This window comes from Desmodus rotundus, chromosome 13 (assembly GCF_022682495.2).
Source record: "Desmodus rotundus isolate HL8 chromosome 13, HLdesRot8A.1, whole genome shotgun sequence".
Taxonomy (NCBI): Eukaryota; Metazoa; Chordata; class Mammalia; order Chiroptera; family Phyllostomidae; genus Desmodus; species Desmodus rotundus.
The window spans coordinates 18,791,983-18,934,571 of NC_071399.1; the positions used below are offsets into that span (position 1 = coordinate 18,791,983).

Genomic DNA, 142,589 nt, shown 5'->3' on the forward strand with positions numbered 1-142,589 from the left:
CAGACACTCATATCACACACACACACCCACACCCCTCACTACCTAAAGCTAACCACCCTCTGGATCTGGTGTCAAGCCTGAATCACCACCCAGACTCTCTTCCTTGAACAGAGAGACCTCTACTCAGGGCTGCTGGCGTCTTCTCTGACAGGTGCCTCAGTTAGGGTCTCTGCAGCTCACCAGAGATGTCCTAGTAACATTAAACCTCAAAAGGGATTAATGAATCTAATATGAGAAAGCAATCAGATAAAGGAATATTGCATGAAACAAATGGCCTTGACTCTTCAAACACATCAGTGTCACGAAAGACCAAAACCAAAGCAAAACAAAACAAGGTAAAGCAAGAGAACGCTTCTAAATTAAAAGAGATTAAAGGTATATAAGAAATAAATGCAATGTGATCCTCAGTTAGAGCTTGGATTGGAAAAGAAAAATAGACAGCTCTAATAACTCATCACTGGTGAACCTGGAAACTGTGAATACGGACTATGTATTGTTGTATTGTCGATTGATTTCATGGGTGTGACCATGGAACTGTGGCTATTGAGAAGACAGTCCTTCATAGAAGATAAAGGGGAGCAGTGTCTCAATGTCTGCATCTTATTTTCAATATGGTAAAAAAATAATAATTAAAAGAAAAAGAGATAAAGCAAATGTGGCAAAATGTCATATATTGGTGACTCTAACTGAAGAACAGTTAAGTGTTAATTATATTAGTCTTACAACTTTTATGCAATTCTAAAACTTTTAAAAAAATAAAAAGACAACCCACAGAATAGAACATATTTGCCGATATAAATGATAAGGGGCTAATACTCAAAATTTATAAAGAACTTAAAAACTTAACACCAAAAAAACCAAACAACCCAATTTAAAAATGGGCAAAATGACCCAAATAGACACTTCCCCAAAGAGGACATACAGATGGCCAGTAGACATATGAAAAGATGCTCAACATCACTGATCATCAGAGAAATGCAAATTAAAACCACAACGAGATACCATCTCACACCGGTCAGAATGGCTCTCACCAATAAATTAACAAACAACAAGTGCTGGTGGGGATGTGGAGAAAGGGGAACCCTTTTGCACTGTTGGTGGGAATGCAGACTGGTGCAGCCACTGCGGAAAGCAGTGTGGAGATGCCTCAAAAAATTAAAAATGGTCTGCCTTTTGACCCAACTATCCCACTTCTGGGAATATATCCGAATAAACCCAAAACACTAATTCAAAAGAGTATAAGCACCCCTATGTTCATTGTAGCATTATTTACAATCACCAAGATTTGGAAGCAGCCCAAGTGTCCATCAGTAGATGAGTGGATGAAACAACTATGGGATGTTTATGCGGTGGAATACTACTCAGCCATAAAAAAGAAGAAAATTTTACCCAGTATGGATGGACCTGGAGAATATTAAACTAAATGAAATAAAGCAGTCAGAGAAAGATAAATGCCACATGATTTCACTCATATGTGGAATCTAACGAACAAACTGAACTAACAAGGAAAATGGCAACAGACTCACAGAGGGAGAGGGGATGACAGCTGTTGGGGGGGGAGGCAGTTAGTGGAGAGATTGAGCAAAAAGAAAAAAGGACTCGTCAACACTGTGGTGACTGCTGAGGAGGAAGGGAGTAAAAGGGGACTAAATGGTAATGAAAAAATTCAATAAAGATTAAATCAAAAAATAAGATCTATGGGAAAACAGGTTCTGTACAGAGAGGAGGAAAGGTCTCTAAATATCAATAATTTTTGCTCCCAAGAGAGCCAAGCGCTCCTATTCTATCAAATTAATACTTCTTCCCATAAATAGGTTTTGACTTTTCTATATAAATAAGGTGTTTGATGAAGACACTACCCTTTCCAAACACAAAAAATTCCTCCCTCCCAAACAAGGGCAGCCCGCCTGCCTTGTGTCGTCATCTGTAAGGGGACTGAGGGAGACCGTGTTTCCAGAGCAGGCCATCTCCACCCAGAAGACTTGGCGATCTCAGCCACCAGAAGAAGCAGCTACTAGCAAACCTCTCAGTTAAAAAAAAAAAATGTTTAACATTCCACTCCACCGTGGTTAAATGGACTTTTGTTTTGTACTATAAAAGCAAGGGGAAAAACCATTTACCTCAAATAGTTATTGTGACAGCTCAGTGCCATCACACAAGACAGCCTCCAGCACCAGGCTCACCAGAGCCATAAGTCACATCTTGGGTTCTCTTTTAAGAGTACAACAACAAAAATACCTCATTGAATATATTTCACGATCTGGTCTTTAACAAACAACCCCCCCTTGCCAATAGTTGCTCCTTTAAATTATCATTTAAAATGGCAGAGATAAATTTCCTTTCCATACCCAATACTACTCAATAAATGTGCTTCTTCCTCCAAAGAAGAATGCGCTTCCTTTGGAAAACACAGTGGTTCTGAAATGATCTGTTACTGTCTTCATAAAAATACCTACAAAATTAGATTTCTTACATTTTGACAAACAAAGAATGCTACACAGAGAGGAACTTCAAAGACCTGCCCAACTACTTCTTATTAGGTACAAAAGGTAAGACCCAGGGAGGTTGAGAGATTTGGACAAGTCTTGTTTAGTTAATGGCAGAGCTGGGACTAAGAAAGAGCCCAGACATAGGGCAACCACAACGTGGCCCTTCTTGCTTCTAAATGTGTATACTGGTTTCAGTGTGCATTTCCCTGGCTCAGCCAGAGAGAGATAGCTCCCTAAGAAGAAGGTTGCCGGTGGCAGCCACAGAGAGCCACCAGCCTGTGATAAAAGGGGAGTGGCGTGCAAGAGCTTCCCTAAATTTCCCCCATATGCCACGCCATGGACGTGAGTATCAGTGGCTCCTCCTGTCCTCTGAGCTCACATCTTTCCACAATAAAGAATACCGAAGCCATGGCTCATGGGGTGGCACCAGGCTTCAGCATCACCTAGGAAACCGTGAGCTCCAGCAGAAGCTCTACTAGACAAAGCAGATGAACTTTGTCTGTGACAGGTCAGGAACGATAGGGAATGTTCACAAACCATGGGGCTGCCCACCACTACAGGGTGTATATCACCCTAAGAAAAGACAAATCAGCTTCAACACAACTGGAGTTCCTGAGGGCATTCACTTCCACTCTCACAGGCTGATCAGCCAGAATCATACAATTATTATCCCGCTCAGCAGTAGAAGGGACAGTGGGGAACAGCTCACTGACCAAAACACAGGAGAGAGAGAAATGTTTTCACAAGACATCCCACTTTGGGGGAGGTGGGGGGCTTGCAGGGAGGGTGCAGGGCGAAATGAAGAAAGGTTACGGAGGTGACTGAGAGTATAGAGAAGGTAGACACACGCCTATGTCCCTTCGACCTGAAGAGCAGGCGGATAAACTTCACACAGCTTTTATTACTCACATCCCCGTAAACCAACAGATGGAATCTCTCATTGCCAAGTTCTCATGCATTTCATGTTCATGCTAATCAGGACCCCGGGTTTGCCAAATACCAGAAAACCGCACATAGTGAGGTGAGTATTTAGAATCCAACGCTACACCCTCTGCCTCCCTCCAGTGATGAAGGCACTCAGTCTACATCAGGTAAACTTCCACAAGAGGCAGCAGGTACATTGGTCCAGTGACATAAAGCAAAGGTAACTGGTGCCCATGACAGATACAATCGTCCTCCCTTATCCACAGGGGATACATTCCAAGGCCCCCCACTGGATGCCTGAAACCCCAGATAGTACCAAACCTTTTACATACTGTTTTTTCCTACACATACATATGATAAAGTTTAATTTATAAGTCAGGCACTGTAAGAGATTCACAACAGTAGCTAATAATAAAATAGGACAATTGTAACAATATGCTGTAATAAAAGCTATGTGAATGTGGTCTCTCTCTCTCAAAATATCTTATTGTGCTGTACTTACTTGCCCTTCTTTTGATGTGAGATGATAAGAAGGTGTAAGTTGACCACTTTCAAGCTTTTCACTTCAAGGTAGGACTTCACGTCCTCTCTTTGGGCCACTCCTGCACTCTGGAGACATTAGTAGCTAAAATAAGGGTGACTTGAATGCAAGCACTGCGACACCCCGACAGTCCATTTGATAACTGAGAGGCTTCAGCTACCACGTGAGTAGGGACTAACAGCGCAGAGGGCATCCACAGCGCAGAGATACTGGGTAAAGGGATGATTCGCGTCCTCAGCAGTACGCAGGACTCGCGAGATTTCATCATGCTACTCCACACAGCGCGCAATTTGAAACTTACAAATTGTTTATTTCTGGGTTTTCCAGTTAATATTTTTGGACTGCGCTGACCGTGGGTAACTTAAACCGTGGAAAGCGCAAGTACAGATAAGGGAGGACTACTGTATTTACCTTTCCCATACAAAAAATATAGAGGTAACCCTATAATAGGGTCATTCGCATCTATTATTTCACAGGGCTCGGAATGACTGCGGCAGCGACCCTCATCCTAAAGGACAGTCTGCAGAGTAGCTACTATGTTCAAATATTAATGCAACCTAGAAAATAAACTTCACGAACTCTGTAGTCTATGTCATTCTGATACTTTTTGCAATTAGTCCTTGAATACTAGGCCCCAAAAGTCTTGGGCCGAAAAGTTCTGATTCCTATCGACCAGCCACCTCAGTGCCTGGGCTTCTTTCTTGGACTGTTCGAAGCTGGGGATCCACATCTCTCGCAAGGAGCTCCAACGTGGAGCCACAGGTGAGAAAGCAAACACTGTAGGCTCTGGGCAGCTCAGGTGGGTAACTTCTGCCTTCCATCTTTTGGGTGGTAAGCCCTGTATTGAGAGAAGAGGGAAGGAAGAATTGAAAGCACATGCTAAGGAAGCCAGGCCCCACGTTCCTGCCTCGCAATAACAGAACCCAGCACGTACTTTCCCTAAAGCAAGTATTTCACTCCATGGAGTCTTGGTGGTTATACAGTCGAATAGTTGAAGGAGATAGAAAATATCTAACACTTATTGAGAATATTCTGTGCACTAGATGCTTTCCTAAGCATATTACACAGATTGTCTTGTGTAATTCTCATGGCAAACAAATTAACTAGACACTACTACCCCATTTTACAGAGGTGAGAACTAAGGCTCCAAAAGTTACATAACTTTATACCTAAGATTGAACCCAGTTCCTTCCAGATTCTAATATATCCCACTGCCACTACCATCCTCCCCAAACATTTTAATGTGTTTAATACAGTTCTTTGTATCTAAGTGTTTTTTAAAATGTGATTTCATTTTCTGGGCATTTATTTTTAATTTACTAGTATGTTATCATATGTCTCATTCCGTTTGTTACTTTCTCACCAAGTATTGTTTTAACATGTATTCACGTTGCCGCATGTACGTCTAATCCCTTGTTTTTAATGTATTTCCACTGCACTCAACTGTCTCCTACATCAAGATGTTTGCCCAAAACAATAACACTTGACATTTGCACAAGACCTCCCAGCCTTCAAAATGCTTTTACAAAGACCTGTGGCACAATGAGCTTGGTCCAAGCTCTTGGTTATTTCTGTGGTCTCCTAACTAGTCTTCCCGACTCCACCTTTGATCCAATGCAGGCTAAACTCAGCAGCGATTTGCACTACAAGATAAAGTCAAAGTCCTTACAATGGCCTGACCCTTTCAGGATTTCGCCCTCTGATGAGTTTCTAAGAGAGGGAGGAAGGAAGGGAAAAAGGAAAGAAATGAGAGAAAAAGCAAGAGAGAGAGGGAGACAGACAAACTCCAGCAGACTGAACACACACATCTAATTTCATTCCCTCCTGAGACACCATTAAAATGAGAGTAAAAGAATTATTCTAAGAAAATACTAACCTGTAGAAACTAGGAGAATGGAAGAAGGCAGGAGAGTAACAAAATGTCAGAGAATAGAAGGCAGGTGGAAAAATAGTAAATCACTTAACATATTAAAAAAAATAAAACATACGGCAGCAGTAGGATGAGCTGGAACTGGTCTATTTTGTACCGCAGAGCCCTAAAGGCTCCGGAGGCACCAGACACTCCTGCGAGTGGGGGAGAAGGCAATAACGTAAGAAGAGTTCACAGAAAGTCTGCTTACGAAGGAGTTGGATACTCAGATTCCTTCCACTTCTCCTCAAGGCCAGGTGTCTCCCTCTCCCTTATCTGACAAAGACTACAGGCTTATTCGCCAGAGAAATAAACCACATGTTCTCTTTGATCTGGAGAACATGAGGCAGAGTTGAGGGCGGCAGTGTGATGCTATAAACAGAAGGATTCAGTGAGCATATGAATATCGGATATTGAGGGTCTCCACAATGCTGGTAGCCAGGCCTCACCACCCAGGCAGGAAAGTGAACAGTCCTTCCCCGGGGAACGTGACATGTCCAGAAGGACATAACTCAGATATTCTGTAAGGAAACCACCTAGCCAAATCACCCTACAACGAAGCTCACGGCCACTAGGCCCCACTGGTACTCAGAGCTGCCAATCAAACCACACTAATACGGGCAGGTTGCCAAGATTACAAATCATCCAAGGAAAGTTCCCAAAATGAAAAACAGAGATAAGGAACAAAGAAAATTTTAGAAAACTTTAAAAGAGAGAAAGAGATACGAGAAGATCAATGAAAACAAGAATCAGGTACCAGCAAAGGAAATATTAAGAGAACCAAAGAAATGAGACCTTAGAAATTGGATATATAATAGCAGGATGAAAGACTTAATAGAAGGGTTGAAAGACAAAGTTGAGATACATTCCATTAATTAGAAGAAAAAGATAAGGAAATGGAAAAAGCGCTTGAATATTGCACCACCTGATTGGTTATTTAACAGTAGAGGACCAGTCTCAGAGGACCAATAGACAAATATTAAGAGTTCCAAAAAAGAGAGGGGAAAGAAAAAAATCAAAGAAAATAACTTTTAAAGTTATGAATTTTCCCCAGATTGAAGTACCTAAGTTTCAGATAGAAACTCAAGGCCCACTGAGAGCTCAGGATAATACAAATAGTCTCTTGCCCAAAGTACAGTACATTTTTATGCAATTTCAGAACAGAAGCAAGAAGGAAGAGATTCCACAACCTCCCTAAGAGGAAAAGTCCAATTCTTAGGATAGTTTTGGAGTTCTTCACCGTAACACTGGAAGAGAAAAAACAATGGTGAGATTCGGTGATGAAGGTTAGCATTAGTGAGTAAAACTTTAAGGAGTAAAAGAATATTTGCACAGCTTCAAAATATCTCCCCCCAAATATTTATTAATTATCGTGGTAGTTTTAGTATATGTTCACAAATTATTTGATACTCCTTCTTCAAGGAGGTGAAGCTTAGTTCCCTCCTTCCCCCTTTGAGTGTGGGCTGGACTCGGTAACTCGCTTAGTAGGAAGGGAAAATTAGTACCCTCGCAGTGGAAACCCTATCAGATACCACCTTAACCAAGAAATCGAAGTTAACATCGCCAGCGATGACATGTTGATATCATGCATCTCCTGATATGACGGGAAGAGAAGGACCCTTTCTCCTCTGTGGTAAATTTCCCCAAATCCAAAACCCAAGTCTTAACATGACAGAACATCAGACAAACCCTATGTAGAGAGCAGTACTCTTCAAAAGTGTCAAAATTATTGAGAATAAGTAAAGAACAGGCAGATTGGAGGAGACTAAGGAGACGTGATGACTAAGTACAACCTGGTATCCTGGAACTGATGCTGGCACATACAAAGGATGTCAGTGGAGAAGCTGGTGAAATACGGCTGAAGTCTGTAGTTCGGTTAATAGTAGTGCACCCATATTAACTTCTTAGCATTGACAAAGGTGCCGTGATTATGAAAATGTGCACATTAGGGGAAGCTGGGTGAAGGGGGTACAGAAACCCTGTACAATACGTGTAACTCCTTTGTCAATCGAAAATCATTTCAAAATTAAAAGTTTTTTAAAAGATAATAAAAAATGCCTTCAAACTTCCTTAGAAAAACTGATGTCCACTTTAGTACTTTACACTCAGCTAAACTATCGCTTAAATGTGAGAGTAGAATGAAGACACTTCAGATAGATATCCCCGATGTACCCCTCCTCGGGAAGCTCTGTGGAGGCATGACCAACCAAAGCAAGAGAGCAAACCAAGAAAAAGCGAGAAAAGCAAGAAACACGGGTGTCAACCCAGGAGGAAAAGTCCAGAAAGGCAATTCCCAAAGAGCAGGGGGTGGGGGTGGGAGACCTCAGGCTGATGCTCTGTACTCCATGCAGACAGCGGCCGGCGCACCTGTGAGTGGGTCAGAAACTCGGCGTGATGCTGCTTCAGCGACTGGAATTGGATGACCGGGATAGTTCAACATCTTCAAAGGAGATGCAAACAATCACCAGGAATTAAATTAGTAGTAAGTCCACAGAAAAATAATCAAACAAGAAGATGATTATTAACTCGAGAGAAACAAACAAGGTAAGGGAAACAAATGATAATGCAAAACAAGGTGCATCTCTGAATAACACTCACAATCACATATACATTAAGTATTAAAAAATAGTGCATGAACATGTTATTTAGAAACATTGAATAAGTACCAAAATAATTAGCTAACTATGGAGGTGAATGCTTCTGGGGAGGGGAAAAAGCAGAAAGTAAAGACTATGCTTATGGGGGGTTTTATTATGTAACTATAGTTGTATACAATATTATATTAGTTTCAGGTGTGCAGTATAACAATTCAACATTCATATGCCTTATGATGTGACCACCACACTAGTCTAGTAATCATCCTGTCCTTTGAAAAAGAGCAGAGTTGGAAGATTGACACTGCCTCATTTTGAGACTTATAACGAAGCTACAGTACTCAAATGCAGATGTACCGACCAATTCAGAAATGATCCATTTATATATATATATAACAATTGATATTTGAAAAAGAAGCCAAGGTAATGCAATCAGAAATGAACGATCTTTCCAACAAATGGTGTGGATATAATTGGATATCCACGTAAAAAAAGTCAACTCTTACATCATAAAACATTATAAAAATTAACTCCAAGTAGATTACAGACTTAAATGAAAAGTTAAAAACTACAAAATTTCAAGAAGAAAATAGAAGCAAATCTTAGTGAACTTGGGTTAAACAAAGATTTTTAAACAGGTCATAAAAAAGCATAAACTAGAAAAGAAAACAATGACAAACTGGACTCATCAAAATAAAAACTTTACACTTCAAAAGACACTGTTAATAAAAAAGATAATATTGAATGGAAACTGTAATTTAAAAATAAAATTAAAAAAAGAAAATCCATAGTTTGGGAAAAAACTTTCGTTACTTACAAAATTGACAAGTGACTTGTATTTAAAATATATAAAGAATTCTTACAACTCAAGATTATCAAGACAACTCAGTTTTCAAAAAATGAGCAAAAGATTTAAAGAGACATTTCACCAAAGAAGATATTGATTACAAATAAACCATTAAAAGATACTCAACATCACTAGTTACCACAGAAATGTTAATTAAACCACCATGAGGTACCACTATACACCCATCAGAATGGCAAAGATTAAAAAACTGACCACACCAATTGTTACTGAATGCAGCTATCACACAATGCTGGTGGGAATGTAAGATAGAACTACTCTGGAAAACAGCTTAGTAGTCTCTCAAAATGTTAAACGTACATCTACCATATGATCTCGCCATTCCACTCCTTCGTATTTGCAGGGGAGAAATGAAAGCAGGCAGAGATATTTATGTATCAGTCTCTGTAAGGCCTTATGGAGACTTATAAAGTCCTTACAGAGGCTTCTACATAAATGTTCATAGCAGCTTTATTTCTGATAGCCAAAGACTGGAAATAACCCGGACATCCATCCACAGGTGAACGGCTAAGCAAGTTTGGGGATTTCCAAACTTCAGGATAAGGAGAAATGGGTCACTAATACGTGTGTCAACGTGGTGGGTGGATGTCAACGTTGCCACGCAGAATGAGAGAAGCCAGATACAAAAGAGCGCACCTTACGTGATTCCATTCATACAAACTTCTAGAAAACTGCCGAGGCTCTTTTATCAAAAGTGACCAAAAGCAGATGGGTCTGAGCAAAGGGAGAGACATGGCGAAACGTTTGAGAGATGACAGAAATGTTTCTTCGTCATCTCAGTTGTGGTGATAATGTCACAGGTATATGCATATGTCATAGCTAATAAAAATTGTACCCTTTAAATATCTGCAGTTTATTGTACATCAGTTACACCTCAATAAAGCTATTTTTTTAAGTTCACCCTAATTCCATACACTTATATTTCTCATGATTACATGCTGTCTCTCCTATTTTAGCCGATGAGGGGACAGGAGAGTTTGTCAATGAATGGTCCTTATCTAACTAAAATTAACTGATGGGACACTTTCTCCTGCATAAATGAAGCAAACACCACCAAGAATAAGCCCATCGCTGCCTCCTGGCAGCCATACCCTGTGTCATCCCCTCCCCTTGAATGTAGGTGTCCCTTGTCACTTGCTTCTAACCAACAAAATATGGCAAAGGTGAGAGGGTGCCTGTCATTAAGGGTATGCCATTCCGTATTTAAGACTGTGGCGCTGGTCTTGCTGGAATCTCAGTCCCTGGCTGGCTCTGTTGTAAGCAGCCACGCTGGGGGAGCCCATGTGACAAGAAGCCGTGGGTGGCCTCTATGAGCTGAGGGTGGCCTAGGCCTACAACTAGCTGGAAACTGAAGCACCAATCCTACAACCTCCCGATACTAAACCTGCCAACAGGCAGGTGTGTTCAGAAGCAGACCTGTCTCCAGCTGAGCCCCCAGGTGAAAACCCACCCTGTCCGACACTGATTGCAGCCTTCCAGGGCACCCACGAAGCCATGACCAGAACCCTGACCCACAGAAACTGTGGTACGACAAGTAGGTGTCGTTTCAACCCACTACATTTGTGGGACTATTGTTTACACAGCAACGCGTAGCACACTGGGTTTGTATGTGTGTAAGAGGTAGGGGAGGGGAAAAGCAAAATAGATGAAGGCGAAATGCATTTGATATCCTACTAAGGTTTCCCACATCCAAGCACAAAGATTTAAACTATTATCAACTGCAAGATAAAGAAGAATCACAGAGGAAATCAAATGATTTCTTTCTGCTTTTCTTTGGCTGAAAGAGAAAAAGTGAAGAAACATATTTAAGTAGCTTCCTTTAAGGCATGTCTTATAAAAGCTGTAACAAGTCTCGTAAAATAAATGCGAATGAAAGCAACGGGGCCTAATACCCTTTCATTTACTTTCAGGGTAAGTTTTGTTTTTCTTGTCAATAATGAGCACATTAGCATTAGAGAGTTGTGCACAAGTTCACGGAAATGCAGGCAAAGCCTCATAATCAGCTTCCCTGACCACCACTCAGGGAAGAACAGAGCCTAGTGGAGCAGGGCTTATTCTGAGTGTTTCTTCGAAGACTCGGGAGAGAAGGATGTTCAGTCGCACCCGCCTCAAGCAGTCTGGAAATCACAGTTAGCTGTTTCTGTTGGAAACGCAAGAATGCATATACTCTGTATCTTTTCAAAAGCTATTTACCAGTGTTGTTATACCTTCTTTTCCAGTCCCCAATAATCATTCTGGAATGGCCTCTGTGAAGGGCTGAAACAGCCAGGTTTGTGTGGTACTTTCAGTTTTCTGTGAATATAATTTCCAAACCCGGAAAGGACTGGAAATACAGAGCAGGCAAATCATCACCCTCAGAAGTTGTTGCTGCCTTGACATATTTTGCAAATAAATAATTCGTACAGCATGGACAATTAATATGGTCTCTACTTCCTCATGTGTTTTTGCAGTAGTATGTGTATTTTGGTTTTTGCTGTTATGTGGCCCTATAAATAAGGTCATAAAGGAAGTCATTGGAAATCAGGATGCATTCTCTGAAAAGAATGATGTAATATGAAGTGTTCCAGTTGCTGAACAAGCCGCTCAGCTTAAAATAAATGATTTTACGAGTAAAAATTTGTTTTATAAAATCAGATAAAATAATTTAAATTTCATAATAACTAAAATTAGGAAAATAATGTTTCCTAATTTTATTTATTTTTTAAAGATTTTATTTATTTTTAGAGAGAGGGAAAAGCAGGGAGAAGTAGAGGAAGAGAAACATCAATGTGTGGTTGCCTCTTGTGTGCCCCCCACCAAGGATCTGGCCTGCAACCCAGGCATGTGTCCTGACTGGGAATCAAACCAGTGACTTTTTGGTTTGCAGGCCCACACTCAATCCACTGAGCTATGCCAGCCAGGGCTGTTTCCTAATTTTAAATTTGTCTAAACATACACATATTTAGTATATAAAAACCTTATATAGTATATACTACAATACATAAAAATAATTCCACATACTGTTTTGATTTATGTTTGATCTGAAATTAATATGCTAGTCAAAATAAACATTTAAATATTTAACAAAATGGTTTGCCTTTGGAGAATTTATATAAAACATTATGTGTATATGGTAGTCAGGCAAGGGACTGGTGGATGATAGCCAAGTGCTATGGGGGGGCTGCTCATTTTCAAAAGAACTGTAGACTTCCAGTCAAGATGGAGGCACAGGTAAACACAGCTCACCTCCTCACACAACCACATCAAAATTACAACTAAAGTACAGAACAACCATCACTCAGAACCATCAGAAATCGAGTCGAATGGAAATCCAACAACTACAGAATTAAAGAAACCACATCCATCCAGACTGGTAGAAAGGGCAGAGAAGAGGAGACATAGAGACATGGAGATGTGGAGATGCAGAGATGAGGAATAGGCTAGTCCCACATCCACATATGATGGATGAACATCGGGAGGGATATCCCAGGAGCCAGGGATCCCAGCCCCAAACCAGGCCCCCAGCCCAGGATTCCAGTGCCAGGAAGGTAAGTCCCCATAACTTCTAGCTATAAAAACCAGCAGGGATTGAGTTGGTGGAAGAAATTGCTTGATTCCCAAGCAGTTCCTCTTAAAGAACCCACACACAGATTTACTCAGACTCACTCCCTTGGAGTGCCAGCTCCAGGGTAGCAGCTTGAAAGGCACTAGTGGCATATGCGGAGGAACTAAAGTGTCTATATCAGGGCAAGAGCTGGGGGACAGGGTTCTCCCAGGCAAAACTGCAGGCAGAGGCCTTTGTTCCTTTTCTGAACACTCCTCCACCCCAGACTCACAGAGCTGGCAGGTGGGTGCCACATCTGAGACTCTGTCAACCTGGCTCACACTGATTGCCCTGTACTGGTGATTCCCTGAGGCTCTGCCCCACCCAACATACAGGCCCACCCAAGACAGTGGCTTTTCCATATGAATGGCTTAGCTTGGCTCATGCTTCAGACTTTCCTAAATCCTTTCAAACAAGCAACAGCTGGCCTCAGCAAGTCCCCATCCCCCCTTACCCCTTACTAAGTGGCTCTAGGACCAGCACTAGCAGCAGCTGGCATTGGTTCACAGCCTAGCCTTACTTGGGCACCTCCAAACTCAGCACAAGTAGCAGCCATCTGCATATCACATTATAGCTTATGCCAAGTGGCCCCAGACAAAACACAGGCAGTAGATGACATTGGCCTGTACCACCTGGGAAATGCCAGAGCCTGCCCACCCAATGGACAGCTGGTGCACATCAGAGCACCACCACTCAACCACCCCCACAAGTGACATGCTCAAGTGGCAAATTCAGCAGGCTCTGGAACCCTGCTGAAGTAAGTTCTGATCTGTGAAGTGGGCCCCTGCAGAGCTTATGCTCCATGGAGAACAGAGGTTGGTGGTCAGTGGTCAGAGCCAGTCCTTGTAGTGATTGGCCTGAGTAAATCTCTTCCATTGCCCTACCAACAGCAATCAATGCTCAACTATAAGAGAAAGGTATACTCAGCCCACACAGTGGGTGCATCTTGAGTACGTAGCCTGGGTGATAGGGGAGGCTGTGCCACTGGACCCTACAGGACACCTACTACATTAGGCCATGATACCAAGATAGGGAGTCATAGCAGCTCTACCTAATACATAGGAACAAACACGGGGGGCTGCCAAAATGAGGAGACAAAGAAACATGGTCCAAATGAAAGAACAGGTCAAAAATCCAGAAAAAGAACTAAACAAAATGGAGCTAAGCAATCAATCAGATGCAGAGTTCAAAACGCTGGTTACAAGGATGCTGAAGGAACTTAAGGAGGAACTCAACAGCATAAAAAATACCCAGTCAGAAATGAAAGATACACTAATTGAAATAATAATTTACAGAGAATCAACAGTAGAGTAGATGAAGCCAAGAATCAAATCAATGATTTCTAACATAAGGAAGAAAAAAATGACCAGAACAACAAGAAAAAAGAACCCCAAAAAACAAAGACATTGTAAGCAGCCTCTGGGACAACTTCAAGCATTTCGACATTTACATCATAGAGGTACCAGAAGGAAAAGAGAAAGAGTAAGAAATTGGAAATCTATTTGAAAAAATAATGAAAGAAAGCTTCCTTAATTTGGTGAAGGAAATAAACATGCAAGTCCAGGAAGCATAGAGAATCCCAAACAAGGTGGATACAAAGAGGCCCACAAGAAGACACATAATAATTAAAATGCCAAAGATTAAAGATAAGGATAGAATCTTAAAAGCAGCAAGAGAAAAGCAATTAGTTACCTATAGGGAAGTTCCCATAAGACTATCAGAAGATTTCTCAAAAGAAACTTTGCAGGCTAGAAGGGATTGGCAAGAACTATCCAAAATGATGAAAAGCAGGGACCTACAGCCAAGATTGCTCTATCCAGCAAAGGTATCATTTAGAATCAAGCAGATAAAGAGCTTCCCAGACAAGAAAAAACTAAAGGAGTTCATCATCACCAAACCATTATTATACGAAATGTTAAAAGGACTTATTTACAAAAAAGAAGATCAAAACTATGAAAAATAAAATGGCAAAAAATACATATGTATCAACAACTGAATCTAAAAAACAAACTAAGCAAACAAGAAAACAGAGACAGAATCATGGATACACAGAGCGTTTTGATGGCTGCCAGATGGGAATGGGGTTTGGGGGAATGAGTGAAGAGGTGAGGGGATTAAGAAGTACAAATAGGTAGTCACAGAATAGCCATGGCAATGTAAAGTACAGAATAGGAAATGGAGTAGCCAAAGAACTTATATGCATGACACATGGACATGAACAAAGGTGTGGGGATTGCCTGAGGGAGAGGAGGATGCTGGGTGGAGGGGGGCAAAAGGGGGAAGATCAGGACAACTGTAATAGCATAATCAATAAATTATAATTTAAAAAATAATAATAATAAATGTCCATGATAATCAAAACTAGTCATTCTTTTTCTTTCAATAAATCATTTTATAAAAAATTCAGTTATATATAAAGTAGAACCACTCCTGGTACAAGTGAGTAAAGTAAGTAAATAAACAAATGTTAAAAGCATCTAGAACCTTGAAGACATTACTAAGAACTGTATAATAATTTAAGAAAAAGAAGGCTTTCAAGGATTTTCCCCCTCATTATTGAAATATTCTCTACACATTGAAGAGCATGATGAGGAAGAGCAAGAATCAAAGAAAGAGAGCAGTTAACTGATTGTGTCTGTGAGCTGGAAAGTTCCAAAACAGCAGCCTATGAGGCATGAGTGTGAGGGCTCTGATGAAACCACAGCATCGATAGAAAGGTTAATGGTTAAAGGATGAGATTCAAAACTTTGAATTTTTTAAAAAACTTTTTGGCCTTCTTCCCTCTCCTGCAGCCTCCTGACTCACTCACTGCCCAACATGGTGTCCTCCAGAAGAGAAAATAAAAGAGAGTTTAAGGCCTTCAGGAAGGACATGACAGTGAACTTTATGGCAACCTCAAAGGGGACAGAAAGGCAGACGCCATCAAGATGGCCACCCCAGCACCTTGATTCGCTTACCTTTTCCTGAAGCCTAATATTATCCCACACCTTGCTGCACACCATACACTCAAATGCATCGATGTAGTTGTCTTGGTTGACGTCTTGCACTCCCCACTTCCGTTCCCTGAGAGCCGTGACAAGTCGCTGGTTAGAGATCTCCCCCTTCAGCTTCCAATCCACGTAGGCCTCGTACAGCCTGTCATCACGATCCAGGCGTCTGATGTAACCTGCCAGTTCTCTGGGGTGGGAAAATTCCGATACGAGAATCGCACTTCTGTTACTAGGAAGCCAGTCCGTGATGCTGGGGGATCCATAGTACACAGGGACTACGCCCAGTTTCAGGGGTCTCCAGAACTTCTCTGTGATGTAGTCATCACACACTGCATTCTCAAAAGCAAGGATGAACTTGTACTGTGAAATGACCCTATAAAAGCCATCGGCCTCCATGGAGGCTGGGTTCTTCAGCTGCTGAGGGAGATCTTTGTTGTGTAAACACTCCCCGTAGGAGTCGACCTCAATGTAAGTCATCAGCTCGCGAACATAGCTGTCCCTATCCGATGGGGGGTCACAGTCTGACTGTACATACACCAGTGGAGCGAGTCTCCTCCGAAGGTTGTTTTTGGACTGCAAAGGGACCAGGTATCGCTGTGACTTCAGGACTTCTATGCCCTCCAGGTACTGGGTAGTTAGTGGCAGGTGGGAGTGCCGGCTGAATGTGGCAGTGTAGTTGAACAAAGTGATGACTGGCTGATGAAAGAGCTTATAATTGTTTTTCGGAGACTCCTCATGAAAGAGGGCCCAGTCGTGATGGGCTTTCCGCGGCAGAGGTAAGCTGTCTATGTTAAAGTCAGTACCTAGGGGAAGAAAAGAAATTATTAGTGGGTCCAAAAGCATTGTGGTGTTTAAGTTGGAGTCCGCCTGGTCAGATTAGAACTCAGAGGAGCTTGAGACTATAGATAAAAAGTATGGTACAGTGTCTGCAAAGGGCCCGGCAGTCAGTCATGAAGCTTTCACCCCGGAAACTGCTCCGGGAGAGAATCACTAAGGACAGGACCTGCATTCGCAGGTAATGAAAAGGGAAATGGGAGTGGTGTCCAGCCAGGATCTAAAGGGAGAATTTATCCCACAGCCTCCTGCAATTGGCTTTTCCTCCTGTGGGTGTTGTCTAAGAGAGGACACAAGAAATAGACCGTTCTTTAAAAAGAAAAGAGAAAGGAAGCCAAAAAGGGAAAAGCAGTCATCTTGGCAGATTGATTAACTGAAAAAAGGTGAAATCATGCAAAAGTAGCCAGAACAAATATACAGGATAGATTTTTTAATCCAAATGATCGATTCCAACAAAGTGCAGTTAATCAATCTTAGTCAGAGTGGTAGACAAGAGGCTTTTAAAGACAAAGGGCTGATAATAGCACTATGTTACAGACCACTGCAGGATGGACATGAATTAACAAGCATATCAAGAAATAAAGAAGGCATCAAAGGATTACAGTCATGCGGGAGTGTGGCTCCCGCAGGATTAGCTGGGAAGCTCCCGAAGCGTGATCGCGTGCAGACAGAAGTGACGGATGTGGTGAACGGTTGTTTCCTGACTGCACGGGTGGGGACCCAATCAGGAAGAGTTCATTTCCATAACTGAGAAAGAAGAATTAAGACATTATCACAATACACAACACAGAATTTCTGAAGTGTTCCTGACATTGGTGATTTTGTGGCCCCTACTCTGCCATTTTTAAATATAAGGAAAGAGTAAAAAAATCCATCTTCCAGGGCCCACTAGGAAGAAAAGCACCAAATCAATGCTTCTAGTGAAATGAATCATATTATCCAGTAGAATTCATAAAAAGTATTTGATACCAGTGCATACTCTCAAATAAATATATACTCTTTGGTGCCAACAGTACATCAGTGAGAAATCAATTAATCAAGGATTCAAACAATTAAAGATCAAATAAGATTATGTTAGAAGACATATGAGCGTATACTGAACACAAAGAAATTGCTGAAGAAAGTACTACAGTCTTTTTTTTTCAATTTTTAAATTATTTTACTGTTGTTCAATTACAGTTGTCTGCATTTTCTCCCCACCTCTCTACCCCACCCCAGCCAAACCCACCTCCCTCCCCTGCTTCCACCCTCCCCCTTGGTTTTGTCCATGTGTCCTTTATAGTAGTTCCTGAAAACCCTTCTGAAAGTACTACCATCTTGATAACAGGCTTTTTTCCCTCAATCATCAAGAATAAAAGATTAGTATCTAAAAATGGTTTTTGTTTACTTGGCATTTGCTATATTTGACCTTTAGCATCAAAAAGAATAGTCATCCTCGCAATTGAGATTTAATGGCACATGGAGTTGGATGGTCAGCAGAGAAGAGAATTTCAGGCAGTTTATTACATTGAACTGGTTGCTGCTCAGAAAGGTACTAGGCTGTCCTTGGCCAATGTGGCTCAGTTGGTTGGAGCAACATCTCTTAAACCAACAGGTTGTGGGTTCGATTTCTGGTCAGGGCACATGCCCAGGTTTGGTCCCCAGTAATGGCGCATGCAAGATGCAACCGATGTTTCCCTCTCTGTCTCCCTCTCTCAAATCAAAGAGCTGTCCTCAGGTGAAGACAAAAAAAATTTTTTTAAGGTTCTAGGCTGATCAAGTAGTCAATGATGGGAACTTGGACCCATAAACCTGAGTTAGAACATAAAGTTTCCATCGATGGCACAAGTCAGAATCAAGGCCATCTGCCTGGGAGAGCAAGAACTATAGCCCACTGCGCAAGTCCGAAGTAAGGCTCTAATATAAGATCAGAGACTGGAAGGGATATGACTGAAATGGGGCTGGTCTGGAATTACCTGGGGTGTCAGATACAAACGTCCTGCGTGACTGACTCAAACCCCAGTGGCTGTCTGTTACTAACAGTTATGTGACACAGGACTGTGCCACAGGAAAGATCCAAAGTGCAGAGCTGGGGAACAGAAAGACAAAAAGCCTGCCTCCGATGGTTCAGGTGAGGGGGAGGGCCTGAATTGCGTCTCCACTTGTCTGCGTCAGTAAAGTACAGGAGAAACTACAAACGGCTCTGTCTAGACCTTCTCATGGCCACTATCTAGATCCACTCGGGCTGTGCTGGTAGCAGGAATCAAACCTGAAACGGCCACCAGGATCATTATAACTCATCATAACTAAGAGATGAGGGCTTACAAGCTCATTATACCTCTAACCAAGCCGCTAATGAAACCTTGATGTTGGAAGATGGGAGGAGAGCACTGAGTCCCTCCCAGATGCAATCTGTGATAGCAAAAAAGCCTGTGGAATCTAAGCAAGAAACACTCATTTATACTCACGTACTAAAAAGCAACACAGCTTTTCTATGCGAGTCTGAGGTTTTCGTACATCCGTCTGAATTTTGTTTAATTTGTAGAAGTGGGGCTTTATATCTTGGATAGTGGGGGAATGCCTCTTTAATAGAGAGGAAAGTTAAAAGGCACTGACTTTCCAGAAACATGTCCCATTATTTGCTATCTTAAAAAAAACTTCCTATTTGCACAATACACACACATTTATATACACATTAAAATAGGCTTTCTATATTCTTACAAAGTAAAATTCTCTGGGGAAGAATTTTTTAAAAGTTATTTTGCCCAGTGAATTCCTCCCCTAAGCCTAGATTTTCAGATGGTAAACACTCAAGAATACTGATATGAGAACCATAACAGACCTCGAATACTTCACCGAGGATATCACTGCCCAGGATATAAGTATGAATATTAAGCAATTCCTTAAAAGGTATGGGATGTTGCCCAGGAAACAATATTTAGCTCTCTCTGACTCCACGGAAATGCCCACTATAATAAGACTTGGAACTCGGTTCTTTAAAGAAATAAAAATCAACTAACCTATGATAAATCCAAAAAAAAATGTGACTAACTTGCATGTGATTGGTTGACTAGTCATCTTGACTGGATCTTACCTTTAACAAATTCAGGTTCAGACTTTCTTTTCTCTGGGTTACTTTGAGTTTATTGACTACTGACAAATTTACTTCTTCCTTCAAATGACAGCTGACAAATAGAGCTTAAGCACTAAAGTGCACTGTACAAGAAATTGCCGTGGAACAGAATGGAACAAAATTCATGCTGGCCAATGACACCACACTGCTGACTACGGAGACTGAACCAACGTGACACAGCAGACAGGCAGAAGAGCGCCGAAGCCTGGTGACGCGCGCTTCCACGCTCCTTCTCTTCTGCAGGGTTGGATACTCCTCTGTGATTTCAAGACAGACTGGTAAAAACAGGCAGTAACACATGCTCTTAACCCCACTGGAGCAGTGAAGTTTGAATCGTGTATCTGGAGCTAAGAACCCCTGGTGGGGACCAGAACTTTCAGACTGACTATGGTAAAGGACCTGCTACAATGCTGAGTCTATTGAATAACTTACCCTTGGCACTCCCAAGAACACCCACAAAAATAACACCCAGCTGAAACCCAGTCCCTTGGGAAGGCAGCATTAACTGGGGGCAGGGGGTGGAATGTTCCCACAAAATGGCCTTCGAAGGTAATTTCTGTTTTTAAAAAGAATCTCTACGATAAAACTGTGTTCCATAAAATGTGGTGCCACCAAACAACTCCCAATAGAGGGAAGTAAAATTTTTGAGGGGAAAAAAAAACAGTCTAAGGCAAGCGACCGCCTCCTATGTTACCATCTAGCATTTGCGTGGCTCATTGCTATTTTGAAAGTCATTTCACATGAATTTTCTCAGCTTTCCCTCTGAGCTCCCGCAGGTCATTTATTTTCTCCAAGGTTCTGAGGGCTAACTGAAAATGTGAAAGAACAGTGTCGGTAACTGGGAAAGGCTCCTGTCACCTCAGGCTGAAGTCTAGCCCAGGGCACTACAGGTTCTCGCCCCACCCACCCGGGAGGGTACCGCCTGTCTCCAACCAGCGCGGAGACCCCTGCAGGCCACCCGGCTCAGAGCACTTCACACCAACGTCCAGACCCACGCTCTTCCCTCTCTGCCACCGTCTCTCTTCATGAGCCCTTTAATCTCCCCTTATCAATTCTATGTCCCATCGGCCTCTCTCAATTATACATGTTATAGCCCTCTATCAATTATGCATGTTCAATTAGGCATCTCTCCGTCCTAGCCCTGGGCCTGGAAATGCCTCAAGCCCCCTGACAGAGCCTGTGCTGTGGGCCAGTCGATGACCCTGCAGCCCCCTGCCACACAGGGCCTGAGGCAACAGTACAAATAGAGCCCTACGTACCCTATGCCTAAACACTTAAAAGCTATATATCAATTTAACAAGCTACAAATCAATTTAACAAGCTGTTAAATGTTTTATCTTTCCACCTTAACACATATACATCGTGATTTTATTTAAAAGTGCAAATGGTTCACACCAAAGAGGGATAACATATATCCAAGACTAACACCCTTTTGTGCCACAATTCATAATTTTGGAGGGTAGCTGGTATGGGGTGAAAAGGGGAGAAGGAAGAGGATTCTCCTTCACTTGCCCACTCACCCTCACTTAATCCCTCAAACCTCCCCTTCCAATCACTCAGGACCACTGCAGGTGAAACGCCCGTTTTCCTCTCCCCTTGGGGTGAGGGTGGGTGTTGAGCTCAGTTTTATACTGAAGCTTCCGTCCCCTGTTGCAGTAGCTCAAATAAAATCCAGCTTTTTTAAACAAGTTCCTAGTGCAATAGTTTTTTTTCATTTACTGTTCGCACCTTTCCAGTCACCCCTGGACAACCTTTAAACCCGTCTGCCCTTGGGAAGATAAACCAGGGGCACGCTGGTTCTCTGGAGTGGGCTCCAGTGTGGCCTCTGGAGCAGGGAATTCTGGGGTTCTGGTACTTGGAGGTGGAGGGCACAGGCCCTGTGGCCACGAGTGGCCATGGGACCATGGCCCATAAACTCCTTGCAGCTGGAGGAAGGCCAAAGTAGACAGACTCCTCTAGGCCAAGTCTAAGGGCTCCATTGTACTAACTTAAGCTGCCACTCGTCCTCCCCAAGAATGACTGGTGACCAGAATTCATGCTCTCCACTAAACAAGGGCCTGATGTACCTTTTGTGATTCCTTGAACAAAGGGCACAGATCCAGCTGGTTTTTTGTATGTTGTGTTCTGAATTACACAAGGCTAAGACCCTGTAAACAGCATTTCTCAGGATCCCTTACCAACTGGCTTGCAATCAGGCCCCACCAATGGGAGCACTGCAGGGAGACTGGAAGGTTGGAGGGGAGAAGGAATATCTTCTAAAGCCTTCTCATGTAGCAGAGAGAGCCGCAGCTCTGGAGACTGTGACCATGTAGTGGAGACACGGGTCATGTGGGCAGTGGTGACAGCCACTGTGGCAGTGGCAGTGACCAGGAGTGCTGGCTCATGGCTTCCTGCTCACCTCCAACGGGGGAGCCTTGGAGACCAGCCATCCTGCACTTTGAGTAAAGTGATTCCTCTGAGATGTTTCCTGTTATTCATTTTGCATAATCTTCCACCTCCCCCTTCTACTCCAACTAGCCCTTCAACCCCTTTGTATTCAATTCCCATGATAAATTCCCACTACTTGAAATACCTAGAATAATTTGTTTTCCTGATTAATACAGAAGCCCACTTCAAAACCTTGGGACTTCCATCTGTTTCGAACTTATTATTCCAAGTTGTGTTGCAAGTTTTCTCTTGTTCTTTTGCTCCTTGATTTTTCTAAAAATACTGTTTCATCACAATTCTTCCCTCTTGTTACCACCATTCCAGGTTCCTATCTTCCCCTCAGAAAATCACCTTTCTGTTTATTTCTCCTACTCCATCTGGTGAGAATGTGGAAGCAGAAATAACGCAAGTCTCCCACTTAAGAAGGGAAAATATAAGACTGGAAAATGAGACTCCCTTTAAGAAAGGAACCATCAAATTACTTGAAACCAATAGAACATTCCTCATTCAGGTACTATGTGATAAATTCCTTCTCTGAGCTGCTAATTAAAATATACAGAATATTGATGGCCCAGGTTGCTACAAAGAACGATGAGGTAGAGGTGAAGGTCTTCAGAAAAACTATATTTGACCTCATTCGAAGTTTTATCACAAATTACAAATCCTCTCCACTGTGCTTCTTGACATTTAATGTAAAAAGAGATAAAGACTTTCTTGTTGCTAAAAGATTCGCTACAGAGCCTTTTACCCATTGGAAATGAAAACCTCTACGACCAAATGATGTTAAAGCTTATGAAACAATGGGCAAAACACACCATTGCAGGGGACAGCAATAGTTCATAAATCACATCTATTGTTAATCACCTCAGCCGGAGCTCAACTCATAGTGACCTCACTGAGTTTGTTTTAATTTCCTGTCTTGGATTAAATCATTTGTTTCATAAAGCTCAAAGAACTTTCAGCGTTCAAGATAACTATTACGACTGCTACCTCCCTGCTATAAGCATACAGCATATTCAAGTTCTCTGACAGTGTCTAAATCTAAACCCAAAAGGAAATTCAATTGCTTCGCCAGTAATAATTAGAAAAAGTGAGGATTAGGTGTTATGAAGACCAAGAAGAAAGGAGCAATTTGCAATGCAACCTAAGGCACTCCCCTCCCCCAAAGGCCTGGGAGCTGATGCCACCAAGGGCCTGTTAGCAAAGCCACACTTCAGAGCCCTAGAACACTCTGCTGAACTCTGACATAAAACTTTCATGGCCAAGCTCCATAACCCTGGGTTAGGGTTTGTGATCTCTCTCAAGGCATGTGAAGAATTTATTCTTTGTTTTCAAAGGCCACATTAGGGTGTGTCCCATCTCATGTTCTGATTCTCCATTGCAGCTAACACACCGGGAGCAGTAGACTCGGCCACTAACACCGAGAAGCACAGCCACTGCTACAAAGCAAGTTTTCACTGAGTCTTACTACTTGGGAAGCATTAAGCTGGGAACTCCGGGGCTTTAAACATGAACAAAATAAGCCCCAGAGAGCTTACGATTGTGAATGTCAATGTTAACCATTAACTGAAGTTCAAAGTGGAATAACACAAATATAATTAGCCGTGGCAGGAGAAAAAAAAGGAATCGTTATTTCTGACTGGTCAAAGAGTTTGGGGCTGAATTTCTCATGAGTATATAGAAAAACCAAGCAATTATAAATAAATATGACCCAATTATGAACTCCGGGCAAACAAGAAAAGTAATCAGTGTACTATTTGTTTCATCCATGAATGTCATTTGCAGTTATAATAATGTAGAGTAAATATTGATCTATCAAATACGGCAATACAAGTGCAGGGTGGAGATACAGCAGGGTGAGTGTGTGTTGACAAGGACAGGGTAAGAGAGTAAACACTCATCTTCCACAAAGGAGTCAAGAGATAACACCTAATAATGGCAAATCATGAAATATCACCATGTTACTTAGAGATCTGGTGATACCAACCAAAGCGGTCTTCAATGAAAGGCCTGCAAGTGGTAACCTCGGGAGGTAACTGCTATTTAAACTTAGAGTATGTATAGTTCTGATAAAAATAAAAGTAAAGTGAGCAAAAGGTCATATAGGAAAAGTGTCCCCGTGCACCAGAAATCCAGGTCCCTCCCCTCTGTTAACAGTATCTTGTATGTCTGCATTTTTAAAAAAGAAATGGGTGGAAGGAAGAAGGGAAGAAAGGAAGGAAGGAAATCACATTTAATTAAATCTAGGAAAAATAAACTATAAGATGCCCCATTATTTTTCATGTCACTAAGAAAAGTATTTCCAACTGAATTATGATATAATGCTTTCTTACACTTAGAATTTTTACTTATACTTATTGAGAGAACTTTTTTAGATTCACTTATAGATTTTTATTTTTTATCACTCCCATGAATGTTTAGACAAATATGTTAAAAAATTGTTAAAGTTTCTAAAATGTCTTCACGTTCAGAATCCAACTGTTCTGAATCACTTTCGAATCTTTGATGTCAGTGGTTTTAATACAATATGGTGCTCTGTGCCCTTACGACTGTTAGCAACACAGCATTGCTCAGAAGACTGCTCTGCTCTCGTCTCTTGAGATTTCCCTCTGAACCTCTCACACCCATCTTCAAGCTCTGATGCCTGTGCTTTTCTGGCATTACCAGGCGTCAAAGAGAGCTTTCAGACACCAACTTGACTCACATCCTTTCCTCGGATGGTCCTTAAATGGTTTGCTGGTGGCAACATCAAAGGGCTGCAGTTGCCCCGTTGTGCCAGATGGAAGGACCGCCCAGCCCGGCCCCCGCAGCCAGGTGCGGTGGCCTCGCTGCTGCCACCCGGCTGGCGGTGACTGAGGGAGGCTGTCAACTGCACCACACAGGCCGACTTCAGAGCTCTTAACATTTGAAAAAGAAAAATGCTTTTCAGAGTTTAAGAATTTTTTTCACATAAATGCAGACACACGCTGTTGTGAACCTGGCTTCTCCGTGAAGGGACACGTCCACGGAGAGAGACGTCCACATCAGCACACACAGACCCGCCCTCTTCTTTCTAATGACCGCGTAGTTACTCCACCGAGTGCATGCAGTCACTTCAACATCGTCCCAGTCTTTCCGCCTGTGGGACAAATCTAAACTCTGAAAAGTGGCTCAAGGAAGAGCATTGTATCCGAAGGCACTGGATACAGCTGGCATCTTCAGTAACAAGTAAAACTTCAGCACACACTACCCAGGTGCCTGTCTTAGACTCTGGGCTGGAGGGATGTTTTACAGACGTTAATCCTGAATACAGCAGTCAGTCTCCAAGCTAATTATATCCTCTGAATGATCAATACACCAAATGAGTGCTATTTGCAAAGCGAGTCTACCCACCAGGTAGATACGGAACTGCCAAATCATTCATTATATTCCACTTAGCCTCTGGGCCACATTTGGCCTCAGGTGGAAGCTATGACCTGGAAAAATAAAATCTTGTTCTCAAAACCTCCAGTGTCCTGCTCCATGGAATCATCTTAGAATCTCTCTACCCAAGAGGGAAATGGTGAAGAATAGAGCACTGTCCCCCAAAGCTAACCATGTCTATGATACTCCCAGCTTGATTTACTAATGCACATGTGTCTCATCACAGAAATAAAAAAACAACAAAAATGTGGTCAAGGATTGTAAGTCCACACTAAGAATCCTTAGTAATACAATGTATAAATTGTGTGTTATAGGCCCAAGTGTGATATTATAAAAAAATAAGATCCAGCCACCTCTCCTCTGGCAGTCAAAAACAGACAGTAAACAAACACATAAAGCAAGGGACAGAAACAATTCCCTATCCATTTTTATTTCATTTCATTGAATGCTCAGTACAAAACCTTCTGTTGCACTAAAAAACATAAAAGAGGGAGAAGAAGCCAGAGGACAGGAGGAAGAGGAGAAACATCATCCATATTCCCAAAGAAGCAATGTTAACATCAGGTATGTATCGGTGTGTCTGTGTGGGAGAGCGTGTGTGTGTGTGCAAGATTCAAATGAGAACATGGGACAACTCTTCAGTACAGTCACTACTGATGTCTTTAAAAGAAGAATTTATAGTGATACTAGTTTATGCCATATTGTTCATACTCAAAGACAGATGACATTTGTCCCAAAACACCTCATCAAGTAGAGACAATGGGTCAAAGAAAGAACAGAATGAGCCCCAAGGTTGGAAATGGAAACTGCCTCACACACTCTGACAAGGGAGGCTTACTAGGCAAGGCAGACAAACTGAGGCTCACTGTAGCCCTGCCCTCCAAAGTGGCAGCCCATGCAAGCAGACAGCCCGCAAGTGAGCAGGTGCACAGAGGCAAAAGCACAAGATGAAAGTGAGAAAATGAGGGTGCTCGGGGAGCGATATCATCGCACAAAGTCTGGGAGCTGTTGGGTGTGGTCAGGTAGGTGAGTCACAGAGTTTTCAGCTATCACAGCCCTCGGAGGACCGTGTGGAGAGACGGCAGAGTTGGAGGACGTCTGCAGTGACCTGTTGAGCTGCTGAGAGAAACAGGTCTGCCCACCCCAGACATCTGGCCGAGTCAGTAACTAAGTGCCTGGACTGCTCAGCCACTTCGGGTTTGGTTTTCATACCTGCAGCCTAATGCATCTGAAGGATGATGGCATTGGTCTGGGGCTTAATGTATGGGAAGTCTGTAGGTGGCTCATTGAGAAGCCAGGCTGTAGGTGAGGCCTTTCCTGCTCTTTTTCTAAAACAGGCTAAATTGCTATTGACTCTGAATCTTTAGAAGATGAGTGCTTTTGCAGGAAGAGCTTTCCAGGTTGCCCCACTCCTCATTTTGGCTGTTCCCTACTCAGTTATCTTGTGACTCTTGGTATTGACCTAACTACAGCATTCATCACACTCAATTGCAATTATGTGGGGACCTGCCTGGCCCCCCTTCCAGGACCCATGACTTGTTAATCTTTGCCTATAGAACCTGACCTAGAGCCTGGAATATAGTAGGTACTTATTTGGAGAATAAATAAATGCATTTTTAGATTTTATTGTGCAGAAGTCAGGTTTTAGCTTATTTTGGCAATGAGAGGTAGACGACAGGAAGTAAAAGCCGAAATTGGGTGCTGTCGAGGGGAGAGAGCTCAAAGGTGGAATCACTGGGCATTCTAAAAACATCTTCAGATTGAGACAAAGTATTGAAGGCCTTTTATACAACTGTCATCTGCAAATTATAACAGTCCCATCAGAAGCGAACAGGGGTTTCAGTTCACATTTCTAGCTGTTAATTTCAGGACACGCGTCTCTACCCACTGAGGCTAATAGGATTCTGTGGACATAAGAGGGTATGTGAAGTCAGGGAGAAGTGGGTGAAGTGCATTGATGAGAACGTCACTACCGCATCCTAGGCACTCTCTCCGGGCTCATTTACGCTGGCAAGTAGTTTTATTTCAAGCACTTACGATAACACTTCATGGTAGATTAATGAGTAATACTACCACCTCATCACAAATAATGAAATCTTAGCAACACTGTGGCACTTAGTATTCCAGTTAATTAGTTATTTGCAAAATAAATTTTTTAACAGAGTCAATGATTTGAGAAGGAATTAATGACTTACAGAAATTAAAAAATTGATTATTAAGAAAATGCTAAAGAATTGGACTCTTAGCCTGAACTTTGGTATGGAAGATTTTTAGTTGTAGGTGATTTCTTAACTAATCTATGCTGACCTCATTTTCATTAGTGTTTTTTAGCAGTCAGTCAGGAAAAAGAAAATTAAAATTATGCTAATCCTGAGCTCATGTGAAGTCCAAGAAATTATAACTAGGAAATAAATCAATAAGCCAAGCATCTTAAATTTTTCTGAGAAGTTTGATACAAATCAAATGTATAAGTAAGCAATAAAAAAGATTTACTAAAGGCAGAGAAAATTATGAATTTGCTGCCTGAGCTTGCAAAATTTAATTATCCATTTTTAATCTGTTTCACATTTTTTACATGTTAATAAGAATTCAAAACTTGAAGGGAAGTCAGTACATTCTCTTCAAGGGCAATTTGGCAGAATGTACCAAATTTTTTATTTAATTTCCCCACTGACACAGTGACACCGTTCTCAGATATCTAGAGAAACAACAGCACATGTGAGCAGAAACGAACAAGCGTGTTCCTAACAAAAAAACAGCAAAAGCCTAAATAATGATTGGCAGGAATGGTTAAAGAAATGTAGGTACCTTCCTACCACTGAATCACCATAGCTTTAAAAATAATGAAGTAAATTTATATAATCTAACCTGAAAAATCTTCAAATTACATGTTTAAATGAAAAAATTGTATTTCTATAGTATGATTCGGCTTAAGAAAAAAACAGGCAAAACTGTAGGCTGAATTCAATTGTACATAAAACTTCTGAAAAAATAGGCATTAATCTGACTGGAACAAGGATTGAGAAAGAAAAGATGAAATTTCATTATTTTTGCTTGCTAGACTTCTTTGCTGTTTAAATTTTGCCTTAGTAATATATTCATACATCATTTACATAATTTTTGAAAATCAAAAAAATTAAAGGAAAAAAGAAACACTTCTCTGAAGAGAAGCATAAAAAAGTCTCACGGACTTTGTATAATATGTGAAGGCTCACAGATATGCCCCAAAATTACTACATCATCCCCAGTGCTACTTAGGAAACACTACCTTTGGAATACAACATGCTTATAAATATTGCATTTCAGAATTTATGTGGAAAATTATATGGCACAGTTAACTTCCGGGAATTTCATATGCCCCAGAAGAAACCTGACAGGTTATAGACTGCATGAATATCAACAGGCGAATGTGTTCTGCTAACATCCAGTTAATGAATAATTTCAGATAAATATGAGAGATAAATATGAGAGATTTCAGAGAAATAAGAGCATGCATCCTCAGAGAGGCCATGTTAGAACGATGATTTCTAACTCAGTTGAAAAATCTGGTTGGATTTTTTAAAATTAAACACATCACAATAATCAAGCTGGAACCCATCAAACCAAACACCTGAAAGAATAATAATTACTAATTTAATGTATTAATCATAGTGCTTTCAAATACGTCCCTCACAGTCCTGATTACATTTCAAAGTATTAAATGTTGGCAATGTCAGAGCTCTTAAAATAGTATTCTGGAAAGCAGAAAAGTAATAAAACATAATATGTCCTTAATAAAATAGGAAACCAAACTATACAAAACGTTTTTGAAAACCTCAGCTGAAGTCAGGAAAGCGATGCGTGCGACCCCAGCTGGAGGAGGCACCCGGAGGACCCCCCCAGAAGCGGGTCCCTGTTGCTGAGAGCCTCAAGGTGAAGACACAGCAACACCCTTTTTTCTTTCCCGTCCTCCATAGTTGAGAAGCTTACAGCCCTCATGCCCTAATGTTCTTTATGGAGCCTGTAGAGGGGCTAGGGTGTCCAACGCATCCCAATTTGCCTGGGACTTGTCCAGTTTTACTGCCGACCAGTGGTAAAACTTTGTATCCCAGGAAGTCCCTGAGTCCTGGGCACCTCCGGACAGTCAGTCCCTTCCCAGACCACACGCCGTCAAATCCAAAAATTGACCCGGCCCTCAACAGCCTCGGCATGGGCAGAAGAGACGGGAACTATGTTCAGTCAAGTCTTATTCCTGGTCATGTCAGTTTACAGTGTGAGCTAAACAAATCAGAGTTTGATCTCTTGATCAGAAAATAAAGGAAACTCAAAAACATACTGTGCAACAAAAGCCAGACCAAAAAAAGAGTACACAGTACACAATTCAACTTATAGGAAGTCTCTAAACTAGCAAGACTAGCCTGTCGTGACAGAAATCAGACCTGTGGTTTCCTGGGGCGTGACTGGGGGGGGTGAAGCGGTGCAGGGTGGGAAGGTGGGGGAGACTGACTGACCTACAGAGGGCCACAGGGGTCCTTGTCCCCTGGCAAAATGCTCTATATCTTCATTGGTAAGTTGTCACCAACTGCTGACTTCAAACGTGTGCATCTGTTATACATAAACCTCACCTTTCAGGAGTTTTTTTAAAAGAGAAATTTTAAAAAGTGAGGTCTTCCATCACCCTAAAGATTCAGGACAGGTTGGAACACTATCTTTTAGGGATGCTACTGAAGCATCCCTAAAAGTTAGGGAGACTTGGGGCAGATCAGACAACGCTAGTCACTTTCAACTCTATACTTAACGGGACTCTAGGGGAGCAGCACGTCACCCCAACTCCCTAAGTACCATCCACTCAAGACTCACTAACAACTTGTATAGTCCTTCATCACAGGAAATTGTACAGATTCCTTCTCTGGAAATGGAGAAAGAAAAGCCTAGCTAATGTTCTCCCGTTGTACGTTATTTTGTTGTTGTTGTTATAACTATGAATTCCTCAAAAGACGAGCAGACCAGAGGCACAATAGAAAGGAAGGCGGTGTGGCTTTCAGTGCCTCTAAATAATGCAACAGAGCAGCCCAACACAAACAGCTTCCAGTGCAGAGATAATCCGAGCTGCGGAACCTAATCTAATAAAAACGTGAGAGGTGGCTTCGGTTCAGGAGGTGGTCTCCGTTCTGATCTTGATGCTTTATTTACTCACTTCAAGGTAAGTAACATCTGAGAGTTGGCTAGACACCAGGGAACAGAGGCACAGGCTTCCCAGAAGGAAGTGTCTGGAAGGGGACGGGAGGACCCAAACAGATGTCCTTCAATACACCAGTAAGTGATCCTTCCACAGAGAAATAGTCCCTGAGTATTTGATTTTGAGAGTGTTTTCTTGCCCTGATCCAAGGAAACCATCCCTTTGCAGTTCCCTGCTTCTTATGTGATTCTAACACTGCCCAGAGGATTGGTAATCACTGCAAAGAGTCGGCATCTGAGGCTGGAACGGAAGGAATCTGTTTTGTTGCTAACAGCCTTGAGATAGGGGAGCGCAGTACCCAGTATCCACAGGAGGGAGGTGTCACCTGCTGGTGGTGACTGGGGGAGGAGAAGGCAGTCTAACCTTCCAAAGGCCTGTAGGGAAGCGTCCATGAACTTGCACTGGAAATTTCTCAAGTGAAAAGCCAGTCTCCCACTTGATACAGACCTGGTGAGGTCGAGGACTCGCGAGCCTTTGGGTGTGTGCACGCCTGCACATTTCCATGTGCCGAGTGTGTGCTGATTCCTGTCAGCCAGTGAAGTGGCTCTTTGCACTGCACCAGAAGAGCCCAACATCGTCGTCGAATTACTTCCCAGTTGGGAAATAGAAAGTTATTGGGTTGACTCTCCCATCTGATGGAATGTAATGAAGTCTAGCACATAGCTGAGATCCAGGCCCAGCGAAACATCAGAGCCAGCTCCAAGAGCTGCAGCCCAAGAGCTGAGCTGGCATGCGGGGTCCCCCGCGCAGCACCATCTGCCCATCCCAGGTCCTTCGGGCAAGCTGCCTGTCACTGGTGACCACCTAACAGCCATCTCCCTTCAGTTTCCCACCGTGTCGTCAAGTCCCCTGTGCCTCATAGGGAGCAGGGGATAGCTGTTGGGTGTTATGGTCCAGGCCATTCAGATGCCAAGCCCTGAAAATAAATCCTCCCCCAGTAACTTGGAGCTAGTGCTCAGGAAAAATAACGGCACCTCAGAGATCTTAGGGCTTGCATGAAAGGAATTAGAGGATTAGAGCTGGTGGGTGACGTTATGGGAAAACAGCACATCCCCGGATCCAAGGTACATAAGAAAACTAAGACACGACACCACCGACTCAGGATGGAGGAGCAGGACAGGGAAATGCTGAAGTGGTTTCAATCTCCAGCACAGCTGGCGCTTGGCCACGGCGAGCCGGAGAGCAGCATTTCTATTTTCTTTTAATCTGTTCACTAGCAGATACACCGAAGAGGATGTGCTGGCTTCAACGCTGTTGCATGGCTCTACCTCAGAATGCAAAGCTGCACAGTACCATTAGTTAATTAGAAAAAGAACCTTCAAAAGTCTCCATCTGGGATTCAAAACAATAGGCCAAGCTGAGAGGCAGTAATCCGGAACGCCATCGCAGGACCCGCTGTAAATAAAGCACCGAGAGCGCCACGGGGCAGAGCCAGAGCTCTGGGACTCAGACACCCTTCCCTGCACTTGCCAGGGCGCTGGCGTCTGCAGCTCAGAGCAGGCGTCGGAGAGGATTCCCGAGCCCTCGTTCACTGCATGGACTTGAAGAGCCACATCTCCGCATGCGCATCACACGGGCAACACAAACCATTTTAACAGAGTCGACGTATCAGCATCGCATCGTATTTAAAACTCAGTATCCTCTTTGGTCCACAAACCCGGGACAGAAAAATCCTCAACAGTAGGGAAGCTTGCCACCTTTGAAATCATTACCAAAATACTTTTTCAAATAAAGCCTCAAAATACTTTCAAAGGCATTACACACAGGGCGGAGGACAACAAGAGTTAAGCCCTGGGAATAAATTGTAAGCCAGGGTGAGACCCTAAAAAGGCCTCAAAAACTGACCCTCGGCAATAACTGTACAACTGGAACTGCGGTTGGATCCAATCGGTTGGCTCCTCAACGGCACAGCCGTGCACAGAAAGACTCTAAAAATACGGGGACTGCCCATCTGCAGGCATCAGCCTCGCTGCAGAGCACAGCACGGGGAGCGGCTCCAGCACAGGGAGCGGCTCCAGCATGGGGAGCAGCTCCAGCCCGGCCATTACCTTCACTCCAGTCTCAGTGGGTTCACTGGCCTGAAGGCCATGGAGCTAACCTGCTCAAGAAAGGATCTTCTCTCTTATCACCCATCACAGCTCCTGGGAGATGCTGGGCACCATGGCCCTGGAGCGGGGGCCTACGCACAGGGAACGGAAAAGCACAGAACAAACGCCGTTTCACCTCCCGGGGATAGGAGACCATGGCCGCTTGGTTTACTTTATTTATTCATTTGTTCACTCGTTTATATATGAGGGGGCACCAAAAAACCAAAATCTATTTATAAAAAATTATATTTATTCTTTCATGTTTAAACTTCAGTCACCTTGAAAGTACTCTCCATTTGATGCAATACAGCTATCAAGACTTTTTTCCACTGCTTAAAACAGTTTTTGAACTCGTTGATTTTGATGCCTTTCAGTGCTTCTGCTTCCCCCGCCCCAACTCTCCCACACTGACAAAACATTTCCCTTTGAGGACTTTTTTCAGCAGGGGAAACAAAAGAAGTCCCTCAGGGTAAGATTGGGTGAATAGGGAGGGTGGGGCACAGGGGTCACACGGTTTTTGGTCAAAGACTACTGAACATTCAGCATAGCGGGCAGGTGTCCATCATGAAATGGACAAACACATTAAAAAAAATCTTCAAAAAAAATTCACTGAATCTGAACACAGCCTCTCACAACAACTCCAGCTGGTACACTGACACGGATGGGTTCCTAGAATGCTCACCTAGTGGGGCCAGTCCTCCAGAAGATAATTCTGGGTCTTGGGGGGGTCAGTCAATAAATTTTTATTGATTGATTTTAGAGAGAGAGGAAGGAAGAGAAAAACATCGATTTGTTGTTCCACTTACTGATACATTCACTGGTTGACTCTTGTATATGCCCTGACTGGGGATCGAACCTGCAACCTTGGCATATGGGAATAATGCTCTGACCTACTGAGCTACCCGGCCAGGACTCATTTATACATTTTTAAGTGCTGGTACTCATATCTTGGAAAACAATCAAATCGTCTCTCTTCTCCTCCATCTCTGTCCTTCTCTAGTCAACCCTGGCAAGCATACTAAACGTGTCAAATCTAAGTCAGAGAGTTTAAGTGAACAGTGTCACAGAGGTACTGTACAAAGGCACCGGCACACTCTGCCAGAACAGCCCATCAAAATAAAGCAGGGTCTAATGTAGTAATCACCCACGGAGACCACACCCTCCAAAATGAGCTGAACAGAACCTGACATATTTGTAGGTATCGTTCCTTCAAAGGGCAAAAGCTCTCTAGTTATTACACGAAAACAAACCTTCCTTAATTTAGCTGTATACTGCCTTCTTTTATTGCCAAACAATTCATCGCCTTATTTCCTTCTCTATTTTTTACTCCCCAAAAGTTGACTTGGAGGCCAACAAAGATTCTTTCCTTGACCATATTCTCATCAGGCTTCTCTGAGCTCTTTTTGAAACTAGGCCCTGACCCTTGATTTTCCGTGTTTGTCTCACATTGTCCAGTGTCAGCGAAAACTCTAAGTCAGTTTAGCCAGAACCTTCATCCTCCGTATCTATGACCCTTAATACCTGGCTGGGTTTCTCATCGTCCACTCCACCCCCCAGGTGAGGACAGAACACCTTGGCCTGCCTTCATGAAGCAAGAATCCTTTTATGTGGGGTTAGCCGGAACCACCCTCCCTTCTGATGTTTCCTGTTGGTGGTTCTCCATCCCCCAACCCCCACTCTGTTCCTCAGCTCTGAAGTCCCACTTGCCCAGGCTGTCTCTCCATCTCTCCCCCTCACGGCAAGGCCCCATTGCCACAGCCCCTACATCCATCTCGGCAGTCTTCCCCTGCGTGAAGTCTTCCTTACTGTCTGTAGCAAGTGTCATGAACAATCTTTGATTTTTCAGGAACGCTTAACCTCACAGTCCAGCTAAGTAAAGCTTCGAGCTCAATGCCTGGCTCATTAGTGAGAGAGCACTCCAACCTCCTGGTTAAACACAAGCTCTTCTCCTCCCCTCTGCAAACCCCACCAACTCCACATTAAAACACACATTAAAAAAAATGAAGCCTAGAAGATCATTTAAAAAAATGATGAAACCGATAAGGACAAAGAACTGCAAAAAGGCTGAGTCACAGGAGGGATTTAAAGGCCTTTTTGGAAGATGTGGAGCTGGTGAACTCAGTGTAGGAACTGGACGACGCGGAGGGAGCTGGCTGAGCCCAGGAGGCCTGAAACACAGGACTAGAAGTGACAAGGACTGTGGAAGGCAGGCCTGAGGGACGAAAAAATGAGGGTTAATGACAAATCTAATGATGAAGCAGTAAAATCCCAGGTCCCCGTCCTCTTTCTTACATGTAGCCTGTGACAGATGCACCCCCAGCCAGAAGAGTGGAGGTGTGTTCTCTCAATACTTTAAAATGAGTGTCCACACTTGGTTGCACTGAGTAAGTAGAGGACAGGGTGGGTTTCGGAGCTATAAACAGGAGAATTAGAGGAAAACAGGGAGAATAGAGCCCCCAGACATACCCCACCAGCTCCCAGAATACTGACTCCTCAAACACTTCCCTGCAGAAACTGAGCAGCTCCCAAAAACTGACCCCCACTTACTGTCCTCACATTTAGTGATCCCCCAAAGGGGAGAAGCAGGTTCCATCAGCCCCCTTCAAACCCATCATGTCTTAGAAGCATCTCCCAAACTTTCCAATCAGCTCTTTCATGCTTGATTCCAAAATAAAAGCAATCAAAGATCTTCAGACAATGTATAAGAAAACTCTAACATAAATCAGTGAGAATTAAATAAAACTGAAACCTAAAAAAAAGGGAAATGAAGGAAATAACCTAAAGCATTATTATTTATTTAATCAAAGAGATGTTACATTTTTCCATCCACAAAACAAAAACAGTAAAAGAGAAAATATTTTAAATGTAGAAAATTAATCTAAGAGATCCAATATCCACTTAAGGATTTTAAAATAGAGATCAGAAAAGATGACGTGATTAATAAACAATACGAGGTATGTTTTCAGAGCTCAGTGACCAGCCTCCAAACTGAACTGTTCGTCCCACTGAAGCAAAAGACACCCATAAAGCCGCGTCAAGAATCACGAGTGTGCAGATGTAGATGTGAACAAGACTGACTCCATCTTTTGCCCCTGATTCCTCTTTGTTAAAGTTTTTCATGCTATGAACTGACTAACTATTCTTAACCAGCATACACAAGCCTTATAGTTAATGATCATCTGTGTTCCGTAAGCTTACACAATGTAACCATAAAGATTCTTGCCAGTAACAGCCACAATGGCATGACAACTAAGATAAACATCATAAGGGTGTTAGCATCAATTCTAAGCAATCTCCCTCAGGAGACCCCAGGACGTATGGTTCCTGGCACATACCACAGGCTCTGTCCCTTTGTCTTATCAGTCATTAGTGCCTTAGCTACAGTATATAACATTTATTGTAACAACTGTTCGGTAGCAAAGTTTATCTCTACAGCCTAGACTTCTGAATTGACATCAGCTCTGACCCTATCCCTGTAAGTCACTTGCCCTACAGTAACTTCTTTTATATCCTATGGAGATGGCTGCCTCGTTTTTCTGTCTCAAGATACCTCCCTTCCGGTGGCCACTATATCTTCGTGCTACCATCAGACAATGAAATTTTAGAAAACTGGTTATTTGTAAAGAAACGGGAAGCACAATACTACCAGATACAAAAAGAGTAATCACCTGATATTCACAAAAGATGAACTGAATTCCAGATGATACCAGTACTCTTGAGCTGGTATTTAAAGTATCTTTCCTTCAAAGACAAAAAGCTCTAGAGTCACTGAGCAAAATCTGCAAGTCGATGTCCCGTAATTAAGTTGGCCTGTGGAACTGACTGCTCATCAAGTAATTAAAACTAAGCAGATTTTAAAACACAATTATGAGCTCTAGGTAAATAAAATATCAAAAAAGGAAATGTAACCATTGGCTCTATGTTGAGCAAGATTTCATAGTCATGAAATTGCTTTAAATAATTAGGAGGGGGGAGAGGAATGTGGAGATAAACACAAACAAGAAAAGATTGACAGTTGTTGAAGCTGGGGGAAAAGTACTATAAAGAAAATTTAAAATTATAAGTCATATAGCCAATAGTGATTTCTGATGTAATAAAACTTGACTATATTAGGTAGATTTGGGGAAGGTATAAATATGTATGTCTGGGGAAATTCATTAAAATTAAACCACACAGCCCTAGTGGGTGTGGCTTAGTTGGCTGGAGCACTGTCCCATAAACCGAAATATCTCCTGTTCAATTCCCAGTCGGGGCACATATGGGAGGCAACTAACTGATATTTCTCTCTCACATCAATGTTTCTCTCCCCCTCTTTCTTCCTCCCTTCCCCTCTCTCTAAGGGCAATAAGCATGTCCTTGGGTGAGGATAAAAAATAAATAAATAAATAAATAAATGGATACCAAATAACCACTTGTCTCAATAAATGTAATTATGCCCATATTATTTAGAAATATGAACAAAAATTCCATAAGAAGCTACAGGAAAGATAGAACAGAGGGGAAGAGAACTTCTTTTTTAATCAAAAAATCTTTTAATACTATATGATTTTTAAGTTAAATTTATTACTTTGCTAAAAATTAAATTAACAATCTTCAACTCTTTTAAGATATTTTTGTTATAGTGGTGTATAATTTAAACATCTTTCCCCCTTTATTTGTTTAAAGTGATAAAAGGAATTAAGAGGTGATATTTGAACCTGAATAAAAAGTGTAACTGGAAACGGTAAGAATTCCAAAGCCCGCCCACGAAGAGGTTTGGCTGCACATACTGCCCTCTAGTGTCACTTTATGGAAAAGCAACCTCAATTTTATAAACTAGAAACTTACTTAAATGTTCAAACATCACATTTCTTTCTTTACCTGGGGTTTTCTAACATCTCCAGGTTCGGTCTCGCATTTCCATGACCCAGATTTCAGGACTGATCTATTTGTTTGTACTATGGTTTCATTATGGATTCGATAGGTTTTGATGGGAGGGCCTTGGAACTTGGCCATGATTCAAGTGCTCTGAGGCCTAAACAATTGTTTACCCTCCGGGGCAAAGAGCCCATCTGCTGGCGGTGCCCCCCACGCATTGAGGGCATATATGCCTACGGGATCCAATATGGTGCCAAATAGAAGATCGATAGGCAGGAAGATGCTCAAAACATCGTGAGTCTGCAAGTGCCCGACTTCAGAACTCATTCCGGCATTTGTGGGCGACCCAGGGCACTCTCTTAAGTGATGAAGTGTCACGTCGGAAAGTGATAACTGTTGCCATCACTAATTGCTTAAACCAAGTACTCAACAAATATGGACAAGGCAACACAGGTGACGTGATTTAAATCATTGCGGCAGGAGAAAATGGAGAGATTAAATGGCTAACGACTTAAAGAGATGAAATAATTAAAGGTCCATCCTGATGCTTTCTCCCCTTCTGAAAGGGGAAAAATAAAATTGACAACATCTGCTTTTCACAACACTCCTTTCTTTGCAATGAGAAGAATGTATTTTTTTTCTAAGCATTATTTACTGTTTGATAAAATCACACATTTCTCCCTGCCAAAACTTTTGTAACATTCAGCTCCAAGATTGTTTTCCTCTGCTGTTAGGTAACAGGGAGAGTGCCCTGTGCTTCCCCTGACTTCACGGTTTTCCATTTCTTCTGGATCCGGAGGCCCAGTGCCCCACCCCACCCCACTCCGGAGGCCCAGTGCCCCCCACCCCACCCCACTCCGGAGGCCCAGTGCCCCCGCCCCACCCTGGCTTTGCTAATCACAAAGAGATGGCCATGGACTGGGGGGTTCAAGTCAAGCTGGAGTCAATACCTAAACAGCATGGATTGTGTTCCACTGCGGGTTTCTCCTCAAAGGGTTTCACAAGAATTTTCCTTCTCTGGTCAGAATTCTTTAACTAAATTTAAGTTCATTCTGATTTTGGTTCATGATTGTTAGCAGAGACTCTAGTTCCTACATTAGCATTCCCTTGATGAACACTAAGGAAACCTCATGATTAGTTTGCATCCTTCCACACAGAATCAGGATAAGAATTCTTGCAATTTTGCCCTCACAAACATGCCATGTAGAACTGGGACACTTCAAATTCTGAGACTGCTGGCAATCAGAGACTATGAACTGTCAATTAAAATGCAAGCTTTTATGTTTATGACACAATTTCCCAAGAGCCAACAAGTCCATAAACAGGGATAATTGTTGCTAGTATAAATTCTGAATCTACGAATAAGGCACATAACTGAATGGGTATACTCTCTTTAGTCACAGCAAGTAAAAAGAGCCGTTACCGAAGTCTTTAAGAAGTCCCCAAGATATCTGAGAAAGAGCAATGGGTTTTTGAGCCAAGGGAGTCAGGGCTACAAACGCAGCTTGTCCACGTGACTTGGAGCATCTCACTGTAGCCCTGAGCCGCAGCACTCTCGCCTTCCGAACGAGGGAAATATTGACCTTACAGGACTGGCTTGTGCCTGTAACGCAGCGGGTGCTTAGGATATGTCACCTGTGAGTCCCAACCCCATCAGAGGCTTAAACTATCACTGCTAGCCATGAGCTTCCTAAACAGAGTTGTGGCCAACAGGAAGAAGCTGGCTTCTCTCCTTCCTTTACTGCCCCACCTGCATACTTACGGAGTACGTTGCAGCAGGGTTCCTGCCAACAGTAAGGAGGCCTCGTGAGAAGCAATGCCAGGCCAAAGTCACATGGAGATCCCGTCCCAGTCTCCTCTACCTAACTCCAATGACTCATTCTGGCTCCATTTTCCTTCCGGATTATCTGTTCTTTTGCTTCTCAGTTTCCACTTGGACGTTTCTCTCGCCCTTTCTCCATTCTTGATTAAAGAGCCTGACAAACTGGATTTTTCCAACCTAAAAGACAAACACGAGGCCAGGCCGCTACTCTGGCAGCTCTCTGCTGCCCCCTCTTGTCATAAAATGGAACAGATTCCTGCTGTGTCCACAAAAATCTCATTTTGGGTTTCAGGAATTCTCAGCAGTTACTGAGGGCCTATGGTGTATCAGGCACTGTGCTAGGTATGGGAGATACAACCATGAGTAAAATCAGAAAATTCTCCAACTCTGATGGAGTTTATAGCACAGGGGGAAAGGCAGGCATTAAGCAATTAATCATGTAAGTACATGTAATGCCAGAACTCAAACATGTTGTGAAATGCAATGACAGCCTATAACAGGAGATTCGAGCTTGTCAAAGAGGTCCAGGAAGGCTTCCTGGAGGTAGTGACACAGGCTGAGATTGAAGGATGAGTGGAATAAACAGAATGAAGAGGGAGGAGAAACATTCCAGAGGGGAGGTAGCATGTGTCAGCAAGCAAGGCAACCACAAAGGACCACAGGAAAAGAAATGTAGCCAGAGGAGGAAAGAGTCAAAAGACAGGCTCAGAAGAGGCTGAGCGGGTGCAACTGGGTGAGCTGGAGGCCACGGTGGTCCTGGTAAGAGGTTACAGTAGTTTAGAGTAAAAATGTTAAGGTACAGTCTAGAAGAGTGAAGAGATTAAAAAAAAAACATTTAGAAACTATTTTCAGTATTTAGGAAATACAATCAAAAGAATTTTTGGTGGATTGGATATCCATGGAGAGAAAGGGGCAGAAGGGCTCCAAGGATGACACCTGGCTCCCTGACCTGTGAACGCGCGGACATCGCGGCCATTATCTGAGTTCGGAGGTGACTTCGGTGACCCATAAACTGGACAGCAAGCAGACAACAGGTTATTGAAATATGGAGCTCAGAACAGAGGTCTGGAGTGAAGCTGGAAGTGCACATGCCATCTGCACGTGGGCTGGGCCCCCAGCAAGGACGGAACTCCCTAGGGCAGTAGTTGTTAACTGCTGAGCAGGACACCATGGGGGGAGTCAGGGGATTTGGCAGAGGTGGCGAAGTGAGGGCAGGTATCTTACAGCAATTGGGGGTTGCACTACCATTCAGTGGGAGGAGACCCAGGGGGCTACATGCCTTGCAAGGCACAGCACAGTTCCAAGAGGAGAAATGGCCCAAGCCCCACCCGCCATGAAAGTTAAAAACCTGTTTTAAATTATCTTGGCCTGGAATCTGACTTAGTCTTCCCCAGAAACACCAAGGCTTATATTTCTCACTTAGTTGCAATTCACATTGAATTTTCTAGAAATGTAAATTAGGGGAAAAGCGGACTGTTGTTTAGTGTTTACCCAGAGCTACTGAGCATTTCAGAAAATCGCGTCACTGCCCAGGGAACTGAGTGCCAGCAGACCCCTCGCCCACCAGTCTACGGCACAGGCTCTGCACACGGCACGTCCACGGTCACAGTTGACGGCCGCACACAGAGGCGCAGCATTCGGCCACTCCATCATGCTCGCTACATGGCCAAGCACACACATGAAAATACCTATTAACTACACATTATTTTCACTTATATTACAGATAGGGCATTATATGGGTTTTTAATTACCTGTTATGATAAGAAGGGGGCATTTAGGCTGAGAGAACTATGATCCACCAGCCCAGAAAGACAAAGGAGAAAAAAACAGAGATGCTGGGTGGGAAAAGCAAAGGCAAGAGACTATTTAGGGAAGGAATACATAGGTCAGAATGTCAACTGTTACTGAGAAGTCACATAGAATGAAGACGAGAAAATGCCTTTACCTGACTGAGAGATCTGGAGGACTGGGCGACAGGGATGTCACTGGTAGTTGAGCAGAGGCTGTTCAGTGGAGCTGAGGGCTGAGGAGTAAGGGGCGGGGTGCGAAGGTGGAGAGGACTAGGCCGTGCTTCTTGGACAAGGTAGGTTATAAAGGGACAATGACAGAAGGTGATGAGAAGGTGAGCAGGGGGATGTATTTTTGTCTAAGGGAAAGGCTTGTATACATATGTTTGCTATTATGACCTTAGTCTCCCCAAAGAACCAGAAACTGATGATATTGGCTCCCTCCATTCAGGGGAGCTTAGGTTGGCTGAAGTTGGCAAGACGGAAAGGAGAAGAAGGTAGGATCAAGGGCTACAGCTGGAGTTGGAGCCTGAGTTCACAGTGGTCCCCTATCGCTGTGTGAAAAATTTTTGAGAGCCCACAAAGCGCACCTTATTGTATTTTACAAAATCAAGTTCAACTCTGAGTTCCGAACTGATCCCATACGTCTAGCTTCCAGTGAGCAAGTGAACAGGAAGGGAGTAGGAGAGCCTGCCCTAACTCACACTGTTGTCTCAGACTGAAAGGAGTCATTAAAAAACATTATGTAGGAATTCACTAATTCCAAAAGCCAATCAGTCATCTTAAGCCTGTGGCTTTATGTATTCTTTCTAGGTAACACTGTCTTGTCAGAGTTCTCAGATTCTACCTCCCTTCCACCTCTTCTTCATGACCTTGTCTGCCAGTGGAACAGATGTCCTGGAACCCGTGTGCTGTCCTCTGATTCCTCTGACCTCACAGTGGACATCCTGCTGCCTTTGCAGCTAAAATCAGTACCGGTGTAACTTCTAATCAGGTCCCCCAGGGCCCTGCAAGGTCCTGGGGATGCTCCATTGATGACTCACTCTCCCTCACTGCTCACTGGGAGAACTCCTCTTGAGGATAACTGCATCATTTGTGGTACAACTGGGATGCTTCTAAGAGTAACAGCACTGGCTGGAGAGGATGCTACGAGTGCAGGTGAAAACAGGGCTGTCCTGGACAAACCGGAGTGCACCATCACCCTGCCTCTAAGTCTCTGCCACACACTCTCCATATGTTGGCCAGGCATTTGCCTCTGGCCTTTGCTGGTGGCCACTTTGGTCCTTCACATTAAGTGGACACAGGCAAGCTTCTGAGAATACAGAAGCTTGGACAGCCGACCAGAAGCCCCCTGCCTGGCCATACCAGTCTGAGCAATTTAACTATGCCAGACTCCTATGCCTGACATAGGTCAGGACCTGCCTGACTTAGTGGTTTCCCCAACTTATCAAGATATTTTTAATGTCTCCTCTTCTAAATCTGACCCCCAGGCAGAATTTGGGGTTGACAAGGGAAAATGTAAAACACTGGTCTCTCCCTGCCTCCTCTCTCTCTTTATTATTTTTCCACCAACACCTAGCACAAGAGAGCACGGGGCTTTCTCCCCTTCCTGCTACCAAGGAGCAGCAGGCTTATGACCGAGCAGCCACAGCCGGGAGCAGTATCTTCGCAGTGGGAGAAATCCCTGAGCTGAGTACTCACCTCAGTTTTTGTTATGTTGAAGTGGGAGCTAGAGAAATTTAGAAAATACCCTTGTGAGAACAGTCTGACTCTAGAAGGCTGTTCTTATCTTACGGAAAATACCCTATTATGAATGTCAAACTTTTCTTCTGGAACAGTCCTCCAAAATAGATGGGTGCCCTAGACCAGCAAAGAAAAAATCCTTTTAACCCCCCCCAAATCTGTTAGTTTTTAAATCTGTTATAACCCTATTATAGTTGTGCTTTAACTTTATATTAGCTCATCTTAATATAACAATGATAACAACCCTGACATCAAAAGGCCGTCAAAGTACATGTCGCAAAACTGATAGATTGCCACAGGAGAAACAGACAAATCCACTATTATAGCTGGAGACTTCAGTCCTCCTCTATCGGAAATGGACAGATCCATCAGGCAGAAAGTCAGTGAGAACATAGTTGAACTCGACAGCACCATCAATCAACTGGATGTAATTGACATCTACACCCTACTTCATCCAACTACAATAGAATGCACATTCTTTTCAAGCTCCCATGAAACATGCATCAAGACAGACCGCATTCTGGTCATAAAACACACCTTAACAAATTTAAAAGAATAGAAATCATACAATATTTGCTCTTAGACCACAATGGACTTAAACTACAAATCAAGAACAGAGGAGTAACTGGAACACCCTAAAATATGTGGAGATTAAACATCACACTTCTAAATAACATGAGTCAAAGAAGAAACCTCAAGGTCAATTTTAAAATATTTTGAACTAAATGAAAATGAAAACCCGACTTGTCAAAATTTGTGATACAGAGAGAAAGCCATCCTTAGAGGTATACTTATAGCCTTGAATGCCTATATTAGAAAAGAAGGAAGATCTAAAATCAATAACCCAAGTCTCCACCTTAGGAAACTAGAAAAAGAAGAGCAAATTAACTCCAAAGTAAGCAAAAGAAACAAAATAGTAAAAATCAGAGCATAGGTCAATGACATTGAAAATAGGAAATCAATGAGAAAAACCAATGAACCCAAAAGTTGGTTTCTCAGAAAACATCAACAAAATCGGTAAGCCTCTAGTGAGGCTGAGAAAAAAAGAGACAGGACACAAATTATTGATATCATAAGTGAAAGCAGGGACCTCACTATAGATCTCAGGGACATCAAAATGGTAATAAAGGAATACCATCAACATAAAAAATATTTCTTTAATTCTGCCATTATTTACTGACGATGTACCATGCTGCAGGCAATATGCTGTACACTTTCCATCAATTCTCTTTAAACATCACAGAAACCTCACGTAAAATGGAATTATTATCTTCACATGACGAGAAAAGAAGCTTACGGAGGCTCAGTGGTGGGTATCACAGATGTAATGAGTGGTGGAGATGAATCAGCCTTTCTCTCACCTACTCTCACACCCCGAGTCTTTCCGTCACACCACAGAGTTTCTCAAGTAATCGGGGTATACAGTCTGGTTATAGCACAGATCACCCCACCCACTCCCCACCAAAAAATACCACCCTTATCTCTGCAAGGTATAAAACAGAGCGTGATGGGGTGCTACAGGGAAGATCTGTTCTTTCTATAATTGGTGACAGACACACATGAAGCAATTGAGGAGGAGGAGGAGATGCTGCCAGTAAGTAAGTCAGAGGAGACATGAGGACAGGCAACAAGGAGAGACCCTTGATCTTAATGAAAAAGAAAAGAAGTCATCCAGTTCCTATGTAAGCCTAGCAAATGTTTCCCATGTGCCAAAACTCACCACCCCCTACACCAACACCACCATTACCAGCCACCACTGCATATACCGAGTATGACAGAAAGAGCCAACTGCTGGTAGGAGCCTAACGGTGTGCTGGCACAATGCCAACATCACCCTTGGGGAGAGAGCATTGATGAAGGGGGTCAATGTTCGAGGATGAGCAAACGCAGAAGTTGCTGGGCTGCCATGAGAAACAAAAATGCTCCTTTCATCTTTGTGCCTTAAACTCTTCTCCATATATTGGGGACCCAACCTAAGGGTGTTTGGAAAATTGGATTTAGGGCTAAAGTAGGAAACATGGTTAATTCGAGTGGGAGTGTCTGCGTCCATTTAAAACTATGGGACAACTTCACTAGGGAGCTTGCAAACTGCTTACTGTCAGTATGATCATTAAAACTAGAATTTGGTTGCCTTGAGAATAAAGAGAAGATGGGCCACTCAAGCCAATGAGTCTCTGAAACGAGGAGCTTTAGAGTCATTGACCAAAGGGGAATTGCAAGGGGTTGTTTTAAAGGGATCTGGGAACGTGTGCACTGCCCCGACAGCTAAATCAAGTGACCCCGACCTCCCCTTCAGCCGCCATAGGTTTACACTTTCACGGCAACGCGTGCGATTCCTCCAGAAAGCGTGCGTTCTGGGTCTGTGGGCTGCTGGCTGCAGACAGCAGAGAAGAATTACTGTCCTCCGGGATCCAGGCTTTTCTCAGCCTCAGCTAAGTCATAAGAATCTTCTTCTAAGCAGAGGTCCCTGGCTCTGACACTTTGAGACATCACCAGATGCTATATTAGGCCAACAACCAAGTGCTCCTGGAAGACTAACTCATGCCTGGGTGGCTAAATGAACATTGTAATTGCTTAATTTCTGTGAACGAATCATCAAAATTCACATTCTTCAATTACAAACAGTTTTCTAATTTTAAGATAAAACATTCTTGGAAACTGTCACAAGGCAGATGTCGTAAAGAGGACTTCATTTTCCCAAAGGCATAATGTTCTAATGGGATATTCTGTGATCAAAGACTAAGCACCTCATAACCATAGGCACACAGGAGAGACAACAGGATATAAAAACAGAGATACATCTACAAATTTCCATGATGGAACTTAGAGATTTTGTACTAAGTCATAAAACATTAGTGGTGGAAGCCACCTAAGAGACCATCTAAGTTATAGGAACTGTCCCCATTAACCATCTCCTCCATTCCCCACACCCACACACACAGACACTGGCCACATCCCTATTTCCTGGGAAGCTTGATAAAGAGCCCCGAATCTCATTTCCAGAAACATTCATTTGTCACGGGGTGTGAAACAAAATGCGGTGTTTTTCTTTTAACTTTTCCAGGTGATTCAGATGTACATTTAGATTGGAGTACCACGACCAATGAAAGACAGGACGGGGACAGACAGGAACCGGTAAATAACCTTCTCTCCCTCCTTCCTGGCAGTTCTAAGACGAGTTTCCCCTGGCCCTTCCAGGGACGTCTCACAGCGTGTTTCCTGATGGAACTGTACCACCCTGGCATCACTGCCCTTTTCCCCTCACCCATGCTTACCCGGGACTGTACCCCTAAGAAAGCTCTAGCTCTAGGGAACCTCGGCTCAGACAAAGAGTGAACTGAATTATCAGCGACTATTACACCACAAAGTAAAGAGCTTTGATTAAAGAAAAAAAAGAGGATCTCCTGCTTTCAAGAGACTCTAGGGGTGGGGGTGGGGGGTGATGGATATAAATGACACTGGATATTTTTTCTCCTAGATTTTCTGATTAAATGTCCATGGCTTCATCAGTAAACGAATGAGTCGAGGGAAATCTGTGTTTACATTTTTAGCCATTAACATCTCTGGCAGTGAATTACGTGACTACCATCGGCACACTAAGATTTTAATCACTGCTCCTCGCATGCAAATGAACTATAGAGTTACCAGTGATTTGGATATCAAATTTAGATGTCTGCACTCAGGAAAGTAAAATACGCGGATGTCAATAACCTGAAGGATTAAATATTTATATTCCCGTGGAAGCGAACTATTTAGTGATCAATAATCTACTGACATATTTTCTTCACCCATCAGGAAGGAAATGAATAGCTGCGTTTATGTTCTTTATGCATCACAGTTGTGGTAAGTTGATAACAGGAGGTTGAACAACGTGTCTGAGAGGCCAAGGAATTAAATGAATATGCGCAGTTAATTTTTCTCTTGGACAGCTGCATCTGTGAAAATAGATACCGCGACGACATCAAGACATCAATTCTACCTTTAAATCACATCTCAGATCTACCCGATTCTTTGTTTCTCCGCTGTTTCCCTCCCTAATCCAGGGTATCATTCTCTGCTTATTTAATAGAACCTGTGTCTTGCTTCCACTTTCACATTCAAATTCATTCTTGAAGGAGAAGCTAGAGGGCCCTTTTTAAAACATAATTTAGAACAGAACAAAACATACACCAGATCATAGCACCCCTGCTTAAAACCTCCTGATGTTTTCCCATTGCCCTTAGAGTACACCCAAACCTCTTGGCCTGTCCTACGCAGCCCTCCACCACCGGGCCGTTGTCTCCCACGCAAATCTCACTGCACGCTACCTTCCTTCCCGCCCAAGGTGTTCCGCCACAGTGACCTTCTTTCTGACCCCCTGAACATCAAACTCCATCCCACTCTTATTTGTACCCACTGATCCTTATACTGGAAATTAATTCCCTCTACCTTCACAGGACTGTCTCCTCCCACTGTTCCAGTCTCAACCTCAAATGTTCTATTCTCAGAGAGGCCTCCCTGGTTATGCTGTCTAAAGCTAAATGCCTTTCCCTATCTGGTAGCAGCCTGTTGACATATTTCATAGCCTTCACGAGGGCAGAGCCCACTGTTGTGTTTACCACGACAGCCCCAGCAACTAGCACATGGCCACACAAACGCCTGAATAAATGAGCAAAGAGCAGGCCCGACAGCGGCCAGGGACACATCCTGGGCTCCGGTTCTCTCAAATCACAAATGTTGCTGCACAGGTTTTCCTCCTACACATGGAGCTGGGCAGACTAGTTCACACAGATCCAAACGGTAAGTTCATCCAAGGTGCGACTCTTTACTTAAACAGCCCTCTTCTGCCTAGTAACCATTGTTTTGTAAAACACTTCACTTTGTCTTCATTTCCATGATCATCGCTAGTAGTTTGCGTCCCTCAGAGAGGTCTTTTTCACTAGTAAATAAAATGGTTAATATTTCAAGAGATTGCCAGCGCACGCAACAAGTCTGTAACACAAAGCCAGTGGAGAGAGGGACGCTGCTTGTTCTTGTCCAGCAGGTACGTGACCCTCCTTAGCAGCCCCGTCTCGCAAAGGCCAGGAGACTCCAGTCTGTGCCCCGGAACTTTCTAGATGAGATGGATGTAAAAACAATGGGTCTGCTATACTTACTCTCCAGTTTAAGTTTTTATTTTATTTTATTTTATTTTAATTTTTAAGGACAAAGAGAAACATTTGTTTTCTCACTTTTAATTCAGTGTTAATATCAATTAAAACCACACAGTTTGATTCTGAGTGCCTAAAAGATGTGGTTGCCTTCGCTAAAGAATGGAGCAGCCAGCTTGTCTCAAAGGATTCCTGGGTGTCGGAGAATCTGCCTAGAACTGGACCAGGGCCAGCATATCCATTGGCCCAAATAGCTGAAACTACAGTAACGAAATCTGTCCCTGCCTCCTCATGCCAGCCAGAAGGAAAGTGCCTGACGTTTGGCACTAGCCACTTCGGGGCTTCCTGTCATATTTTTAAGGTTAACCTGAGAAATGCTTCCGGGTTTCCAGCCCCTTTTGCTCTCCCTTTCATCTTTACATTAGCAGATGCTATTGAAGAACAGAGAGTCTTTAAAAGCATGGGAGCAGCTGAGGCTAGCCCTGACCTGACAGTCCTCAAAACTAAGCATTATGAAGATTACTAAAGCCTTTGTCCTTAAACCAAACTCAATCTAGCACAATTCAGTCCATGTAGTTTTTCAACTGGAAAGATTTAAAATCAAGTAATATTAATATGCAATTTTCTCATAGAAGGAAATGAGCACCTTAGCGAAGAGAAATATGAATATCTCTGTACAATTAACACTCTTCCCAAAAGGGATCTTGATAAAGCAAAAAAGTCTAGAAATTGGATAAATTATTAATAGCTGTGCTTACTGTCTTTGTACTTAAAACTATGTCTTCAGACAAAATGTCCTTGTTAATTACATCTTTATTTATGTCATATTAATACTGCAAATAGCGTGAAAAGTGACATCGTTTTATCAGGCCAACAACACAGGACAGCAGTGCCCTGCCTATTTTCACGTGCCGGAAGTCACTGCTCCAATTCCTTCAGGTGTTTCTTCTGCACATACATTTCAAATATACCTAAACTTAACATGCTATGTCTTGATTTTCCAGTGTTAGATAATTGCCATTGTCTTGCTGCTATGGAAGGCAGTGGATTCCACTCTCCTCTGTCAGCCTTTCCACACACACATTGGTCTTCTCCCCTCATCCATTTCTGATCACATGTATAACCAGTGCTTTCATTATTACAAGTATAATTACTATTTACTGCTGTACCAAACCAGGGCCTGATAGGTACATTTTTTTCTGGTTGTTTTGTTTTGTTTTCAAGCCTCTGTTTGTTCATTTCACTCCATACATCACATTTGTTCATCAAACAGGCCGTGAATAAGTGAACAGACAAATGAGTGGATGACTGAACACACAAATGAAATGTCTAACCTGGAATGAGTAAACAGGAGAGTACACGCCGGAATGGAACCGGGAAGAGGGAGAGACGAATGGCAACAGGATTCACCGTGTATCTAGCATTTCCGAAGGAGGAAGATACTCAATCCAGCGTGCGTGCTTATGGCTTCTGGCGCAGACAGCGAGGTAAACGTTAATAACAGATGCTCAGGCTCGGGTGCGTGCTCAAGCACTTACCATCTGTGTGACCTTGGGCAGATCACTTACGTTCTCTGGGCCTGTTTCCTCATTTCTAAAATACCGAGGGTAGCACACAGTATTGTGACAATTTTAAATAAAAGAATACATGGAGAGTGTCCCTTTGGCGCCTGGCTGTACTGATAATGACAGTGATCGTTACTAGTCTTTTAGTGACAGAGGAAGGTAATTGGGCTCTCTCTCCCAGCCCTCAAGCCCATCAAAGTGTTTACTGTAGTTCTAAGCTCACTAAGCAAACTCATGATTCTCACTCCATTTTTTTAGCCAACTTGGTGTTTGGATGGAGGCACCCTGAATGATGAACAGTAGTGCTCCTGTTACTATGAAGATACTCTAAATAAATCAGCTGTTCGGCATAAGCACAAATCTCCTATTTAGCACCGTTTAGTTCCTTAGCCTGACCAATGCCTGGTGAACTGGGAAAGGGACTAGACAGTGCAGGATGAAGATTCCACCAAGGACTGAGGCTTGAGAGGCCCTGTCCGAACAGCTGGGCTCCCACTCCAACATCCCTCTTCTAATTACATGTGATCACCCTAAGCCACTGAGAAATCCCAATGTCCTCTGAAACAAAGAAAGTGGCTACTGCGTTTGCCATCACTTGTTCTACATGTATTGTATTACAAGTCTCTGAGAAGGGGCAATCCATAGATAACGTGTCTCCTTAGCTCTCAGGAGACCTTTTGAAAACCAGAACACCTTGTTCATTAACATGTGGGGCCCCAGAGTTCACTGTAACACTGGTTTCTGTTGCTTTGCTCCTGACACTTCTGTGTCCACACTTTCCTCTTATATCCACAACCTCTTTTCTAAAAACCTTCCCATATGATACTACCCACTGCTGTTCCTTTACTCTAAGTCTTCCCCAAGGTTGGAAATATAATTTGGGGTGTATTACTTCACACTTTTTCCATTAAGAGAATGTTCTGGTTCCTACCACCCAAATAAGTATGGCCTCGGACAAGACCTTTAACTCCGTGTTTTAGTTTCCTTGTCATCAAAACAGACATAATTCATACCTATATAGTTGATTTGAAAAGTAAATGAGATCATATTCAGGAAAGTGCTTGGAAAGCCACGGGGAGGGGGACCAAGGAGGCTGCTCCTAGGACCGCCGGTATAGGATTCCCACCGGTCCTGTGGGATTCAGTCCTACAGAGCGGTTTCGTGGTTGTCTCTTGAGAAACACCAGCGATGTTCTTTTTCATAACCTCCAGCCCTCATCAAGCTATGCCAACATCCGTGTTCCTAAGGAAGTAAAATATTTCAGTAGCTACTTTCTTTCTCTCCACGAGTCTGTATGTGATGAAATTTCTTCTTAGAAGCTCACCTGAAACATAAGCAGTTCCCTACCCTAACCACCCATTCTCATCAAGGGTCCTCTGGCTCCTCCTTCACGACAGGCATGTTTCAAGAGAACTGTTTAAAAACACAGAGCTGTATTTTGAAATCACAACAGTGATGGTGTCCAACACTAACTTCAGTATCTCTATGGACTTTTGGGTTAAAAAAACAATTTATTGATTTGTGACTAATTAATTTTTGAGAGAATTGTTAATGCAGCTAAAGCCTTGCATTTCACAAATGGCTCAAACCAAACTCTGCATTCTTTGTATTTCACTGATGAGAGTGTTCTTTACCTCCAGATGCGTTCATATTAAGTGAATGAACCATCTCTAGGAAGAAGAAAAATAAAGTAGGCTACAAAGAAAACAAACAAACTAAAAATACTCTGGTTTACAAAAGCTTCGAGGTCACATAACCCTTTGAGTTTCCCTTTCCCTTAAGTAGGTCAGCTTTTGACACCTGGATCATTTCCCCTGCCTTTTCCTTTTCAATCCTGCGGCACCAGAATCCCATGCGCAGTTTTAAGTGGCCTACTTAATTAGAATTGCAAACCTCAGACAGAAAAGTATGTTGTCTTCATTCTCCTTTGCTCAACAGACCTTATTAATGAACTAAATTTCTAATTCAGTCTTTTAGGAAAAAAAAATCCAAACATCTTAGGCAATTTTAAAACCCAAATGTCCAGGCTTAATTATACTCATGAGTATACATTCAGCTATGGTGTAGCTAGAGTACTGGATCAGGTGTCAGGGCACCTTGGTTCTCTGTCCAGCACCGCTGCCCACTCCCATGTGGTCCTGACACATCCCTAACCTTCCTGAGCTTTGGTCTTCTCACCTTTACAAAGAGGGGGTTAGACCCTCTCGCAGGTCCGCCACAGCTCTAAGTCTCTAAGACTACTTTCTGAGTACCTAGTGTGCACAAGACACTATGCTAGATATAGGAAGCGGGGGAGGTCCTAAGGTGAATTGATGGGGCCCCATCATTAAGAACCTAATACACTACAGGGGAAGAGAAGACCACACAGGGAAAAACCAGATGCCGTAGTTACCTTATCTGTGATTGCTATTGTGCCTGGAAGTAGATGCTCAGTTTAGTGATATAAAAAGAGATAAAATGCTCGTTGGCCATTTAGAGAAGAGAGGCTGTGCCTAATGGAGGGGGATCAGGGATGGTTCATAGGTATATTTGAGTTGGGTATTTATTTATTTATTTATTTATTTTCATGAAATTTGTTTAGTTTTTTTAATGGTTAATTTTTTATCATTTTTCCATTATCATTTATCCCCCTATACCACAGGTGGCAAACGAGGCCCTGGGGATGAATCTGGCCCTCCACCTTGTTTTATCCGGCTTGGCGCCTGTTTCTACCCGGCGGCAACACCGAGCTCTCACTTAACTGTTAAGGAGTAGTCACATTTATACAGTCCCAAAGTTACATTCGGCCCTTTGAAGGCAACTGCGCGGCTGAGGTGGCCCCGGTGAGAATGAGTTTGACACCCCTGCCCTACACCCTCTCAACCTCCACCCACCTCCTCCACAGTCACCACACTGTTGTCCGTGACCATGAGTCCTTTCTCCTTTTGTTTGATCCCCCCACCCCCCACTGCAGAACTGTCATTCTGCTCGCCATCTATGAGTCTGTCTCTGTTTTGCTTGTTAGTTCAGTTTGTTCATTAGAGATTCCACATACGAGTGAAATCATGTGGAATTTGTCTGTCTCTGACTGGCTCATTTCACTTAGTATAATGCTCTCCAGGTCCACATCTATGCTGTCGCCAAGGGTAAAATTTTCTTCTTGTTTATGGCTAGGCTTTTAAAAGTCCATTCAACTTTCAGCAACTCCCTGACACCATCCCCTAATTTGGTACAAAATCTTAAGCCAACGTTCGACGTTCTCCATGCTGTGGTCCCAACACATCCTTCAATCTTTGTCTCTCTCTTCCACAAAACTGTGCTATAGCGTTACCGCACCTCAGGTAACACCCATAAACTTCCACCTCCCTGGCCCCATTCATGCTGTTCTTCATACTAAAGTCTTCTCCAGTCCCAGCGTGATCCAATTCCGTTATCCCTCACGGCCCACTGCAAATTTCTCCTCTCTCACGAAGGAGGTCTTGGGAAGCCTTTCCAGATGCCTCCAGTCATATGGGCGCTCTCCCTTCTTTGAAATCCCACGCAATTTGCTCGCACTTCTCTCACGGGATGTGTGCCACGTAGCCCTGCGTTGCAGTTGGAGAACATCTTCGTCTCGAGATACTAATCTGTGGCATCAGACACTATATAACTCATCCACACTGGCAAACGTACGGTAGGTATTAACAGATTGTTTTGACAGGACAAATCTAAAAAGGACACTCAAGGACACAGAAATGGAATAGGCATTGGTGGAACCCTACGGCAGGAACCCCTGTGGCTTATGCCTAAATTGGTGACTCTTCCCCTTTGACTTTTGAACATAGGTCTTAGCTGATAAAATTAACGGGACGTCAGTCGAGGAGCTGGCTGAGTCGGGCTGTGCAGAGCCTCGACAGCCAGCACAATAAAAATGGCACATGTTCAGCTCCCAGTGAGAGTCACTGGTGGTGAAGGAGCAGAGAGTAACACAATCTGAGCTATGAAAGTCGAACCAGAAGCAATCTGGTTAACACATTAGTCTTCTGAGGATTTGGTTGGAGGCAAGTCCCTCCCTGAGAGAACTGAATCTTACTGTGCTAATAAAATTAAGTGTGTAAACCTGTAGATCCGTGAGTCCTGGAAAAGTCACTAAGCTAAATACTGCTTTGTAGACTTCCTGGCAACCAGTCATGCAAGTACTTACCTTAATAAAGGGAAATAGACACACACCAAAGCAATCATTACTGAATTTCCAAACTGGTGAGAGAGAGACAGTTCTGTATTTTTTCAGAGGAGAGGGGAACAAAAAGGCACACTACACAAAGGATGGGAAATAAAAACAGCTTTGGATTCCTCAGCACTAACACTGGAAGCTACAAGACAGTGGGAAAATATCTTTAAAGGTTAGAAAGAAAAGAATTTCCGACCTAGAATTCTATGCTGAGCCAAGCCATCAATGAAAGTAATAGTAAAATGAACACATTGTCACAGATACAAAGTCTCCAAAAACTTACCTTCCCTGAACCTTTCTCACAACACGCAGAAATAAAGACAGAGGCCAAGAAAGAAGATGACAAGGCATTAAAGTAACAGACAACCCAATGCAAGAGGGAGGCGCTGGGAAACCCCAGAATGGTGGGAAGCCAGGGCAGCAGCTGTGCACCAGACAAAAAGGGCAAACGCCCCAGGCTAGACCAAGCCAGGAATCCGGGGGAGGCATTTCTTTAAGAATACCTTACGCTACTCCAGGGCGAACGACTTGCACAGGGAACTTAACCTGAGTGCACTACGGGTTCACTGTGACTACATCGGGATGAAAACGCTGAATATTAATCCATCTACAATGTACGGCTTTTTCGAAAGGATATGGGGATGAGAAATTGAGCATGTGTTGGGGACCGGGGTGAGGAAGGAAACGTAAACACCCATCTAGAACGTAAGAATCAATATATAATGTCTAAAACTGAATAATCAAGAAGTAACAACCTAAGCCCATTATTTGTGAATATAGGAGCTTCATGTGCATATTTTAAAAGTTTTAAATGTTTAAAAGATAGTGACAGTGACACAACCACTGTGGATATTGGTTTGGCAATAGCTGATAAACACAAATTCCACTGCTGGGTATAAAACTCACGAAATCCACACATGTACATGGATTGTTCATTGCAGCACTGTTTGCCATGAGCAAGGCTTGTAAAATAATCTGTGTCCAACAAGAAAACGATGTAATGGAATGTGATATATGAATTCAATAGATACTACACAACAGTGAAATGGATGGACTGGAGTTGTAAGCGATCGACACCAATAAATCTCAAAAACCATGCAAGAGAAAAAATAAGTGACAGAAAGTCAACACAGTATATTATTGGGTCGGCCAAGAAGTTCATTTGTTTTTTTCTGTAAGATGACTCTAGTGGTGCTTAGTTGTCTCGAACTTCATTCGAAACAATTTTGTTAGATTGTACTGTGACAGCTGTCATATCAGTGTGCATTTTTTAAAAACTTACCAAAATTGGTGAATTTTTGTGTAGCCATTTTAATATTAAAGATGGAAGAAAATACACAACATTTTTGTCATATTATGCTTTCTTATTTTAAGAAAGGTAAAGACACAACTGGAACACACACAAAAAAATTTCTACAAGGTATGGAGAAGGCGCTATGACTGATCGAATGTGTCAAAAGTGGTTTATAAAGTTTCATGCTGCAGATCTCTCGCTGGAGTCCATGGTCGGTAGACCAGTTGAAGTTGATGGCAATCAAATTGAGACATTCACTGAGAACAATCGACATTATGCCACGGGGGAGAGAGCCGACATACTCAGAATATCCAAGTCAATGACGTTATTGGTGAAAATGAAAAATGTACCTTTTATTTTACAGAAAAAAACTAAACAAACTTTTTGACCAACCCAATACTTACAAAATGTTTAGAAAAATTATATATAGTTCATTTGATCGTGTGTGTTTACACACACACACACACACACGCACGCACACGCACCAACTTCAGGGGCGTGATTCCCTCTGGGGTAGGAGCCGAGGAAATGGGATGGGGTCAGGGAGGGGCTCATAGAGCGTTTCAATTTTACTTGTACTATTTTATTTCTTAAGCTATGTCATAGGTTACATAAGTACCCATTATATTATCTACACTTTTCTGTGTAGAACTGAGATATTTCTAGCAGCTTCTGTTAAAGTTTGGGAAACTAAAGTCATACACTTAATCTTGCTTCATCTCAAAACACAGCTGGAGAACCATAATCCTTTATGCAAATTCTCAGACCTTTATATTTCAGAATTCAGAATTCTTTAGGTTTTAGAAAGGTATCGTGATACAAGCCCATATATTACATTACACCTTCCATGGGACCTGTAATCAAATGATGTTCAAAATAAGCATTTGACACTACTCAGGTAGTTGTTCTCCCCTCAGGACAAATTAGCCATCAGCCTGGCCCTATATAAATAGCCCTCAACTCCTCCAAACTATGCTGATTCCCTTTTAAGGGTAGAGGTGGAAAGGAAGTGGATGGGACATTAGCAGACCTTCTGGGAGGACCTGTACTCCATTATGTCTGCATCTGTAAGTACTGGCATTTCCCTGGCTCCTTACCTATACCCCAGGGCACTGCTGCCCATTGCTCTGTAACCCTGACCAACTGCAGGGCATACTCACATATCCCACCTTATCCCTTTCATTGACTCTCTAACGTAACTGATTAATCTTGCCTACACTTGCTCGAGTTTGCTAATGTGCATTCATCCTCCTTCTGCCTACCACTCATCACCAAGGAGCTCTGTATTTTTATATTTTTTAAGATTTTATTTTTTATTTTTGGAGAGAGGGGAAGGGAGGAAGAACAAGAGGGAGAGACACATCAATGTGTGGTTGCCTCTCAAGCACTCCCTACTGGGGACCTGGCCTGCAACCCAGCCATGTGCCCTGACTGGGAATCGAACCGACGACCCTTTGGTTCGCAGGCTGGCACTCAGTTCACTGAGCCACACCAGCCAGGGTAGAGCTCTGTATTTTTAACAGCTGCTGGCATTTTACTAACTCCACCTAGCTGGGTTTGGGTGCCCTTGCATCCCAGCATGACGCATAATCAGCCTCAAGAAGGGATGAATACCAAGTTACTCTTGAAAGCTGATGCTGGGCAATCTTTTTGTTTTTATTTCTGATTAATCTGACTAGTGACATTAAAAAAACTGTGTTTAGCTTATGTCCAATTAACCATCTGTTACGGTAATCAAAATCTCCTGGCAATTATCACGTGACATTCTGAATTAATATCAGCAATATTATCAACCTAATTCCCTGAATACTAACTTCAGTGAGCACAGAGCGCAACTGTGAAAAGGCAAGAAGAAACATCTCTTCTCCTCGATAAATACCAGTGGCCCAGCCAACCACCTCTACGCTGGTAAAGGTTATTTATTTTTCATATTTGCTAAATGCTCAGGCCTTCCACAGAGTGAATGCCAAGGAAATCAGGTATGCTGAACTGTTTTCAAGGGGAGCGCATCATCTCTTCCTTGGTAAGTAAGCAGTAATTCAGCTTTAGAGAAGGATGCCAGCAAACAAAGGGAGAAAGGCAAAAGCCCTACCTACCGTAGAAGAGGAACGCCTTGGTCATGGGATGGTGTAGGTAGGTCCGGTTGATGGTGAAGAAGCACGCATCTGCTCCACACTGGCCCAGCCTTCCGGTTTCCCCAGTCAGTGGGGACCACCAGAGCATGATGGGGTAGCTATCGGTTCCCAGGGTTTTTTTCCTATCCAGGGTCAGAGCTTCTTTCTTAGGGAACGAATAGAGGTGTGTAGGCTCTCCCCCCACTTTTGCGTGCCCATCTCGCAAATTGGAATTTTTAAACTTCTTCCTTTCAAATTTTCCCAGCTCAACCACTACCTGAAAGAGAAGACAAGTATTACCAGAGTCAGACAGTTTAATTTCCTTTCCCACATCTCCCATTCATCTTAATGATTTTTAGGCCTCTTACTAGGTTTCTGTTGCTGCCGTAACAAATTACCACAAACTTAGCAATTTAAAACAATACACATGAATTATCATGTAGTTCTGGAGGTCAGTCTACTCGTTCAGTCACTATGATTGTGACGACCACACAGTACACAAGCTCACTCAGTGGCGTCTACCGCCCCCCCTGACTAGGACAGTGAAGTCATCATTCTTCACGCATGTGCATTCCAGTCCTCTCTCCTTGGCTGCCAGGTTACATCGATGTCACACAAATTGTTCTTGTTATATTAACAGTGACTGGACTTTTTCCGGACAGACCTCAATCACATATTTTCATTTTCAGTGTTTAAAAAATAGCATTCCTGCATCTCTGAACACTAAAGCAGTCAATGTATCAGTACAGACTGGGAAACAGCCCAAACCAAACCATGGTGACAAACTGAAACCAACATCCAGGTGATGATCTGGTAACCATACCTGTGCTCATATTCCAGAAGCTTAGAAATGATATGCATGCCAAATACATGGCAATTTGTTCTGACATCAAAAGGGAAGCTCTCAGTTTAGACACAGGCATTCCTTATAACTAGGAAAAGTACTAAAGTTAATATCTGAAAAGATCAAAGCTCTCTCATAACTCCCCTAGAAAAAAGCAGAAAACTCCAGCCCCTCCTCCTACCTAGTAGCTCCAAGACAGACAAGAAGGAAGCTTCCTCTGACCAGAACCCTGATCCAACAGCAGCAGGTGGCAGAAGCAAAGAGCCAGACTGTCTCTTATGAGCATTACCTCACTCAGTCCTAATCGACAAGGGAGGCAGACTCTCGAAAAAGCCCAGTGAAAAAGCCCAGAGAGCAGCTTCGTTTCCATCAGCCCCACACCTGAACTACTCACATCCACAAATAATCTTTGAAAGTCCTTTAGATTACGAAATGGACATGAATGGGTGCTAAATACGTATGAACCCATATCTATACTTTTAATAACACTGTGCAATTTTTACTTTAAACTGAAATCAGCAAATGAAGATCAAAGTATCCAACTAAACGAATGGGAGGACTAAAGAAATTTTTTAGGTCGTCCTCCTTGATACAGTCCTTGGTCTAATACAGCAATTTTCAACCAGTGTGCTGCAAGAATTTTTAAAACATGCGATACCGGACTGTTTAGTCAGGGGCACTAAATGTTTTCCTTTAGATTGTCAAATTAAAAAAATGAGAGCCCTGGCCGGTGTGGCTCCGGGGATTGAGTGCCAGCCTGTGAACCAAAGAGTCCCTGGTTCAATTCCCAGTCAGGGCACATACCTGGGTTGCGGCCGGGTCCCGGTTGGGGACATGTGAGGGGCAACCAATCAATGTACCTCTCGCACATCGATGTTTCTCTCCCTCTCTCACTCCCTTTTTCCCCTCTCTCTAAAAGTAAATAAATAAAAACTTTTTTAAAAAAGACAACAACCAACAGAATAATAGCCATAGATGAGAACGCCCTGTCTTGAACCATAAATATATAGGCCGTATAATAGAATTGCATCTGATTGGTTAATACTTGGTACCAGAAATCCTTATATACAAGTATACATACCTTATTTTTTAAAAAGACACTTTGAAGCAAAAAGAGTAGGTAATTACTATTATTATATTTTTGTAAATCAATCAAAATTATACCTGTTTTTGTCTGATCAGCAAAATATATACATTTTTTTGGTGTGCCACATAACTTTAGTGATTAATTTATGTGTGCCATGAGATGAAAAAGGTTGAAAATCGCTGGTCTAGTAGCATATGTCAAGAATGACAAATTTATTAATGCAGATGTTTGTATTCTGCAGAACAGACTACCTTGTTCTCAAAATAGTCATTGCTTCCTCAAGAATGCCATCTTTCAGAAGTGACCACAATAGAGGACTTTGAGGAAGCCACCCAATTTTACCCCTAAAAGACAGACTGAGCTCTACTTTCCTCTAAAACCAACACTATACAAAGTCTCACAAACTGATTCCCTAGTCACTGATTTTGTTTCTACTTGATATATCCACTCATTAAGACTCCTTTTCATTCTGTTAAAAAAGAATTTCCAGTGCCTTAGACAGGAAATCCCTGATCCTGAGAGATAAAGCAAAAAGGAAAGTACTTGAAGAGAACAGGGTGGGGCAAGAATAGCTGCGAAGGCCCAGGAATCAACACGAGCTACCCAAATGCTTGGTACCTGGAGTGTGATGAGCAGGAAGATGGTAGCTGTGATGCACAGGCAAGATGCCAAAAGCTTCCTCCTCTGAATCCGCACCATGCTGCCCAGCCCTGGGTGACTGAGAGAGGGCGAGCCTGGTTACCAGGTGTTGTCGAGGCGGCCCATAGCCTGAGACAATTTCACGGGGAGGAACCATCTGGATGCCAATTTCCTCCACTGCCATTCCTGCTGAGACCTGGTCTCCATGAAGGACTGAGCTCCAAGGGACCGAGTGGGCCTGGCCTGGCATTGGGAGGGAGCAGCATGCAGTCTTCTTAGGCTATCATCGGAGCAGCTGGAGATTCTTCAGACCAGAAGGCATATAAAAACTCTGTAGTAAATGAAAAATCTATCAGCCATAGTGCAGATTTAATAAACGGAGACTTCCAGGGTTTTCATGTACAAATTCAAAACTTTAAAACTAAAACAAACCTCTGAGATCATGCAGTCCTCACTCATAGATAAGGAAACCAAGTCCAGAGACGGGAAGTGACTTGCTCAAGGTCATACAGCCCACTGGAGCAGAGTGGCAGACCTACAATCAGGTCTTGAGTCTAAACTTCTATTTCCACTCAGTTTTTCTCTGCCAGGAGAAGACTGAACTCCAGGAGTCACTTACATGTAATAGCTTCCTTCTATCTAGCTCTCAAAGGAGTAGAGAAGTGGAATAAAAGTTACCAGGACTAAGGACTATCCACCTACTCCTGTAAAAGTTAAGAAGAAATAAATAAAGGTTCAGACTTTGATCAAAGATAGACAGTGACCCACTGGCCCCAACTCCCCCCCAGCAAAACAACTTTAGCCACAGCACAAAGAATTATGATTACTGATTTCTTTGTTTAGTCTGAATGGCAAGTGTAATAAAGCAGTGGGTTATGTGGGCAATGTGATTCTCTGGAAGTTTTGAAACAAGATTTTAATCTATCTGAAATGGACAATCTTTTCAAAAGTTTTAAAAATGAACTAAGTCCCAACAGAATGCCTTTTATTCCTGGGTTTCTCTAAAGTCAAAAGTTTTAGACAAAATGTGGAGTTGAGAACAGAGTAAGGCGTTGCTTTAAAGAACTCCCAAGACCTGATTCTGAGATCTGCTTATATGTCTCTCAGCTATAGCATTAAAGATATAATTGGGAATCTAAAAATGATGTAGAATTCAGGTTAAAAATCTTGCTTTTAAACATATGTTCTCCTCCTATGGATCTATGTTGATTTGCTTTTAAGTCCAGGAATTTTTTTCTTTCAGCAACAAAATGACTCTTAAGTCTCAGAAATTGCAAAATGTACACTTTTCTTCTTTCATCCACGGAACTCCTGCAACCCACAGTAACTAAGAGAATGAGCTCTAGGGTAGGTCAAATTGGAACTCCCCAGCTGGTTCAACCTAGCCTCCCCATACCTGAATTCCAAAATGTACATAACAATGCTACCTAACCCGAGTTACTATGACAATTATATGAGGTAAGACTAATTGAACACTTATTTCAGAGTCTGGTACATAATTGTGCAATAACTCTTTGCTATCTTATTTTTAAATATTATTGTAATTTTTATGATATCTTTAAGTGGAAAATGAAGTTGAATTCATATAAAGTATGTTGCTGCCTGACCAACTGGAAGGTCAAAAAGAAAAATACTCACTTTGCCAAGAAAAAAAAGAGAGAGTGATCACTAACATTTATTGAGTGACTATTAAGAGGAGAAAGGCCCTTCCTGAGTACTCGGCATATGTGAGCTTATTCAATCCTCCCAACAAGCCCATGAAGTAGCAATTACTGTCCTCACTTTTAAGGATGAGAAAACTGAATTTGGAGGAAGTAAAGTAACTTGCCCAGACTATAACTCTGATAAGTACTATAACCAGAAACCAGTCAGACTCTGAAATTCATATGTTTTTATATTTTTCAACACTAAGACTATAAAATTCCTACCAAATAATGCCAACACTCATAGGTCATCTGCCTGAATCACAGGAAAAAAAAAAAAAAAAAAAAAAAAAAACCTTGTGTAGAATAGTTCTGTCAGCTGGTATTCCCAGGAAAAAAGTAATAAAAATCTATAAAAACTAAAAAGCACCTCTCCAACTCAATAGGCCCAGTAGCTATTAACTGCATAAAATGTGGAGCTGGCTCTTTGGGTTCCAGTGCTGGCTCTGTGGTTTTACAGAGCATAAATCTGGATAAGTTATTACGTCTTCCTAAGCTTCCGTTTCTTCATAGTAAACAATAAATGTTGACTATCATTATTTTGTGCTCGCTTTGGCAGCATATATTCTAAAAGTGGGAAAAGTACTGAAAAGATTAGCATGGCCCCTAACTAGTATTATTTCCTTTGCATAACAGAAAGATCAAATTATCATTTTATATGCAAAAGCAATTTATTATAGCCACAATTAATGTAACCCAGAGTAGGTAATGACAAACTTTTACCACCTTAAAGGGGTATAAAACTATATGATTTTAACAGATTTTTAGGTATATCACTCCCCTCAAGTTTATTGATAGTCATATTGCAAAGTAGGCAAGGCAGGTATTATTCTCAGTTCCCACAAACAAGGAAACCAAGCCTCAGCAAGTTTAAGTGAGTTGTCCAAGATCATAGTTTTTAAAGGTTGAAGTAGGGCTAGAAATCAGGTCATCTGACTGCAAGATCAGTGGAAGAGAAAGAGGTAGGAAAAACACTGTCAGCTTGTTAGAAGCATAAATGAGTCAGGGATACAGGAGAACAGAAGATGGAGAGTAAACATCAGGACACAGGTCGGGATACTTCCACAGCCACCACATAGCTCAGGCCTGTCCTAGGGACTTTCAAAGTCTTTACACGGCTGTACAAACTACGACAGAAGAATTTAAAGTTAGAAGTTCCCTTCCACCCAAAGAATCTCAGTTGAGGTCATATTCCTAAAGCCTGGGGTCTCAGGCACCAAGCTGTGGTTCAATACCCATTCCTAAAGAACAGAGCCAGCTAGGGTAGACGGTGCTACGATTGACAGCACACAGCCCTGAACCAGGCCTTGGGGCATCTCAATCTAATGTATGGTATTAGTTACCCAGGAGCTTGTCATCAAGTCAGCAGCCCCCCAACTGGCGGACAGATGGGCTTGCGGGGAACATGGTGAAGGCCGAATCGAGCTCCGACGCAATGGGACTCCACGAGGAGAGCTCCCTTCTGTTTCATCGCTGCCTGCAGGGTGAGTCTCAGAGTCTTCCAAGATGCTGCCCCAGAACGCTCCCTTCCAGGATGGAGCAGTGCGTGTTTGTTCAACCATGTGAAGGGCATGTGAACTGGATTCTCACTAACCAACGCTCTTGACCCTGGAGCCCATCTCCTAAAATGCATTGTGCAGCTGGTGTGCTTGGCCTGGGGCGGGCCATCTGCTGCCCAGCAGGGATCTGGCGCTGAGCGTGACCACCTCACACTCCTACAAGTGCTATTCCTTCCAAACCAGCAACACTTTCACCCTAAAATAATTTCAAATATCTCCACTTCATTTTGAAGTAAAATGGATAGAAGAGAGGCTGAATATTTTAAAGCAAATGAGCAGCCTGAGGATGGCCAGCTTCAAAGGGCAGCCATGCAGGGCCAGTCTAAAGTGTGGGTGGAGGACCTCAGAACAGGACTAAGAGAGGATTTCTGCCCTGCACCTCTGAGTGTAAAGTGAGAAACCAACCCTGGGTGAATCGAGGGGTTTTCCTACTGTGACAGTCTGTGTGTCAAAGAGTGGGGCAGGAGGCACAGAGCTCCGAGAAGACGCCTTCGATCTCTCTCCTCTCGTAACTGCTGAGTCGATTGAGTTCATAAGCGACAGTCTTAACTGAAATTAAGGTTCTCCCAGGGAGTCTTTACAAGAAATGTATCTGACTACTAAACTTAAATTATTCAAACTAAAGTATAATTTCTTAGGTAGGTTTGATCCCCAAAATATGTTTTCATTTTATCAAGTGTAACCCTCAGAACGACATTCAAATGGTGGCTGTCTGGGGAAGACAGATGATGTGGTGGGCTTGATGGAGAGGTCTTTGGACAGCTCTCCGGGCACTTGTTAACTACCGCCCTTCAATTCTACTGTCCTCATCAACACTCCTCATGTATTCCTTCTCGGTCGCTCCGAAAGTCCAATAGCTTAGGTGCCCACCTGCCAGAGCCCTCGCACTCTCCACTCAGCTGTGGAGTTGTTTCTGGAATGTAGATTGGGTAGCTCTCCTCTGATTAACATCCTTCAAAGGTTTCCCTAAGATTTCAAGATACAGACAAAAATCACTAGCTTAAGAACAACACTACCTGGGCCGACCCTACTTCTCCAGCTTCCTTATCTCTTTCTCCACCAGCGAGCCTTTGTTCCTGCTATTCTTGGAATGTAGCTTCCGGTTTCTGTGCTCTGGTCCCCACCCACAACACCCACCCTTCTTTCACTATACTACCTTTGCTCCAAGACTTCCAAGGCCGCCCTCCTCGGGAAGCCTCACTCCTCCCCAATGCCACGCCAGAAGACCCAGACCCAGGTCATTGTGTGCCTGTTTCCGTTACAGCAGTGGACAGACGCAGCAGCTGGGGGGGGGGGTTAGGACACTTCCTAAGGCTGCTTACTTGGCTGCATCTAAATACCTGTTGAACATCAGAAAATTGACCTATTCTGTTCATTTGCAGACTTCCGTGGTGCTGCAACTCCCTGTTCCTTGGGTACCTGACATGTGTGATGACTCCAAACTTTCCACGCTCACCCCATTTTCTTTATTAGCGTTTATTTGCGTTCATGCGTTCCTCACTCTTTTTTAATGGACTTCACATTTTGCTGAGCATTATTTTTATATAGAGTGCTTTGGGTTGCAGATTTCTGTCTGGGAAGGTGGTCCTATTCAGCCAGGTACACATTTCAGGCAGGACAAATAGAGAGTAATGAGAGAGAGAAGAATACTGGCAGACAGGCGATTAATGGGGGACAGAAGTTGTAGCCCACACACCTTCACGCTTCTATCGCAGAAAGGAAGGTAGCAGCATTCTTAAATTCTAGACAGAGCAAAACACTCAAATTAGCATTACTAATACAATCACACTTAGTGGATCTATTTAACGTAGAAACTAAATAAAAACATATACCCATACAAAAAAAGGAGACTGATATAAAGCCCCAAATAGAAGTATTCAAAGGAAAAGGTTTTTTTAAATGAGGTAGGGGCACAAGACAGAAGATTCTGTATCACAAGAAAACCTGAGCCAGCTCCTCAAGAACAGTACTTTCTCATCTTTTTCCTTGTAGGGTTTTCTCAATTACTGTTCTTTCTGCAATACAGGCTTATTTATTGGTCACCCTGTAACAATTTTCCTACCCGACAGATCTAAATTAAAATCTCTCATCTGCTTTGATCATTTACGTAGTCATGGATGAGGAATTGTTAAATATCACTGACAAAATGTGGCTGACACTTTACATGCCTAAAGACCATGGGCTGATCCAGATGACCTTCTGAGGCTTCGTCCCGAACTTAAGCTCTCTGACCCCATAAATGGTGTCCAGGAGCAAAACTCTCCATAGAAGGAAGACTGATCGAGTACAGAGACACTGATCAAAACAACCTGTGTCAACACAAACTAAGATTTCTGGGAATGTAAAACAAGAAATATTCCTATATAACAAGTTTAGGATTACTTGATGTTTATTCTCCTTTTTTTAACAATTCAACATTAACTCTTGAAAACTCAAATTTTATTCTAAAAGAAATAAATATCTGAAAAACATTGTAAGTAAAAAGCTAGGTTTTTTTAATCTTTAAAAACCCATGTTCAGGAACCATACCAAGTGTTTATTTTAGAATGTTGGTAATTGAATTAGGTATCACATTTCTTACTGAAGTCAACCCCTTACATTTCAGATTTAGAAAGCATTTAAATATGCATTGAAAATGTCTGCATAATGAACAATACTTATACATACATCAAATTAAATTAAATTTTTTTCAAACATGTTGTTTGTAAGACAAAACTTGAAAACCTATCACTTGTTTTAAATAGATGAATAAAAGAGGAACTAGAATAAGAGTAGGAGCTGAGACTGTGGATTTAATTCACTATCAGACACCGCCATCTAGCAGGAAGCAGCAAACGAAGAGTGACTACAGTGATTTCAAGATGAACCGGACATTAATGATGGTCTGATGCCATGGCCTCTGGCTTGCAGACGGAAGGGGAAAGTTCTGGAACTGAGGCTAGGTGCTGTCCAGGTGGGTGGCTCTGCCACTTCAGTGTGCAAATACCTGGGCTGCTTATTCGGTGCAGAGGGCAGGGCCCCAGGTGAAAGCCCTCATCTGAGAGACCACGGAGCACCGCAGAGGAACAATGCCCTCGTTGTATGTATGTAGTGTGACATCACTAGCAAGCCCAAGCCCAAGATGGGTCATGAGCTTCGGGGGTGTCTCGCCTTAAGAGAAGGAAGAAGGTATAAGGGGAACGAGGTCCTGAAGACCACCTTGTCACATTCAAAACTGAGCCCAGCCAGGGCGTATTTAATACATTCTACAAATGAAAGTCACAGTCCAAGGCACAACTTACATAACACTCTACCTAGCTGCTTCAGAGAGCTGTGGCACTGAGTAGGGAGCAGGCTGTTGGAGCTGTGATGTTAAGAAAAAGTGATTTTGCGTGGTATTTGCCACATACTGAAGAATCGTTAAAAGATCCCCAGAAAACGCCTTAAAATCACACCAATGTGACTTGCATGAAACGAGGTCTATTCTGAGGCACTAACTGCATACAAAAGTCCCCAGGAAATGGCTTGCATACAGATAACCAGAGCCTGCTGTCCTGGGGGCTCTCCCTGCGCATTTTCTCCATTAAACGCACAGTGCTCTGCACAGCTGGAGGGTCAGAATCACTCCTCCACACAATGCTAGCAACAAGTGATTCTCAGTGAAGATGCGAGGAAGAGGGAAGCAATTCACAGCACACAACGGTGGGGCTGGGAAGATCGTGCGTGCATGCCGGAGGTACCAGAAAACCTTCATTCCCAGGAGTTGGAACTGGGCCTCTCTGGCCTCCAGTGGGGGCTCCTGCTCATCACCTGCCTCCCACCCGGGCTTTTTCAGCAGCCAGACAGGTGTAAGCCTCAGACAGGGTCTCTGGAAAGCGCTGCGCACGGTCTCACGAAACAGACTTGGTTTGTTTTTCAGCACACAACTCCGCCTTTCTCTTACACACACTCCCTCTGGGCACAAGGAGGTTCCCTTCTGCTGCGAGTCCCGCGGGCAGCGTCCCATCTTTCACGGGCCCCAGAAAAGTCTCTCTGCTTCTGCACCAAGACCCTGCCCCCACCAAGCCAGCACTCCAGCACGACCCGGTGGGGCACACACACTCACCTCTTCACGGGGAAGGAGGCCCGCTCTGCCCACTGCAGCCCCGGTTTTCCACTTTCAGTTTGCAACCCCGGAGCTCAGGCGAAGACTCGGAAAGGAGATTTGGGAAAGGCAGGATAACTCTCAGCGCATCCAGGCCCAGCAATCCTGGGTCCGGGTTTTCACTGATGCCTCTTATTTAAAAGCAAGTGGGACCTTGGTTCCAGGGACTCCCTGGCCTGCCGCTCAGCACAAACCTCCTTGAAAGTTCCTGGGAGGCTCCTGAGACCCTATTCTAAAGCAAGTCACAGGGCACTTTCTGTTTCTTAAACTCAAGTAAGACTGGGCATGGTCAGTCACCTATTGAGGAGATTTGAGAACCTCCTAAGCCAAGCAGAGGCCCGAGTGCCTTTAGTCAGCTAGCAGTGTTTGGTAGACTGAGCACGATGACCTTTGGGTTTTATTTACTGGCGCAGTAAAACTAACTGACTTCAAACTGAGTTCCACATGCAGGTGACCCAATTAAAATTATTTTGCACTAGTCTAGACAGGAGGTGATAAAGCTACTGAAGTAATTCAAGAGCCTAGGAGGGCTGGGACTAGACTCAGGGCAAGTGGAGCATCTAGGGCTCAACATTTGAGGAGGCCCCGACTCCAAGAGCCACGCAAGTGCTGGGCGCACCTGCCGAGCGAGAGTGGCTGCTGCCTCGGCCTGCCTCACTCTGGCCCAGGCCTGCAGAGCTCCACTGCCAAGTGCCTCAACTACCCTCTCTGTAAAAATAGGTTGATGGTAATGGTAACAACTTCTCCAAAACCCCACATACAAAGGAACACATTGATAAATTGGATATCGTTAAAAGTAAATTCTGTTCCTCAAAAGCATGATTAAGAGAATGAAAAGCAGTCCACCAAGTAACACAAGATTTTTGCAATAGATGTATCTAACAAAGAATTCACACCCAGAATGTCTCAGGAAGTTCTACAATGCAATAACAAAAGAATCCAAGAAAAAGCAGGAAGGAAGGGGTCAAAAACTTACATAGCATTTCACCAAGAAGGAATCCAAAGATCCAATAAGTATGTGAAAAGATACTTAATTTCTTTAGTCACCAGGGAAATGCAAATTAACAAGACAACAATATACCACTAAGCACCCATCAAAATGGCTACAAACTTTAAAATTTACAACACGAACTCCTGCTGTTGGCAGAAGCGTAATTGTTACAGGCACTTTGGAAACCTGTCCATTAGTATCTCATAGAGCTGAATAGATGCATGCTTTACGATTCACAAATCCCACTCCTAGGTGTTTGCTTAATAGACATGCATGCATATATGTACATCAAAAGACAGGTATACTAGACCATAATTCACCCCTTAACAAATTTAAAAGAATAGACATCATGCAAAATATGACCTCTTTTCCCACAATGGAATTAAACTAAGTAATAACAGAACTATCCCAAAATATTTGAGAATATTTGAGAATATTCCAAAATATTTGAAGATTAAACATACCTCTAAATAACACATGAATCAGAGAGGAATTCTCAAAAGAAATAAAAAATATTTTGAATGAAATAAAAATGAAAATACAACCTATCAAGATTTGTGGGATGCAGTAAAACAGTGCTTAGAGGGAAAATTATAGCACTGAATGTTAGAAAAGAAGACAGATCTAAAGTCAGTGATCTAAGCTTCCACTGTAGGAAACTAGAGAAAGAGGACCAAATTAAATCAAACACAAACAGAAGAGAAGAAATAATAAAAATTAGAGCAGCAATCAATAAAATTGAAAGCAGGGAATTATAGAAAATCAATGAAACCAAAAGCTGGTTCTTTGAAAAAGTTAGTAAAATTGATAAACCCTTACCTAGGCTACCCAATAAAAAGGTGAGAAGACACAAATTATACGAACATCAGAAATAAAAGAGGGGCCATCACTACCGATCCCTGGACATGGAAAGAATGATAATGGTCAAGAGAATGAGACCACGAGCCACAGACTGGGACAAAATACTTGCCAAAGAAACATCTGATAAAGGCCTATTTTCCAAAATATACAAAGAGCTCTTAAAACTCAACAAGAAGAAAGCAAACAACCCAATTTTAAAAAACAAGCAAAAGACCTGAACAGACATTTCACCAAAGAAGATATAAAGATGGCAAATAAACACATCAAAAGATGCAAATTAAAACAAGCCTGAAAAAATAATAAAACAAAATAAAACAACCCTGAGACGCCACCACACACCCACGAGAGGGGCGGAAATGCGGAAGGAGACAACCCTGATGAGGGGGTGGAATGGCGAGGCTCTCATTCGTCCCTGGTGGGAAAGCAAATTGCACAGCCCTTTGGAAGGCACTTGACACTTTCTGGGTTTCTCTCAGGGGAAATTGCTCCATGTATAGATGTATATTTGGCTGATTTCTGTGAAGACAGAAAGTAAGAATAATAGTTTATTTGACACTAGGGGTTTTTGTTTTTTTTTTACCAGAAGCTGGGTGGCTACTTATTGTGGATGTTGAGAAAATCCTTAATGCACAAAGTCAGATAGGCCTCAAATTCCTAAGTGTCCCCCAACTGATCATCTATGATGCAACAAAGGGACTTAGTTAAAAACACAAGCGGTCGCTCAAATTATATACATTGATTACAGAAATAGTGCTAATTTTCCATCCCCCTCTGTATCCACTCCCCTGGCAATGTGCTTTTGCAGCTCCCATTAACAAGTGCAGTTTATTTCCCTACCCCTGAATCCAGGCTGGCTTTGTGACTTCCTCTGGCCACAGACTGTGGCCAAAGTGACAGGGTTCGAGTCCTGAGCCTGCGTCTCAAGAGGCCTTGTGTGCTTCCCCAACTTTTACTGGAGTCCTGCCAGGTACCGGCAGAACAACCCCAAGATGGATAACGAGCAAAACACCTCAGCAGACACTCCTATTGCTCCAGCTAATAGCCACTCAACTGTAAAGTATGTGAGGTCACATGTTTTAGAAAAGTCAGCCACAAGCCAATCCACCGGCCGTCGGCAGACAGGTGAGCAGGTCTGTGTCAGACCAGCCTCGTCTGGCCAGGGTCAGCGGAACTCCCCATCCGACTTGTACGGACATGAACAATTATAAATGCTTACTTTTTAACCAATGAGTTTCATAGAGGTGTATTACACGACAATAGCTAACTGATACAGAAATTAATATATGGAACTGCGCTGCTCCTGTAAAAAAAAAACAAACCCTGAAACACATGACATTGGCCTTGGGACCAGACAATGAGCAAAGACTGAAAAAGCAATGAGAGCCACTGTAGCAAACTGGAAAAAAAAAGTGACACATTTTATGTAGCAGTAAAATATTTCCTAAAAGTATCACCTATGGTAATTCGGAGGATATAAAAAGTAACTCATGAACTTGTGTATCTGGATAAAATAATTTCTAGGCAGAGTGGTGAAAGTGTCAGTTTGCATCTTTAAGCTCATATGAAAAGGTACTGTGAGAAAGAAACCAGTTTAAAAGGGAGAAAAAACACCACTTTATAGGCAGGAATTAGGGGGAATATAAAGGAATCAAAATTTGCCAGACTGGAAAATAAAACTGGCTCTCATCTCCGGTCTCCCCAACCAGTAAAAGATCCTCAAGCTGAGGTTGGATGATCCTTAGGTAAGACCTCTAAAAGAGTTAAGAGGTAACCTAGTAAATCTTTTCAGCCAGAGTAAAGAGCCGCTAGAAATCATAAAGATGTCTTTCCATAGCAAGCAGCACGATGCACCCAAAGTAGCCACCATCAAGGCTGAAGAGAGGTTTTTCTGAAAAAAATTATGTTTTTGTCCAAGGGAGTGAACTGAGATTCCACACAGAGAGATCACAAAGGTTTTTACATTGTATGTGGTAAAAGTCCTCCCCACTTAAACTAGAAAGGACTAAAATTGCTCTAATTGCAAAAATGCTTCTTAGCCCCCAGGCTTCTTTGAATGAATAAAGCAAATGGAATATCACTCAGCCATAAAAAAATGATGATGTCTTGCCATCTGTAGCAACATGGCTAGAGCTTGGGGGCATTATGCTAAGTGAAGTAAGTCACACAGCATGAGACAGAGAGAGACAAATACCATATGATCTCAGTTACATGTGGAGCCTAAAAAACAAACAACAACAAAAAACAATGACCCAAGAAATAGAGAAGGGATGGGGGGCAAGCACGGAATGGGTGAAGGGGTCAAAAGGTACAAACTTCTAAGTATAGAAAAATAAATCACAGAAATGTAATGTACAGCATGGTGACTATAGTTAATATTGTATCGCACATTTCAAAGTTGCTAAGAGAGTAAATCTTAAAAGTTCTCATCACAGGAAATTATAAATAACTGTCGATGGCAATGGATGTTAGCTGGACTTATTGTGGTGAACCTTTTGTAATAACGCAAATGTCGACTCCAGATGCATACCTGAATCTAATATAAAGTTGTATGTCCAACCTTTTGGCGTCTCTGGGCCACACATTAAATACATTGTGGCACATAATCACAGAAAAATCTCATAATGTTTTAAGCAAATTTATGATTTTGTGTTGGGCCACATTCACAGCCATCCTGGGCCACACCACGGGTTGGACACCCCTGTTGTATGTCAGTTATGCCTCAATTAAAAATAAAAAAGAAAGATTAGTCACAGGACTCACCTGTAGGTGGTGAGCAGGGAGTAATTACCCCAGATCAGACTGAAACAATACACCGCTTCCCCTCCGGGAAACTGTGCGGGACCGTGGTGTGTGCAGGTGATGAGTGCTGTCCAGCTTTCTCTTCCTCTCACATTGTTTTAAACGTGATTTTCCTAACATAGAAAGGCTTGCGTGTGTACGACCTTAGGTCTCCAAACCAGCCTTGTCTAGGGCCCTGGACTAGTGAGAGCAATCACGAGTTTTTATGAATCACTGTAAACTATGCATTTAACACACCTCTAGCCCTCACGGACCCCCATTATTCAAATGAAAAAGTTTGATAAAGGTTAAGTGACTTGCCCAAAGACATTTAGTAAAGGGCAGTTGTTTTTTGTTTTCGTTTTTAAAATATGTTTGGCTCCAAAAACCAGTGCTAAAACGATGCTTTGAAGCAGGGTGGCTCTAATTCAGTTTTCTCCCGCATGAAGCAAAATTACATTATTTATACGATACAATGACTTATTTTATGTTGTATGCAAGGTAAGGGCTCATTCTTATTCTAAGATTGTGCTTTTCTTACTCTTGAAATTAAAAGTCCTTTGTTTTGAAAAACGCTAGGAGCTCGTAAAGGGTTTTCTTTTCCCCTGCCAAAATAAAAAGCTGAAAAGAGTTACTCCTTCAAAAAAAATTGGAAATATCATCTGATCCATGAATTGCTAAAGTCTGGACCCAAAGTCGCCCCAAACGAGTGTCTGCGGGGTGAGGGAGGGAGGGGTGCGCGCGCGAGCGAGGGTCTCCAGTTAAAGAAGACGGGGTCTGAGGTCCACGCATTATAGGACGAAGGAGTGAAAACCACGCAGCCCTGACCGCGGGCACAGCGGCGGCCCGCGCCTTCCCCGAGCGGACAGAAAGCCTGGTGGGCTGCCGGTCGAGGTCATAAACTGCGCGCTGGACGAGGAAGAGTCGGCCGCTCTCGGCCTCCGCGCCGAGGAGACGGCCGATGGCTGCGGGCCGTCGCACTGGGCCCCCTTGACCGCATCCGCAGTTTCTTGGCGAGCCAGGGACGGGACCCACGCGACGCGCGCGCGCGAGAGCGAGCGGGGTCGGTCCCGACGCAGCGCGGGGCTCCAGGCGAGCGCGAGTTAGACCGCCAGGCGGCGCTGGGTGCAAGGCTGAGAGATCGGAGCTCTCGCGGTAGGCGAGACTAAGCGTTCCGGAAGTGGTTCGCCGGAAGAGGCATGGCTGCTTCCGGGGTCTACGTTCGCACGCTGAATTGCCGGCACCATGCAGTCCGATGATGTGAGTGTCCCCGTTGCTCTGCCACCCGAGGTTTACGCAGCTTGTCTTGCCTTCTCGGGCGACTCAGAGCGGCGTACTTGGCCGGCCCATTTGCCTCACGTGGCCCCGGGAGCGAGGCTTCCACAGCCCCGGTGTTCGTGCGCGGGCTCTCACGTGTCTACCCCGGGTCTCCAGCCCGCTGCCCCAGCCGGGTTAAGGAGCCTGAAACCCACCGCCCCGGTCCAGAGGGTCGGCTCCTCCAGTCCCTGCTGAGTAGCCATGACAGACTCTGCGTGTGGTCCTGGGGGACTTAGAGCTGGGCGGGGGCTGGAGGGGCTGATACAGCCAAGTTTAGACAATAACTTTAAGGATCCTTTTCATCCATGTGCACGTTACTTTCAATCTGCTGTTCCTGTGTTTAGGTTTTCCTTTACATTTGTCCCACTATATGCTCCAGTCATGATTTTGGAAGCACCCTAGATTCCTTCACTAGTAATCTGTCGGAGAAACATTTAAGTGCTTACTGCGTACCGGGCATTGTGGTAGTTACTGGAGATTTGGTTGTTAATAAGCCAGATAAAAGACCTCTGCTTTCCTGAACACTGGGGGGAGAGACAGACAGTGAGCAAGTGAACAAATAGAAACAGTTGCACCGTGTAACAATACTAGAAAGACAGACCAGAGGTGATGGAGTAGAGGAATTAGACCACTTCAGAGGGGCCTGATAAGGGGAGGTTTCTCTGAATGGAAGGCAATTGAGCTGAGATCTAAAGGATGAGAGTGAACTGCCACCGAGGAGAGGAGGGGAAAGCAGTCAATCCAGGCAGTAGGAACAGTGAGGTACAAAGATCTGGAGGTTAGAGAACAGGAATATATTCTAGGACACCGAGGTCGTGTGGAGTCCTGTACGGGTTTTAGGGGTTTCCGTGGGAAATGACATGGTTTCTACGTGTGAAAAGTTCTAGTTGTGTGAAAGGTTTTTGAAGGAGAGCAAGAGCAAAAGCAAGGAAACTACAGTATAATGAAAGTGGCTTCAGCTAAGGTAGTCACAGAGGATGTGGAAGGAAATTGATAAATTTGAGATTTATCATTTTTAATTGACAACTTGGTAAATAAAGAAAAGGGACAGGTTGAGGCTTTTGGGATTTGAACAGCTAGTTCGGTGGTGGTTGTATTCTGGAGGTGGGGGGACTGGAGAAGGAGCAGGGTACTGTTTTGAGAGGTGTGGAATCGGGAGCTCCATTTGGACGAGTTGACGTGTGTGGTGCCTCTAGACAGCCACGTGGAGGTGCCACGCAGGCAGCTGGGTGTATTACAAGTCTGGTGCTCAGGTGAGAAATTTGGCCCGAAAATGACAATTTAGGAGTCATCAATTAGAGGTGATATTTAAATCCACCAGCCAGATGGAGTTCCTTTTCCAGTTTCATTTCCTCTGACCTGTTTCCTAACATCCGCTGCCAAACACATCCTGTAAAATTGCAAAGCTGTTGTTCCATTCTTTTACATTTATGCTTTTCCCTTTAACTGTTTCAGCCTTTCCCGGGTCCTCCAGGCGGCGCACTCAGAGGCTGTCATACTCTCGCATACACCTCGTTGTACTTAGACTGCTGCTTTGTGCTGCTTTGTATTAGTCTCTCTCCCTGCCTGGATCGCTAACACTAAGGACTCTGCCTTCCTGCATTGCCAAGTTCTTGAGTGCCTTCCGAGTGTCGGTGCCTTACCTGCATTAAGTGTGCAGTAAAGATGAGTGGGTAAAGAGCACGTTAGTGGAGGATGGCATGGATGACTTCCCTGCCCTCAATGAGATAAAATTACGGTGCGTCTAGCCAAAAGCGCAGTACTGGGCATCTTTTCACCATGGATAGAGAACACTTTAAGTGGAAAGGGAAGGTTACAAAAATACATAATATGATCTAATTTTGTTGGAAACATACATGTAGGTATACTAGTTCTTGGCACATACACACATACAGAAAAACCTGAAAATATTTACAAATACTAGTGAATTTGTATTTCTGTGTAATTGAGTTATGGTTATTGCTAATGTGTACTTTTTCTATAGAATCTGTCATTTGTATAAAGGAAAGTCAGGCTGTTTTACAAAGCACTTTTTCCTCCTCTCATGACCCCTCTCAGCAAAGCAGGGCACTGCCCCGAGCAATTGTTCCTGGGATTCATGGGCCATCTCTTGGGTCTGAGCAATTGAAATGGGTTTATACTTTGTCCTGCAGGTTATCTGGGACACACTGGGCAACAGGCAATTTTGTTCCTTCAAAATAAGGTGAGTCTAGATTCTCAAATTGGCCAAAGATTCCTTTAGGTGCCCTTGTGGTAACCGATCTTAAAATGCTTGCCATTCCTCCCATTCTAGAACCAAGACACAGGGCTTCTGCAGAAACGAGTACAGCCTGACTGGACTGTGTAACCGGTCTTCTTGTCCCCTGGCAAACAGTCAGTACGCCACCATCAAAGAAGAGAAAGGTAACTCCCTCGTTTCAGAGTCCGTGCGAACTGCTCAGCAGCTTTCAAAGCATGCTCTTGGGTCCCTCTAAATAACATTAAAGGTATTTCTTTTATCCTGCAGGGCAGTGCTACTTGTACATGAAGGTTATAGAGAGAGCAGCCTTTCCTAGACGGCTCTGGGAACGGGTGAGACTTGGAACATAAAATTACAGCACCCATTGATCTAGAACAAAAGTGCCATGTTTTCCTCTCTCCCTTGACCGAATCTAGATTAAACCTTTGAGGCCGTCCTCTTTAGTCCTGTGGGTGTTGCTACCAGGAAAGACCTAATCATTTACCCTTGCCCTTCAAGCTTCCTTTTTCTGTTCGGTAGGTCCGTCTTCATAAAAACTATGAGAAGGCACTGGAGCAAATAGATGAAAATCTGATTTACTGGCCCCGTTTCATTCGACACAAGTGTAAGCAGAGATTCACCAAGATCACCCAGTACCTAATTAGAATTCGAAAACTTACACTGAAGCGACAGTAAGTATTCAGATCATTTATTTCTAAATCTCTTTTCTCATGAATCGTGTTATGAAACCTCAGTGAGGAAACACCTAGCAATGCTTTCTATAGAATTCAACTTTGGGTACCCTCTTGTGATATGCTGGGAAGAGACTTTACCTCATATTAAAGGTGGGCCCTTTGGTTTTGCAGGATTTTAAAAACAGTAACAGTACAACTTGATTATTCCCTCTCTGTCTGCAAGTCAGCTTGAGAAAATTTTGTTTATAGCTCCCTGAGGGAATCTTAAAATTAGGGATTTAAAAATGACCTAAAAAATGTGAATAAAGAGGAATGTAAGGACTTTACTCTGAGTTCAGTGATGACTAATTTTTAGAAGGAATATGAAATCCATACTTAATTGAGTCGTGACCTGCAGAGGATACTAAAGATGACAGTCTTCTACAGAAAATTCTCTTTTCTTAGTTCACTGAAGCATTTTTAGTATAGAGAACATCCTTAGAAGTCTCAGAATGCCTAAAGCAAACAAAGCAGCCACATTACATTACATTAAAATATATGTAAAAATGTCTGGTTTTTTATAGCATTACACTTAGCTAGAAAATTTGCTAACCTGAGCTGAACCCTACAAAATGAATTCCAGTCCTTTTTCCCTTCTCATTTTTTTAGCACGTGTACTTCGGTTTTCTGATACTATGCTTTGTTTCCCCTAGGAAGAAGCTTGTTCCTTTGAGTAAGAAAGTGGAGCGGAGAGAAAAGAGGAGAGAGGTAACTTACTGCTCTGATATCCGTAGCACCTTTATTTTCATTGAGGGCAGGGCTGTGGAGGTAGGCCTCACGAACAACATTCAGTCACCATTGTCCACGAACCGTTCGGGCCCTGGCTGATGGCTCACTAATGAATACATTAGTTGCATAGGATAGCTGATACTCCACATTTTAGATCATGACTTTCAGGGCAGGTAAAACGTGAGTGCTTTGAGAGGGTATGTAATGGAGAACAAATAGAATGCCTTGAATGGAGATCCACAACTCCTTGTCTGAAATTCGTGAGGTCAGATATTTCAGAAATCAGGATTTTGTTATGTTGCTTGTCTTACATCTTACCCTCAGCAGAGTTCGAACATTCTAATCAAATACACTAGTAGTTTTGCAGTGAAATATAAGAATGTTCATTCGCACTAGATTGAATTTTAAAAATCTTTTTAAGTAGATTCATATTAGTTCGGGTCATCTTAGGCCACAAAATTGAGGCGGGGGTTTTGTTTTGTTTTGAAATTGTTAGAAAGAAATTGATTGGGATTATTTGTTTCTTTGAAGTAAACTAAGCAACTTTATGACCTGAGTAATGAATAGCGAGGTTAATGGCCTGCTGTCCATGGAAAATCTAGTCCAGAAACTCCAGCCTTTGTTGCAGAGAGCAGCCTGCCTCTCCACCTCACTGGTGCTTCACTCAAGCTGAATTTCCTCATGCTTTTCAACACCTGGGAATTAGCTTTCCCTGGCAAATGCAAATACTCATTCATTCTAGGTATTTGGTCTGCTTACCTCCCTTCGGGCAGTAGACATTTACCTGATCATTTGTGATACCGTCAAGAAAAACTGTAATGCCGTATTTTGCTGTGTATAGTGTGCACCCACGTTTTTGTGCACGTTATAAATGCCGTTACTATACGCGTGGTACGTAATCATATGCCCGTGTATATAATGTGCACCCTTATTTTTCCCTCAAAAATTTGGGCAAAAAAGTCTATTATACACAGCAAAATATGGTAATCATGATGCTTTTGCTTCCATTAATCACAGAGTTCTGTGTCTCGAATCTATTTTATCACTGGTCTTCAAAGCTTTTGATCACTCACCCCATCAATAAAATTTGGAACATATGCTCCCCAGGATATCACTTACAAATGTTATGTACAACAGGTATAAGTAATTGTTTGTGCTATCCACAAACAATTGTTCTATCCACAGAATTTTTCTTTCTTTTCAAATCACTGTAAAATATTCCCTTTCTCTTGTAAGAACAGATGAGTATACTTATTTTTTTAATTTATTTTAGTAGTGCGTTTACTTTTTAAAACTCCTACTATGTTATATATTACTGACCAGCCATCTTTAAGTTCTACAATTTATTTTAACTTACTGATTTTAGAGAGAGAAACATCTGTTTGTTCTTCCACTTCTTTATGCATCCATTGGTTGATTCGTGTATGTGCTCTGACCAGGGATTGAACCCATAACCTTGGTGTATCAGGACAGTGCTGCCTGGCCAGGGCTCTACAACTCTTTTTGGGTACCAGAGCATTAAATAGTGAGCATACCTTTATAACTACTCCCTATCTTACTGCAAACAGTTCATCTACAAATCCACCTGCCCAATTGGAATAGAGGAGTGAGATCACCACTTTCAAACTCTTTGTGCAGTATTTTCCTCTCGGAATGTCTTGCTCACTCTATGTGACGCACAACTATTTGCTTTATGGATAGAGTTCAATGTACCCATGTCAGCACACATAAAAAGTAACATGTTTTGAGTATTTTCTTCCTGCATCTCAGTGACACTCTTGAGGTGTAAGCATCCTCTTTAGAGAGTAATGTAGAACGTCACAGTAGACTTAACTGATCCGTGTGCCCAGTCTGCCTGCATTGTGATTTATCACACACCATTCATTGTCCTGACTTAGCTTCAGTGTGGCACGCTTGGAAATCCTCTGTGATTTTACTGTCAAATTAATACACCGTCTTAGGCTAGAAAGGTAGATTGAGGTTATGTTTTGATTGTGGGTGGTTCAGGTTGATGCCATGTGTTATTTCCTATGAGGGATCATTAAAGGAAGGGAGTTTTTAAATCTTTTTCTGTCACGTGGGATCTAACATGCATTTAGAAACTGAGTGAAGCTCTTTGTTCTCTTTTCTTGAAGTCTGCTTCAGGTTGCTACTTGTCTAAGACACTTAAATGTATATAGACCTACCTGCTTTGTGTATCTATCAAAAGCTTTGTTAGAATTTAGAGTGGTATTTATAAAAACTCTAGAAATGTTTATAGTGGAAAGGTTCCCAAGATTTGAGAGGTAAAGAAAAAGGAACACATCTGGAGAGGCAGAAGCCCCCATAAGGCCCTGCCTGACTGGTGTGGCTCAGTGGTTTGGGTGCCCTGTGAACCAGAAGGTGGCGGGTTAGGTTCCCGGTCAGGACACAGGCCTAGGTTGTGGGCTGTATCCCCGGTTGGAGGCTTGCTACAGGCAACCAATTGATGTTTCTCTCCTCTTTGTCCCTCCCTGCCCCTCTCTCTAAAAGTAAATAAAATCTTTTTTTTTTTTTTTTAAAGGAGCCCCATAATAGCAAGTGGGGAAAGTGATTACATCTTGTTTGTGATAAAAGCTTCATAGTTTCTACAGGCTGAAAAATGAGTACTAATGAAGTAAATGGGTTTTGCTCCTTCTCTTACAGGAAAAGGCATTAATAGCTGCTCAGCTGGACAATGCCATTGAGAAGGAATTGCTGGAGAGACTTAAACAAGATACGGTAAGCTAGAACTTAGGGTACAAATTTCATTTTTAGGTGGTATAGGAAACGTGGAAAGTGGGTTTTATTTTTGAACATGCTAGATGATGTTCACCTTGATTTTACTCCTGGACTAATTAATACAGGTCCTGGCGTTTTCACTGAAGTTCATTGATGCAAGCACATAGAATGCTTTGGTTGTCCTTGGCACTCCATTTAGTACGAGGGACCTTTCCCGTTAGCCACCATTCCCAGCTCCTGTTCCCAAATGCGCAGCTCCAGGCCTCTGCAGAAAAGCCGGACAGTTGCGATCCTCCTGCCTATTACCCTCTTTTTAAAATAATGTCCTAGAAACAACATGAATAAAAATTCTTTTTCCTTGTTATTCCCCCTTTATCAGGGAAATTACACTTGTTCTAATCCATGGGTTTTATAGACTGCTCAGTTTTCTGTGATCTGCTCCATCCTTCATTGAACTTACCAGTCTGATGATTTTCAGGGCTTTTTAAAGACCCTGCCAGCTCTAGTCTTGAAAACAATATAGAAATACTACTCCTCAAGTTGAGTATTCTCATTTCACTGAGGGAAAAAAAACAAGCTTGTTGGACAGTGGACTTCAAGTGTAAGATGCAAATATAGTTAAAGCCAGTCCATTTATGTTCTTCAGTACGGCGACATCTACAACTTCCCCATCCATGCCTTCGACAAGGCCCTGGAACAGCAGGAGGCAGAGAGTGACTCTTCAGATGCAGAGGAAAAAGACGAAGATGAGGAGGGAGTAAGCCTTGTTTGTATTTCCTCTTCTCGTGGAGCAGTGATCTGTAGGACTACATTTATTTTAATGTAATTAAGAAACAGGATGCCCTTTTCAGCCCCCTAACCAAAAGTAATCATTGACCCCATTTTCCATCGTAAGACTAACGCGGGCTCAGCAGTGGCTGTGGTGGGTTCCAAGGTCCCCGCACTGACAGTTTTAATCTTACTGATGAGCATGCTGACGTTTTTTCCTGCAAGACGGCAAATGAAGAGTCCTCATCAGCTGACAGAATATCCTGTTAAGGAACCTACAGAAATTTTTACAAGGATTTAACCTTACTGTTAACATAGAAGGGGACCTTAAGTGGTAGTATTTTTAGGAAAAGGGCAGATTTAGCAAGTAGCTGTTTAGTCGCATAGCATACTTCCATAGTTCAGAGGCATACTTTCCCTAAAACTTTATTATTTGAAATAATTTTAGTTGAATATATAAAGAATTGTTTGCAAATCTTACATATTGATTTCAGAAGTATTCAGCTTGGAAGTAGGTGGATTTTAGCTGCCTAGTAAGTAGATTCTGATTCTGGTTACACTATTTTATGCATGTATTTTACCAAAGAATAAACTAGGTGCCTAAGTTGAATTTTCCTGATGTATTTTGAATCTCACAGTTGTGTTTTATTTTTAGGATGCGGGAAAAAGGGAATTTGTGGAAGATGATGAGGTGGATGAAAGTGACATAAGTGATTTTGAGGTGAGATTTATGGGTAAGAGAAAGGCGCTCCAAGCACACAGGAGCAGAAAAGCTCTCTAGTTTGTTCTAAGTTGAGATGACAGGGGAATTTGGGGACTAAATCCAGCGTCTTCTCTTAATTTTCTCTCTCCCCATGTTAGGAAATGGATAAACTGGATGCCAGCAGTGATGAAGAGCAGGATGATAAACCCTCCAGTGAGGAAGAAGAAAAGGCCTTTGATGCCAAACACAAAGGCAAAGCACCCTTGAAAGGACCTTTGCGAAGGAAACGAGCATATGTGGAAATAGAGTATGAGCAGGAGACAGAGCCGATGGCCAAGGCCAAGACCACGTGATTTCCATTCAGACATCTGTAACAGGACTGAACATGTTGAACTTTATCCTCATCACATACAAACCTCCAGCTTTTACTCCTTATATTGTATTCAACACAATATTTGTGTTTTTGATATTTATGCCACTTCTGTGGGGCAAGAAGTGTGGGGAGGGACTGATGGGAAAGTTGTAAACAGAGTATTTTTATAGCTTTGACATGTGTTGAAGTAGCACTTTGAGCCCAAGAAGCTTAACAGATGCATTTGTGGCTATAAATACTTCTAAATTTTAAATGCCCACCCTTGGTGATTGTCCCCAACTTTAATTCAGAAATGTCCAGACTTCTGCCTTGGCTGGTGTGGCTCAGTGGATTGAGTGCCGCCCTGTAAACCAAAAGGTCACCGGTTTGATTCCCAGTCAGGGCACATAACCGGGGCTGCTGGCCAGGTCCCCAGCTGGGGGCATGTGAGAGGCAACAGATTGATGTATCTGTCATACATCCATGTTTCTCTCCCTCCCCCTTCCCCTCTCTAAAAGTAAATAAAGTCTTTAAAAAAGAAAGAAAGAAATGTCCAGACTTCAGTTTTTGTTCTTTCCATACTTCTATTGGAGGAAAAGAAAGAAAAGGATGATCTAAATTATAATGTCCAGTATAAAAATACCTTTTTCTTTAAATAATTACAAAAAGAAACTCCCCTCCTCTTTAGGAAAATACTACAAATCTCAAGTCCCACCGTGGGGAGCACCTCCGGAAACCTGCTGCACTTTTCGGACACAGTCCACCACCGTGCTGTCCTCGCAGCTTTGGAGACTTTTAGCCAGGAGACCCTGAAACATGAAACCCAACAGGCTTTGGTTTGTTACTTCTTTCCCTCTCACCTGGGCTCTTCTTTCTTGGCACCATGCCCAGAGGAGGAAAGCACGGGCGACACCAGGCACAGGTAACAGAACGTGTAGCTGTAAACGCTGTCGGCACACTTGGAAGTGTCCCACTGGCTCACAAAGAAGCAGCTTAATACCAGCCAAGGCGAATTAGATTGGACCTGGGGCTTGACAACTGCCTGAGATCAAAGAGCCAAGGGGAAGTTTAATCTGAATAGACTAATACAACAACAAACTAGACTACCTCTAAATACTTTCAGGGTATGAATTTTTCATGCTGCTTTACATCATTTCAATTGAAGAATTTTAAATGGGATAAGAAATGAGGCAATAGTTTATGAAATACATAATTATGCACATAGCTACTACATGCTATGGCTTTAAGAAGTTAACTTTTGTGGAATATGAAAGAAAGAATTCCCACGTGGATAAATAAGAATATGGAAAAGCATAGTTGCCCCTGAGAAACGGGGAACATTTCTGGGATCTGAATTACTCTACCTATACTTTTATTTCTTGGTGGCTTATACTTCATTATTTCACCTTTTTAAAAAAAAAATTCAATGACAGGAACAGAACGTAAGTTTTACAAACTCTTGATCATGGTCCTTTCGGCCATTCTTTGTCCTAGCCCCAGAGACACTTTCTAATCCTGCCTTTTGACCTGAACGGTTCTGAATACCTCTGCTCAAACTCTGCTGAAGCCTAGAGGTTGCCAGAGGTGGAGACCTGACGCCTCCACATTCGCTTACAGGCTGGGACAGGCCCATGAGTAATGAATTACAGTCAACTGTGGGAATCTCTCGGGATAATGAGGCCTAACTGAAAGCAAGATGCAGACTGTCCCTTACCTTCACTTGTCCCTGAGAGCAGTGGTCCAGGAGAATCAGGCAGTCCGTGGCCGCCTCTAACAAGGCACTCTTCACAGGCTCAGGTGTAAGGCTTCGATCCCTTGCGACATCACATATCAGTTTCAAGAGAGCCTTCAGTAAGACCACAAGTCTACAGGAAACCCTGAATCCACAGGAAAAACCAGGTTCATACTAGGTGTCAAACTGGAGACTTGAAAGACTGTCTAGTGTAAAGCCCTCACTTCATAAATGAAAGAAATGAAGTCAAGTGTGTTAGACCAGAGCTGGAAGCAGAACTAGAGGCCAGACTCCAGATTTCCTAACTTCAAGCCCAGTTATTTTTCTCCAGCATGCTGCCCCTATACACACCCCCACCTGCGAAAAGCGTGTTTCCCTCCAGAAGCCTGGTTCCACTGAGTAACGACGCAGCCCCTCCTGAAAGGGGAGGCCTGGGATTTCCCCTATACTTTTGGCCAGAGAACAGGAGCTGGCCCATAGTCCTTTCTTTAACTTTTAAGCAGTCTCAGGCCAGGAAGTCCAAAGTAAGATGAGGGAAATAAGCTTGGCTTCTGGGACTTACGTGTCAATTTGCATTTCTGTCACTTAATTCTAGATTCTAGCTTACCAACAGGTTAGCCCAATCTATTACTAGCCCTTCTAAAAGGTTCTTGATACCAAAAAAAAAAGTTCTGAAAATGGATAGTGGTGATGGTTGCACAAAATCTGGAATGTACTTAATGCCACTGAACTGTTTATTTTAAAATAGTAAATTTTTTTACCACAATAAAAACTAAAAAGCCGTAATAGAAGCTGGAAAGTAATTTTAACTTGTGTGAAAATACGCAAAATAAACTGTTATTTCTGGACAGAAATATAACATGGGAAAGTTTAAATCCCCTACCTTGACCTGAAAATTACTAAGTGCTTTCCTATCACCTACTGCTTAGCCTCCCACTCACCGTTCAGTATACAGCCTGTTGTTGCCCGAGCTCTGCCCTCCACAGCACAGCACATTCATTTTCTAACCCTTCCCACCCCGCCGTTTGCCTGCCAGTCTCGTCCTGGAATCTTGGTCTCTGCTGTTTAAAGGCCTGACCCTATTCACCTGATTCAGTTTCATTTATCCATCTACTCATTGTATTTCAGTCCACTCACTCTTCAGAGTTGGACTGCTTTCTAAGCTACCATATCCTGAGTAGTATTCTCCCGGTCACTGCTCAGTCACGTGGTATGAAGTGTTCTGGTCTCAACTGGATTTAAAACACAGGAGGAGGAACGAAGTTAGGCATGTCTTTATTACATAGAGCACTTCTAAACGGCCTTTTAAATTTTAATGTGCATTATTAATCGAAAGAGAAAAGAAACCTGAAACAGTAACGGGTGTATTTTATCTTTCAAATGCTGTTTTCTCAGTTCAAACTTCGATAGGTGTGTAAAACCGGGAGCATTCATATGCACGGCATGGCCTTAATGCTTCGTACTGCATGGACACCTGCGCGGGTTCCGAAGAGAGAGTCTGGGTCCGCCCTGCTTACCACACTCATCTGCTGGCTGCTATACCTTGGCCAAGTGTACTGCATGAGAAGTTGCAGGGTTTCCAGTATCTTCAATCTCGCCTCCTCCTCTGGTCCATCGTAAACCTCCAGATAACCGAGGATGACTCGCTCCAGCCTCTTCATGTGCCGGACAGTTAGGATCCCCAACCTACAAACGAAAGAGAAAACGTGACACCGAAGAGCTGGAGCAGGAGTCGGCCAGGCCTGCAGCCCGGGCACTCGCCTCCTCACAAAAGCTGGCAGGGTTCTTGCGTAGGTCCTGCGTAAGAGAATGCGGTGCTCGGGCTCCATGTGCGTGAGCATCAGCTGCAGCACCTCGTCGCAGTGTGTGGTGGGGCGGGCAGCGTCTCCCTTCCAGTGCAGGGCTTTCTCCAGGACTGGAAATAAGTCCAACAGACACAGCAGCACGGCCTGGAGAAAGGAATGGAAAGAACTAGTCATCCGTTTGCATTGGCAACACCCACTGAGGCTTCTAAGCAACTTCACTCATCTATTCCTGGGGTCCATGTCACAGAATTCTAAAACACACTAGTAAGTAAGTGCACATTACTTTGTATTTTCTTTGTTTTTCTTTTTACATTATCTCCATCTGACAGACTCAAATAAGTTAATACCCTCTCCTCGCTGAGCTTTGGTAAGCTGTAAAATGGGGAGAAAGGCAGGGCCGGGACTTCAGGAGTCCGAGTCTGTTGTCACTAAATTCCTAAATCCAAGCAATACTTACATGTGCCTACAGTAAAAGTGCTCCCAAGGAGGATCTAAGGAGACCGTGTCCGACTGAACCACCTCTCTGAGCTTTCAGGGTGTCTAGGCAATACCTTCCAGCTCTCCTGGGCTCTTTGGTTTTCTCAGTGTTTTTGGTAGTGTTTTTTTTTCTTCTTCTTAAACACGATCTCAAGAGTCCTAACCTTTCTGACTCTTAGTACCTGGATTCTCAATGCCTAAAATAGTATTTTAAAAAAGGTAGCAAGGTGAAGGGTGATGGGTGGGTAGGCATAAAATAAGAAACACAGTTATTTCTACCTCTAATTTTATATAACTTGTTTCTCCTGTCTTGAGAATATTGTTCCCCATGCTAAGAAACTCCTAGTTATCCTTCATAAGTAAATACCACCTCCTCTGGATTCCCCCTAAAACCACGCAACACCACTAAACCTGGTTAGTTGCCTATTGCTGGACGCCCAGTGCACTGCATACAAACCTCTTTTAATAAATGTATCACTCTATACTGTAGACCTCTGTATAAATATCCATATATTTACACACATATCCCCCAAAGGGTTTCTTAAAGCCAGAAACCCGGTCTGATTCATTCACTCTTGGAACCTGCAATGGTTACGGGCACACAGCAGGCACTCAGTGTCCACTGGATGATAGAATAAATGACACTAACATATCCGACACACGGGGTCTCAATGTGTGTTGATAATAGAGCAGCACAGAAGGAAGGGCACTTAAATTAATAAATTTAGAACTTTTTCCGACATAAATCTGTCCCCATGCGATACGTAACTGACCCAGATGAAGACAAAACACTGGCTTTTCTGTGGCTCCTCGAGAATGCGGATGTTTGCTTGGTGTGAGGTGTTTTCACTGGTCATTTCTGCCCCCATTTTCAGCTAGGCAACGGCCCTTAGTTACCATCCTCTTTCCAAGAGAAGATGATGTCTCAACCATTCTTATTCACGTAATGCCACCTTCCACTCAAACTTGAGACACCCAGTTACCCACAAAGCTCACGGTTACCTGAATGAGGTGGTGCTCCGGAGTGTACAGGTGGTTGAAAAGGGCGTGGTACAGGACCTGGGCCCTGTTATACTGGAGCAAATCCGCAGCAGGCTGCAATCGGACAAACCACCCAATTAAAAGAAAAGTGAGCCAATGTTGGCAAAATGTTCATTATTTTAAAAATTGAATTATGGGTGTATGAGATCCATTATATCCCTCTCTACTTCTCTGTATATTTTTAAGGTTCCACAATACATAGTTAAGAAAGAAACAAGCAAACTTCCTCAAGTAATAGATTGCACATTTTGGTATAATCCCTCTCGGTGGAATTTTCTTGCTCCTTGGAAGTCAACTGCTAGTTACTCAAAGTCTGGCTATTCAGTCTGAAAATGGCCTATGTTTTATGTGCAAAATAACAGTCCATGTTTTATATATATATATGTATATATATAACCTATCGGATATAACTTCTACTAGGTTGGCAGATGGAATGACTATAAAGAGAAAAAATACAAGTAAGTGATTTAGTCACACAGCAGATTAATAGAAAGCCAGCTCGTAAAACATGTCAACATAGGCAGTAATAAAACAGCGACATCACGAACGGGGTACAGCCCTCCGACCCGTCTGTCCCATCCCCACGGACGGCAGGGCAGGGCTGCCTACCACGTTAAGCACAATGTGACGGAGGCAGTGTGCACCCAGGACTTTGTTCTCGGTTCGGTAGTCATCTGAGATGAGCAGCGATGGGGGGAGGATCCTGTCCAGATGTTGGGTCAGCCAGGGTCGAGGGACCTGTTGCAGAGTCCATGAGAAAACGTGTTTGGTGGCCGGGTTATTCTTCCAGGATTCCCTAAACCGGAATGTGAAACCAAATTAAGTAAAATGACACGGTAGTAGCTAGCAAGGAGAATTAAGCTAAATACAATATTCCTTGTATTTGAAAAAAAATATGTCCCACGTAAGGTAACTCCTGATGTTATACATACATTTTAAGATTTTGATCCCGATAACTTCCAGAACTTACACTAAACACATTTAACATTCCCCCCGAGCTCTGGGTCTACAGCTTACCCAATGCGAAGTAGCCATGAATAACCGCAGCAATGCAAAGCATCTGTGGTGATGCTGGGGGTGGTTACAGTGAAGGTATGTTGAGAAGGGAGAGATGAGTAATAGAATGTCTTCTGATTATTATCAGGGCACAAATGAATCAATATTTGAACAGTATTTGTAGCTTATGAGTTTACACACATTATTCAACTAACATTCAGAATAACTGTAACAGGTAATACTATCTTTATATTACAAATAATAACACTGAGGTTCAGAGAGAGGATCCGACCTGGTCCTACTCAGAAGCAATAAAAGGAGGCACCATCTGCCTCACAACTAAGCCTCTTAGCTCTGAGTCCCTAGTAAAATGACAGTTATGTGCACATTTCTTGTATTACTAGTGTTACAGAGACCCTCGCAGGGCATTTGGTCCTGCCAGGAACACCCATGGAGACAATCCATGCCCACCGAAAGGTCCCTGAAATGCAGTCCCGTCCAACCCATGCATAAGCGTACTTGGTCCCAACAAATGCTCCTTGACATTGGGTCTTGTCAACAATGTCCATGCTTCGGAAACGGCCCGTTTCAAAGAGCCCATAACATGTATTTATACTGCTGGTTTACAGGATTAACACATAAAATATTATCGCATTTTACTGGTACAGTAATTGTGCAGTAACTGTACTGCCACTAATAACCCTTCTAAACTGGATGGCCTCACTGGTCACGGCACATGGGGCTGTGTGGACGGGTTGGCATGGACCAAATGTCTTCGTGGGAGTTTTGGACAGGACCAGATTTCAAGGACATTTTGGCCGAATGAACCAAATGCCCCATGGCAGTTGTGGACAACAAATGTCCCCAATCACCAATACTAACATACGAAGAAGTGGAAATTCAAAGAATACTTTATCTAGTAACAGTCTAAAGCTCTTATTTTCATCCCAAACGCTGCTTCCATATCTAATAACTATCCGTATCTCCTAGTGATGAGTTTCAAGATCCCTGAATTTCAGTTCAAACCATAAGCTTAAGCACTCTCCAAACTCCCACGCCCACCTAACTTAAGGAAGTTAAGTCTAAATAAATGAGACAGAACTTCCAGTTTCCAGGGCACTGAGGACCGGAAAAAGCACTAGAAAACGGAGTCGGAAGACCTGGGTGCTACTGTCAAATTTACAACTATCTAGTTATGTCGTTTATAGCAAATCACAACCTTTCTGGGCCTTAGGAGACCTGCTATTACAACGCTTTCATCTTACTGATGAAGAACCCAAGGTCCCTTTGCTCTCCAGCACTCTAAAACAGGCTGAAGCTCAATTCGTTGGCCCTTTCTGCAGGGTTACTCACTTATTCAAATCGGGCTTGAGAAGCCCCAGTACCACAGTAAATCTGCCTTTCTCGTCTTCACGTTCTCCGTGGAGGAATCCTGCCACAGAACCACACTCAGTAACTTGAAGCAACAAGGCGAGCACCTCTCCAGCAATGTCCTGAGATGCCGGCCTGGTCCACGGTTGCTCCAGGCTGTGTGTGACGGCAAAAATATAGATGGGTCCTACTAAGTGACGCAGGACTGTCTTCTGTGCGAGGCAACCCAAGGAATTCTTGGCAGCCTCAACTTTCCTCAAGAGCTTGATAAACAATAACCCAGAGGCCGCCGCTCTCTCGGCCACTGCTGAGAAACCGTCCTCTCTACCTTCCTGCTCCTTCGGTGGGGCTGCATACTTCTCCAGGGCGTTGGCCACCTTCCCCAGTATCTCGGGCATTCCTCCGGGCGATGTCCCACTCCCCTCAAATAACTTATCACACTCTGTGGCTTCTAGGAGAGCATCGAGGTCTTGAAGAGCTGCATTTCTGGCCTTGCTCCGTCGCGGCTCCTGGCCGGTAAGATGGTGCAAAATCTGGGAGAAGGCCTGTCCGAGGGCGGAAGAAGGGCACTCCCCAGGCAAGGAAGAGCCCTCCCGCAGTGGGGACTCCCGAGAGCCGTCAGGCTCCATTCCTGACTGCTGCAGGTGGCGGCGGGAGGGGATCCGCTAAAGAGGGCAGGAAGGATCACGGGAAGCTGGGCTTCTTCCAAAGAACAGGACTAAAGCCAAATCGAACGGCGACACATCCAGGCGAACGGAGCGCGAGTCTAACCAGCCTAGGAGTAAAGTGTGCATAAAGGAAAAGATGCCGGAAGGGAAAGGGACCTCGCTGGGAGTAGTAGTAACACAATCTCAGACTCCCAACAGTGCGGTATAGAAATCACTCCTGCCTACCTGCAGACTCAAAACAAAACAAAAAGTTTAAGGAACGAACCCTAAAACACGATAGGTACGTGACTCCAGGTACCTGCAGCCCTCCCTGCACATTCTGAGCCTATCAGGATTCGGACCTGGCTAACGTCGTTGCCGCAAAGCACGAGGATAACTTCCGCCAACACAGCGTCAACTCTTCGCCATTTCACGACCTACTGTCGTAAAGCAATCAAGATTCAGGTTTTTATTAAAGGGTGGAGCTATGGCAAAAATTTGCATAGAGAATAATCCGCTCGCTAATTTTGTTTCTGTTTTCACTTACTAGATAGAAGCAAGAGAAAAAACCCAAACTGTCGGTGATGTTTAAAAAACATACAGGATTTTGTGCGTCAATACTGATACATATGGGCTATGTCACCCTTTCCTTGAAGTCAGTGGGTCATATTTGAGAATCCTTAGCTGCTCCTTTTTTCCGATCCTTTTGTAGTTCATAAGCGTGATGATTGGGTGTTCACGCTGTTGTGTGACATGTGCCTCCCACAAACCTTGTTACGACATCGGCACATTACCCGTCTGACATGAACTATGAGGATCCATTTAAGCTTGATATCTACGGATTAGCTTATTTTTGTTTACTTTTCATTTCAATCTCCCTTAATAACTTTGAGTGGTATCCCAAGCTGTCTACTCTATGAATTAGCTGCGACCTAGCATATTTCCCGGAAGGACGTCTAGTTCTATGGAAAGTTCTCTATGTCCTGTGCGATTAGTATTTTAGAGTGAAAGGCTCTTGGCTGTGGGAGGGCGAGCGCCAGGTTCTGACGCCCGCGCGGTCCTCCCGGAGTTGAGGCTGGTGGCCTGGGCCGGGAAGTCTGGCCCCGCGGGGGGTGGGCGCCACGTGCTCGCGGGCAGCTGCGCGCGGTGCTGGGTCCGGGCGGCAGGCGGCGCCGGGAGCCAGCCAGAGAGCCGGGGAGCAGCTTTGCCGGGCGGCGAGCCTTTCGTTCGTTTTGAATCGGGAAGGGAGCCCTGGCTCCGAGCGACTCCTTTGTCCCAGTGGGTCTCACACTGCTTCGGCACGGCTTGTCCCCCGGCTGTGGGTTCTCTGAGGATGGAATTGTGTCCGATTGACCCAAGGGCCGGTCACGTACCTGGCCAACCTGGGAAGTTCGTCCGTGATTTTATATAGCTTCCTATTTCCCGGGGTAGCAAAGGAGTCAAGGCGTGGGCAGGAGCGCGGAGAGATAGGCGTCGGACACCGGGCGGGGTCGGAGAGCCGGCTCGGTCGCCGTGGGGGTTGGGAGTGGGGTTTGAGGAAGCAGCCGCTGCTTAGATGCGCGGGTGGGTGGGCGGGCAGGCTTAGCCAACGCCACGTTCCCGGCAGGTCTCCTTCTGGCTTTGGGATTCCACCCATGAGCAAAGTACTTGTCTTGCAGAGGTCTGCCCCGCTACGCTCAGAGTTTCCTGGGGCCCGAGACCATGTATTTATCCTCAGTGCCTGGCACAAGTTAAGTCACGCAATAAATGTTCGTTGAACCCCACATACCCACACACTCAGGACTGGCTGAATAAACCACGGTGCATCCACACAATGTAGTTCTGTGCAGTCTCTGAGCCCCTAAAAATCCAGAGAAAGCCTCGCGGGATGTGGGGTGCGGGATGTGTAGGGAGGGTAGTGTCCGGAATAGCTTCTCCCCAGGGAGTGGTTGCGGCGCGGAGACCCCGGACTCCAGGCCGGCCTTGGAGAGGACGCTGCTTGCAAATATCCTACCTGTGATTCCTTCCTTGCTCCCTTCCTTCCTCACTGCGTGACCTCTCTATGCCCTAATTTCTTTAATTGCAAAATGTGGGTAGTAATAGTTCCTACTTCTTAGACTTGTTAGGAGAAATAAAGAAGTTAAATATATATGTGAATAGCTTAGAGCACTCCGTGCAGTGGTAAGTTCTGTACAAGTGTTAGCGCTTGTTAAACCACCGCTTCTGTATTTTTAACTTACTTTTCCTCTTTTGGGGGGATTTTTGTGGTTTGGACTCTTCCTCTCTCATTTGGCCTCGCCTTTTCTCACCAATTGGAGGCACTCATGATTTTCTAAGCAATTTCAAACAGATTAGAAATCATTTTCTCCCAAGTGGATTCTCCCATGCTAAGGTCCGTGTGCCCAGCAAGACGCCAATCCACAGAGAGGTATTGTATTCCTCCCATGTGAGAGCCTGTCTTCCCTGTTCCAGCAGCTCTCATTCCCTCAGGAGCAAAGTTAAGTATTTGTCTTGCAGAGGTCTCCCCTGCCATGCTCAGAGTTTCCTGGGGCCTGAGACCATGTATTTATCCTCAGTGCCTGGCACAATTTAAGTCACAATGAATATTCGTTGAACCCCACGTGTCCATACACAGAAGACTGGCTGAATAAACCAGGGCACATCCACACAATGCAGTTCTGTGCAGCTGTACAAAGGAATGAAGACCTTCTCTGTGGAAGGCCGTGGAACTCTAGTACGTATTAATAAAAAGCAGGGCAGAGACCATGTATATGTTGCCTTTCTTAGAAAGACCTATGCATTTGCTTACATTTAAGAGAAGAAATGGAAGTAGAAATTGCAAACTATTAAAAATGGTTAACTTCATATACTGTGTTTTATAGTTTGTCTTTGGAATCCTATGCATGTTCTACATAATTTTAAAAGAAAATAACAAAGCATTTCCTAAAAGAAAAAAAAAGCCACTAAAGTATATGTGGAGTTACTCCTATATCCTCATGGAAGAGTAAAAATCTGACTTTAACTCATTATTTTCACTATGTATCCTTACTGTGACACATCCTAAGGACAAAAAGGAATGGCAAAGAGACCAAACTGCATTTAGATATAGTACTTGTTAGTAATAATACTGGTATTGTTATTTAGATGCTATTGTATATTTTACGTTTTACATATATGTATATGAAATAGCGAATAAGTATCTTTTTTATTTTTAAAAGATTTTGCTTATTTTTAGAGAGGGGAAGGGAGGGAGAGAGAGGAGAGAAACATCAATGTGTGGTTGCCTCTCATGCGCCCCCTACTGGGGACCTGGCCCACAACCCAGGCGTGTGCCCTGACTGGGACTTGAACCTGCGACCCTCTGGTTCTCAAACTGGTGCTCAATCCACTGAGCCACACCAACGAGGGCAATAAGTATCTTAATATTGGTAGAAACCAAGGTCTTCAGTAAAAGACAAAGGAGATAGAAGTATCAGATCAGTAAAGTTAGGTATAATTTCTGTGACAGAAAATCTTAAGTGACAAGAAGCAATGACAATCCAACAGCTATGTGTTCAAATTCATAACTTGAATGCCATTAGCCACTAAGAGGAACCAGGACTTCTTTAGGAAATGACTGATTTTAGAACTGAGGCAAGGATTGCATCTAACTTTATTATGCAAGAAAGCAAGGTAGCCATCAAATACTACTGATGTTATGTCAAAAAAAAAAAAAAAAACCCAAGATCAAAGATGAAGGGGCCCCATCTGGCCAAAGATGGAACAATTTGGGTTTTAAAAAAAGAATAATGACTAATGGATAGAAATATATCAAATATATACAAATCCATGAGTTCATAGTAATACTTAAAAAGAAAAAAATCCCTCTTCATTCAGCTAAGGAACCAACTCTTTATTTACAAAATTGGTAAATTAGAAGGAAAAATCAAGTATTCACTCTGCTATATATTTTAGGATGCCCAGATAATCTGTAAGGGTAACAAATGCAACAGAACTGGTGGAATGAGAACGTCAGTATTCACAATTCCTAATTTAGCACTGAGAGTAGGCAACATCATCTACGGCTCTGTTAAAATTGTGGGATAGAATGTTGATGGAAAACTTTACCCTGGCTGTATTGACCTAAGAAAATCGGGACCCACTGGTTACCTTAACATCACTAAAAGTGAGACCTCCAGATACCGTGTGCCTCCTGATGGAATACAGTAGGAAGTACACACCATCTATGAAATATCCTTGCACAAAATTAGAACCTAAATCTAACCAAATGTCTAGCTCTAATCACCAAATGGGAAGAAATATGAAGAACAAAGAAGCAAATTAAACGATTCCAAAACAGTATAATCAGCCAAGCTAAGGATGTGGGAAATTCCACAAATTACCAAGTTTCTTCAATAAATAACTAGCATAAGAGAAATGGAGTAGAGGAAGAACCGATATTGAGTAAAAATATTTTAAGACACCTCAAATGCAATGTTGGATGTTGTTTTCAGTAGGTAAATTGTGAAAATATATAATTCGATTGGGGAAATTTGAATGTAGATTCATAACTGGGGTGTTTATATAATTTGCTGTCTACACAGGTGCGTTGAGAGTTAAAGGATACACTATGAGTAGTCACACTGGTCCAGAGGTCTGTCCCAGGTAAGCTGGATTACCTGGCATCACACAACTTTGTGGAATTATTGTGAATGTTACTATGTTTATGGCTTTTTATATTATATTCGTTTCAAGTGTACAACATGACGATACAATACATATGTACACTGCAAAATGATCGTCACAGTAAGTCTAGTTGATACCCGCCACACACATCTACAATTTGTTTCTTGTGATAGGACCTTTTAAGATTACTCTTTAGGCAACTTTTAAATATACAATACAGTTTATTAACTATATTCCCCATGCTGTTCATTATATCCCCATGACATGGTTGTTTTATAACTGGGCATTTGTGCCTTTTTACTGTATCTATTTTGCTGGCCTCTCCCCGCATCCCTCCAACCTCTGGCAACCACCAATCTGTCCATCTATGAACCTGGATTTTTTCAAAAAAAATGTTTTTAAAGCTGTTGGTTAGAAAAACAACTCTCAATCATTTTAGTCTCGGAATCTTTTACACTCTTCAAAATTACTGAATCATCTTTCACAAAGATGGCTAGAATCAAGAACACTGAAAACTTTTGGCAGGGATGTGGAGAAATTGGAATGCTTATACATTGGTGATTTAAATGGAAAATGGTGCAGCTGCTGCGGAAAACTGTGACAGTTCGTCTAAAAGTTAAACATAGAGAAACATAGAGTTAAACATATGACCCAGCAATTCTATCCCTAGGGATATAGCCAAGAAAATTAAGAGCACATATTCATACAAAACCTGTGAACATTTGTGATACAAATGTTCACAGCATCATTACTCATAATAGCCCAAAGTGGAAATAACGCAATAGTCTACCAAGTGATGAATGGATAAACAGAATGGGGTATCTGGGTACAATGGGCTGCTACTTATCCATAAAAAAAGTGGGGTTCTCATATATAAGATGGATGAACTTTAAAGGCATTATGGTAAATGAAATAAGCCAGACACAAAAGATCCCATTTATATGAAATGTCCAAAATAGACCAATGAGAAACAGAAAGCAGATTGGTGGTTGTCAGGAAACGGGGTGAAGGAGAATTGGAAATGACAGCTAATGGGTCTGGGCTTTCCACTTAGGGTGATGAGAATGTTCTGGCATTAGCTGGTGGTGATGGTTACCCAACCTTGTAAATATACTAAAACCTACTGAGTTACATACAGTAGGTATGTGAGTCCTATGGTATGTGAATGAATCTCAACTTAAAAACTAGTTTAAGAAAGTATAGAGGGCCTCAAAGAGCTTTGCATCATGTGAGATAGATTTTTTTCTAAATTAGAAATTAAAACTGAAAAAAAATTAAAATACCCATTTAATTATTTAAAAAATAGGAACAATAAACCCTTATATGTTAAGCACTTATTTTTATGAAAAACAACTCTATTTCTTCAAAAAAACAGAGAAGAGTGGCATTGTTTTACACTTTTGTAAACAGATTTGTAAAAATTTGCAGCCCTCTTTCATATCTGCTTTCGTAGGAGACAGCTGGGTTCTCGGATCTGCTGTAGCATTCAATCTGTGTTGAAAAACTCCACTGTGCATTCATAAGAGAATGAGAGTGAAAAAGACAAGCAACATATTACTATTATCATAAAAACAGTTTTGACTTAGCAGACCTCCTGATAAGGTCTTGGAAACCCTCAGGAGTCTCCAGCTCACACTTTGAGAACTGCCACTGGAAATACACAAATACTGCCCTGGCTAGGGTAGCTCAGTGGACTGAGTGCCAGCCTGTGAACCAAAGGGTCACAGGTTCAATTCCTAGTCAGGGCACGTGCCTGGGTTGTGGGCCAGGTTCCTGGTTGGGGGCATGCAAGATGCAACCAATTGATATTTCTCCTGCACATCGATATTTCTCTACCTCTCCTCCCTCCCTTCCCCTCTGTCTTAAAATAAATAAATAAAATCTTTTTTTAAAAAAGAAATGCACAAATATTAATAATATCTGGGATTCACTTTGAAATACTCCGTGGGAGGGGTGGTGAGAAGGCGTGATTGTGAAATGGGTGCAAAAGATTATCAACTGCTGACAATGTTGAATCTGAGTAGTGGACCATGGTTGTCCTTTACGGTATTACTGTGTTCTAGTTTAAGTCCGAAACTTTCCATAATAACAAGTTCTTGTTATTGCTCTTATTCTTAATCGGTGTTGGTTTAACTAAGCGAAAGACCTCGAGGAGGCCGGAAGTAAAACCAAGTTAGAGTTTGGGTATATAATGATGCAGAGATGGGTGTGATACAGTTCCTGCCTTCAACAGGTTTTCGTCTGCTGGGGGGCACGGGGACAGGCAGGTGTGGGAAAGGGTTATAGCGAAGGCATCTGAGAAATAACCTGTCCCTTTTAATGAGGGCCAGGCACTCTGCTCCCAGCCACCCTCGCAGGCTGGTGTCCTTATCTCCAAACTGCACATGAGGAAACTGAGATGTGGAAAGTTGAGTAAATTGCCTAGGCTGTCCCAGCAGAAAGTGGTAAAGCTGTGACTAAAAGCTAGGCCCCTTTGACTCTCAAAACCAGTGCTCTTCACAGCCTTACCCTTCCTTTCTAACCTGGCCAGGTATACAGTCCTGTAACTGCATTCAGTGTTCGCCTCGTGAATGCCCCCCCCCCCCCACCACCACTGAGGCCCAGGCAGTGACCCAGGAGTCTTTGGGAGAAGAACTCACAATAATGTGGACGGGGTGGTCTTTACACCACACTGTCCCTCATTCACAATTTGAATTCAGGGAGGAAGCCTTTTATTCACGCTCATCTTTCTTTTCTTGACTTTATCTTCCTCTAGATTTTTTTAAAAAATCTTCTTTCAAGGATATGTTTATTGATTTTTAAACAGAGAGGAAGGGAGAGGGGGAGAGAGAAACATCAATCTGTTGCCTCCCCTATGTGCCCTGACAGGGGATTGAACCCTCAATTGAGGTACGTGCTCTGACTGGGATTCAAACCCACAACCTCTTGGTATACGGAATAACGCTCCAACCAACTGAGCCACCCCAGCAGGGCATCTTCCTCCAGCTTTTGGAAAGCACTGACATCTCAGAGCAGAATAAATGAATTTAGTGGCAGCCGTACTCCTGAGGAATTTATCACACACAAATAACCACGTGTAAAGGCAGGGGTTCAAGACCACCAGGATAAACAAGGAGGTTCGCTGTGTGACTGTTCATCCGGCAAAAACCCAAACAGACGGAAAGCTCATCAATGGCACATCCACGCTGGGGTTTTCTCCGGCTGTTTGCTAAAAGAAGTGGAGCTAAATCAGAGGACAGGAAGGGTTTTTTCCCACCAGGTGCTGTTCCTTAATGAGTGTGAGATACAAGAGATGCTATGATACCCTGTTTATAAGACAATGTTTTAAAAATTGATGCCTATATATATAAATACATACATATGTGTAAGTCTCAAAATACTTAAGTAAGGAGAGGATATGGGAGGTTGTGGCAGGTTCTGACGAGAGATGACCCTGGGCGCTGATGTGGGGAAAAGAAAGAGAGGAAGATGGAGGAGCCAAGCAAAACAAAACAAGTGGAAAGAAAAAAATGGCCATGCCTTTTTACAATGCATATATGCGACTGTATATGTGTACCTATATAAAATGATGCATGAGTGTGGTTATGCACAATGAGATTAAACCGTAAAGTATTTCCTCTAGGAGAAATGGAAGAATGCAATAAATTCCAGGGATTTTGTGGCTAAGCGTTTAGCAATGCCTCTCAGTCTTCCAAAGACCATAGGATTAACAACGGGGGTTGAAAACCTCTTCACGAGGAAAAGCAAAAGTGAGAGAAAGTAATAAAGCGGTGTTTGCTGTCCTTCCTCCTAATGAGAGTAACAACTGAGGTGACTACAGCATGACAGTTTGCCAACTAGTCTTTCAAGGTTCGTATGGTCTAAATGCGGTTAATAACAGGATTTTGAAACACTCTGTAAGATAATTACTGCTTGCAGAAGAGCTACTTTTCTGATTATGGGCCAAGTGGAAAAATGATAGTGCAATATTTACACCCCTGGAATGCCTGTGGAGAATGAGGCCACCACTATATTCATTTACATACGAAACGACAACATTTTAAACATTTATTACGAAGACTGGCTTGGCTAAAGAGGCTACGAACTATTTCGAAGGTTCACATGTGTAGAACAAGCACCACGTGGTCCTTAATGAGCCCAAATCACTTGACACAATGTAAAGAGAGCTATAAACAAAAGAATCTCCCAAACGTGCACTACCATCAACATTTTTTAAAAGTCATGGCAATGTCGGAGGTCGGACTGAGGCATCTTTCACGGTGGCGCCAAGTGCACTGCAGCGCCAATATACCTTTCTCCTCCCTTAAATTCTGCGTTTGCTCACTTTGCTGTCCATGCCTGTGCCATCGGTTGAATTTACTGCAAGAATTTCTGATTAAGGCAGTGTACCATCTAAGCGCATCTTCCCCAAGGGCTGTTCCTTCCACAGGGGGCGCGGGGCCTGCTGATGTTTCCCCTGGAGGACCTCCTTCCAACGGCATTCCCTCTCGGTGCTCTCTGCTCAGTTACTCCCATTAGTGCTCCCAAATGCTCACTCTATCCCGTCAATAAAACGTTCTTTCTGATTCCATAAGCCTTCTCAGCAGCCACTCTCTCTCTCTGCTCAGTAAGATGTCTCAACGCAAGGCGCAGAACCACAAACCCGCACGTGTTGTCCTCAGTGCCCCCCGACCTGCCATTCACCTAGTATCGCTTAGTACTTTTCTTTATTATGGAAAGTTTGCACGTGGTTTTATCTCATAAGTTTTTAAAACTTTATAACAGCCTCCCCCCCCCCCCCCCCCTTTAAATGCCATTGAAGAAACAAGGCCATTTGCACTGTGAAAGGACTGCAACTCAGGGTTTGGCGGATTGCTTCTTCCTGATGTCATTTGATTTGTTCCTGTATCTTCCCCCATTTCCCCTAAAGAGCTAGTTCCGTCTAGAGGCGGGATTAAATTCAGGATCCTTCCGCTTGAGGGTGGGGTTGTGAACTTCTGACTGCATCACAGGAGGCACTGAATGTCCCACTTTTACTGATGATAAGAGAGATTTATCTGATACAAAGTTACCTGTCAATTTTTCCCCTGGTGACTTAGCAGCCATAGGTAATCATTGCTTAATTCTTGTAGTTCATTAAGGATTACGAAATGGCAATGTTGTAATTCTGTTATTTTCCTTTGCATGTTTTACCTGGAACTTTGCTTTAAATAGAACTTTCCTAGTTATTCGATCACCCTGAAATACAGTGTGTACAGGAAAAACAGATAAGTGCGTGATCCCTCCCCTTTACCAATTTTTAGAATGACAAGTTTAGTGTCCTAGAAGTCTTCAGCGAATACCTATTTGTTGTTCTTAGATCTCAAAGAATTTCATACGTTTGATGAGTTTCATTTTATCGTCATTATTCTATTTATACTCAAACTGTCCTATCTTTGGTTTTTAAAAATATTTTATTAATTTTTTTAAAGAGAGGGGAAACGAGGGAGAAAGAGAGGGAGAGAAACACTGATGTGCAAGAGATACATCTATCGGTTGCCTCTCGCAGGCCCCTGACTGGGAACCTGGCCAGCAACCCAGATGTGTGCTCTGACTGGGAACTGAACCTGAGACCTTTTGGTTCTCTAGCTGGCACTCAGTCTGGGCCATCTGACTCTTAATCTCTCTTTCCCGAAAACCTTCTTCTCTTACTAGTGGTGAGCTCATTCTTCCTGGTTGTCCTTTCACCTCTCTGTCTCTCCTCCTCCTTTCCCACATCCTCTGCTCTCACCCGGTCCTGAAAGGCTTTAGTCCTTCAGGACTTGTCAAGGACCCTTTCTTTTGCCCTGACTGGGAATCAAATAGGCGGCCTTTCGGTACACAGGTCGGCACTTAATCCACTGAACCACACCAGCCAGGCTGTGTCCTATCTTTTGCCAGAGGGAGTCTAAAACAAATTTTTTAATACACTTTATTTTTTAGAGCGGTTTTAGATGTACAGCAAAATTTAGTGGAAAATACAGAGGTTTCCTACATATTCCCTGCTCCAACACATGTGTAGCCCAGTGGGAATCTTTTCATTTTGGCTCCTATGCCTTTTTTTTAAAAAAAAGATTTTATTTATTTATTTTTAGAGAGGGGAAGGGAAGAAGAAAGAGAGGGAGAGAAACATCAATGTGCAGTTGCCTCCGGAGCACCCCCTACTGGGGACTTGGCCTGCAACCCAGGCATGTGCCCTGACTGGGAATTGAACCAGTGACCCTTTGGTTTGCAAGCTGGCACTCAATCCACTGCGCCATACCAGCCAGGGCTCATTTTGGCTCCTATGTCTTTTTGACATGACTCAATAATCTTGGAATTCTTCCTTGCTTTCTAGAATGACAAGAGTGAATCAACCATTTTTCCAAAGATGGTTCCTTCTAAGGAAAAATGCTATTTAAAGGCTGAAGCCCAAAGAGTGAGATGCCATTGCTCCTGGGTTTTTATTAATTTTAGGTGCCCAGCCTTAGAAGATACATCTAGGGGAAAAGTGTCCTTTAGAAAGAGAAAATAAATCATGAATTCATAGTGATGTTTGCAATTTAAATGGAAGATTCCAGGCTTCTATTTTTTAAATATGAGATATGTATCTCTTCTTTTTCACTGAAAATATTATTTCCTAATAACATTAACATTATTATTTATTTGCTTTGTCCTAAATATACACATAAAGGCATTAAAATAGCAACAATTTAAGATTTCTTTGCTTTTTTTTAATCTTTAGAATATATCTGGTAGTTACAAAGTCTATGTATCAAGTCACTTAAAAACTTTTTTATGGACCAAGATATATAGTTAGATGACTCACTTATCTTTCTTTTCAGCCTTTTAGGAATGGCTTCTTCTCATTCACGTTTCAACACAACTCTGCCTGCCTCCACCCTACCATCAGCAAAACTGCTCTTTTTCAGAGTACCAATAGCTCCTCAACTACTAAATTCAGTGGACCCATTTATATCCCTCTTATTTGATCTTCTTCTATTTTTTTTTAGGTTGTATTCATTTATTTTTTGAGAGAGGGGAAAGGAGGGAGAAAGACAGGGGGAGAAACATTGATGTGCAGGAGAAACATCAATTGGTTGCCTCTCGCACACCCCCAGCTGGGGACCTGGCCTGCATCCCAGGTGTGTGCCCTGACTGGGAACTGAACCAGTGACCTTTTGGTTCTCAGGCAGGTGCCCAATCCACTGAGCTATACCAGCCAGAGCTGGACCATCTTTCTTTCCCGAAAACCTTCTTCTCTTACTTGTGGTGAGCTCATTCTTCCTGGTTGTCCTTTCACCTCCCTGTCCTCCTCCTCCTTTCCACATCCTCTGCTCTCACCTGGTCCTGAAAGTTTTCCTTCCTCAGGATTTGTCAAGGATCCTTTCTCATGGCCATCCTTCCCTCCAGAGGTGCTGTCATGCTCCCCTCAGCCTCTGCTACCACCTGTATGTTCGACCCTCGCGGTGGGCCTCCCGCCTGTACCCGTGGCTCAGCGCCAGACTCAGACCTTCAAATTCCTATCTGGTGTCTTCTTACGTACACCTTACGAGTAAGTTTTACATTTCTGAACTGCAATTTGAATCTTTACAAAGCTTCCAAAATTTTTCTTCTATAATTTTCACTATTATTGAATAACCCATTCTTACTGAATTCCATTTACCAAGTCCTTCTCTCCTTCCCCACATGCAACCTATTAACAAGCTCTACTGATTTTCTGTCCCCCAAATATATTGAACTCATCAATTTTTCTTTGCTGCCACTATTAAAATCTCATTCCAAGTCCTCTTCACCCAAACCAACCAATAGCCTTCCAATTGGCCTCTTGCTTCCTTCCCTTCTTGTCCTCCCTCCTATCTCTTTTAAATATTTAACTCACACAACATCCCTACCCTGCTTAAATCCCTTCATCATAGATTAAAACTCCTTACTGTAGCTGCTAAGCTCAACATGGTCTGACCCCTGGGTCCCCTTAACCCCATCTTGCCCCTCTCTGACCACACTCCAGCCACACTGGATTTACTCTCCAACAATCCAAGCTCTATTTGACCTCAAAGTTCTCACATACACTCTTTTGTCTGGTCTTTCCCCAGCTTTTGTCATTGTGGTCTCAGCTTGAAGGCCTCTTGCTCAAAAAGACCTGTCTTGTCTCTATCTTCTTATCCTCCAAGTAGGCAGGTACTACCCATTTTTTCCTGGTTGGCACACGTGTAAGTTATGTTTGTATCTATCCTATTAGACAATAAATATCTTGGGAATAGGGACCATTCTGGTTTTTGTTCATTGGCACGGTGGCCGGCATGTAGCAGGCACTCAATACTCATTGGCTGTTGAATAAATATAAAAAGTTAGAACTATGTATTGATTTTCCTCAATATTTGACTCTAAGTGCAATTATCCATGTCAGACTTTTGACAAATAGCATACTGGGTGGATATCACCTATGCCCGATGAACTAAAGCAAATCAAATTCTGGGTGCAGCACCTGTGACTATGTAAGTTCAATAAAGGACGCTGTATTAATTAGGACAATTAGGGGAAATACACAAGCTTTACTTACAGACTTTTCACTTAGCCCTCCTATTTAGGGGGAGGGACTAAATCTCTATGACTTTAGAAATAAAAATGGAGTATATTTGAATATCATTTTGAATCCTTTAAAAACATTCTTTTGTGTATTGATAATTCTTTAACCACACTCTGAGGCAGTCGCCACACCTCCATTTTAGAGACGAGAAAAGTGAGGCACGGAGAGATGAAGGAACAAGGCTCCTTAGAGGCAGAGCTGGGCTTCAAACCCATTCTTGGAGTTCCCCTGCCAGTTTTGTTTATTCCACTATACAAATTAACCTCAAGATGAGGGGCAGAAGAGAAAGTAACCACGATTTTCTAAAGTACAGCCACAGTTCATCACTGACTCACTAGTCGACCTTTTTCAAACACTGAGCTCTTCCCCTTTTTTAAAACTAATAACTGTGAACAAAAACCATTCAAAACTGCTCTTTCTTCATCGGTGCCAACTTCATGCATTTCTCTTTTTAAGCCAGACTCTAAAGAAATGACTTCAACTGTATTCTATAGGAATGTCTTACTTTAAGAAAAACTGATTTTTTTTTATAAATTAAAAAGTAAAAAAGTTCTTAGATCTCATTTAAAGACTCAACATACAATTACCTCAAATAATGTAATCTGCCTTGCACATTAGGTAATTACACCCTTCACTGTTCACAATCGCCAGAACAGTGAAGCAGGGATGTCTGTGATGCAGTGTCTGCTTCTCAGTCTGAATATAAGTTTTTAATCTTACAAGGTGTGATGGATTTCCTGGACTACTGTCTCTGCTATATCCTCAACATCTAATAAAGGAACAATTTACTGCTTTGCAGAATAATTAAGTCGAGGACATTGCATTCTTACCTCAAAGAAATGCAGGTTTCCTTCTGTAGGCACTTTTTTCTTTCAAAAGGGTGGCTTAAAGTGGTTCTAAAAGGATAACTTTAGCTGGCTAAATTTAGGGTGTGAAAGAGTCCAAACTGAGAATATTCCATGGCTAATTGTGCAAGAAATGTTAGTATGTGCAGCAAAGGTAGGATGTCCTACGCTTGGTGCCTCTCGCTCACTCTCTCTCCTTTTTTTCTCTCTCTTTCTCTCTCTGTCTCTGTGTGTGTGTCTCTCTCTCTTCCTTGACACACAACCTATAATTTAGCAAGGTGAAAAGTTACTGGAGGCAGTGAAGAATACTTTACCACCATCACCACATGTTAAATCAAAATGATTTCATATCGGCGTTATTTCTAAAACCACCCTGATGTCAGAGCTATTTTTCAAAATTTATTAGCAAGCTTATCAGAAAATGCTTATCTTCATATTCAAGGCAGATTTTTGGTCTTTCTCTGTTCACTTGGAAAACAAGGTATTAGCTGTAAAATTTCACATAAGAAGTGTACTGGTATCTGAAGCTTTGAAATGCATTGATTAAAACTAGATGGATAGATATAGGATGCCATACATATAGCAAAATGTTCATTGTAGAATGCAGGTGGTTCACTCAACTAACTCTTCCACCTGAGAAGAATAAAGGTGGCAGGTCTCAAGGTTAGTGGGGACCTGCACCTTAGGTCCCAGGTAGCATTCTGAGATGGTGTCTGTAGAGAGAACTGTGTCGGAGCTGAACAGCCTGGGCCCTTGGCACCTAGCTGAGCTTCTCACACACCAAACTGGGTGGGATGATAGATGCCGAGTCCTTGGGGGCTCAGAGAACAGACAGCTCAGTGGTTAAATGGAATGTACAGAAGGATGGGGGCAGAGAGTTGATCTGCGTGACTCGGAGATTCCTGAATTATTGAGAGGAAAGAAGGCTCTGGGGATGGGGAGAGAGCTGGTGGCTCGAGGAACAAGGGCAATTTAAAGGAAAGAAGCCAACACATTTCTGGAATGTCTGAGTTTGTCATGGAGATTCATGCTTACAGCATAATATTAAAGACCACCACTAAGTTGGTTGCCCCTTGGTCTCGATCATCCAGATTTAAAATACTCCACGGACTTTTTATAGCTTGTCTTTTTTTTCTGCAGGCATGAAATCTGAGTAAAATAATTCACTGCTCATCAATTTGTCCTTGTTTCCAATTTGATGGCATCTGGGGCTCTGGATGTGTGCACATGGTTTTAACAGAAGGTTCAATTTTAAATGAGTAATACGGTCAAGGTCATCTGAGATATTATGCCACCCAGCCAGAAGAGGGTGGTGGAATGGAGGGCACAGGTTGGGGTTGACTTAGGGGGTGAATCATGGGAAAATTGGGGAGGCATCCCAGGCCCTAGCGAGAATGGGAAAAGCCCCAGTGAGGAATGGGTGACTTCGAGTTGGAATGGAAAAACTGATGGGAGAAAAAGGAGATGGGGGGGCACCCATTATCACAACCTATCAAAGTCAGTGATTTTCAAATTCTGCTTTGAGTTTCTCACCTTCACCTCAATTACCAACTTTGTCAATGGTTGATCCACATAAGTTTCTTTAAAATAAGTAATCCACTGTGGAGTTAAAAAGTAAAAACACTATGGTCCTAGATAATGGTAAGCATGAAAATCATTTGAGTTATCTGGGCTTTTTGTCTTCCATGATGGCATCAGCCCAGGCGCTCAATCTGCCTCTAAAGGTATTGTGGGTTCAGCGAGGCTGACACTGAACCTCGATCTGTACAATCTGGGACTGTGCCTTGAGCCTGATGCTTATCTGTGTTAATTACGAGTAAACCATTTATTTTCTTTTGTCAACACTTTTCTCCTAATTTCAGACTCAGAGGGATATTTACAGAAAGGAAAGCAAATCATATTTTGTGAAAGAAGTTGGTGGCTAAGTGCTCATTATCTCTTGATTGGTTGGTGTTTGCCATAGATTACTGGAATCTTGGTACATATGATTATCCAGTACCTTCCTTCAGTGTTTTTTTTCCCCTTTGAAATATGTTTACAGTGCAAATTCTTTTTCAGTAATGGGAATAGTACTATGTATACTATAGTTGCCCATGAATAGTTTGTGCAGAGAAAAGCATTGGCTTACCTCCCAAATGGCACCCACAGCTTTTAGAAGCCTGATCTAGCCCTGGCTGGTGTGGCTCATGGATTGAGTGCTAGTCTGCAAACTAAAAGGTAGCCAGTTCGACTCCTGGTCAGGGCACATGCTTGGGTTGTGGGCCAGGTCCCCAGTCAGGGACATGTGAGAGGCAATTGATCCATGTGTCTCTCTCACACAGTGATGTTTCTCTCCCTCCCTTCCCCTCTAAAAGTAAATAAATAAAAATATTTTTTAAAAGCCTTATTGAAAGAAACTTCAGGATTCTGTCTCCCAAGTCCCAGGTGTCTGGCAGCACACAGGACTGGCTCGCCCCAGCCTCTCCCCACAACTTCGCCCTGACATTCTCCCACATACAACAGTAGGGTTAATCCTGGAGTCCTTTTGTCTGTCACTCACTCAGCTCAGGTATCATCTCTCTGCAGACACGTCCTACTGTCCCTTCCACACCAGTTGAGCTAAGGATCCCTCTGCCACCAGGAGCTTGCTTACCCAAGACTGTGCCCACACCCTTTCCCCAGGCGGGGATTAGCCAGTCTCCACGAGCCGGCCCAGGGGGCAGCCACTCTCGGAAGGCTGACACGAGGAACGAGTCCACAGGAACGACAGAAGTGGGGGCTTCTGACTCTTTAACTTGTGATTGGCTACTGACAGTTCTCATCCAAGCAGGCAAAAAAAAAAAAAAAAAAAAAATCTATTTCCCCCCCTTTTGCTCTGTAGCTGGGTCGGAGCACTGCAAGTGAAACACAAGGCACTTCACCCGGTCGTTCCCACTCCAGGACAACACTATTCGAATCTGCAGACATCCCAGTGCCAACTTTCCAGTGCTAACACGCCGACACTGACAAGCCGTCTTTGAGAGGAAGGGGAGGTGGGGGAGGAGCACGTAGATGGAGAAGGCAACCTGCAGACCACAGGTTTCCCGCCCTCAGCAGGAGCTAGCCGGAGGGCTCTTTGTTTACCTTGGGAAATGCCTTTCCCTCCCCACACTAAAGCAAGCTGGCAGGACTAGAGGAAGAAGTGGTGTCCCAAGGAAGAAAAGACCAGGTCCTGTAGGGTTGGCAGCAGCTAGCAGGAGTAAAGGGGCTTTAAGGAAGGTAGGTATCACCTCTGAATATATGAAGGGGGTGGCAAAAATAGGCACATCCTCAGGCAAAGGACCCCCAAGACAGGTGCCCCAGCTGGACCTCGGGTCAGTCCAGCATGAGCACCAACTGTGCTGAGCCCCTCCATGGCATGATTGCGGGGTGAGGGCATCACCCACACCTTGGGCCTGACTCCTCTGGGTAACCTCTCCTGCCTGTCTGTGACCCACAAGTCTCCGCCTGTGCACAGCCCCCTGGGATGACCTTGGCACTGCTCTCCTCCACCAACCACAGCCAGTCCTTCCTGGCACCCTCAGCCTATTTTGCATATCCATTATTGATCCCGCATGCCCTCCGGGCATTGACAGAGCCAAGCTGGAGGACCGGGGTCCAAGATCTGAGCTCAGGCAGGGTCATAAAATGCTAGTCTCACTTCTACTTGTGGCTTAGGAGGGTAGGGTGGGTCAGTGGTAGTCAGCTAGGTGGTAAGAAAAAGAGATCAAGCCCCTACGGTAGCAACCTAGATCTTTTCACTTGTGTTAAGAGCACAATTGCTTGAATTACAAGTACAATTCTATTAATTCTTAGTAGACAGAATGCCATGGCAGCACATGTTGACTTTCTTTTAAAATATTCCGGCTCTGGCTCCAGTGTGGCATGGTTGGTTAGTGTGTCATCCCATAAACTGTGAAGTTGTGGGTTCTATTCCCAGTCAGGGCACATACCTAGGTTGCAGGTTTGGGCCCTGGACAGGGCACATGCAAGAGGCAGGCAGTTGATGCGTCTCACACAGATGTCTCCCGCCCTCCCTTCCCTTCTCTCTAAAGTCAATGAGCATGTCCTTGGGTGAGGATTTAAAAAAAAAAAAATTCTAGAAATCCAGTGAATGAACCCGGCTGAGTCAGATATGAAAGTACATTGACATGAGTCGTGCCTAACCTGCGTTTGTGCAGACAATACACTCTTACCGACCTTCGTTTTAAGGGTCAGGAAACTTTGTGCTGGTGTGCTTGATTTGAATGTGGGGAAGTGAGCAGACGCAGTGACAGAACTTTGTTCCGTGCTGGTGGAAAAGAGCCAACAGACAAGGCCACAACCACAGGCAAAAGGTTAGAGAAACTTGTTATTAAATTTAATTTTCTTTAAATACATACCTTCTTCCACCCTCACCCACTCTGGGGAGGAACGGAAACCCCCACCCCCTCCATTCCCTATATAAATCCCGAGATGGTGGGGATGAAGTATAAAAATACTATTTACAAAGGGGAAGAAGGTGTTTGTTGCCAACTTAACCTCCAGACACCCCCAACCCCAGGCCCCTTTTGCTCCTTTTAGAAAAAGCCCCTGGAAATCCATTTGAGTGTAGAACAAGCCCTTCCTTTGGAGGGGACACCCAGACCCCAACAAGGAATAGGAAGCTCTGAGATTGACTGAGGGAGAGAGTGAATGGATAGCACCTCAGATCCTAGCAGGGGGAGGGGATTGGCCCTCCATTACCCTGTAGCCAGCAGGCTGGCCAGCCAGCCTTTGTTTCCATAGGTCTCACGTAAACATTGACTTAGCTTTTATATGTCCCTGCTTTTCCTAATTTCCTACAGAGCCTCCCTTACTTCCACTGGAGGCACTTGTTTGCTTGGTTTTTTCTTCCTTCCTTCCCTTTAAACCTTCCTATATGGAAGGAGTGGGGAGAAGGGGAAGACAGAGCCCACCTCATCCCTTCTTCTAGGGCTTTGTGGGTCACACAGCCTCTATCTCTCTGTGTGCTCCCATGTTCTTGGCCAGACAAGGGTGGATTTCTTTCCCCAGAGCAGGGACAAGGCAGGTAAATCATCCAGTACCAGGATACATTGGTCTTGATGGGCGATGCTTTCAGTACTGAGTAGCAGGGAAGAAGACTTCAGGAGGCAGGAATGCGGGGCAAATCTGGTCTCACCCTGCTGGCGTGAGACCAGCCCTGTACTTCAGGGCAGCACGACCATTACCACCCAACAGTCTTGTTCATTGCAACTACGCAGAGGGACTAGGCACCCATGAGGCAAGAGGTCTTCTCCAGGCCTTGACGTAAAGGTAGCACTCACACCAGCTCATCCAATAGGATCCCGATGCTCTGTGTGGCCTCTGAGGGACCAGCGATGGGCTTGTTACACATAGGGCAGACACAGCGCACTTCCAGCCACTTCACCAGACACCTGTGGGCAAAAGAAGACCTGAGATACCCCAACCTGCTCTGGCTGGCATTCATTCATAGAGCCCAGCCGCTCCTCAGAGCAAGACCCAATGCCCCAATCTAACCCCTCCAGCTTGCTGCTGTTCAGATAGGATGTAGGACATCACTGACAAGGAATAGATGGGAGGGGGAAGGATTGGAGGTTCTAGAAGATGCTTTCTGCTTATTGCTTTTGAAAGGCACCTCTGGACACACGTGTGCACTGTGGACACTTACTTCCGATGAAAAGCATGTTGGCATGGGAGCACACCTAACTCATCCTTCCCCTTGAAGTCTTCCAGACAGACTGCACAGGTCTGCTGTGGAAAGAAAGGGGGAAGCATGAGAGGAGAAGGGCCAGAGCCCCCATCACCCGTCCTGAACACATATTATCTCTACCCCATCCAAGAAAACTACGTTCTAGCAGTTTCCTTATCATCTGGAGACATATTAGTCACATTTTATTAAGATATGACAGTATGACAGCCATTAACCACATGTGACTACATTTTTAATTTATTTTAAATCTCCTGATCTTTTTAAAAGATCTTATTTATTAATCTTTAGAGACAGAGGAAGGGAGGGAGAAAGAAAGGGAGAGAAACATCGATGTGTGAGAGAAACACTCTGTTGCCTCTCGTGTGCCCCCAACTGGGGACGTGGCCCGCAACCCAGGCCTGTGCCCTGAACGGGAATTGAACCAGCGATCTTTTGGTTCACAGGCCAGTGCTCAATACACTGAGCCATGCTAGTCAGGGCTTAAATTTAAATTAACCAAAATAAGATGAAATTTAAAATTTAGTTCCTCAGTTGTACAGGCCACATTTCAAGTGTGCAATGGCCACAGAATAGCTAGTGGCTCCCACATTGGACAGAGCAGACATAGAATATTTCTATAATCACAGAAGTTTCCTCTGGGCAGTGCTGTGCCAAAAGAAAGATTTTTAATACGTTCTAGCCTCGCACATTTGGCAAGAGGACATGTGCCAGTAACTAGAGGTAAGGATGAGGGCATGGTGTTTGTGGCCAGTTACATTCTTTCTGTAAGTCTAGTCTCATGTCCCTATATAGTAACACCCTCAATCTCAACTGAATGACTCTCCCAGAGGAAGGCTTAGGAAACATCTGAACTTGCTGTGATGTAATAACGCCTATCAAATATAGGAACAAAATGCAGCCATTTCTAGGTAGCCTTGTGTCTAGAGATATCTGTGACCCTGCCTACTCCAGACAACCACAAACACAGTGTGCAGGAGTGTCTGCGGTCATGGAAGGAAGCCTAAGAAACGCCTTAGGTAATCTTAAAGGCACAGGTGGGAAAAAACGGGAATGGCCCATGCCTAGAGTCAGAGTTGAGAGGAACCCAAGGAACTGGTGGGGGGTGAAATGGTGGTGGGGGACAAAGAACCACAAAAATCCACATCCTAGTCAGACCCATGATCTGCTAGGACAGAGTGTGTATATACAAGGGTAAAAGGACCTTCTTTTCTTTAGCGAAAAATCAAGACATGGGATCTGAACACGGGAAAGGTAGCTGGAATGTGGCACAGAGTGGTATGAACATCCTCCCCTTGAAGATCATGCCTCGGGGGCTTCCTGGGGCCACGTGTCACCATTCATCCAAACCCTTTTGTGCGCTCTGTCTTCTGCCTGCACTGGTTCCAGCCACGATCAACTCCGTATGTCGATGACAAGCTGGGATGAGTGACTTTTATTTGGCCCACGTTGATATGAAGGCAGGGACTACAAAGGTTCCCTGAAAGCGTCCCAGCTGAAAGCTGGAGGAGGTGCCATTTGCTTTAGCCACTGGGGCCCTCCCACATGCTGTCCCAGTACACTCACCCCATATAATTGTAATTTCTTGGCATCACCTTTAAGCACCACCTGGGAAGAAAAGAGGAGGTGTGGTGTCAGAAGAAACCAACCACAGGGGCCAGGGGGTATCAACCAATGAAGGAAGCCTCCAGCTCTGCATAGGATCACCTCCCTCTCCCTCCCTTCCTCTCGTAAAGGGGAGGGCTCTGGGCACTGCCCGGGCTAACCAGACTTGAAGTCAGTGAAAGGAGTTATCCCCAGAGAGGGCCAGAGGGGAAGCTGAGGGGGATTCCAGGCCAGGGCAGCTTAAGCTTCTCCTTTCCCATCTCTAGCAGGACAAGTAGGATGTCTCGGGGAAAGATGTGGTGCTTTACCTCCTTATATCCGTATCGTTCACTCTGTGCCTGGTTTCGCAGTTTGCTGCGGAAATGAAGGGGAGAGAAGTGATCACTATGCCTTGCACAGACAAAGCCATTCAGGGTAGGAAAGGTGGGTTAGCTGCCTGGCACTCTTCTGGGGGTGGAGAGGGGTATTCCCCAAGGGGGTAGCTCATCCTATAGAGGCCCTAAGGTATGGTCCGGACCTATGCAGGTCACCCAGAGTCAATTAAGGACTCAGGCTCAACAGCCGCAAAATTTACCGCCAGGTCCCTCAGATCGGGGGATTGTCTGACAGAATTAAGCCCTTCACTCTCCCTGCCAATTCCCAGGGAGTAAATTCCTATAGCCTCCCAAAGTATATAGATCAACAACTGCTTACTGAGTATACAGAAGAAGTTAGATACTCTTAAAAGGGCTATTTTCATTAAGCCCTTTTAAGAATACAGGGTAAATAAGTCTCTGACCCGGAGAACACAAGTATTGCGGAACCAAAGCACACTCTTCCCTCGCAGTGCCAAGAAAACACAGGAGAGCCGTTCTTTGTTCCCTCCTTTTCGTTTCTAGCTGGTGGCCTGCATGCAGCCTAACTCTCAATAGCCAAAACCTGGCATGCTGTAAGTAAAGGCAACAGCACAGCCATTAGGGAGGACTTGCTATGCATCGACCCATGCACTGACAGGTTCAAATACGTGCTCAGAGACGCCAAACAACTTTAGGAGACGCTGTCCTTTTTACAAATGAGGAAATAATGAAGCCCAGAGACGTTAAGTGACTTGCCCAAACTTCAGAGCTTGTTGGCGGCAGTGTCTGGATTTGAACCAAAGTCTCTCTGGTCATACAGCCTGAGCTCTTTCAACACAAAATGTGGCCTATTTCACCAACTGGGTGAACACGCCCTAGTCGGGGGGCCTGGCCTGGCCACACACGCCTGGAGCCTCTCAGGAAGTCCAGCCTGAGTGACCCCTGCCATGGGGTCGCAGCCTTGGGCAGCACACGATACCCCCTTTCTCTTCCCTCTTTGGAGGGTTTCTGGTCAGTGGAGGGTTGGGCTGAAGGCCTAACCAGGGCTCCCATTGTCCCATCCTTCACTGTGCGCTTTCATATATTTACACGCATTACTGCCCCCACTTCCAAGTGAGAGGAGCAGGAAGGATGTGTCCAAAACTTACGCGAACTCTTACCTCACTGACACTGAGTTAAGCTGGGGTAGGAAGAAATACTTACTCAGTGCTTATAGCCACCTTCTGAGGGAGACATGTCTCTCTTAGCAGGTAGGTGCAGAGTAAATAAGGAAGCAGTGAGGAACCTGCTTATCTCAGAGAATGGGGGGGGGGGTGCCACATGTCCTGTGATTCTCCACTGCAACACGGCTAGTATGCAGTGTGTGCAGTGCTACACTGCAGGATGCCTGGGGTGCCCTCCTTCCCCACCCGCCTCCCTTCTGTCTGCTGTCTCCTTCGAATGGTTTTATCCAAGGAAACTCCGGAAGGCTGGCTCTCAGAGCCTAGGATGCTCATCAGAATGTTGGAGGGCTTTAGAGCTGCACCTTCTCCCTGCATGTAGACGGAGGGACCAGGCAGGTGCAGACTGTGATGAATTCAGGCCAAAAATGTTGCAAGGGAAGCAAAGCAAAAAACAAAGGTCTTGGGCCATCCCAGCAGGGAATATAGTGCCAACAACTTTGGACAGGTGGCCTTCTCAGCTGTTGGGTGAGCAAAGCTGCTAAAAATACCCTGATCTCAATGACACCATTTCTAGCCATGGCCCATGGGCTCTCCCATTGCGTCTTTTCCCTTTTGGAACAAACAATGCAGCCAGGTCCTGAAAATAATTGTTCCTTTCCTGCCTATTTGTACTTCACTGGCCCCTCCATCCTGTGTAGGGCAGAAGTCAGCCCTTTGGGGCTGTGGGGGAGAATGAGCGAGGGGGAGCTGGGAGTGGAGGCTGGCCTTGGCCAATGAGCTCACCAGGTTGGGAGCAGGGGGCACGGGCCTATTTTGGCTAAGGAGGAAACCGAGAAGCAGAGAGAGGAAGTGGCTTCTGTGCTTGTGTGTCTTTCTATATATAGACACCCACAGGCTGCCACACACCAGTGAGCCTCTGGAACCATGAAACTGCAGGGTCAACTGGCTCCAGGCAGGCTGCAGAGCAGACAGTGCGGTGGTGAAGGGGCAGATTACTGCAGAAGGGACAGGTGGTGCCGAGCAGCCCCGCAGCGGGAAAAGCTTTTGGTTTCATGTGGTTTTGATGCTGTTCTTTCATTCCAGCCAAACAAAAATTAATCAGCCATACCTAGCTCCCCAGCCTATCCTTCTGCAAGAACCCAGTCTCTAGCTGTAAAGGGGTGGCCACAGATGCCACAGCTGCCTCTTCACTTCCCATTCAAAGTATAAGAATCAGACATATAGAGGCAAACATATGGAATCTGAAAGACTCTAGTTAATTGCCACCAGACTAGCCCACCTCTATATATTCCTCTATATATGGCCTTGGACACGTTCTTAACTGCCCGAGCATGAACTTCCTCACTTATAAAGTGGGCTAATGCCTAAACTGGAGAGACGTTCTGCGGACTAAGTGAGCTAAATATTTTACAAAATGTTACCCACGCTGCCTGACACACAGATGGCACCTGATAGCAGAATTAGGAAATGAAACCTGGTCAACCACTTACTGGCCCGGAGTAATTTTCTAGGATTTCTTCACACGGCCATGTTTGCAACTTGGCGTGTATGAAGGAACTAAACAGAGTTGGCTTTATAGACGCCTCCCAACATTGCACACCGATCTTTGGGATTTGAAATGTCTCCATCTCAGTCTCCGGGAACAGCATGAATTGCTTGATACGAGGAGATGCAGGTGGTTGATAGTCAGGAAGACAAAAGAATTCGGGGAACAAAACTTGGGCTTGGGGAAAGGTGAGGTAGTGGGGAAATTACCAGAAACCTACATTCACTCACACCTAATAATTAGATGCAATTGTCAGACTCAATGGTACAGGAGGGAAAAATAAGTCTTTACAGAAGCTAGTGGCTTAAGCGGCAAACTCTAGTCCTAGGGACTTTTTAAAGTTCTGAGAAAGAACTGAAAGGGCGGTGGGGGGGGGTGGTGACACCAGGGCCCGAGGGCACTTCCTCTTCTTAGAGGGAGCACTTCCAGCCTTCATAATAGGAACTAGTGCTCTCTCTAGCTTCCTTCAGGTGAGTCAACCCCCCAGAGCATCTCGGTAGGGAACCAGAGCTCCCTTTCTCCCTCTTAATTTAATCTCCTTAAATGAAATGATCGGCTTCCAGCCTAGCCTCTGCTGATGTCTACTCAGGCATTTGGTAATATGGGCATGGGGTTCGGGGTGGGGTAGAGGGGTCAGTTACTACGTGGCTCTAAGGACCACTAGCATGTTCTGATGGTCAGAGGTGCTCCACACTCCCCAGTATACAATGAAGAAATGTTAATCCCGAAAGTGTGCTCTAGTCAGAAACACTACTTTAATTTCCAGCGTACATTCTAGTCATGCCCCAAATGTTTTGGTGGGAAATAGCCACCAGCTCCCATGTCTTAGCAGCAGGAGAAGAAATAGTTCCTGGAGAAGTTCCAGTCCTTCTGTGGGTCCCTATGCAGTAAGTGAGGTTTCTAAGTTTTTTCACTCTCAAAAATAAGAGCTTCCAAGGCAGAATAAACAAGCAGCTCTCCAGACATCAGCCTGCTAATTTTAGCATCTGATGGGCTGACAACAGGATTTCCCAGGGGCACAGAGGTACACGCCACTGGAGTAACGCAGGCCTCCTTATTCCCAGCTACCCAGAGGGTGTGAGTGGGGAACAGAGAGACAGGTCAGGGGCCATCAATGATATGACCCGGTCAGACAGTAATTCTAGGCAACCTTAGCACAACTGGCCAAGAGGCAGGATGCAGCCCAACCCATGGTGACCTTATATGCTCTGGGAGGATGACTTGATAGGTTGATATAAATAGAAACACCAGGCCTCAAGGGCCCAGTAAAGGACTGGATTAGCCCTGTCTTCAAAGCAGGGGCACCAGCTGGGGGCTAGTGACTGTTGTGGGAGCTTCACCCCACCCACCCTACCCCTGGCCTCCTCCTCCTGGCTCCCCTGTTCCAGTGAGCCAGCCGGCCAGCCAGGGAGCCACCCACCTGATGAAATAACAGCAGAAGATGAGGCTGAGCATGAACACAAAGATGCCTGTGCCAAAGATGACCATGTAGATGTTGAGAGGAAGGTCTTGGAAACTGATGGGTGGCATTGAGCAGGACTTGTTAGTACTAACCAGTCCCAGGCCGCAGAAACACCCTGCAGAGAAATGGGAAGAAAAATGATATTAAAGTTGGAAATATACCACTGGTGCTCTGTGTCAGCAAGGACGGAGGGAGAACTGGCAGGCTTTGGGCTCTAAATCTCTGATTCAGGCACTTAAGTTTATATCCTAGCTCTAATACTTACTAGCTATGTGATTGTGGGTAATTCGACCAATCTGTGAAATGGACTACTGCATACAGAACTTAAAACAGCTTCCGCATGCAGGAAATCAAGGCTTCAGGCAGCAAGCAGAAAATGGAATGCTTCCATCAGGTAGAGCCCATATGGTGCAGTAGCAAAATGCAGAACCTTAGCCCTGACTGGTGTGGCTCAGTTGGTTGGGTGTCTTAAGCAAAGAGAGGGGCCACCAGTTCGACTCCTGGGTGGGGCACCTGCCTGGACTGTGGACTGGTTCCCAATTGGGGCAAGTGGGAGAGGAAACCAGTTGGGGTTTCTCTCACACATTGATGTTTCTCTCCCTCTCTTTCTCCCTCCCTTTACCTTTCTCAAAAAAATAAATAAATGAATACAATCTTAAAAAAAGAAAGAAGAACCTGTGTATTTGGGTTCCAACTCCATCTCCCCTTAGCTATGTGACCTTTACAAAGTTACTTCTCTAAGCTTATATGAAAACAAGGAAAATACAGAGAGGACTAAAAATGTATTAAGAAACATGCTTTGTAAATTGCAAAGTGGAATTGCAAAGGTCATTTGTCATTATTAAGCCACCTGATCCAGGACATAAGCTGCAATAGGACCAGAGTAGAAATTATCCATTCCAGGACCAGCGCTCCAGAAAGTGGGGGTGGAAAATTGCAGCTTACTTCTACTGGCACCATCCCCCTTTCTACTGAAAGCCTCACTGTACAGTCTCATAATAGCGGAATGATATTCCCTGGAGCTTATCTGAAAAGCAGAATATCAGGCCCACCCCAGAAGAAATGAATCAGAGTCTACACGTTAACAAGGTCCTCAAAGATTCTTTATGCATTCGGTGTGGGAAGCACTGGCTAGCCATTAGATGCTTGCCCTTTTCTCACATGACTTTAGGGGTAAATCCTGATTGGTCCACCAATCATGTAGGGTTTGGTGTTGAGGTAGGTGTGTGACAGGGTTTTGGCCATAGAAACAAAGAGAATGTCTGCTGGAAAAGGAAAGCCTTTTCTTTTTTTTTTTGTCAGTCCTGCTCAAAACACCTGTAGGGGTGGCAGCCAAGTCACAGCTGGAACGAGAGCAGTTCATTATAAAGCCTGCGGCGGAGGGAACAGGGAAAGAGGAAAGATTCTGTCAGTGAGTTGCTAGACGAACTAATCCTGGGGCCACTATCTTGGGACGACTGGCTCTGACAGTGAGTAAATTTTCTGTAATGTTTAACAGTAAGGGAAAAAAAAAAAACCTGGGACATAAGCAATAAGCCAATTGTTTATTACTGCTTGCAGGCAAAAGTACCACAGTGACCCAGAAGGTAAGCATAAAATTCTTGTATTTCAGAAAGTGGTGAGACCAGAAAACTGGAATTTACCACATACTTGTTGCATCCCAAGCACAACCATGATACCAGTTTAATCTTAAGAGACTCACTCATTAAACTGTCTGTAGTCCAACAGTTAACAGGCCTGGCTCCAAAGGCCTCAGTACTCAAGCCTCCAACATGGGTTTCCAGAACTTTTCTGACATCTTGGTGAGAAGCCAGAGCCCATTAAAATATGCTTTACAATTCTACATCATAATTACCTGTCCTACCACAACTCAGCAGAAGCCTGGCTTGAATGACAAAGTCATCTTTGACGTCATACTTCTCGTAACTCTTCATCCCCTAGATCGATCTGGTGACCATGAAATGAGCCTCCCTCCAAACCTCTTTCGTATTTTGTGGCCAGTTCTATTGCCAAGTCCCTATTCCCAACAGAGTTTAGGCCAGTTCTATGCCAAGTTCCTATTCCAGACACCTAATTGATGTCTTGTCCCTCCTCTCATTTAGCCCACACACGTCTGTCAGTCCTCCTACTCGGTTTCTATCATGTATGTCCCCAACGCATGACTGGCTTCATGTCTTCCTAAACATGGATGCGCTGGGGTGCCTCTCAACCTCCCCAGCCAACGTCCTCCAACACCACCCCACGTGGGCCAGTCTGCTCATTATTTCTCGCCCAACTCTGTACTCATGCCTCCATATCTTTTTTCGTGCACCTCTCCCTGCCCGAAACCCCCTTCTTTCCTGAAGTGCGTGCGCCAAGCCTGGTCTTTGTGATATTCCAGTGACCCCTCTCTTCCCAGAATTCCATGCGCTCACAGCTCTATTGCATGTTCTGGCTCTTGCATACGAAGTAATTGTCTTCCATTGCCCTGTCGTTCCTCGCATCAACTTAACTTGAACATACATTAAGCATTGATTATATGACAAGTGCCATGATAGACACTGAAGATAAAATCAAAGAAGAACGACTGGATGGTCTCACCTTCTAGGGAAGAAGACAGACACAAAGGCTTTCACCATGCAGAGTGAGGCACCACAATACAAGTGCAGTTACAATCCTAAGATCAGAGATGAGAGTCCAACAACCTGCATGCTCATGGGTCTGAGGACAGCAATTTGGATATTCTCCAGTGCCTAGTCTAGTGTTTGGCTTGTTCTCAGTAACTAGTTAACAGATAAATGGGCCCAAGTTTCTCAAAACCTGGTACCCTTGGCAAAAGCTCGCACTCCAAAGGAAGTAGACTGACGTTTGGGAAAATTGCCCAGAAAGTGCCCTCAGCTAATGGATGACCAGTCAATCAACAAGCATTGTTGAGGGCCTGATTTATGCATTGACCTACACAGTGTGGGGAAACAAAAAGTAAAAGAAGTAATTCTTGTCCTGAAAGAGGTTTTGATTAAGCTGAAAACAATTAAATAATTAGCTACGAAAGGTTGCTAAGCCCCAAAGGAGGCCCTTGCTTCTAGGTTCCAGCATGGGTTAGAAAGTCTTCAACACCCCTCCACCATCCACTCAAACACTTGCTCTCCATGGCGCAAAGGAAATCCAATTCTCATAAGTACATCATGGTGGACTCCCTCCACTCTGGAAAAGGGCCTTAGGACTTCCCTTCCAGGAAACCGGGTCCTCGATGCCAGGGAAGCCTTCCTCCCCACCAGGAGCATCTGCACACCCCCACCAGCACTATTTGTTGCTGTAAGAGGCTCTAACCCCCAATCTGCCTTGGTGTTCCATGCATTTTTGTGTGGGGCGGATCCTGGTATCTTTGGGGTCCCTAAGAAACTCCTTTGGTTTCCCATTCTGGGAACCTGCAGAGGGGTGACAGTAGCTATTGTAGATGGTATGTGGATGCACTCTGTAGGCACCTGGGCCTAAGCGGTCTTCCCACCCGTTTAAATTGACCATCTTATCTTGTCTGATAATCCAGGATTGAGTCCCGGAGTTTAGGACTCTGTGATAGAGGCGTAGGTGAGAAGAACTTCATACCCAAAGAGATGGTCCATTTGCTTGTATTACAATGGAAAATATGATGGTGGGGAAGTTTTTCCTCTAAAAGTTAGAAGGATGGAATCCCAACCCCCGGGAAGAGGGGCTCCAGACATTGTTCACAAAAGGGTGAGGAGAGGGATTGCTTCCTCACTGGAGCCAAAGAACAGGATCTTTCAGCCACCTTTGAGAAGTGAATAGATAAAGCAGCACGTCCTCTGCTGGTCTATAAATCTCTTATGAAAGACGGCGGGCTGCCCGAGCAAGGCCAGTGTGACTGACAGCCCCTGGGCTCTTCTCCTGAAGTCTCTGTTCCTTCGTCCCAGCCGACCTACGAAAGCTCTGACATCAGAATGTTCCTTCTGCATCAGTGGGCTGGGAGCGGGAATGACGTCAAGAGGAGGGCTGGCCAAGAAAGACCAGTGAATCTGGGAAATGCCTCTCCTTCCCAGCCAACGGGAATCTTTCCCAGATGCTGGGATGCACTGTCCTGCCTCACCCGCACCTTCCGCCCCCTCTCCCTCTATGCCATCTTGGTTCATTTTCAGGAAATTACATACTACTAGCAAGAGGAAGAAGGGGGTGGGGGCACTCTTACACATGCTGCCCAAACCTTGCCTTAAAACACAAGTCTCTTGAAATAATTAATCCAAGATCTGGCAGGAGTCTGCTCTCAAGAATGAGTTTTTCCTAACTCACTGGCTCGCCACCCTCAGAGATAAGGCTAGCTGTTCCCCCACTCCAACGCTACCGAGTGAGAGCTGTGCAGTCAGCACTCCAGGGCCATTGGAGAGAGAGTATTAGTATCCAAGGTTTGGAACCGACAGCCTAGAAAGGCCCTCAGTTCAGTAGTTTGGGTGAGGAATCAGGCCCCAGCCCAACCTGTTATCACCTGAACCGCAAAAAAACTTCAGGTGAGATAAATTTAGCATTACCCAAACGGGGAGGGGGGAGTGACTGGAGTGGGAGGAGTGGTTGGGTCTGGAGGTGCAGCTCCGCCACCGAGGCTGGGGAGCTAGTGTCACAGACGGGCCCTGGGACCAGAGAGCACAGCTCCCTCCAGGCTAGCCTACACCCGAGAGTAGCCGAGAGCCGAGATATCTGTGAGGCTTTATCAATTCAAGAAGGCCATGCTCTTGAAACCGACGTCTTCCGTAGGCACACAGCGCCATAGCAGCCGGTGCGAAGTCAACAAAGACGCAGAGGAAGCCACCTCCGGGCCCGTCCCGCACGCTACATTGTATGCATATTTAAAATAGCCTGCAAAGTTTCAGGCCGGGAACTTGAGCTCCCTCTAGGAGCTCCTAGCCTGAGCGCGGATTTAATTCTCCTCCGATAACCACAACAAAGAACAGAGTTAGAAGCGCACAAAGACAGGGGAAGGGGTAGAAGAGCGAAGCCGCCACACAAAGGCCGCGAACCCCTCGGCTCCCACGCCCCTCTGCCCGCCGCACGTTCAGAGACTCTTCCCGGCCCTCGAGTTAAACCTGGATTTTTTTTTTTCTTCAAATTCCACACTGTGCAGAAGAGTTGGGCGCCAAGATGCCTTCTCGCCCGCCCCATTTCAAGAGAAACTTAGCTCGAGAGAGAGAGAACGAGCCTCTGCCTGATCTTAAGTCTCGTGCCCCCCTCCACGTCCCCGGCGAGCCCAGTGCCCTCCCGCCCCGGAGACTCACCGTTACACCACTGGAATGGGTGCATCAATGAACCCGCGGCTGGCTTCCTAGGGCGAACGAACGCAGGCGGCGGGAGAGGGAGGCAGGTGGGCGCACCGGCTCGCTGGTGCGCAGGAGGGGCCGCTGCACTCCGCGGCAGCCGCTTTTCTCGAGAAGTGGAACTCCCTTCGAGGTGAGGGGCTTCGGCGAGGCCGGTTTTGGAGCAACAGAGGAAAGAGGAGAAAACAAACAGAAAGTCCCCCCGGATCAAAGCACCACCGAGGAAATGCAGGAAGAGCCCCGAGGGTGGGGGAGACTTGGGGCGCCGCAGAGCAGGGTGGGGAAACTCAGGCGGCACAGTTTCTCGGCCCGCAGGGGAGGGAAAAGCCTTAGCGGGAGACGGCTCTGGTCGCAAGACACAGAGAAAGAAAGCGGCCGAGACTCCGAAACTGACACAGGTTGTGCACACCCCCTCCCTTATACTCGCCCTGCAACTCCGCCCCCAGCCCGTCACCGCCTCCGGCCAATAGGAGTCTTCCTCTTGGTCCTGGTATTATTTGCAGGCCCGCCCCCCACCCCCTCTTCCAGGGCGGAGCGTCTTTCCAAGGTAGGGCGCCTACCCTTTTACCTTCCCAGTCCTGGGAAAACTTAAATCTTAAGAGGAGCGCGCTCCGCCCTGAGTTGGCCCAAGCTGGAGGAAGCAGCCTCCTCCGCCAGGAATCTGGAAGCAGCCGAACAATTAGTGCCACATTGTTTTCCGCCTCCAGATCTATTATGGATTCTGCAGCACTTTGAGAAAAGAGTTCGGGGGGGTGGTTACATTTCTGCTCCGTGGGCAAGCGTTCCGTCGTGAGTAGCCGCTAGCACGTTCCTTTGTTCACTGTAAAAGTGAGGAACTGAAGCAACAAGGTAAAGATGAACTACAAAAGTGAGATCTGGAAAGAACTGTAGTTGTCATCTCATTTTTTGGCCAGACCCTCATCTCACCAAGGAAATAAGGCTTGAAAATTAAGCTTAATATTGTCCACGTAAGAAACGTTCAGACCTGCAGAGAATTTTTATTAGTTTATTTGAGACAAAACTGAGGACAGTTGCCAGGAAGCAAGAGCTAAAATGCTCAGAGAATAACAGTTTTTGCAGTTTCTTTTGTGAGTTTGAAATTAAGCAGGGGGCATGAGGAAAGTTATCTGAAGGTGGGAGAAAGCAAAGAGGGGATTATATTACAGGATTAAATGCTCTCTGGAGGGTAGATATGTCTTAGGAGGAGGAGCCTTGAAAGAGGTATTTCAAATTCAAAAATGCACAGAAACAATGGACAGGGCTCGCTTAAAGCAAGGATAAACCGTTTACTAAGAAGTTACATGCCTGGGGCTTGACTGCCCACCCTGACCTGCTCAGTTGGGAATTTAGGATTTATCGCAGCATCCCTTTTCTCATCCATAATGTGGATGTGTAAGGGCTTCGCATCCTAAGCAGCAAGGTCAAACCCAGGAGTCGACCTTGCAGTACGTTTAGGACAATATATTCAGCATCTAGCACCGTGAAAGTGTTGAATTAATAGTAATTGAATAAAAGACCAAATCTCTTAATTCCCTGTCCATTACGCTCTCTTTCACCTGATGTTGCAGCATTTCCTTCTTAAAAAAAAAAAAAAATGTGGCTGGTGTGGCTCAGTGTGTTGAGCGACGGCCTGCAAACCAAAGGGTCCTGGGTTAGATTCCCAGTCAGGGCATATGTCTGGGTTGTGCGCCAGGTCCCCAGCTGGGGGCGTGCGAGAGGCAACCACACGTTGATGTTTCTCCCTCTCTTTCTCCCTTCCCCTCTCCCTAAAAATAAATAAATACAATCTTTTTAAAAATAATAAAAAATCAAAATATTTATTGTTTATTCTATTACAGTTGTCCCAATTTTCCCCCATTTGCCCCCTATCTAGCCCGCCCCTCCTTCCCACAGTCGATCCCCACACCGTTGTCCAAGTCCATGGGTCACAATACATATGCAATATATATGTTCTTTGACTAATCCCTTCATCTGTTTACAACCTGTCCCTACCTGCAGCATTTCCTTTTTTTTTTCTTTTTTGGTCTTTTTCCTGTCTTTCATTTATTCAGAATGTATTTACATCTGCTTTGTGCCCACACCGTGGCATCAGAAACCCATTAATGTCCACAAGGTTTCTACTCCTGGGAGTTTTGGGGGAGTGTGCAGAGACAGTGAACAAGCAAGCAAACAAAGAAGAATGATTTAACCTGATCTTCCTATTAAACTTAATCTGTTAGTTGAAGGCAATAAATACTTTGCCTATCTCTTGGGAATTTGTGACACTCAAGTAAGAGTTTCATATCAGTGCTTTGTCACATAAATGCAAGATGTTTTAAGGTATAACTTGGCCAAAATCACATAACTGTCTGCAACAAATGTTGAGCACTTAATTATGGAATTATCTTAACAATTTTTTCTTTGTGAGCTAGTCTGGAAGGGTATCACGAACAGATCTATCTCAGTTCATTCCCGAAATGGACAGTTGTGAAAGCTTTCTAATGGCCTCTCTGACTCTGTGTCTTAGACTTTGAGGCCCACAAGAATCCCTGTTACATTAGAGATGTTATATATGCAGGCTCGCAGGCCTGGAATTCAGAGATTTTGATTCAGTAGAGTGGGCCCCAGAGATATTTAATTAACTTCCCCTGTCCCCCGAAATGTTCATGCAGTTATGCTGAGAAAAATAACGCTCTGATCTTACTTTCAAATTCATCCTCCCTGCTGGCCCCAGAGTTACCTTTCTAAAATGTGGATCTAATCATTTATTTCTCGGGTGTAATCACTTTTATTGGTCCCTGGTGTTTGTGGGATAAAGTCAAACTCTAGAGGACGGCGTTCAAATCGTTTCAGTCTGGCTCTGCCCATTTCCTGACTCCAAACGCACTCCCCTTTCCCACACACTTTTCATCAGCCCTGAAGCTTTTGTTGTTGCTCCTTGAACACAGTATATTCTTTCTTGACTGATTTTGTGCAAGGGATGGCTTATGTTTGGAGTGCCCTTTTTCTTTCTGTGCCTGACATTTTGTAAGATTCAGCTAAAAGTTCATCTCTTTTGTGGCCTACCCGTCTCATTTTTCCCGTCTGCATCTCTTTCAACACTCTGCGTGTACAACGAACATAGTATGTTATAGGATTTTCAAGATAATCATGTCACTTCCTGAATTTGATCCCTTCATGAGCCTGCCTTATAACAGATTTTTCAAGTGCACGAATCATTTTCCTGGTGGTTCCAGTGTCTGCTTCAATACATATTTTTGCAATGGATGTGTGTATGTACATGTGTATGAATTGCCATATTCTAGGCACAGTGCAGAAGATTAGAAAACATAATTGTTACTTACCCAGTCGTTTTTTGTATTCATTGACGCAGAGGAAAGGTGTCTGTATAGGTGAGTCTAATTGCATTAGAGCTCCTGCTAGGTGTCCCTAGGTGGGAGAGCCTTTGCAGGGAAATTGACATGAAGTGAGGAATGCCGCCCCCTGCCCCCGCTAGACTAAGGAGATGGGAAGGAGAAGGTAGGAACAGGGGGAGTTCTCATGGAGACCGAGGTGGTCATGCAGGACTGTGAGTAGTATCTCAGGTGGCACCTGCATGAGTCCAGTCAGGAGAATGTTCCACAACTCATGTTTTAAGCCTGACATTTTAGGTTTTCAGTGAGGTCTTCTGAGGCATTTAAGGGCTCTAGTTCTGAAAACCTGAGGCGTACCTTCCCAATCTCCCACTCTCATCACTCCTGGCCGTTGTGGTCAAGAGGCGGTGCCTCAGCTGACGGCTAGCTTGGGGGAGGTAGGTTGAAGGCAGAGCTTTGATCTTGGCATTTTGGAAAAGGTTGGTTCAGTGCCAGTGTTTTCCTAGACTGAAGAGCCCTATCATGAACAAGGTGAGCCCTGACCAGTGTGGCTCGGTTGGGCGTCATCCCAGCAAAGCAACAGGTTGCCTGTTCCATTCCCCATCAGGACACGTGTCTGGGTGGCAGGTTTGGTCCTTCTCGGTCAGTGTTTCCCTCTCACACTGATGTTTCTCTCCCTCTCTTTCTCCCTCCCTGCCCCTCTCTCTAAAAATAAACAAATAAAACTTTCTAAAAAGTTGATTCCTCCGTCCATGTCAATACAATTTTGACAACTTACCTCACTCCCACAACCAGGGATTGCTTCCTAAGCCTAGCTTCTTGTGAATCAGGGAGACACATCTGGTTATTATGAGGAAGAAACAGGAACAGTAAAGAAGATGATGATTTATAGATTCGAAGACGCATAAAGCATTTGAAGGAGCACTAGGATGCTAAATCTTCCACGGAAAGAGGGAAAGGTGATACTTCTAAGAAAAACGTCTAGGTCAGGGGTTCTCTTCTTTTCCACTGCCCCACCCAACATCCTCTTCCACAGCCCCTAAGCCTCCTCATTGTAAGGCCTTGCAAGCACTAGAGAAACACTTTGGGGAGAGAGCTGATTCTGTGGAGGAGCACGGGATGAGACGTCATAATGCCACCATTTTAGAAGTTCTTGACTAAGAGGCTCTCTCTTCCGTGGCCTCCAAATTCAGCCCTAAAATACAGAAGAGCACGCTAACCATCGTCATTTGTAAATACTGATAATTAAATGCAAATAAACATGTTATACTTTGAGACACATTGTCACATTTCCCCAAACTTTTATATTTCTTAAGAAAACAGTTTTCCCCACCTAAACCCTCCCCCTTGATTTTGTCCATGTGTCCTTTATAGTAGTTCCTGTAATCCCCTCTTCCCACTGTCCCCACCCCACTCCCCCCAGGCTATTGTTAGATTGTTCTTAACTTCAATGTCTCTGGTTATATTTTGTTTGCTTTTTTCTTCTATTGATTATGTTCCAGTTAAAGGTGAGATCAGCTGGGGTGGGGTGGAGGGATGGGGAGAAAAGGCATACAACTGTAACTGAATAACAATAAAACTTAAAAATAAATAAATAAATAAAATAGAAAACAGTTTTCTTGAGAGGAACACACAATTCTTTGAAGGGGTTTAGGGTTGTTTATTGTATATTTGAGCAAAGAAGGCCCTTCACTCATTTCACTCTTAAAAGATGTAGTCTTCCTCTGTCCAGATACCTTGGAAATCTCAGTACCAGGATGCTTTTAGGGGGCTGATGCAACTTGGGGACAAAGGTATTCATAATCCACCCAGCAATGCCCACAGACCCTGGTCTGTGGTTCTCCAACAAACTGAAGTAGCCATTTTCTCACCCCCTTCCCCAGCTCCCGACCCACACGGGAAGTCCAATAGAAGGAAAAGGCCTTGGTGTGACGGAGGAGGCCCCTCTTCCTCTCTCTCTGCAGAGGTTGAGTAAGGTCTGGAATGATGCTTGGGGTTTTTCCAAAGTCTCTGAAGCATCCCCTGATGCTCTTCCTACATACCAGCGGGGGAAACTGAAACCACAGAGGTGGCGTTCACCTGACTTCCCAGGAATTCTGCAGAGACTGGCCACGTCTTTGGATTTCTGGAATGAAGTCAGCATGCTAGGCTGAGCTCAGCCATCTCAGGTGTGAGAGTGGAGGTTCAAGAATACAGCAGAAGAGCCCTGACCAGTGTGGCTCAGCTGGTTGGGCGTCATCCCACAAAGCGAAAGGTGACCACTTCGATTCCCTCAGGACACATACCTGGGTTGCAGGTAGGTCCCCAGTTGGGGTGCATGCAAGAGGCACTGATCAATGTTTCTCTCACACATCAATGTTTCTCTCCCTTGATCTCCCTCCCTGCCCCTCTCTCTAAGAATTAACAAGTAAGATCTTTACAAAAATAAAAGAATAAGCAGAGAAGGGACATACACTGTTTCCCGATGCCAGTGCAGTGACTGAGCATAAAGCTTCTGGGATCTGGCACAGGATTAACTGAGTGAAACCTCGGTTTCTTCTCCTGGAAATCAGGACTATAGATTCTACCGCAGAGGGTCATACATTGAACAAAATGTCTGAAAATGGTCGGCCCCCCACAGATGTTCATTATTGTTGTTATCATCAAACTACAGCACGAAGCTCCGTGGCTCTGAGGCAGCACTGAAGCAGGAGCCAGTACGTCCAGTGTCGTAACAGGCTTCACGCTACGATCCCGTGGTGGGTTTGAAAATATGTCCACAAATGCTCCCATCCTCCCTTTGAGAACTGGAGCCTAGTTTGCCTTCTCTTGAGATTGGGCTGGTCGCGCGAAACCATCAACTCTCAGAATGAAGTAGAGGTGACAGTGCTCGACTTTGGAGACTGGGTCATAAAAATGCCCTGCACTTACTCCCCTGCTGGGCCACTCTGTCCCTCCAGTCACCTACCTGCTCTGGGGAAGCCAGCAGCCTTGTCACCAAGACACCTATGGGGAAGAGCCCCAGGCTGAGGAAGGAAGGTCTCTGACAGCTGCCATGTGAATGAATTTGGAAGTGGATATTCCAGCTTAACTTAAGCCTCCAATGACTGCAGGCCCTGCCAACACCCCAGCTGCAACCTCTTGAGAGATCCTGACCCCAAACCACACAGTTAAGCTGCTGCTGAATCCCTGAGCCCCAGAAACACTGAGAGAACCCACGTTTGTTGTTTTAAGCCACTGCGTTGTGGGGTGTTTAGCAATAGATGAATTACACGGCTACTGTAACAAAGAGACCTGAAAGTACAGAAACTCAGACAATCTAGTTTATGTCTATGTCATGAGTGTTCCAAAGAAAAGAGTTGGTTCTGCTTGACGAAGCCGTCAGAGACTCCGCTTCTTTTCTCCTGCCGCTTGGCCCAGAGCTCAGATGTATTCCTTGTTTGTACAGTAGAAGCCGGGTTACCAGTTATACGTCTTATGTTCCAACACCCAGGGAGGGTGTGACAAAGTGGAAGGACAGAATTTTCTTTGTAAGAATTCCAGCATTACTTTTGTTCCTGCTCCTTTGGTGAGGGCTCAGTCACACGGTCACATCCATCTGCAGAGGGGCCTGGGGGATGGGGTCTCCAGCTGGAGAGTCGTGAGTGCAGCTGAAGCACAGGGCAGTTTTTATTAATAACAGGAAAAAGTGGAGAATGGAATCTGGCAGCCGCCAAGCCAGCTCCCCACCTCCGAGTCCTGGTGCCGGCTCCTTCTCTGTGACTTCCAGTTATTCACCTCTCTGGGGCTCAGTTTTCTTATTTATTCAGTGAAAGATGAGATAAGATGAGTGGTTTTCAAACCTTTTTTTTTTTTAGAATCTGTTTTATTCAACAATATTTAAAAACAGAAACTGCGTGTATAAAAGACATAAAAATAGCTCTGTTCTGTTTGAATCCCCAGGGGGTTTTGCTCCCTGTTCCCCTCCACATCAGTGGCCCCATGGAAAGCTATTTTGAACTACTAGAGCCCCATGAAGCACGATCAGAAAACCAGAGAATGAGAAGTCCTCCTGGATTCCTTCCAGTTCTGGCATTTTTGAGGTTGTGATCATTCACCTGTGTGCCACCTGGTGGGATGGGTCACAGCCTCGTCTTGCTTGGCAGCCGGGAGCTTTGGGTACCTGGCACTCATTGGCATGGAGTGAGCAGGGTGTCCAGCCTCACCTCACTTCCTTTCACCCCTTTCCTGATCTGGTGACATAGCTCTCCTTTCTCCTAATGCAAGTGAGGCCCATCCCTGGACTGGGGCCAACGTACTACCATGGAGCCAAGAAACAGTACTTGGGGTTGTGAGCACAGCTTAGCCTAGTGCTCTGGCCCTCTGGTGGGGCCATGGGGGTCTTGGATCACATTCTGTCTCCCTCCCCAGGTTACTATTTTTACCACCCTTCTTGCCTTGTCCTCTTCAGGGCTGTCACCGGCCTTAACTGGGATGAGGAGCTCAGGCTGTGCCTGGGTTAAAGACAGAACATGGACTAGCCCAGCCCTGGCCCAGTTTGAGCGTGAACTCCAGGGACCAGAAAGGAGAGACTTCTCCCTCCTGATTTTTCCTGACCCCAGTTATCTCAGAGTTCTCAAGAATGCAAACTGCCTCAGGCTGAGTTGCCTAGGAGGGAGGGGAATCCTTTCTTTTAGTCTGCAGACCACCAGAAGCCAGCTCCTGCATGGGTGCCCATTTCCCGCCCAGCTCCCTGAGGATGAGACTGGGCCTCCAAGGTCCCTTCCTAAGGGACCAGCTGAGCCAGCCATCTTCTCCCAGGTTGGCTCCAAATGAACAGGAATTTGGCAGAAGCCTTAAGTGTCTGCTCAATCGGAGGAACAACCGCAGGCCATTTTGAAGGTCAGTGACCACCACCCACAAACAGCGAGAATATCTGGGAGCAGGTTGGGTATTGGGAGAAAATGAGGGAAGGTGGATTTTTCAAGGCTTCTTGGGGTGAGGAACATCTCAAGTTTCTGGGTAAGACATTAGGACACAGTGGCAGAGGGTATTTACCCAGGGGATGCAGCAAATGATCTTCAGAAGCAAAGCAGGTTCAGTGGAAGACAGCACATAGGGATGGACAGTGATGCGCTGGAGAGCAGGTATTGCCTCGTCCGCGTTGGAAAGTCCCTGCTGAGATTGTCACGTGCAACTGTGGGCCCACTGTCCCTTTCGACTTTGTAAGAGTATCTGGAAACTCAAATTTTGTGTAGTATTTCCCAGTGCTGTTGGCTGGCGGGTTTGGCTTTCGGGCTGCTGGTTTGCTCCCTGAGGTAGAACCCCTGTTGAAATACCCTTGCGCCTGTACGTGCATTAGAGATTAGTTCTGGTACTTTTAACCAGCAGCTAGTTGTTCACGGGGAAAGGTCTTCGTGCCGGTCGAAAGGCTTGTATTCGTTTCCTACTGCCGTTGTAACAAATCATCACAAACTTCCTGGCACATGCAATGCAAATTTTTTATGTTATAGCTCTGTAGATCAGAGATTTGGCACAGGTATCACTGGGCTAAGTCTAGCCCAGTAGGCATCCTGGGTTGCGTTCCTTTCTGGAGGATCCAGGGGAGAATCCATTTTCCCGTGTTTTCCAGCTTCTAGAGGTCACCCACGTTCCTCAGTTGGTGGTCCCCTTTGTGCAAAGCCAGTAATGGGGTCCATCCTCACATCCAATCTCTCACCGCAGTTTGAAAAGGTCCTCTGCATTTCAGGATTCCCATGACTGGACCCACCTGATAACCCAGTGTAACTTCTCCACCTAAAGGTTGGAGTTTAATCGCATCTGCAAACTCCCTTTTGCCACATGAGGTAACACATTTACGGTTCCAGGGTTAGGTGTGAACAGGGCTCTTCCCCAAATTTTGGCTCTTCTGCTCCTTCTGTCATAGGGCAGAAACCTGTGAGAGCAGGGTTCATCCTTCATATAACCTGGCCCACTGTTCCTCTGTTCAGGCTTCCCTTTCTTTAAGGGATTGTTTTAAGGGGGTCCTTTGGGTGCAGCCTTGCCCAGCCCTGTCTTGCCAGCATAATTCTTGGCTGCCTGTCTGGTTCCAGCTCCATCTGCTACCTCAGGGCTCAGAAGCCACAGTTTTCTCTTCGCTGCCTCTCCCGGTGGAACTTCTCAGCTGGGATTTGTTACAGGGGTGACGGATGGAGGGCAAACCTTCCCCCTTCTCCCCAGAGGCGGCAAAGGCTCCTGGGAGCCTGCCACAAGGGTGTGCATCAACGCCACGGAGGAGGAGGCTGGGGGCCCGCAGGGCTGGAGCAGCACAGCATTGACTTGGGCCACCGCTCCCAAAGGTGAGGCTCTGCTGGCTGGAAGCACAGGCTGAATCCAACAAGAGCACATTTATCTCTGTTCATTTCTAAGTCCTTTGCTTGGGTTCAAACAGGCAACAGCCCTCAAGAACAGGATGAGGAAGACTGGACATTTAACCTTGCTTTCAACAGGTGGAGTGTGACCCACCTGTGACAGGCGTCACCCTCGGCCCCTTTGGAGGAGAAGACTGATTCTGTGTGACTAGGCTGTGGACCCTTCTTCTCCCCCTTGAACCGTGTAAGTCACACACACACACACACACACACACACACACACACACTCTTACAGCCTTAAATGGTGGAGCTGCAGGGGGGCAGGCACTGGTCACATACACGGATTTGGGAGCCGGAGCTCCCGGGCTTGACTCCTAGCTCTTCCACTTACTGTTTGTGCGTCCTTGGGAAAACGACTTGACCTCAACTTCCCTCTTCTGAAGCAGTGGCAACTGTGCCCACTTCCCACAAGCTTTATAAGGCCTGCATGAGCTAACACTGTAGAGACAGAGGAGCACCTGGGCATAGCCATCACATGGCTTCGTAGATAATGAACATATATAACCTGCTCTGTGGGGATAATCTGGACGCTTGTTCTCTGGTCAAATGTACTTTAGTAGCTGTACTTCCCTACTAGAGGTTAGAATTAAATTCTCGAGTTATTCCACTTGAAAGGAACCCCGGGGAATTAGCTGAGGCACTTTGGGACTGTACAGGCAGGGCTGAGGCTGTAGGCTACATTAGCAGGAACACACTAACTAAACTGCAACAAAGGATGTGATAGTTCTACTGTATTCTGTATTAGTCAGATCGTAGTAAGAGCCCCTCAAAGAGCCTGAGTTATTTGGGGTTCTTTTTGTTTATACTTAAGTCCTCTCACCCTTGGTTTGGACACAGAATCAATGCATTTGAATTAGAATCCACATTCTTTACAAAGGCCTCACTCTGTCCCTTGATAAATGTATCCCTCAACAGTAACCAAAATTTGAGGCCCCCCAGCTGACAGATCTTGCTGGCCTCCTATCCTATAGGTTTAGCTTGAAGCACTGCACCCACTTCCGGTTGCCGCAATTAGAAAGAGGTGCCATTATTGGCAAGCTGGGGAGGAAACTTGAAACCTGACAAATGAAGACTCTTGGAAACAATCAGAGCCATTCAGCTGGAGGTGGGCGGACACAGGAGAACAATGAGAGCTGCCTTCAAACCCTGGCAAAGGCTGTCAGGACAGCGAGAGAAAGAACAGTAAATACGGACAGGCTCTGAGCTTTGTGTCTCACACCTAATTAAAAGCCCGTAGGCACCCTGAGGAAGCAGACAGAAGCACTGCAGGTAACTAGGTGGGGAAGAGGTAACAGGGACACCCAAATGCCCTCAGGGCCACACGCCACAGCTGGGAGCTCTGAGATCTTTCAGCCCCACCTCACTCCTATCACGTGACTGTGGGATACCTGTGTTGTATCAGAGCCCCTAATATCGAGAGCTGGTAATAGGATGTGGGAATGACGTAGACATGCCTTACCATCAAAGACGTCCAAACCAATGCTCGGTGCCTATCACCAAAGACAGTGAAAAGATGATTTATTTACGTCTTGTTGGAGAGTGAAAATGGAACCTCTGTGAAGGCACCACCCAGCTTTGAGGTTCGGTTTCTACACGTCGGGGTAGAATGTACACTTCATATATATTGAGATTGATGGCTCTGTATCTTTCCCTTCCTCTTCCATCGCATCCCCTCCTCCCCTTCAGGCAGAGAGATTCTGTCCCGGCAACGTGACTTTTTAAAAAAAGAGGGGTGTGGTAGCTGGCAACTTGGCACTTAGGATAACAGAAAAACCATACTATTCTCTCTGGTTGTGGAGTCTAATGGTTGCATAAGTTTACTACGGAGATTGCGTTGCGCTCTTCCAAAGCAAACCTGGAAAGATTAGAAGAGGAAGCATTATATCGTGTTTCCTTCCCTCCCCTCCAGTTCCTTGGCAACAGGAAAACCCAAACCTCTCAAGGTAGGATTTAGACTGGGATTGGCTTAAGATAATATCCTGCTATCCCATCGGAGTGGGGACTTGCTGTAGAAACCAGGTTGACTTTTTGAAAATAAATTTTTATTTCTTACACTCTCCAGCTTGTGAACGGAGGCTTATTTTTTTGGTCCTCTGCTGCCCCTGTGTGGACATAGCTGGAAATAACAGTTCAAAATTTCACTAAGGCGGAGTGTGAAATTGGACTTCGGGTTCACAGGGGAGAGAGGTACAGAGCTCCCACAAGCTGTCAATGACTTCAAGAGGCTCTCTTCTTGTCCACCATCTTTATTTTTCCCCAAGACAACTGCACCCAGTAAGCGAGCGATTCTGTAAAGACTCCCAGCCATGCATCTCTGTCGCTTTGGGCCACAACCAGCACCCGCGGGCACGGTGCCAACCCTCCCACACCTGCTCTTCCTGTGCTTGGAGTAACAAGTCTGTGCGTTTCTCCCTCGGGTTTCACAGCTTTTCATCCCACCTCTTCACCGTCTGTCTCTACACTACCATCTCCGCACAGCTCTACACCGTCACGTTCACGCTCGCGCAGCCCCGACTCCCTGCACGAGCACAGGACAGAGATGACCCTTTTGTTTTGATCAGTGAGAAAGGGGAACACGTGGGCACAAAGCGGAGAAGGGACTCTGAATCACGGGAAGGGGGGCGCTCTGGCGGGGAATCCTACGGCCTCCGGATCCCAGGACGAACTTCTACCTACAGCCGAGCTGCTTCCTTCCCCGCTCAGCAACCTCCTGGTGTCCATCACACTCCCCACCTTCACTCCGCACCCCACCCAGACAAGCAGTAATGGGGAGCCACGCCTCAGCCCTCGCACTCTCCTGTCTACAGGGGAGGATGGGTTATCCGGGCCTCTCGCTGCCTGCCGCCTGGGCCTTCTCTCTCTCCAGCAGGGAGCCAGGGACCTACCCCGCCCCTGGCCCGACCTCCCTTGCCCACCCCTCAAGCCTCCAGACCCTGCCGCAGCCTGCGGTCCAGGGCCAGGAGCTGCCTCAAGAAGCCTCGATTGGGGATGATGCCTCGGTGGTCCTTGACTTTCTTGATGGCCTCCACGAGGGTGAGGCGGTGGTACAGCATGAGGTAGGCGAGCACCAGCGTGGCGGATCGGCTCACTCCCACAGCGCAGTGCACCAGGATCTTCCCTGTGAGGACGGACACGCAGGCGGCTGTTGGAGGGAGAGGGCTACGCCCTCCGTGAGGAGGAGGTGGAGGCGCCTGGAGACAGGGCGGGCTGGGAGGAGTGGTGGTAAGAATGCGGATCCCCACCCAGCTCTCCAGACTGAATGTGGTGGAGGACACGCAGCAGGTGAGCGTCCAGGGGCCCAGAGAGGGCCCAAAGGCAGAGACTCGTAAGTGACCGACACCCGGGCGCTGCGCAGAGGAGGGCCTCAGGGGGTCTTCGCCGAGCGCATCCAGAGTCGGACCCGGCCCTTCTTCACTCTCCCCCACCCTTCCATCTTGCTGTTTCTATCAACTATTGGGGGGGGGGGGCGTTCAATATATTTTTTAATTCATATGTACATCTTTTATTCTGATCAATAAAGCAAAAACTGCTCAAAGTAGAGATAGTTGGAAAGTATGGAAATGTGTCAACTAGCAAAAGATTCAAATATATCACCCATAATCATGTCACCCAGGTACAACCTGCCACTCTCTTAACACTTTGGATTCGTTCCTTCTCTTTTTTTTTTACGTCTTTTTGTTATTTCATGTATTTTTTAAAAAGGTCGAGAGAATGTTTTCCTTTCCTTAATATTACATCTGAGCATTTTGTCATGTCATTAGAATCTGTCTCTCCTCACAATGGAGCCCTCGGGCTCCCCCCTAACCCAGGGCCCCTGTCCCCTCCCTCCTTGCTTTCCCCGCCTACCTCCCGGCTGGCTCAGCGCCCGGTGGATGAATTCGGCAGCCGTCTGGAAGTGGATGCTCATGTCAAAGGCTGGCGAGTCATGGGCCTCCACACCCAGGTAGCGGATGCCCAGCCCCTCGTAGGCCTCGGGCGTGCCTCGCCACCTGCTGTGTGAGGCGTTGAGTACGTGGGTGATGCCCAGGCGCCGCAGCTCGCGGTGGTTGTTGGCTATGTCCCTGCATTGAGTAGAGGTTAGAGGGAGGGTGCGGAAGCAAGGCTGGGGGGCAAGAGTCCCTGGTCTGTGCCCTGCCCACTGCCAAGCTAATGTCACCGCCTGAGGCCTCCACTCTGCTTACTGATGACCGGGAAGGGAGCAAGCAAGATGGGCAATGAGTCTCTTGCCTGGGGTGGGGGGAGGGTTGCCTGGAGGCAGCAGATGAACAATAGCCATAATAAAATATTGGCGAGTGCTCCAAGGCTGTGGGATTTTGCTTGATCTGTAAGAAGGATTTATTGGATCTGTACTTCATGCAAGAAGTCTGTACTAACAGTGGAATGTGGCTGAAGAAAGATGGGAGCACCCTGGGAGAGAGTGATTTTCCCATCACCAGGGTATTCAAGCAGAGAGAGGAGGTCAAAGTATGGGCATGGAGCAAAGGAGGGGCGTGGGACATCGGATGGGAGATCGGGTTGGACCAGCTCACGTTGAACAGCCCCACCATAACCTTGAGATTATGTGATTCTGACCCTTGCTCCCACACCTGCCTCCCTTGTTACTTTATACTCTTTTTGACACCCAGAATCTTCTTTTGCCAGTTATTTCATGCTCACATTTACCCTGTTTTATGACGTCACCTTTAGGTGTTCATGTGGCTCATACCCTTTAGTGGTAGATGCCTCTCGGGCAACATGGTTGTATCTCAGGGCAGATGCCCTGTCCAGTGCAAACTCCTCAAGGAGAAAGAGCACTGAACTTGAACCTCCAAGTCCTGGCTCTGCTACTTACGACCCGTGTGACCTTGGGCCAGTCACAACTTCTCTGAGCTTCAGTTTCCTCATCTGTAACCTGGGGATAGTGGTACCTACCTCACAAGGCTGTTGTGAAGATTAAGAGAGAAAATGCATGTGAAAAACTGCTTGTATACTGTAGAGCCCCTGAGAGACAGAAGTGGGGACGACGTTTCCTCTGATGCTCTTCTCTCCATGGCCCCCTGTTGCAGAACCTCTGCATACACTGCAGCTTTGCTTGGTCAACCCTTGACCTTCCTGCCCACTGTTGCTGGCTACCAGGACTGCCTTTTTTTCCGCCCCCCAGAGCCATAGCGCGATAGGTGGAAGGCCACATAAGTCATCTCTTATGTCTGGTACGTAGCTTTCCATAAGAAGTCTTGCTACATAAGTGACATTATTGAACAGAGTCATTCTGTCCCGAGTTGAGTGGATCAATCATCCTGCCCAGCCCCCAAACCCTGCAGCCTCCACTCCACCCATGCACCCCACCCCTCGATCCTCAGTCTGGAACTGACAATACCACTCAGTGCCTCTCTGCCACCCTTCTCCTTTCTTCTTCCACATGCACGCTCACACACACACATACACACACACATGCACATACACTCGGCCCTGGCCCCGGTTTGCTGGGTACATACTGGTCTCCGAGGTAGAGGCCTGGCCAGACCTCATCGGCGTGGTTACAGGCTGTCTTGCCTGTGTAGAGAAGCCTCTCCAACTCAAAGACATTGAGGAAGGGATGTTGAACGGGTGGCATCTCCTCCAAGGGCCCTCTGGTACGAACAGGGGACCTCGAGCTACTCCGGGAGAAGCGGGCCATAAAAGTCATGGAGGCCCAGAGCCAGTTACCAGGGCACATCTTAGAGGCGGCAGAAACCGTGACAGCTGCCCAGTGGCTGTGGTGATGATGGCTCAGTCTCCAAGTAGCTGTTGCTGGAAGAGGAAGGGATGTGAGACACACCTGAGTGAGTCCAGAGCAGCTGCTTCCCTTCCTGCCAATTGGGCTGGGCCCTGAGGAGGAGATTCTCCAGGGAAGGAAGGTGAGTCGGGCCCTGGCGGGGCCTCCAGGATTGTCTTCTTCAGCTGCGGCAGCGCCGTTCTCTCTGCTCTTGTGGTCCTTCCACTCAAGGAGGTGGGAGAGTCACGTGCCCTTGTTTACAGGGAGAGGGAACTGCCCAGCTGCCGGGTTCTGCTCTAGCACCCAACCCCCACTCCCACCACACACATAAACACACACACACAGACAGTTGGTGTTTGGGTGGCAGTGCCCATGCTGGAACTCTTGCCAGCCTGAACGTGGGTCTCATCTGCTTGGGGCTACAGCCAGAGAGGCTAGGGAGTTGGGATGGGAGGTGGAGGGCGACTGTCTCCACCCAGGGAGAATTAGCAGGAAGACAGTGGCAGCTGGGGCCATAGCATATGCCAAGCCTGCCCCTCCCTCGGTGCTAGAGGGATGGGCTGCTTTAACCCATTCCCACCCTACCTCTGACTCTGTGATAAGCCTGCTATGGGAAGCGGATGTTGGGGGTATGGGGTGAGTGGTGATAGCGACAAAGAAGGGTAAGTTTTTGAAGGGGAACTTGCTGGAAGCATGAGCCGATGGAAGAAGGCACCAATGTATGTGCACAAGAAGCAGGCACTCTCCTCTGACCAGCATAGAGGAAAGACTAACCCTCATCTCTAATGGGAGCATTTCTGAGCTGGAGTATTGTGTCTGTGTGTGTGTGGTGAGCGGGGAGAGGGAGGGTGGGGGATGAGAAGGGGAGGAGAGGGAAGAATGAGGGATCCTGCCAGGCCCAGGGGCTCAGGGGCTGGGATTGGCCTGCTCCTTGCTGGTGTGCCTGCCGCTGACTCTCTCTGGACCACTGGCCCTTCTGAAAACGGGACCATGTGCTCAGCTGCAGAGCTGGGATGGCCAGACTTGCCCTGGGACCTTCAGGCAGAGGGGACACTGTGGCAAGAGCCCTCCCCACGCCCTCCTGTCACACCGTGGTCCTGTGTGTCTGACAGGCAGGGGAGCTGGTAGGAAGAATCCCTCTCCCACTCCCTTCCCTGCCTTCAGCCCCAGAGCCCTCGACAAAGTCCAGCAGCAAAGGCCATTTGTGTCCTGCCTGCGCAGTGCACCCCGATCCACGCTCTCAGGTACCCCCCGCCCCCCTCCCACCAGAGACCACGCACTTATAGGGCATAACAAGCAGGGCTCTTAGGAAAGGACTGGTGAGGAGACACTAGATTTCAGGGTGTTTAGGAAGAAATGTTTTTGGTGTCTGAGTCAGAGTACCAAAATACAACCCTAGAACCCTCTTCACCTTCATCTTCATCATCATCATCATCATCATCATCATCATCCATCATCATCACATCCGCCTTGTCTCCTCAGGCCTAAAGACCCCATTCTTTATTCCAAAACAACCTTTTCTGGAAGCGGATCCCGCTGCTTGTGGGAGGCCGAATGGCAGAAAGCGAGCGGGAAGGAGACTGGGTGCAGGAAGCCCCTCCTGGGGGACTACCTTTCCCCTGGGGGTTTAGAAGCACCATTTTTGCTCCGGGGTGCACCCCTCCGCATTCTGCAGTCCCATCTGCCAGCTTCCAGAGGCCCTCGTCTGCCGCCCCCCACCCCCCCTCCGCCTGCTGTCGCGGTTGTAACAGGTTCATGGCTGTCTCCCAGCCCTTGTCAACCCAGACAGCCTGGCGCTGGGGATGGAGGGAGGGAGCCCGGGAGCGCACGGCTTGCTCGGCTCCCAGGCCCCCTCTCCCGTCCCCTCCCTCCCCCACAGTCCCGGCTGAGAAGGCGACCACCCTCCGAAAGCCCCCCTACCTCTCTGTGCGGGCAGGGGGTCTCAGTCCCGGAGGCAGATCGCAGGCGCCAGCAGCCCCTCAGCCATGGCCATGACTCTCCTGCTGTCGCCGCCCCCTTCGCTGCCACTGCCAGACCGCTTGACAGATTAGCATCTATTTTTAAGCCATGACACGCACGTCGAACGAAGCAGGGTTCACATCCGTGTGTGTTTGTGACACACAGGGACGCAGTCTCACACCCAGCGGTAGGATTCGGACACACAGCGTGGGCTCGCCCGCAGCCCCCGCCGCCCGTGCGTGTTTACAGACCAGAGGCAGACCACGCAGCTAGAGCAGCGCCTCCCGCACACAGGCGCTTGTGCCTGTGGATTTTCGGGGCTGCGCCAATTACAAGGCATTTTGCTTAAAGACGAGATTAGGCAAATCGTCCCAGAGAGTGTCTTAAACACCCATGCTTTAACACCCAGACAGTATTAATTAATTACACAGACACTCACTTGTACTTTCCTCATTCTCTAGAACACCACTCATAAATAGTTAGGAACTCCTATTAGTGTTTACTATACCCCACGTGTTTCAATATCTTGACTCATTTTTTCACTCACCACAAGTCTGTAAGGTAAGTAGTATGGCCCCCATTTTGGGGAGGAGGACACAGGCGGAGAGGCTAAGAAATTTGCCCAGGTCACACCCAGCTCATTGCCAGAGCTGAGCCTCAAATCCTGGCAGTCTGGCTCCCAAGTTCATGTCCTCAATGGCTTTCTAAAGCTTTCTAAAGCAGAGCCTCAGCACAAATGGACAAGGCACAATGGATGTCAATCAGGAAGCCACCTTAACTTGAGCTCTGCTTTCCTGGGGCTTCTGAAGAAATTCATGTGTTTCCTTCACTCCCATTTCCACTGTAAGCAGCTTGTCAGCTCCAAGACTGTCCACACTGTAAGGCAAGGACTCCGTGGCCTTCGCCAGGGCCCAGCTTGTGTGGTGGTGGAGGTGGGGGCAGCAATGAATGTTGTCGGTGACAGCCATGCCACCTTGGGCTCCAGGCGCACTGCCTTCTGCAGGAGGAAGGCAGGAAGTGGATAAGGTCCGGCCGGACCTGGTTCCGGATGAGAAAATGGTATCCACTGTAGCTGAAACCAGGACTGACTGCATTCCCAGCAGGGGTGGTAGATCAGGTTTTGATCTCCGGGTCAGAAAAAGTACTGGCCCAAGAGACACAATTCCCAAGTCAGGTCTGTGCAGAAGAAGAGGCAATCCTCCTCATCCTCGGCTTTTCCTCTCTAGAGAAGTGAGGGGGACCAAATGTTTTGCCGTTTGGGATATCAATTTGTAATCTGGTTATTAAGAAACAAAAGACTCAGAAAGCACTTTTGACCTTCCCTCCTTTCCTGCCGAAGAGATTCAGAAGGAACAACCTGCTTCAGAAAGGGAAACGTAACATAATCACTTTAGCATTAAGCAGGAAGACTGCAAGCAGGAGCCTTAAATGACTGAACCCCACACCCCCATGCCCCATTGTTTGCTGAGTCCCCTAGCTAAAATGTACCTGCCTGGCATGTCCCACTCTTCCTCATTACCTGCGAAGTGCCCATTCTCACTTTTAAAATCTAAGATCCAGTCTCCTCCTCTGTCCAAAAGGACATAAATATCCAACGTTGCCTCAGTGTCTTTGGAATGTTCATGCTCATGTGAATTCCCAGTGCACACACATTAAAGCTTGACTTTTCCCCTGTTGTTGTGTCTCTGTTAATTTGATTATTAGCCCAGCTGGAAGAATTTAGAAAGTGGAAGGAAAAGTATTATTTATTTTTAGACCCTACAGAAGCAAACTCAACTTCTTTGCAATTTCCTTGCGCTTTCTTGGTATAGGGGTTTAAATGGAGAAATGAAACCCTCATAATTTAAAACAAAGAAGTGACCTGAAGAGAGGTGAAATTTTAATTTTGTAGGTCCAGGATAAACCAGGGAAAAAATGTCACAAATCCAATTGTGAAAGAACACATATTATACTCACCTCGTTTTAAGTGGCAGAGTCTTTAGGGTTAGTAGGTTGGGGAGGTATGGGAGATGAATTTGATGTTGATCTCAGCAAGACTTCGGTTTCAACCTCGCGTTGCACTTTTGTCAAAAAGCTGGGGAACTCTGCTTTAATGCACACTGTGGACGCTGCGCACCGATGTTTATGAGTAACCACAGAAATCGTCTATGCGTCAACACCTTCATGAGGACCATTTCCGGGGGTCAACCTACAAATCAGGGGGCTTTTTATTTTTCTTTGTGACTAGGAGGGTTGTGTTCCCAGGTGAACCAAACTCAACTGAGGATGGAGAGGAGAATGGATAGTGGAGGAAAGAGTTAGCTGGGAGAAGATAAGGGAGAAGGTAGGACAGGAAAGGGGAGGAAGGCAAGAGAAGTGGGACGTATTGCTAATCTATTATCTGTCAGTTCCTTGGGCTTCCACATTGATCAGCTCATTTCATCCTACACACATTTTAGTGGGAGTTATTATCTTCATTGCATTCTGGAGGAGGCTGACACTTAGTCACATTAGTTAACTGACCCACAGCTAGTAAGTGGCAGAACATGTGTCCAAACCCAGGGCTATCTGATTTCAAATTTTTACGTTTCAAGCCAAGGCTGAAGAGTCACTTCCTCTTCCAAGCCTTTCTGTATCCATTCCACTTGCTCATTTCTTTTGTGCTCACATACACTTCTATCAAAGCACCGACGAGCCCTATTTTACATCACTTATTCCTACATTTAAGTCTGTTCCCAATACTAGAAGTCACGTAGGGATACAGTACAGGGGGATTATCAGAACAGAGATGGGAAAATAAGGCTACTGGAAGATAGGAATAGATTCCCAAATGGTCTCGAGAGAAATGTTGCCCCTTCCCCACCCAAATAAACAGTGAGAGAAAGGCAGAAGTAGTTCAATAAAAGTAGAGTGAGGGGGAAAAAAACAAGAAAGACAAACAAATAGATGTTAAATGGGAATTCTACCCGCTACCATTTAATTATGGGCTCAGCACTGTGTGAAATGTTTTGCATATTTTAGCTAATTTAATCCCACAAAGTAGGCATTCTTCATTCTATTTTACAGGTGAGAAAACAGGGTTAGAAAGGTGGTAAATCCACTCTGTAGCTGCCAAATAGCTAATACAAGGGACTTGAGAATTGGTTTTAAACTTAGAACTGTTTTAAACCGAAGCTTGGGCCTCACATCACTGTAGTACACTTAAAGAAAAATACAAGCAATAGTTAAAATATATCAAGCCCTACCGTGTGGCGGACCTTTAGCAGAAATTACTTGAATCAGGAGTAAGGCATTCTCAAGGTCCCCACCCCCATCCCCTGCCCTTAGAGGGCGCGGCTCCGCAGTGGCGTGATCTGAGGGTGAGTGTGCTGGAGGCTGGGAGACGCAGAGCCCTGGGCTGTGGGTGCTATCTGATTGCCCGCCTCCCCCCACCCCCACTCTTCCCCGGGTGGAGCACAGCAGGAGGAGCAACCACGCCCTAAGTACCGCCACGCCCATCTTCCCTGGGCTGGTGCTCTGTTGCAGGTTTAAGCAGCTCTCTGACCTAAAGGGTCAAGTAGCAGAACACCAACAGTTGTGACTTTATTTAGGATGGGAGTGTGGTGAGGGAAGGAGGGGCAGAGAAAGACACGACGTCCTTGGAGGTGCCCCGTACCTGACTCATTCTTCCATATCTTCACCCACCCAGCCCCTGTGCCTCTTTGGCTTCTCTCTCGGGCCCCTATGTAGCACTTCCTCTCCCTCAGGTCCCGCGGGGGTGGTGATTTGTGTCCTGTCCTCTCCAGCTGGTGTTAATGCGGATCCCCTCCTTCCCGGCCCCTCGCTCCCCCCAGCTCCTGCTGGCTCTGCATTGGGGAGGAAGACACGTAGGTCCTTTGCTTAGAGCGGGAATCCGGTTTTTGCTCGACTCTAAACACCTTCCTTCTTCACCTCTCCACCAATGCATTCCGTAGCCACTTTGTCCCCGATTTACCTAGTGGTGAACATTAATTTTCTTCCAAGAACCACACATTATCACAGGTAGCAGACATTCTCTCCATGATGAAAATAAATTGTAGAGAGGCTAGCGCATCTTTAGGCGAAATAAACCAAGATTATTGTTTGCAAATAAAACAGGCTACAAGGGAATATACTGTAAATCTCGGCGTTAAAAAAAAAAAAAAAAGAAAAGCATGTATAAATACGCGTTTTGAAAAGGACTTAAGGAAATATGCCAGACATCAAGGCGGTAAACTCTGGCTATAGTGGGACTACAGATAATTGTTATTTTGAGCTTTAAACTGTCTACATTTCCCAAATTTTCTATAATCAGTATGAATTAATTATAAATGTCAGTTCTATAAAACTGCTCGTGG

General features: G+C 44.6%; 5 protein-coding genes and 1 non-coding gene across 12 annotated transcripts; 2 read left to right on the forward strand and 4 right to left on the reverse strand.

Moving 5' to 3' along the window:
* Positions 1-4,240: 4,240 nt before the first annotated feature.
* On the reverse strand, positions 4,241-72,172 carry FUT10 (fucosyltransferase 10). 3 transcript variants are annotated; one of them, XM_024562672.4, is made up of 6 exons: positions 67,392-67,797; positions 60,025-60,376; positions 57,458-57,752; positions 15,863-16,698; positions 8,186-8,303; positions 4,741-4,792 (listed from the first exon to the last, which is right to left on the reverse strand). In XM_024562672.4, the coding sequence occupies exons 2-5, from the start codon at positions 60,103-60,105 to the stop codon at positions 8,187-8,189; spliced, it is 1,329 nt and encodes a 442-aa protein (XP_024418440.2). In that variant the 5' UTR covers positions 60,106-60,376; positions 67,392-67,797; the 3' UTR covers positions 4,741-4,792; position 8,186. The 3 variants fall into 3 exon arrangements, with proteins under 3 accessions (XP_045053078.2, XP_024418439.2, XP_024418440.2); XM_045197143.3 differs by lacking the exons at positions 8,186-8,303; positions 67,392-67,797 and adding an exon at positions 72,043-72,172 and having other exon boundaries at positions 4,241-4,792; XM_024562671.3 differs by lacking the exon at positions 8,186-8,303 and having other exon boundaries at positions 4,241-4,792; positions 67,392-67,793.
* A 1,074-nt stretch (positions 72,173-73,246) lies between these two features.
* Positions 73,247-81,877, forward strand: MAK16 (MAK16 homolog). 2 transcript variants are annotated; one of them, XM_024562788.3, is made up of 10 exons: positions 73,247-73,320; positions 75,531-75,580; positions 75,671-75,780; positions 75,884-75,948; positions 76,136-76,287; positions 76,983-77,037; positions 79,723-79,797; positions 80,444-80,554; positions 81,221-81,286; positions 81,427-81,877. In XM_024562788.3, exons 1-10 carry the CDS (start codon positions 73,306-73,308, stop codon positions 81,619-81,621), a joined length of 894 nt encoding a protein of 297 aa, XP_024418556.1. In that variant the 5' UTR covers positions 73,247-73,305; the 3' UTR covers positions 81,622-81,877. The 2 variants fall into 2 exon arrangements, with proteins under 2 accessions (XP_024418556.1, XP_024418554.1); XM_024562786.2 differs by lacking the exon at positions 73,247-73,320 and having other exon boundaries at positions 75,507-75,580.
* Positions 80,519-90,049, reverse strand: TTI2 (TELO2 interacting protein 2). Of its 3 annotated transcripts, XM_045197192.3 has the most exons (8): positions 89,025-90,049; positions 87,285-87,471; positions 86,637-86,729; positions 85,114-85,301; positions 84,895-85,038; positions 83,335-83,497; positions 82,481-82,662; positions 80,519-80,603 (listed from the first exon to the last, which is right to left on the reverse strand). In XM_045197192.3, exons 1-8 carry the CDS (start codon positions 89,669-89,671, stop codon positions 80,519-80,521), a joined length of 1,689 nt encoding a protein of 562 aa, XP_045053127.2. In that variant the 5' UTR covers positions 89,672-90,049. The 3 variants fall into 3 exon arrangements, with proteins under 3 accessions (XP_045053127.2, XP_024418566.2, XP_045053128.2); XM_024562798.4 differs by lacking the exons at positions 80,519-80,603; positions 82,481-82,662 and adding an exon at positions 82,028-82,429 and having other exon boundaries at positions 89,025-90,045; XM_045197193.3 differs by lacking the exons at positions 80,519-80,603; positions 82,481-82,662 and having other exon boundaries at positions 83,341-83,497; positions 84,870-85,038; positions 89,025-90,047.
* Positions 90,050-90,389: 340 nt separating this feature from the next.
* On the forward strand, positions 90,390-90,493 carry LOC112306826 (small nucleolar RNA U13). Its single transcript, XR_002974998.1, has one exon. It is a non-coding gene; the product is annotated as a small nucleolar RNA U13 (small nucleolar RNA).
* Positions 90,494-108,090: 17,597 nt separating this feature from the next.
* RNF122 (ring finger protein 122) lies at positions 108,091-121,248 on the reverse strand. Of its 2 annotated transcripts, none has more exons than XM_045197243.3 (6): positions 120,824-121,248; positions 115,521-115,677; positions 111,365-111,410; positions 111,018-111,059; positions 109,413-109,492; positions 108,091-109,158 (listed from the first exon to the last, which is right to left on the reverse strand). In XM_045197243.3, exons 1-6 carry the CDS (start codon positions 120,846-120,848, stop codon positions 109,044-109,046), a joined length of 465 nt encoding a protein of 154 aa, XP_045053178.1. In that variant the 5' UTR covers positions 120,849-121,248; the 3' UTR covers positions 108,091-109,043. The 2 variants fall into 2 exon arrangements, with proteins under 2 accessions (XP_045053178.1, XP_024418522.1); XM_024562754.4 differs by having other exon boundaries at positions 109,413-109,495.
* A 10,825-nt stretch (positions 121,249-132,073) lies between these two features.
* Positions 132,074-138,544, reverse strand: DUSP26 (dual specificity phosphatase 26). The gene is made up of 4 exons (XM_024562716.4): positions 138,217-138,544; positions 136,037-136,331; positions 134,409-134,623; positions 132,074-133,680 (listed from the first exon to the last, which is right to left on the reverse strand). The coding sequence occupies exons 2-4, from the start codon at positions 136,255-136,257 to the stop codon at positions 133,481-133,483; spliced, it is 636 nt and encodes a 211-aa protein (XP_024418484.2). The 5' UTR covers positions 136,258-136,331; positions 138,217-138,544; the 3' UTR covers positions 132,074-133,480.
* Positions 138,545-142,589: the final 4,045 nt, after the last annotated feature.

Bases quoted from the DNA above. Each gene is read 5' to 3' on its own strand.
- RNF122 (XM_024562754.4), bottom strand. From the start codon at position 120,848: ATGCACCCATTCCAGTGGTGTAACG. The intron at 111,411-115,520 runs GTGGGTGGCTCC...TCATTTCCGCAG, and splicing joins TTCTGCTGTTATTTCATCAG to CAAACTGCGAAACCAGGCAC. The intron at 109,159-109,412 runs GTAAGTGTCCAC...TTTTGCCCACAG, and splicing joins CAACATGCTTTTCATCGGAA to GTGTCTGGTGAAGTGGCTGG.
- MAK16 (XM_024562786.2), top strand. From the start codon at position 75,507: ATGGGTTTATACTTTGTCCTGCAGGTTATCTGGGACACACTGGGCAAC. The intron at 76,288-76,982 runs GTAAGTATTCAG...TGTTTCCCCTAG, and splicing joins AAACTTACACTGAAGCGACA to GAAGAAGCTTGTTCCTTTGA. The intron at 77,038-79,722 runs GTAACTTACTGC...CTTCTCTTACAG, and splicing joins GGAGAGAAAAGAGGAGAGAG to GAAAAGGCATTAATAGCTGC.
- TTI2 (XM_045197192.3), bottom strand. From the start codon at position 89,671: ATGGAGCCTGACGGCTCTCGGGAGTCCCCACTGCGGGAGGGCTCTTCC. The intron at 85,302-86,636 runs GTAACCGTGAGC...TCCTTTCTCCAG, and splicing joins CGGAGCACCACCTCATTCAG to GCCGTGCTGCTGTGTCTGTT. The intron at 85,039-85,113 runs GCGAGTGCCCGG...TTTCGTTTGTAG, and splicing joins CTGCCAGCTTTTGTGAGGAG to GTTGGGGATCCTAACTGTCC.
- DUSP26 (XM_024562716.4), bottom strand. From the start codon at position 136,257: ATGTGCCCTGGTAACTGGCTCTGGGCCTCCATGACTTTTATGGCCCGC. The intron at 134,624-136,036 runs GTATGTACCCAG...TACTCAATGCAG, and splicing joins GGCCTCTACCTCGGAGACCA to GGACATAGCCAACAACCACC. The intron at 133,681-134,408 runs GTAGGCGGGGAA...CCGTCCTCACAG, and splicing joins GGCGCTGAGCCAGCCGGGAG to GGAAGATCCTGGTGCACTGC.
- FUT10 (XM_045197143.3), bottom strand. From the start codon at position 60,105: ATGGTGCGGATTCAGAGGAGGAAGCTTTTGGCATCTTGCCTGTGCATC. The intron at 16,699-57,457 runs GTAGGTAGGGCT...TTCTTCCCCTAG, and splicing joins CAAGGCGTTCCTCTTCTACG to GTACTGACTTTAACATAGAC. The intron at 4,793-15,862 runs GTAAGCGAATCA...CTCTCAATACAG, and splicing joins ATATTAGGCTTCAGGAAAAG to GGCTTACCACCCAAAAGATG.